This window comes from Carassius carassius, chromosome 40, assembly GCF_963082965.1.
Source record: "Carassius carassius chromosome 40, fCarCar2.1, whole genome shotgun sequence".
NCBI lineage: Eukaryota > Metazoa > Chordata > Actinopteri > Cypriniformes > Cyprinidae > Carassius > Carassius carassius.
Window position 1 is genome coordinate 24,430,013 of NC_081794.1, and position 102,150 is coordinate 24,532,162.

At 35.9% G+C, this 102,150-nt stretch overlaps 2 protein-coding genes across 6 annotated transcripts; both read left to right on the top strand.

The window, feature by feature from the left end:
• Positions 1-39,419: 39,419 nt before the first annotated feature.
• LOC132121811 (large ribosomal subunit protein eL38) lies at positions 39,420-42,883 on the top strand. Its single transcript, XM_059531567.1, has 5 exons — positions 39,420-39,488; positions 39,671-39,696; positions 40,031-40,091; positions 40,594-40,716; positions 42,810-42,883. Exons 2-5 carry the CDS (start codon positions 39,694-39,696, stop codon positions 42,833-42,835), a joined length of 213 nt encoding a protein of 70 aa, XP_059387550.1. The 5' UTR covers positions 39,420-39,488; positions 39,671-39,693; the 3' UTR covers positions 42,836-42,883.
• Positions 42,884-44,481: 1,598 nt separating this feature from the next.
• On the top strand, positions 44,482-96,028 carry LOC132122460 (protein tweety homolog 2-like). Of its 5 annotated transcripts, XM_059532742.1 has the most exons (16): positions 44,482-44,594; positions 44,677-44,962; positions 64,286-64,461; positions 74,656-74,767; positions 80,971-81,191; positions 82,433-82,528; positions 83,482-83,554; positions 86,768-86,837; positions 88,014-88,069; positions 90,293-90,397; positions 90,745-90,837; positions 90,956-91,098; positions 91,317-91,490; positions 91,754-91,832; positions 92,605-92,631; positions 95,470-96,028. In XM_059532742.1, exons 2-16 carry the CDS (start codon positions 44,834-44,836, stop codon positions 95,548-95,550), a joined length of 1,635 nt encoding a protein of 544 aa, XP_059388725.1. In that variant the 5' UTR covers positions 44,482-44,594; positions 44,677-44,833; the 3' UTR covers positions 95,551-96,028. The 5 variants fall into 5 exon arrangements, with proteins under 5 accessions (XP_059388725.1, XP_059388724.1, XP_059388726.1 ...); XM_059532741.1 differs by having other exon boundaries at positions 44,485-44,962; XM_059532743.1 differs by having other exon boundaries at positions 44,486-44,962; positions 90,305-90,397.
• Positions 96,029-102,150: the final 6,122 nt, after the last annotated feature.

A 102,150-nucleotide genomic window follows, 5' to 3' on the forward strand; every position in this document is an offset into this window, starting at 1 on the left:
TGAGGCAAATTGTAAAGCGCTTTGGATGGCCATGTGGTCTGTTGAAAGCGCTATATAAATGCAGTCCAGTCCAGTCCACTTGACCCCAGCCTCAGTCCTTGTAAAGTTCACTCAAATTCTTGAATCTATTTTGCTTGACAATCCTGATAAGGCTGTGGTTCTCTCGGTGGGTTGTGCATATTTTTCTTCCACACTTTTTCCTTGCACTCAACTTTCTGTTAACATGTTTGGATACAGCACTCTGTGAACAGCCAGCTTCTTTGGCAATTAATGTTTGTGGCTTACCCTCCTTGTGAAGGGTGCCAATGATTGTCTTCTGGACAACTGTCATCATCAGCAGTCTTCCCCATGATTGTGTAGCCTAGTGAATCAAACTGAGAGACCATTTGAAGGCTCAGGAAACCTTTGCAGGTGTTTTGAGTTGATTAGCTGATTAGCATGACACCATATTCTTATTTGTTGAGATGAATTGGTGGGTTTTTGTTAAATGTGAGCCAAAATCATCACAATTAGACTTTTCCACGACATTCTAATTTATTGAGATGTACCTGTATATCATCAATGGATTGGGCATAAATAACATCTTTTTTTTTCTTGTCTCAGGGTGCGTGTTTTGTGCAACTCTTTATTATTTTTCAAAAGGTGACATGGAATCCAATATTTGAATGAAAGAAAATAATATAATAATTATCAGAACATATATTCCCAGGATAATTGGTTTATCTAAAAAAAAACAGATTTATCTCAATTTTATTTTATTTATGTTTTTGAACATTAAAAACATAGTAGCAAAATATCAATTTACCATCTGGTTAAATAAGCCATGCTACTTTTAAATAAGATTAGGTGCAAAGTGTGCTTGCTATGATAAGTTGTCAAGAAACTTACTAAACAGAAATTTATTTATGACTAGCAAATGATGTTTAATGCTCTTACTTGGCAGGAGTTGCTCAATTTCCTTTGGCAACAAGCTTTCATCACACACTGTTAATCTCTGTCAAAGTGAACTTCCAGAAGGCAGAGCAACGATAAAATTCACTGACGGAAAACTCAAACACTTGTACAGGAGGGGGTTCTTTTTCATTTGTGTTCTTGCTGAGCAAAACCCTTCAGCACCCGGTGTTCACTGTGCCATTCTGCTGCAAGAAGTTCTATAAACATTTTCTAATTTAAAACAAGAAAAAAAAATATATTTTTTTTTGTGGTAGAGAGATCTGTACACCTACTTGGACATTTCACTTTCTTTTTCTTTCTTTCTTTCTTTCTTTCTTTCTTTCTTTCTTTCTTTCTTTCTTTCTTTCTTTCCATGTTATTTTCTTTGGTGTCACTGTGAACTTGAAATCTCTGTATGGCTATTTGAGTGCAAAATGTCTCAGCTTTATTGCAGACTGAAAATCAAAGGCCATGCAAAGTTTAAATGTTACTGATTCAATTCAGCTCTGAATCCAGAAACTCTACTTTTTTTGTCCACATATATATATATTTTTTTTTCTTCTGTAGGAGCAACATAAGAAGCTTGCTGCTTTGAGGGAACAGTGGTTCTCACCTTTATCCCATCTCTTATCCTTGAAAAATCCATCACTGACCCTGAAACCATGGCTGGAGTCAAGCCTGAGACAGCCGCCCATTGAATGAGTCTTGTAGTTAGCACAGAAATCCCGTGGGAGAGGTACAGAGGTTGTAGTCTTTACTGTACATGTATAAAGTTTAAGTGAAGGGTTAGGAATGGATATAAAACTCAAAAGAGTTTTATAGGTGAGATACTTGCCTGCAATGACAGCGGTCACGGTACACAGCAAGTTCATATCTCCACTGGATCTGACACTCACAGCAGTGATTCCTTTCTTTTTTTGACTTTTTGGCTACTTTTTTTATTAAAACAAATGTATATATACGATTAGAAGTCCCTAAACTAGATTTAACTTAGATTTAAACTCACTTAAAACAAATGTTGTATTTTGATTTAAATTATAGGCATTAAAAAATGCATTTAAATTATTTAAACATGTAACTTACACTTGCTTTGCATTGGTCAATCCGTATGCCACTATGTCTAGCAACATCTCTGAGCATAATACTATATTTAACATATTCTTGACTAAAGGAGTAATCTGCACAGGTTTGGTGGTGCTATTAACTTCTGCACAGATTTTACCCTCGAGGGTTAGCAGCTGGGTCTCTATATCTATAAATATGTCCACCTGATGTTCTTCATCCCTCAAGTAGAGGCCAAAGCTCCTGCAGTGACATTTTATGGTACTTGGAAGCTTCTTACTTCTTAATATTCTGATTTATACACCTCAATCCTTAAAATTATTATTCACTCCCGTAGTGAGAGAATGGTTCACCATTAATGCTCTCCCTTCCTGTCCCTCTCTCTCCATTTCTCTTTTTTTCATGATGTTTTCATAATCATTTAGATAAACTTTTGTTTGAAAATGGAAGCTAAGTGTTTGAGAGGTTTGAGGAGAAAGAGAAATAGTTCATCTCTGCATTACTGCATGCTCTTGTGTGACACCATGTAAATGACTCCACTAATGCTGACTGACATTTTGGTTTTAACAGTGGCCAAAAAAAAGTGATTTGTGAAAACATGCAATTATCTGCTCTCAATAGATGCATAGAGAGAAAGTGCACCAACAGAGTGTTCCAGACTTCAGAGTCGTTTGAACAAGAAATAACCAGCAAGCTGAATAATGCATAATGCAGAGACACGCTAACAGATGCTAACAGATTACATATGTTTTAAACCCATAATGCATTTAGTATTAACATGCTTTGCTTAAATTCATTTGATATTTGAATGTGCCAACAACAGTATTTTTTTATGAACATTTTTCTCTGACCTTTAGGATTTAGTCTATTGCGGTACTGTACCTTTAAATGAATAGTTAACCAAAAACAAATGACAATATGCTGAAAATTTACACTAGATAAGTTTGTTTTCTTCATCAGATTCAATTTGGAGAAATTTAGCATTACATCACTTGCTCGCCAATAGATCCTCTGAAGTGAATGGGTGCCGTCAAAAAGAGAGAACGAGCATCTGATACAAACATCATAATAATCTACAAGTAATCCACACAATGCCAGTCCATCAATTAACATCTTGGAAAGATGGATTATGATCATGGATTAGAGTTTAATTCTGGACTCTAATTCTGATGGCACCCATTCACTGCAAAGGATCCATTGGTTCAAGCTGTGTCCAGTGTAGACACGATGCAATGAAAATAACAAAACAAAAAAATTAACACCAAATAAAATTACTAAACCTTTAACTAAATTTTAAATGAATGCTAAACAATATACAAATGAAGTCTAATTAAAAATATGAACAAAAAGTATAATAGTATATGACTGATACCAAATTAACAACAAATTAAAGTTTAATTATGTGCAATCTGAATACTGCAAGCTTCATCATTAGCAAAGTTGTAGATTGCTACGGTTAAATCCTACTCTCCTCATCTACTTGCCAGTCTGTGGCTGTACTTGTTGTGTAAACACCCTTCACTTTCAATTATCCAGCTGACTCATGGACCCCATTTACCAATTAGACTGTGACAGTGTGGCAATAAGGAGAAAATGAACCATTAGAGGAGGCCTGCTGACCTATGCCCTGACTGAATAACATAGCCACGGGAAAGGCTATATATAGAGCTAAGAAAAACAGTCATTAACATTATGTTTGAAGAATATGGAAATACAGCTGAACTGTAATGTGGACATTATGGATGTACATGAAATTATTGTTAGTGAAGGCATTAATTCAGATGGTGCTTTGGCTGTCTGCAAGAAGCTTTATGTTCTGATAATTTACCCCTGCTTATATATCTGCATTTGTCATTGCATTACTCTGCTTTCCATTATAATTGTGAATGTAATGAGTGAATGTAGGCACAAGTGCACTACCAGCACACAATCTAGTTGAACTAACTTACTCATACTCAGGGGTTTTTTTTTATGTCGAATGCTGCATGTATTTGATCAAGAATATATTAAAAAAAAAAAAACACATTTATTTTAATTTTGGAGTAATTTTTTTTCTGTCACTTTTGAATAATTTAATGTGTCCTTGCTAAAATAATAATAATATAAATAATTAATTAAATAAATAAAAATCATGTTGTCTTTTTTCCATGCTGTTTGTAATCATTAAGATCTAAAGAGTTGCAGTGCTTCCAAGAAAAAAGATAGAGAGAAATTAATTATTTGACTTTTTTTATGGCTCCTTTTAATGAGTTAATTTTCAAGCTCACTTGTATGTGTAAACAATCTTCTGTTTCCTATAGGTTTTTTCAGTCAATTCCAAAATCTCTTGAACTTGCAACCCGATGTCCTCAGCCCAGATCCTGTGTCACCTATTCATTTACACATGTCTTTCTCTTGCCCACTTATTGCCAGCTCCCTTTCAAAAGATGAGGTGACAGAACTGGAAAAAGATTGAACAATTATTCTAGCCAGAACAATGATTTATAATTTAATACCTATAATACAATATAGGACTTTTTTTGCATGGAGTGTACATTGTCTCTTTCCTCTGAGCAGAATAAAGCAATTATGTTTGAGTTCCTTAAAGAAGTCGTCCTTGGAATTTGAATGAGGCAGAACTTGTTTGATCAGCTTTCACTTACTCTGAACATTCAGCATTCAGATGAGTCAAAGCAATGTAGTGTACATTCAAACTATATACTAAGATGAAGGTTTTCATGGTGATTAAATCAGTAATCTTTTAATTCGCCCAATTAGCAAACCAATAGAGCTCATCACTTGAGTTCTAAAAGTAAAAATCTCATTTATTTTCTCAACAACAAAAAAAAAATATATATATATATTTTTTTTAGCAAGGACATACAGTATAAACCTTTAAAAATGGTGACCATGAGCTCGAATAATTTCCCAGAAGAGAAGATTTATGCTTTTGCAGCTGAAGCAGGTATGTGTCTTTTCTACTTGTGATTTAAAAGTGTCACTACAAACTATATGAAAAACTATAACTGCTAACAGCTTTTTACCTTAAAAGATATGAATTCATGGTTTGGAGTAATGTTGATTGCTTGTGGATTATTGTGAGGTTTCTATCTGCTGTTTGGACTCATGGCACCCATTCACTGCTTTGGATCCATTAGTGAGAAAGTGATTTTTGCAAATCTGTTCTGGGGAAGAAAGAAACTCTACTACATCTTGGATGGCCTGAGGGTGAATATATTTTAAGAAATTTATTTATTTTTCTAAGACCTAGTGCTTATTTATATCAGTGAATGTTGAAAAATACTTACAGAAGCCCACTGCAAATAGTGAGAAAAAAAAAATGCAGCTCGTCCTGTGAACAGTGAAACAGCATATTTCCCATGAGTATGTCTAACCTTTCAAGGTTCCTGATGTATTTATTGCTTTAAACTGAACATTGGACAAAATTGTTTTTAAACAAATCGTCAATTTGCACACCAATAAATTGTTGAATTAATCATTTATATGAACCGTGTTAGTGTAGCATCTGCTGAATCAAATTCGTTTGATTTCGTTTGTTTCATTTGCTGGTTACAGCACATGTAGCCATGTATCCATGCAGTGTCATTGCTTAGTGTTGTGATGGAGCTTGCTAATCTTCCACTGCCAAGTAACACCTTACTGTTCTTTTTAGCCTTTGTCGAGCCATTAGCTAGGGACACATTAGGGACATCAGACTGTGATCTTTTTTCTCCTTGCCTGTCACTGATTAAAAAGGGCCCTGTATGTTATTTCACCTCCACAGTGGCCAATTCGTCTGCTTGACAGATAGTTCTGCATATTCCCTATCAGGGGGTCCATTTATTTAAGTTTCGAAGAATTAGATTAGGGCCAAGAGGACGGATTTCATAGTCACGACTGGGCTAAAGAAAAAAAAGTTAAGATGCAAATATAAATGCACATCTTGTCTGCACTGTATATAAACATATATATATATATATATATATATATATATATATATATATATATATATATATATATATATATATATATATTTTTTTTTTTTTTTTTGTATTTATTTTTTTTTACTTGTGATTTCTTAGTGATTTTATTTTAGAGCAATATATTAGAATCAATATAGCAGAATCTGACTGTGCTGTAGTAGATGCATAAAAATAAAAATAATAATAATTACTATGTTTTTTGTGTGTGTGTTTTTTATATATATAAATATTATTTTCTAATGTACTGTTGAGAGTGAAAATGAAGATTTAATACTTTAATACTTCATTTTAATACTACATTCTCACAGCACTAATAAATAGAGACTTTGCAACTGCGATCTTCATTAGTGCACATTAATAGCAATTTAAAATGATAGTGTGCACATTTACTGTACATTTAGTATGTAAAATAATCTAACTTTAATCAGCTATATTGATCTAACTAACTACTTCAACAAACTTTCCAGTGGAACACGTTTGGTATATTACAAACAGAATGCAGATCAGCAGAGGGTATAATGGCAGTGCAGCTAATCAAAAGCAGCGGTTGGCTAAACCAATTACACATGGCTGGTCACCCAGAGGGCATTATTGAGCCCCACACAGGTTTTTTACATGATTAGAGCAGACAGTTGCAGCTACTCTCAAACTGCTATTCTGCGGTTTAAACTGTGTGGTTGTTAAAAAAGTTAAGCAGGGATCTCTCTCCTGATGGTTTTAAGCATGTTGGAAAGTAGTTATGTATGTGCTTGCATGGGCTAGTGCGAAATCTGAACTTTTGGAAAGCTTTCATACCCAGTATGAAGCTTTACTGCTTGATAGTCTAATTCAGAGAACAGAAGAGAACATAACAATCGTGAGGCACCATTTACAGCCTCCCACTCAGGAGAACACTTTGCGGCTCAGTTAAATTGCTACGGTTATTGCCAGAACCAATCATAGTTTTTGTCCAGGAGGAATTTTCAGGAGGACGGTGACCAGTGTGGAATTGTCTTGAGGTCCAGAATGTATTATTGAAGAGGAATTAAATCACTCTATAAATGTGTGAATAAATGAAATGATATTTGGTGAGCTGAGTTAAGTGCTGGACTGTTGTGCAACATAGCTGTGCTGTCAGCAAGAAATAACCAGCGTGTGTGTGTGTGTGTGTGTGTGTGTGTGTTTATATATATATAATATTGCTTTAGAAAAAGAGAAACTGGGGGCTATATTGTGTTTCATTTAATTACATAAATGACCTAATTATAATAAAATATTATTTAAAAAACATATATAGTGTTGGGGGAAAAAATACTTTTAAAAGTAATGCATTGCAAAATATCGCATTACTCCCTAAAAAGAAACTAATAACAGTACATTATTTAGTTGTTTTACTTGACTTGTTTTATATTTAATTTAATTACATTAATGTTATAAGTTGAGATTTAGGCTACAATAAATATTTTAACTGCTACTTTGTAAAAGGAAAACTGCTGTTAAAAGCACCTTATTTGTTTAAAGTGTTTGCAAACCAAATGTTATTACACTTTTATTCATATAGCAGTAGACCTACTTTTAAATAAAAAAAGTGCACAATACACTACTTTTGAATGCATTATTAATTTTGTGCATAACAATGCAATTAATTGCAATTGCAATTAGTTGCCCAGCATATATAATAATATATAATGTTTATTGATGCACTGATTTCATTTTTCTTTTCTTTTCTTTTCTTTTCCATTCCATTAGTGATTTGAAACCTATTTCTGTTGTAAATGTTTAAATACGGCGAAGTGCCAACATTATGTAAATCTTCACACATTTTTGATTGTTCTTGCATTTGATTAATTATGTTAACTTTGTGTGTTAACATTGCTATGCACATTCATACCATACTAGGATTTATTTTTAGATGACATTAACAGTAGTAGCTGCTGCATGATTGGATTCAAGTAAAGCTGCCAGTGAAAATGCCAAGTTCATTACTGCCTTGAGGGCAAGTTAATCAAGTCAGTAAAGTCACTAACTAAAATGAGACCAAATGAGATCCTGATTCTGTTAATACATCCATTGAATGGGTATTGAATAATCATTCTGCCTAAAGAGTACTACTCCTACCTCTGTCTCGATCAGACAATGTTTATTTCTGATGCATAACAACATGCTGACATTTACTAAGTTTGAGTTCTGGATCTTATATTGGTTTAGTGTTAATGAAGCTTCAGTTTTGTGGAATCAACATTATCATAAATGTGTGTGTTTCAGCCACTGGTCCACATGCAAAAAGAGCCCTGAAACAATTTGAAAACTGGGGAGAACCTACACCTAACAGCATAGCAACGTAACAACCTCCTGTGATTTAATCACTGCCAGTGTGAATTCTCCTCAAGGAGTAAAAAGAAGGAGAACGTTCACATCTCAAACTCTTGTAATGGTGCTTCTGAGCAGCACTCTTGTCCTCCAGGCATTGCAGTGTCTATGTTGTGAAGCTTCGGTGCCCTCTGAGACTGTTTTAATAATGTGAGATGCTTCAGCATTTTGTTGAAATCTGCGGTGTACCACAGTAAACCTTATAGATGTAGCTCCCTCAGGCTCCAGAGCAGTGTATGGCTTGGAATGTTCTATATAAAGTCTGTATTGTGTTCAACCTCTATGAGTTGGTTTGCTCTTTGTAAAAGGTCACGGCTGCCTCAATTTTTATACCTCAATTTGTCTGGAATGAATGTACTAGCACACTTAAAACAAAATTGCCGCCATCTCGTATGTCACCGCAGCAATACTGTGACTAGAAAAGTGGAGAGCCATATATATGTCACATTCATCAGGAAAAGTGCTACACCTGGTGTCCGTCATTGGATCAAATTGGCAATTCCCTAGTTTTACAAAAAAACAATGCTGTCTCGACACAATACCATGACCAGCTGTGATTGGCGGTTTGTGTTGGTGCACTCTGACTTCTGATAAAACTGGCAGGGAGAGCCGGGGCTGGGAACGATAGGACATACCTGTCCGGACCTCTTCAGCTCTAATGAAGGAAAGGTGAGGGGCTTCTTGGTATTCTCCTGCAGCAGTCATTAGGGACAGTGGGACTGGTCTGCGGGCTTCAGGTTAGCACAATTAAACGGCTGTCTCGTCAGCTTAGCTTGAAAGTTGCCAGTGTGAAATTAATAGGTCTCTACTGCTTTTGTGCAACTCCGAGCTGCTCACTTTTCCCCAGCGGTAGGGTCAGAGGCTGAGTGTCCAGGGAGAAAGCGATAGAAAGAGAAGAGAAGGCCAGTTGAATTAAGAAACTGGAGGATATGGAGAGACTAAAGCATAAAGGGGAGAAAAGAAATGTGTGTGTGTGTGGAAAGCATATCTTGGTCTTTTTCACTCATAGAGATCTACTGTATAATACCTGAAGAAGTATGTCTGTTATGATGCCAAAACTTAAAAGGATTTTTCATGCAGATTTCAACTTGTGCCATAATCACTAGACAACAGCTCTGACCAGATCAATATATTTCTCAGGTTCAGTGTCATTCTAAAGCGCATAATGCGGTGAAAATCAAGCGCTGAAATGTGGTGTGACATTCCACACTTTCATTTGAATACATAGTGTCATAGTTTGCATAATATTAAAATATAACATTACTAACAAATCTTTTTATTACATTTTAGATACATTTAAAATATAATTTATAATTAGTGCTTTCTCTACAATAAATTTAATTTATATTTAGTCTAGGATATTTATGTTTATATGATAAATGCAGTATATTTCTTACATGCTGACCCAAATACAATATTTAGAAATTGTGACGACTGGGTGAATGAAGGACTGGAAACAATAGCGAGTTTAAAAATTTAATAAAAGTAAATAAACAAACAGGGGTACAAAGACGATGCTGAGAAGACGACAATCCAAGATGGCGGTGAGGTGATGAGGAATCCGTATGATGATGGTGAGAAGGCAGCAGGAGAGGATGGCACAGGAACTGCGGGGAATAGAGCCGAAGGTAAGTCCTTGTTGCTGAGTGAAAGTGCGGAGAGTGGATGAGGTTCCGGGGAAAACACGGACATCCAAAAGCATACAACACTGAAGCCAACAGACAGAGGAAGCGACATTAAACAACGTTCTCACAAACACAAGACGTGAGACAAGCCAATATATAGGGAGTGTGTAATGAGTGACAGCTGCTGCTGATGACAATTAACGGAGACGCCCACAAACTAATCAGTGCCGACGTGAAACACACAGACTTCACCACAATGTGCAAAACCCAGAGATCATGGTTTACCAACCGTGACAGTACCCCCCCCCCCCTCTAAGAACTCCTCTTGGAGTTACCAGAAGGGCCTACCTGCTCATTGTAGTCATCAATAAGGGAGTGATCCAATATGTCCCTAGCAGGTACCCAACTCCTCTTCTCCAGACAGTAACCTTCCCAGTCCACTAGGTACTGGAATCCTCGTGGCCACGTATGGCTGACTCTTTTACCGGGCATGAGGAGATGTTGTGTTCCGAGCCTCCACAGTATAAACATAGTCCTTGGGACCTCCGCCGTTCCCTCTCCCTCCGGGACAGCCGAGCTCTACCCACCTGCATGGGCTCGTGGTCATCGATGGGACCGACCGCGTTCTCTCGACTCGAGCGCCCCCTAACTGGAGAGAAGCTATGGAGCGTAAGCCTGGGCTGGCGACCCAGGCGATTAATCCGTGCATCAACTCGTAAGACCAAGTCTATAAGTCCATTAAGTGTGGGGAGCAGCTCGAGGAGGTAGATCTCCTTTTGAACACGGTCGGATAACCCATGCAGGAATCGATCCCACTGCGCTGCCTCGTTCCACTGGCACACGGCCGCCAGGGTACGGAATTCGATGAAGTAGCCCGTGACTGAAGATGTACCTTGACGAAGGTCAGAGAGCTGGTGAGCGGCCTCCCTGCCGGCCGCGGCTCGATCAAATACCCTCCTCATCTCCTCCGAGAGGGTGTGGAACGAGTCGCAACACGGATGTTGATTTTCCCACACCGCCGTCCCCCATAGGGCGGCCTTGCCCGACAGTAGCGTGAGCGTAAATGCCACTTTGGATTCTTCGGTGGCGAAGATGCGGGGCTGCAAGGCGAAGTGCATAGAACATTTATTCAAAAAAGTTCTGCAAAAAGCTGGATCACCGTAATAGTTTTCTGGCGCCGGAAGTCGCGGCTCTGGCCGGAAGTGATCCTGGGGGGTCTCCCGGGTGACGAGCGATGCAGGCGGTGCGATGGGCGCAGTAGGAGAGGTGAGCTGATGGATCTGCTGGGTGAGCTCGGACACCTGTGCCACCAGCGCTTGGACAGCGCGTCCGCTGTTCGAGATACTCTCCTGCTGCTGATCCATGCATTTCACACTGTGTTGCATAAAGTCCATGAGGGTGTTGGTGCTCGCTGCTTCCATGGTGGGTGAGAACGTTCTGTGACGACTGGGTGAATGAAGGACTGGAAACAATAGCGAGTTTAACAATTTAATAAAAGTAAATAAACAAACAGGAGTACAAAGACGATGCTGAGAAGACGACAATTCAAGATGGCAGTGAGGTGATGAGGAATCCATATGATGATGGTGAGAAGGCAGCAGGAGAGGATGGCACAGGAACTGCGGGGAATAGAGCCGAAGGTAAGTCCTTGTTGCTGAGGGAAAGTGCGGAGAGTGGATGAGGTTCCGGGGAAAACACGGACATCCAAAAGCATACAACACTGAAGCCAACAGACAGAGGAAGCGACATTAAACAACGTTCTCACAAACACAAGACGTGAGACAAGCCAATATATAGGGAGTGTGTAATGAGTGACAGCTGCTGCTGATGACAATTAACGGAGACACCCACAAACTAATCAGTGCCAACGTGAAACACACAGACTTCACCACAACGTGCAAAACCCAGAGATCATGGTTTACCAACCGTGACAGAAATTATATAAACCATCATATAATCATAACATTATTGTTATTTAGAAAGAAATGCAAGTAACCGATATTTGTATTTTAAAAAGTTTTATTTAGTTAGTTAGTAACCTTCAAAAGTTTGGGCTTGGTTAGTTTTTTGTGTGTTTTTGAAAGATTTTAAAAGTATTTTATCCTCAGTGGCTTGATTTGATTAAATAAATAAATAAAACAGCAATATTGTGAAATATTATTACATTTTAAAATAACTGACATTACACCTACATTTAATAATAACTAGTCTTCAGTGTCACATGATCCTTCAGAAATCATTCTAATATTCTGATTTGCTGCTAACAAAAAAATAAAAAATAAAAATAATAATAATAATTTGACCCAAACTTTTCATGGTAGTATATTAACCTGTATTGTTTAATTATTCATAATAATAATTAGTACCATTTATGTGGCATATTAGTAAATCACAACCCTTAATAAAAAACAAAAATCTCACACACATCTTAAGCTCATCTTCTCACTACTTCAGTCCAGTACTGAAGGGAAACTTCAGTGAGCCTTTACTAATGGTTCCATCTCTGACTGACCATAATAACAATGAGGGTCATGATTGGACCCTTTGGCCAGGGTAATAAAAGATTTTAGACTGGAGATGGGATGCGATGGGCCGCCCATTTGTCTTCCAGCTACACGCAGATGGACAAGGCTAATGTGCCTGTGATGGCAGGCTACCGAATAAAACCTGTCAGCACCACTGATCTATAATATATATCAGTGGTCAGCACGCTTAGTAATGTTCTAAGGCCTAACAGCGAAGAGGTCATCTCAGTCGGATGATGGGGTGGGAAGGGGGTCGCATAGCACAAGATAGAGGGCACTTATTTGATGCTGTTTGGATTTGACAGAGAAAATGTTTTGTTGGGTTGCCAGGGGATTTGATTGGCTCAACTGTTGCCAAGACAACCACACAAGCACCTCAGGTTAGTCACATGGAAGGAAATGTTGGATATGCTCTCTGTGTGGATGTTACAAAAGGCTTTCTCTATTTTGCACTGAAAGTTTCATTTGTGGGAGGTTGTACTTTGTTTTGTTGTTTTCACATGAAGTAGTAGTGTGAATTATTTTCTAAGGAACTTTTTTTTTTTTTAGTTTTAGAGCTGAAAATTGGTTGAGATTACTTTTTCCTTCAATAAATAAATAAACATTTGGAGAGTAAGACTCTTTTGTCACTGTACCTCTTTCATGAATAAAATACTAACTTTAGTTTTAATTTTAATTTTATGTGTATGAATGTATTTATTTATTTATTTTGTGCAGTGACACTTCAGGTATCAATTTATTAACTTTTTTTATGTAAATAAATCACTTCTGGAAAACTGAATACATATTACATAAAAGTAAATGTAAAAATAAATTAATAATTATAATAATTATAATTATTATTATTTTTTCAAGTTGAGAAATGAATAAACATTTAAAACCACTTTTTAAATTCATTTTACAAATGTTAAATGTGCATTTTAATTAATAATTAAACTTTGAAAGATCTCTATTTGCAAGTTTTGTCAGTGATTTAGATTTGTTTGGTTATTTGTTTTACTTTTAAATGGCGTCAAGTCTATACCTCAGTTTTGAATGAATAAATGAATGAATGAATGAATGATGCATTTATATTTATTCTGGATCTGACTTTGTGACATTAGTCTCAAAAATGTAAGAATCTTGCTAGAAAGTATGCAACAAGACATCATAAGCAACAGTGTCACTTCTTGCAAATGAGTGTTATGTTTGGAAGTCGTGGCCTAATGGTTAGAGAGTCGGACTCCCAATCGAAAGGTTGTGAGTTCGAGTCCCGGGCCGGCAGGAATTGTGGGCGGGGGGAGTGCATGTACAGTTCTCTTTCCACCTTCAATACCACGACTTAGGTGCCCTTGAGCAAGGCATCGAACCCCCAACTGCTCCCCGGGCGCTGCAGCATAAATGGCTGCCCACTGCTCCGGGTGTGTGCTCACAGTGTGTGTGTGTGTTCACTGCTCTGTGTGTGTGCATTTCGGATGGGTTAAATGCAGAGCACAAATTCTGAGTATGGGTCACCATACTTGGCTGAATGTCACTTCACTTCACTTATGTCCTTGCTTTCATTTTATGACATATTGCATGTGTTCACACAATTCTTTCTAGTGCTAAGTATTCGTGCAATCACTACTGCTGTTCCCTGATTTTATTGTTTAAAACATATCAGGTAAAGTTTAATCTGCAGATAATGATTTCTCTAAAGTTCTCTGCAGAAATCTATTTAATTGTTTTTTGTAGGTAATACACTGAGATGATCATATTTATTCTGAATCAACATTCAGAAATATGATGTTTTTGAGTAATGACTAAAAATGAATATTATCCATAGCATCTCTTTATTGATGAGCCAGGAGCAGATGGGTTTGAAACAAAATGAGGGTGAGTAAATGATGACCTTTACTCTTAAAAATGAAGGTTTCAATAGTGGGGTCATGCAGCAATGCCATAGAATAATGATTTTGCTTCCTCAAAGAACCTTGCAGTGACTTCTTAAAATATCAATTATAAAGATCTAAAGATTTTTTTTTTCCACTCTAAAGAACCTGCTGTGGAATGGAAATTTTCCTTGGATGTTAAAGGTTTTTCATGGAACCATGAATGCAAATAAAGAACATTTATTTTTAAAACTCCTACAAATAAAGGTCCTTTATTGTCATTGATTTTCCAGTAAGATTTTTTAACATCAATGGAACCTTTCGATTACAGGGTTCTTTCACGCTAAGAAAAATTGTTATTTTAAGAACCGATGACTGAAAGGTTCTCTGAGGAACCAAAAAATCTTTCTTCTATGGCATCACTCTCTACTTACTAGGACTTGAACTATGTTTTTGTGTGTGTGTGTGCTCTTGTTTTTGTGACATATCAGGACACAACTCTGTATAATGACATATGACACAGGTATTACAAGGAGAGGGTGACTTATGAGGACATAACCCATGTCCCCATTTTTCAAAACGCTTATAAATCATACAGAATTTGTTTTTGTTTTTTTGAGAAAGTAAAAATGCACAAAGTTTCCTGTGAGGGTTAGGGTTAGGTGTAGGGTTGGTGAAGGGCGATAGAATATACAGTTGTATAAAAACCATTACGCCTATGGGATGAACCCACTTTTCACAAAAACAAACGTGTGTGTGTGTGTGTGTGTGTGTGTGTGTGTGTGTGTGTGTGTGTGTGTGTGTGTGTGTGTGTGTGCGCGCGAGCAAAGCAATATTTTGTTCTGTCAGTCCAGATTATTGAAGGTTAAATCTGTATTCTGTGTATATTAGACATTCAGTCAGTCTCTCTCTCTCACTCTCTTTCTCTTCCATCATTCTAATTGCACTGATTATATTGGGTCAGAAGTGGCAGCCACTTTTACAGTGTTTACACACTCGTAGCTCAACTGAGAGTCCTTGAAATATCAAAGGGCTCTATCCAGGACCACTGGGGCCTCCAACCTGACACTCTTACAGACATGCACAAGTGCTCACCTCCCTCTCTTTGTTTACTAGAAGAGTTAAAAGCCTTACAGGCTGTGAAATTATTATATTTCCCCACTATCACACCCACTTGCCACAGACCATGAATAAATGCAAAACAATCACTACAGGCCTGTTTTAAACACTAGGGGTTTTTTTTTTTCTAAAATTTTTCACACTTTCTCATGGATTAAAATGGGAAAAGAAACATTTTAGATGAGTTTGCACTTGAGTAAATGAGAAGTCAAAAAGTGGCCTGTTCCTATGGAGACACGAGCGAGTCAAACCATACCGCTTTGAATCTCTGACACGCCGTTCCTCAGAATAAACAATGTGCATTTGTGGCATCATTACCGGAGCGTACACTAAAAGAACTGCTCAAGGACATGTTTTCACTCTCATTGTTCTGTAGTTTCCCTTTGTTGGGAAATGTTATAATAACATTTATTTCTCTCAGGCAGAGTGAACCGATTTCTCTCTATTATTCAAAAGCAGCCACAACTGGCATGTAGATAAATCTGATCTCACTCAACACACATATTGCTGTGATGTACAGCTGCGTTTATACATGCACTTTAAGAGATGCTCAAAACAAAACTGGAAAACAGCACTCTCGACTAGCATAGCCACACTGTAAATAAACTGTAAATATAACAAATACAACTTGTTTTTAAATGTATTATCTATCTATCAATCTCTCTATCTATCTATCTAGTTAGTTAACTAGCTAGTTAGCTATCAGTTAATGAACCCCTGATGTTATTATTAATTTTAAAAATCAAGTGATCCTAATGAAATTAAATTTTAAATGTCATTTTTTGGATTAATAACTCTAATATCAACAATATTTTATAGTCAACATGCTTGATTATAAAATCCTTAAAATTAAGATTTTAAGTATTTATTGATGGGATTATCCACAAAGCATGGGATCATATGGGGGGCTTGTAATCATTTTGAAATGATTCAATGAGCTCTTTTGACTAATATCTGTGCATTGTTGTAGCCTTGTTGTATTAAGAAGATGCGTGATCAAAGTCCAGTCTTAATTTCCCTTTTATGTCATGTTCTATAAGATTTGCAAAGATTTTGAACTAATTCAGTATAGATAAGTAAAGAGGGATAGTTCAGCCACATTTAAATTTTTGTTTTAAAAATGCCATAAGGGTTTTGTTGTCCATTAAATGAAAGTCAAGAGATGTTATTTTAGGGACCAAAATATGGGGACCAAATGCATTTGACCAAATGACCCCACAAGAACATTCATTAAACGGTGCCCTTATAGGGATCTTTTTGGTCTCCATGAGGAAACAGCTAATCAATTATGCAGAAAGAAGATTTTTGACAATTTAAAAATGAAGTAAGTTTTGCGTCATGGGTAGGTTAGACATATGGTTAGGGTAAGTGGATAGAAAATACAAATTATACAGAATTAAAAAAAAAAAATATGCCTATGGACTGTCCCCTTAAAATATGGAAACCAGTATGTATTTATGTATATGTATATATATATGTGTGTGTGTGTGTGTGTGTGTGTGTGTGTGTGTGTGTGTGTGTGTGTGTGTGTGTGTGTGTGTGTGTGTGTGCGTGCATGCTCACTTCATTGAAGAAAGAAGGTTACAGAAATGTTTAATTACATGAGGATGAGAAACGAGAAGTTCTCTAACTAGTTAACTTTACTTAAATGGTAGTTTAAGATGGAAAAAAAGCAAATCCTGATCCTCTTTGTTTGAGTCAAATACCTTTTGCATGTTTTCTTTTAACTAAGGTCAAGATTTTGTGCTGTATAATTTCATGATTCTCACCTCAACTTTACATTTGTTGTTCTGTTCAGGCACTTCATGCAGTGCTGAATGACATTCTTCATTGTGTCTGTAGAGTTAATGAAACACTTCTTGCAATATTCAGCACCTGTGCTGTCAGTGCCTCTGGGACCTGCATAATCTTTGCATTTCTCCATATTCAGGTTCGCCACAAATGAAGCATCTCTCCTCTGAAGGTAAACAGAGGTCATGTCTGACAGATGGCAATAGTTAAAAGTGGAATAAAGGTGTCTCTTAAAAATTCATGCCGTGTTTATTCCTGATGCGATTTTCTCTGATCATAATGGAAGACAGAAACAATGCATGGCGATAAGATTCCCAGGTTTTGTTCTTATTGATTGTGAGTCAGCACGCTTTATGCAAATTCCATCTACCCTCCATCATGACCTTCTGCATCTCTAGTTCAACTTTATCTTCTTTCAGCCTTCTTTATTCATTCCACAGGTGTGTATAGAGATTTGCAAATATGCATATATGCAAAGACTCATGGTTTGACACTGTGGTTCTGCTGTTGTTTTATGGTGAAACTGGTTATACTATGAACCTAACCTGCAGTGGATTCAGTGGATTCTTAACTAAGGTCAGCTGGCATTAGGAAATGAATTTAATGTTTAATCGATTAATTATGTTTCCCAATGCCTGCATTTCAATGAATGACAGCGTTTCACTTCTCGGTGGTATTTACTTTTTATGCTTCATTATTGATGATTAAATTTCGCCATAAAAGCTGTAAATGACTTGACTTTAGGTAAACACCCCATCTGGGTTTGATATATAAATAAATTGCTCGTAAATAATGGCTTTGGCTTTCATTTAGTCTTCTGATAAACTGATGCTGCTTTGTGTGTATGGTTTTATTACATACTGTATGTATAGTTCCAATCATCTCTGAAATTTCTGATCGTTTTTGTAGAAAATGAATGAAAGAATATGAGAGTTAAATTTGAAATGTTAAATAAGGCCCTCCAGAGTTAAACTCAGAAAGAAGGGAGGAAATGTCTTTGTCTTTCTTAATTCACGTAATGGCAACTCACACAGTTTCACTGGCGTTATTGCATTTTTAAGATCTAATATAATTAACTTTCAAAGTGTCATTGCCACTTTCCCTCTGATACAGTTTCCCCAAAGTCATCTGGGTCTCAGAATCTAATTCTGTGTCACACTGGCAAACAGCTTTTTCATTTTAATGTGAATGCAGTGCCCTGTGTGGGTATATGTGTGCTCACTCTTCACCTTCATTAACAGTAGGCAAATGAGAAGGTGGAAGAAAAATAAACATGTAAAGGGTATTTATCATGCCAGCATTCTGCTATCTCCAACACAGACATCACCAGGAGAGAGATGCAATGTGATTATCCTTTTGCTAGGTGAAATATCCATTTGCTGATACAAGCATACAAACATAAACACCATCATCATCCTGAATAGCTATTTGTCCTGTGTTATCCTCATACAAATAATGATGCATACACATCAGGGTCAAAGATCCCTACTTACCTGGAATGAGATAGACAACCTTTCACAAATACATGGACCATAGCAAACTGTATTTCTTATTTCCTTTTTCTTCTTCCGCAGAAGTGCCATTTATTTTCTAATGGCTTAGAAGGGCCCATGGTTTCTGTCTCATTGAAATTACATTTACCAAGAACAATATTGGAAGTTCAAGGTTAATCATAGGCTGAAAAGGGAAAGAAGAATGAAAAGAAGTAATTTTCCTAATACGTTTCTACGGATTCCAGATGGCGAATGCACAGCATGTTCTTGGCAATTATTTTTTATTCAATTAAAATCATCCTGAAGCACACTGAAATCTTAAGCAGAAGTTAATCATGAAGCAGAAATGTAAATCATTTTATTGTTTACCTCAATACCTTTTCAAACTTCTATAACTGTTTTTGTTTTTTGTTTTTTTTTTGTGAACATAAAAGGACATTTTTGAAGGTTTTCCTCTATTTTCAATATAATGGAAGTGAATGGTACTGTCGAATTCCGACGTAACAAGAAAGCACAATAGGAGTATCATTTTAGTCGATGTGTCTCATGCACTATATTAAAGTCTTCTGAAGGCATATGATAAGTTTGTGTAAACAACAGACTGACACTTGTGTTAAAGGAGGTTTATATATTAGTATAAGAAAACAAGACAGAAGTACAGATTTAAAAATATGTATTTTTGCAGTGTAATTTACAATGCTGTTTTTTTGGGTTAGCACTTGGTCATCATATACCAAATATACCATTTATCTCAATCTCTGAGACGTCAAAAAATTTTACATGAAAAAAAATACCATTTAAACAAAAGAACTGCTTGTTCATATGAAATATTGTTCAAATAACTTAAATTTTAGCCCTTTTTTTGTTACATTGTATTGCATATACAGCCAAGTGAGCTGATGCAATTATCAAAAACACACTGTCCTGAAATGCTCTCAAAAAAAAAAATAATAAAAAAAAGATTCACTGATTCATTTGAGTCCCTGCACAAAAGTGCCTGCGAGTCTTTTGAAGTCTTATTTTGAGTAGAAAAATCTTGTTGACTCATTTGTTTTATAGTCTTTTTAGTTATCATCCTAATTAAGATTGTTATTGGTTCTGTGGCAAAATAATAAATTAAATCAGAATAATGTTAACCCTCATATTCTGTATGAGACCTCAGGAACAACTGATAGTTCCTAAAATTGAAGCATCAGGTTTAAGGCTTTACCAGACAACTTATAAAAACTGATATTAAACTTGATAACACAACTAAAAACAAACCCAAAATGTACATTAAACAAAATTATTTATTAAAAAAATGCTAGGTTAGAGTAAAATACATTTCAATATAAAAAACATAAATATAAAATACTGCAATTACTTGCTTAGTCATAAAAGTTATTTTATTAAATTAATATAATTAAATTATTAGAAACATATTTTTTTTCAATTTCTAATAATTTAATAATATTATTATTAATATTATATATAGTTAATATTAAATTATATTAACTAATTATTTTATATTCTAGAGGTTGTCTGTGGAGTGTGTAATTGGTCAGATGAACAGATAGTCCCACCCTAAACACACACCATTGGACGAGCCAATAATTTAATTTTTATTTTTAATGTTATTATTGATCTGGCGTGCGTTTCCCAAAAACATCTATGTTCACAAGTTCCATCATTACCAATAGCTTTCAATGGAATCAACGAGTTAGCTAACAATGCTTTTGAGAAACACACCCCAGGTCAATGCTTTGACAGCTCAACAGCGTTTCAACTTAGGGTAATCAAACTACAAATGCCATACTTGTAGTTATATCTGTGTGATTGGCATGGTAGAAAGTATTTAACATCGAAAAAGTTACATATCACCTTGTTTCAAAACAGTTTCAAAGTAGTTTCGCCAACACTGGGCCTGGGTTTATCTCTCAGTACGAATACGCATCATGTTATCGATGGGTTTTGGCTGCCACAAACCAAAAACTCTGAGCTCACAAGTACTACACGGCATTCTTACTGCAAATAGAAAGAAAACAAAAATAAAATAAAAAAGCTTTATCTCACCTCTGCAAACATGCTGCCTGCGTTTCACCAACCCCGAGCTCGACCCTCCCTCGTGAAATCCATTCCTTTCTCCCCTGCTAGTTCCCACAGGGCCCTTTGGGAGCTGAGCGCTTATTGAAACTGCCATTCTTATCCTGGGAAAAAAGAGAAATCACAGAGACACACCACTTCTCAGATAGACTAATAATAAGTCTCGGTCAAGAGACGCACCCTTTTTGAGTATAACGTGGCCCCGGGCTTTAAATTTAAAGCAATTTTTGTATTACTCTGACGCTTGGAATATGAAATAAGTACAGAGGGAGAGAGATCAGAAATTGTGCAGACAACAGCAGTTACTAACAGCAATGCCCTGAGTCTGGTAAACAGGCAGCTAAAAAATGGCATTGCACATTTCAGATAGAAAAAAAAAACTGAACTTTAAGGTCAGCAGATAGTGAGACATATAGATTTCCCTGGAGCGCTTTGATTTAGACGATGCCACTGTAATATTATTTATCATTCTGCTTACATTTCTTCCATAATCTGATCTTACATTTGGAGCAGAAAAGGGCACTTCTTGCAGTAATATCTCAAGCTGTGGCCAAGTACCGAGCGTTGAAAATTTTCATTACTGTGTCAGTTTGGGTTATAAGTGTTTTTCTGTGTTTTCAAGACACTGTTGTTTCACCAAATAATCCAGAAAATCACCTTCACTCTAATTTCTTCTCTATAATCCAAAATCTGAAAGAAATTCTCTCTTAAACAATGCTGTAAATTAGAAATACAGTGTTCATTTATCATTACTATTAAAATATTGTATTGTACATAATTGCTCTGAAATTAGTGAGTTCATCCATTACACTGATTTCTAATTTCGTGTTTATGAATGGTTCACTAAAATGGTGAGCTCAAAATAAGACTAGTTCATAAATGAGAATATGCTTTTGTGCTGCATTTTGGTTGTGCTGCATTTTTTTGATTCCCTAAAAAGAACCTGTTTAAAGTTTTATTTGTTCATGATTGGACTACACTGGTTGTGCTGTATGTTTTGATTTCAACATCACTGGAGAGTAATGATGTGTTCCTCATATAAGTGTTTGTTGAATTTAAGAGCCCTGTTTTGTGATCTGTTTAATTTAGGCTATCAGGCGCTGGGCGAGGAGTATGTCAGCATCATCCAGGTGGACTCCAGCAAGAGCAGAATCCCGTCACGGATGCACAGAAGCATGCTAATCTTCTTCCACATGTTTGTGCCTTATCTTTAGGACAAGGTCTTGATCTGCATTGAGAATGAGCTGGAAGCAGAAGCACCTCAGATGAGCAGAACGTGGATGCCGTTGTCACATGTGAAGTTTTTGATTCTGCTCGTATTTACCCTGCAGCAAGGGATCATACTGCTGCACAGACTACATGTGGTGCTCTTTTACATCACCAGAGCCTTTTACTACATTGGCAAAAGAGCTGCAGGTGTTAGTTATGTAAGTGTTAGTTTTTTTAATTATTGTAAAATCAGTTCTGTGGAAATAAAATCCTGAATGTTGTATTAATATAGCACAAGTAGTACAGAAGGGGTATATATTACATCCCTTATATATATATACAAAAAGTACTGTATGATGGCAAAGTGCATGGTACTTCAGTACACACTAAGGTAGATATTAACCATATTCACCTGGTATTTACATAGTACTCCAATGTGCTTTACAGAAATGGTCGGTCGGTTCTGAATCATTTGTTCCAGAATGAGACTACACTGGTTGCGTTGTATATAATGCAATTTCTAGTGTCCCTCCGTTTTAGAACACATAACTTAATTTCTGAACTTTGTTTGTACATATGGATTGCTTTGGTTTTTACCAACATCTGGTGAAAATTTCAAGTCAACAGCACCTTTAGAGATCAAGCCTAGTGTCAGTTCTGACAGGTCACGTTAATGAAGCTTGCATCAGTTGACTCAGTTGTGATTAATCTAAAAATTAATATTTTTACCCAGCAATAACATTTAGAAATAAAACCAGGCATACCGCTCCTGAATTGTCATTAGTATCTCTCTCTTTCTCTTCTTTTTTCTTTTTTTTTTTGTAGGATCCTGCACCAGCCAATCCTCTTTATGTATAACATTATCTTCACAGGGCCATCTGTCGGATGACTAGCTCAAGTACTGGTCATATTACATTCCAGAGACTCATCCTCCTGGCCTGTGTGGGAATTGCTTTCCATGATCTCTTCAACTCTGTCTGGATTGACCGAAGCACTGAAGATGAAGATCCACTCTTCTCATCCTCTCAGAATCTGCTGCTTCTGAAAGTGTCTCTCGGTGGGACTGCATGGCTTGCGGTTCAACAGCAGCAGTTCAGTAAACACAAGACTCTTATGACTATTAAAATCATAGCAGGTCTGAACCATAACCCAGGCTTGTACATTGATCCAAAATTATCATGCCAAATGTGCTATTTGTGTGGTTCTAGCACATATACTGTACATTTTAACAGACACTAAAACATGCATTAGTAACACTGGCAGAATCTGTCAGAAACAACTTTAGAAATGTAGAAAATGTGAAGTACAAATTGAGTATAAATGAAAACAGATGTTGCAATTAACAGTGAAATGTTCTACTTGGCAGCAGATATCGGACCATTGATCTACGTTTAGAGGACAGAAACTTCATGTAAGTATGTGTGAGAAAGAGAGAAAGCAAGAGAAACTCATAGGTAAAGCAAACATCAGTTCAAAACAGTCACATCATCATCTGTTTCACAAACACAATTTTTCCACAACAATTACATTTAAATTATCTGCAGCATGTGCATTCCCCTCATCAAAAATGTGCAATTGGGCATATCTATTTTCTTTCATAATTAATGCTGTTAGTGATTAATGCGTGTGAAGTCAAAGTGGGAAAAGGCAAGTGCAGAATAGATGAAAGAAAATATGCAAGAATATGAAACCGATACTGATAAAGCTGTTTCATAGTTATTATGATGCCTTTCCAAATTCCTTCAAAGAGCATTGAATCCCACAATGCTTTGCATCAATCTTGGAGGGGGAAAAATGCATTTAAGATGGCAGACGAAGAGAACATTTAATAACATAAATAAAAATTTGCTACAAAATTTCTAATTCTCAGGCTATCCGAGATGAATATGAGCTTGATTCTTCATTGGAACAGATTTGGAGAAACTTAGCATTACATCAGCTAACCAGTGAATCCTTTGCAGTGAATGGGTGCCATCAGAATAAGAGTTCAAACAGCTAATAAAAACATCACAATAATCCACCATTCCAATTGCAGTTAACGGAGAAAAACTATTTCTTTGAGGCAGCACGTTACGTTTTTGAACACAGCCACAAACTGACATCCAGGGCTTTACAGCCTCAGTTCCAGAAGTTAAGACATGACAAGGAATCAGTAGTTAAAAATCCTTGAAACATTTATATTTATAAGGCCTTTTGATTCTTCAGATGGGCATGTCTCATTGCTCTTCCTTGTGACGGGTAATATCAGACGCCCATGCCATCCAGGGTGACAAGTCATTTTTTTTATATGTGGTTCCTTAGAGGTCAATGACAGGCTTTTGTGTTTTTACATCAAACATTGTGTCATGACCACAGAATGGCATTACTTCTGTACTGAGAGATTAATAGCCTTTACAGAGATAGCTATTGAGAGCCTGTTCACCTCAGCCATGACACGACCGTGGCATGAGAGTCCTTTTCCATAATCGTTTCCTTTTTCTCTATTACAAAGCAGACATCACAGCAATCAGGAAACTCATTTTCTGCAGATTGGATGTGACATTTGACATGGGTATGACAAATCTAATAAATACGCTCTTTATGCATGTGACGATTTCCCTTGTGCATTCCGAAAGCATAGGCGAGGTCAGTCAGAAGAGGATGGAGAAGAAATTGATTGTGAAATGTTTCTAGCGACTTTAATTATTTATGGATTTTATATGTTATTTTATATTTCTGTTGTGCACTGTTGTGTAAATGTGTTCAATTTATTGCAAGTCATCCTCCAAGTCCAACAACCTTTGGTTCATAGACAATTTGATTCAAACGTGTAATTTAAAGGAGGCCGATACTTAATTTTTAAAATTCTCTATTTTATGATGAATGTGTTAAAATGAACTTGTGAATTGAAAATATAATATTCCATTTTGGACTTGCAGCACACAAAAACATTTTGTGTTTTATACACTGGGTGGAAAATAACTCTCTGCAGTCTAAGAATATAATTATTTAATTTCTGCAGCCAATTTGTTGCCAGATGTTTATATAAACATAACTATATAAGGCTGTGTTTAGGGTTGAGTGATATACAAGTTTTGTGGAATGTACCATAATTACATTAGCTGTGGACTTTTGTGTGACTGCATTAACAATTCAGTAAATCCCTCCTGTAAATACCTGTAAATTCAGTTCAATATTGCAACTAATGCATTGAAGGAAGCCAACTTTTAAATGCTAAATTTGACCTATTTCTGGTTAGAAACTGCTTCTCGTGTTATGTTGGCCATGGTTGTTCTACAGTTGGTATTCAAGAGGTTAATCTTGGTTATGAGATACTTAAGACAAACGAGCTCCTCTCTACCGCTTAGCTTTGCCTCAGGCAAAAATCTCTGTTCCTCTCATTTCTTTTTTTGGGTTGCTTTCATTTCATTTTCACAGTTTGCTGCCACAGAGTCAGTCAGATTTTAAACTGCAGGGTGTGGAAGAGCCCATGGGTTAAGCGTATGTAATATAGAAAATTATTTACACTTGCAATCATAGCGGTACAGTCTTTGAACAAATATAGACTGCGATGCTAAACCAAGTCTATTAAGTCCTCTGCTGTATCACACTGAGCATGTTCACTGTAGGTATATTACCAACAGTCTTCAGAGAGACCTTGCTGTTATCAAGCCCTTTTCTCATTAAGAAAGTGATGAAAGCATAATGGCTGCTCCGTGCATACACTCCAAAGCATGAAGAGAGGTGAGGAATATCAGACTCGGGAGCCGATGGGAATGTGAGCTGCATTGTGCCCTTTTTCTGGCTCGTCCATGTACATAGCTCCCATTCCTCCTATTATATCTCTGTTTTCTTTCCACTGAACAGGACAGAAGCCATTATGTTGAGACTCTAAATCGAGGTTTAATGATCATGTGATCCCACATCGTTATGTTTTGAAATGAGCAGCCATAAGGAGTGATGCTCTTTACCGACCCTTTGCACCTCGGTGTCTTTGAGTCTATGAAAAGTAAAACACATTCAAAGACCCAAGGGAGCACTGATAAGGGAAGTGAATATGAAAAATGAAATAAATAAAACACATTCTCACTGTGAACATGCATTCAAATAATTTAGTTTTACTTTGTGCACACATACAGCAGTGTTTGGTATGTTTGAATAAACACTGAAACCTTAGAATGTCAATGTGTTGACAACAGTGTTGTATTATTAACTAAAACTATTAAAATGGCTATCATTTTCCAAATTTGAAATAAATTTAAAGCAACAAAAATGTAAATATTAGTTGACAAATGTAAACTTAAAAAAGTAAAATTTAGAAGTTTTACATTGGCAACTAACTAACTTAACTTTAGTTTAAATGAATTGCAAAGTGTATATATATATATATATATGCAATATACTTTATTATATTATACATATATAATAAAGTGAAAAAAGCACATAAGAAACGTACTAAGATAAAACGTTTCATATTAATAAATATTAATTACATATAATATATAAAGAAAAATAAAACAGCACTGACTGGTCAAATAAAAGTGAAGTGCTGAACACAAAAGAAGATATTTAACAATATTATTATTATTTTATTATTAATAATAATAATAATAAAATAATAATGATGATGAAAACAGTTGGCGGTAGCCATTGACTTCCATTAAAAAAAAATCTTACTTACTATGGAAGTCAATGATTGGTTATCAACATTCTTCAAAATATCTTCTTTGTAAATGATGAAAGAATTTTCATTTTGGGGGGAACTATCCCTTTAAAGCTACTGATAAATATGTTGTATAAATACATGTTAAATGTGATGCTTTAAATATAATCGTATGGATTTAAAAGAAGCATGTTTCTGAAATGCATGCTAGATGAATGAGATCACATTGTTTTGTCTTCTGTAAAAGTCAACCAGAAAGTAAAGCATATAATATCTGAAGAGGACAGAAAAGTCAATATGATATCAGTGATTTATGAGGAAACTATCCTAGACACTCGAAAGGTCAGTTGGAGAGGCAGGCCTATATTTTGAGTCGGTTTTTACATTTGAAACATGCAAAAACCTCCCGCTCTCACAATGCAAGCAGTAAGGTCCACGATATTGAGTTAAACTTTAGTGAGTCACAGCTCTCATAATGCTCCAAGACGCGTCGTGAATCCCCAGCAAAACCCTGTGGATGATTTGAGAAATGACTCCTTCTTGCTTCTCTCTCTGAATCCACGAATGAGTTTATCACACATTAGTCAGCCTCGCTCACTCAAAGACACTGATATTTGCGTTGAAAAAGCCATGCTGTGGTAATCCCTCTCTGTGTATGTCGCTGGGTAATGATCATACAGAGCCTGCTAATCTGGATTTAGAGTTTGAAACACTGCCACTTGCGGCGAGTCCAATCCGCGGCTGTTATTTTTCACCCAAAGCTCCTCTGAAGATATTCACCTGGCAAAGAGGGGGACAAGGCAACTAAAGGGATGCCAGCCGAGAAACGTCTGGCAGATCAGACTTTCCTGGATTGAGGCGGATGTCGGGATTTAGTGAAACCTGCTCGAGGAATTATACTATTTATCCCACCAGGTAGACCTAGTATAACAATGCAATTCACAACTTCTAAATACAAAGTATTGGGGAAACCTGGAGTAAATTTGCTTTCTTTCCATCACAGGAAGACTGCACTGTTATAAAAGTAAATTTCTTTTCACAATCAGTCACAAGCAAGAAGAATAATACACTTGTATTACAGTTGTATAACTGAACTGAAAGATATGTACAAGTTTTGTTTACCATCTTCGCATTGCATTTGGTCGAGTGGTGTTCCAAGAGTGCTGATAAAACAGTTCAACAGCAGTGAGACTTTTTTTCACATATCACTTTGCTTGTCTGTGTTTGCACATTCCAAGGCGCTAATTTCAGTGACTGTCTGAATGTTACATCGACAAGACACTGTCTTCAGTACTGATTTAATACATAAATATATCAATGATACTGTTACTTTAGGCACATATAAATGATTCTAATACCAAAATATAAGAGTTAGATTTGTAGTAATCTGTGAGTTCTGAAGCGCCATGTAAAAAAGTGTTATGCTTCATCAGTCTCCTAGTTCTTCAGATCACTGTCAATGATGTGCCTGAAAAGTTTATTATCTGCCAGATAGGATATGTATCGCAAAAATAAATAACCTCCCCCGACTAAATCACTTCTGAGTGGATTATTTTAATGTCCCTATAGTTCTAAAATCTTACAAAATTGATAGTTTGCAATAACTTACACAAGCTCAGATCTGCAGTGCTTCTTCAGTCACCTTCAGTCTAAACATTCTTGTTTAATTCTGTTCAGATAGATCAGGAAAACCTGGCAAACTCTTACAGTTTGTTTGCACAACTGGTTTGATTGCAATCACTGTACAGTGGAATGAGGAAGTTTGAAGCCTGTAGGATACAGAAGCAGGTTACTCTGGGAATTAAATCAAAGTGAGAAACGAGGAAGGAAATTGAATTAGATACTTCAATTAATTTTCCATTTCTGAACTCTGTATCCCCTTACACTTAAAGTCAGCTAATGGAGTTATGGAAATATGTAGTAGAAATGCACTTTCATTTGTTTCTCCTCTCCTCTTTATCCTCAATTATCTATTAATGATAGAGCCGATAAAAGATGTATTTAAAAATCTTGAATAAAACGAATGTAGAATGAGATGTAGCGCGTATGCATGTAATGAGGCCTGGAATCAAAAACAGAAATATGAAATTAACAGTAAAAACTTCATCTCATTTTACTGTAATTAGAAATGTCAAAAATCTCATTACGGTACAACCAGCGTTGGCAGTGGTGAGTGAAGTTCTGTAAGTGTTATTAGATTTGCTGGCAAAAGGAAGTTCATATAACTCGAGCTGACTTCAGATCTAAACTTTGCAAGGTTTTTACCCATGAATACATAAGCAGCTGATGCAATGAATGTTGAGAAAATTTCAAGGTTCAGATTTGCTTCCTTAACAGCAGGGTTGAAGATGTCCTTGCTATTTATTATAGAAACTACTGTATAAAAAAATAGAGAGAGAAATATTCATTCATATTTTTTGAGAAGGCTTTTATCACTTTGCCTTACCTTTTTCAGTTTGTCCAGTATATGCAATTACACTGGAGTAGGAGTCTGAAGTAAGAGTATGAAGTCATTCACTTCTACCAAATAAATCATCACTTTCTATTAGAATATTTGCACATTTGTTCTTAAAAGAACAGACATGAAGTTACATACGGGCAAACTCTTTCAGACAATCTTCCCATTTCACATTTCCACACACACACATACACACACACATTGTAAACCATAATGATTCAAATCCAAAATTGATATGCTGCTCTTGATAAAAATAAATAAACAAATAAAAATTTATAAAAAATAAATATATTCCTAGGTGTTTCAATATACTGAGAGAAACAGAGATAAAAATAAAACCAGACAGAAGAAGAATCAATTGCGGAGGATTTGCGTGTTTTTTGAAAGACAGAATATTTCTGCCAGGCGCATTCTCAGAAGGGCAATCCTGCATAATATCTTCATCTAATAACCGCCATTTCTTTAATGTGCGCTCTTCCCTACTAGGCTTCTCAAAAAGGGTTTGAATAACTACCTTTCGAATTACCTGAGAGAGTCGTTTCAGTAATGGCTTTTTAATCACCTTGAAAATCACTATTCCATCACAAAACTTTCTCACATGGTGCTGAAAAAAGTTTCCTTTGGATTTAATGGTCTTGGCAAAGTGTCTGCCTCGTCTTTTTCTCTCAATCCCTTACAGTCTTCTCCTCCCTCTACCGCCATCAGTCTTCAAATTTACTCACAGACCAATCTTTTCCAATTTTGACAAATGATACTGCAACCTCATTAAAGACAAAAGTAATGACGAACAGGGCATGGATTAAGTCTGTTTGGAGTGTGTGTTTTTGTTTGTGGCCATCTAACACACAATGCAAATTGAGTTAAATCCATAAATAGATGTTATTAGTCTCAAAGATCACTAAATTTGGTGATGTGGATCCTCAGCTAAGAGAAACTAATAGCCAGTGCTCTACGCTTCACGGATCTCTCTTCTCAATTGCTTTTGTTGATAAACAGTCACGATGCACAAGCACTTTAAAAACAGCCCACGGATAAAGAAATAAAGAGAAGAATACTATCACTTTAGCTCATTTCCTTTTTGACATTCAGAAAGTGATTTTTGTAAGGATTAGCCTTTTTAATGCGGAGCTCTTGGAATTTGTGAGACTCATTTTCAATGCTCATTTTGCAGTCTTTCGACTCGTCAGCAGTTTTATCATGTTATGTTAAATTCTGATCAAATATGCCCTCAACATCTTGCAACTATACATATTTAACAACACAAACTCTACTAGATTAGAAAAAATTGACAAATGTGTAATGTAAATGGCTTGTTTACTCTGTGTATCTGCATAGCTAAGCAGCATTAACCCTGTTCCTGCTTTGCTTAGCATCTTGAAGATGATCGTAGTGGTTCCATTTTTTTTTTATGTAATTCTGAAACTGAATAATTTCATGAATTTTTTTTCCATTAAAGGAATAGTTTACCCCCAAAAAATAAAATTTTCTGAAAAGTTGCTTACCCTCTGGCCATCCAAGTTTCTTCATGGGAATTACATCACTTGTTTGCCAATGGATCCTCTGTGGTGAATGGGTGCCGTCAGAATGAGCATTCCAACAGCTGATAGAAACATCACTATAACACAAAAAGTCATTCACACAACTCCAATCCATCAGTTAACATCTAGTAAAGGGAAAAACTGCTTGTTCGCAAGGATCAAATCCCTGTTGACTTTATATTTTGACATTAAACCATCCATATTCCATTATAATCATTGCTCCAAGTACAAAATCCATCCCCTGTTGTCGTCTCGGCCTGTTTTCATTTATGAACAGATACACTCTTGCTTCACGATGCCATAGAAAAACCTTTTTGTCTAAACGGTTCCATAAAGAACATTTAACATCTGAAGAATCTTTCTGTTTCACAAAAGGTTATTTGTGGCGAAAGAAGGTTCTTCAGATTATAAAAAGGTACGAAAGAGAAGGTTCTTTAAAGAGCCTTTGACTGAATGGCTCTTTGTGGAACCAAAAAATGGTTCTTCTATGGCATCGCTTGTAGAACCTTTTAAAGCACCTTTATTTTTAAGAGTGTATATTCACGACTATTTTACTGGAGAAGACATTATCATGGATAAAGGTCTTGTATTTTAGCCTGAAAAAACAGTTTGAGGTTAAAATGTCTTCATGATGGATATCTTTATTACAAACACACAGCTTCAAGCTTATGAGATGTGAATTGATGGACTGGAGATGTGGATTATTTGTAGATTATTGTGATGTTTTCATCATCCGTTTGGACTCTTATTCTGACAGCACCCATTCACTGCAGAGGATCCATTTGTGAGCAAGTGATGTAATGTGAAATTTCTCTAAATCTTTTCCAATATAGAAACAAACTCATCTACACCTAGGATGGGCTGAGTGTGAGTAAACATTCTGCAAATTAACATTTTTGGGTGAACTATTCATTTTACAGTTGTTGATAATTTCTGCCCTCTTTTACAGAAACTCATGAAATACTGGATAAGAATCTGACTTTTATTTTATTATTATTCTGACAGCATTGTTTCCAAAGAAATTTTTGCATTGTAATATGTAGAGAATACTGCAAACTAATCCAAGCTAACATTATTACATTTGATACTTGACATATCATACTTGATGATGATAGTAAAAGAATTTTGTTTCTCACTTTCCTTGAATCTGCCCAAATCACTGTTGACAGGACAGCCTTTGAAGAAATCTAGGAGAATATGATGCCGCTCCAGGCTCCAGCCCTCAGAAGTGTGTTCAGGTGAGCTGAGGTTTTGGACATTATGTCTAGTGAAATGATGATGTACATTGATGTTCACTGATGATATACAAAATTATTTTAATTAAATGCCCCATATTTTAAAAGGTTTAAATGTTATTGTCTGCTCCCCTAGTGGCACCAAACAGAATTGCAAAAACGAGTGTTTATTTATTCTTTATTTTGGAAATACTTTTATTCAGCCAGAAAGTACTGACACTGAAAGTACTGACACTGAAGACTGGAATAATTGCTGCTGAAAATTTGCCATCAAAGGAATACATTTTAATTCATTTTAAAATGTATTATAAATGAGAAAACAGTTATTTTAAATTGTAACATTGTTTCACAATGCATGACAATGTACATAATGTACACATTTCAATGTATTTACTCTAATAAAGTAAAAGTGGGAAGTCGTGGCATAGTGGTTAGGGGAAGTCATGGCCTAGTGGTTAGAGAGTTTGACTTCTAACCCTAAGGATGGGGTTCAAGTCTTTGGCTGGCAATACCACGACTGAGGTGCCCTTGAGCAAGGCACCGAACCCCCAACTGCTCCCTGGGTGCCACAGCATAAATGGCTGCTCACTGTGTGTGTGCACGCACTTTGGATGGGTTAAATGCAGAGCATGAATTCTGAGTATGGTGCATGTCACTTCACTTTTTTTTTGTGATGAATGTAAGAGCCTTCTTTCAAAAACATTCTAAAAAATCTAAAACGGTAAATGGTCAAATTAAACATATTATTATAGACTGAAAGTTCGCTAGCTTTGTGTACCAATAGCTGAATAGTCTCTTAACTTATCACAATGCCAACATATCAACCTAGTATGATACCAGGCCAAACAGACTGCAATTCCATGTAATGCCACTAGTGGCACCAATATTGCATTCCATTTGAAATAGTTCAAAGTAGCTCAAATCAAAGAATTCTCAGTGGAATACTTATAGAGTTGCCAATTCAAACAACTTTTCAAACCCAAGGTCATTGCAGTTCAATTCACCAAGCACTAAGTCAGAAACTGTGGGACTGAAGCTGGTAAATAACATTCTTAAAGACCATAAATATTTAATATGTTGTGCAGCAGAGTAAAACAGGGTAAAGGTTCAGCTGGGTTTGGAGATGATGTGGAGACGGAGCTCTGACTGGCTCAAAGGAATAGCAGGCAACAGAAGAATGCAGAATTACCCCATGTGTGATATGGACCACTATATCAGAATGTCAGCATCCACCGCATCATAAGGCTGTTTTCATTACTGCAGTCCTGGCCTTCTGAACTAAAATATATGCTTTCCTGTCTGTAGCCAAAAGTAATAAATTGTAGAAGAGGTGTTTTATTTTGTGTACGAGGAGACATTAAAAGCAAATGTGAATCTTGACTTTTTAGGGAAGATGCCACATAATATTGACAGTAGAGTGGACACTATTCACGGAGACAAGGTGTAATGGAATCGGGACATGACATGACATGGACTACACTTTTGTGCATAGACATAATAAAAATGCTTGACAGTTGTTTGAATGCAACATATTCTATAATAAATTGTATATAATAAAAAAGCATTAATATTTTAGGGCACATAATAATGAAAATGACTTAAATGGCATAAATGACAGTAGTTTAATACAAAAATATTTGTATAATAAAAATAATGATATTTGCACATTTTTGGGCACATAATAAAAATGACTGAACTGGCACACTTGACAGTAATTTTAATTAAATTATTTTATAATACATTTTATATAATAAAAAGGATTAATATTTTAGGGCAAGTAAGAATAATAATGACTTAAATGGCACATCTGACATTACTTTTGATATATATATATATATATATATATATATATATATATATATATATATATATATATATATATATATACACATATATATAAAACAACATTATATTTTAACAATATTAGAGCTCTTAATAATAAAAATAGCTCATTTGACACAGAAGAAAGCAAAGTTAGATGAAAAATATTTTTATAACAAAAACAAAAATATATTTTAACATTTCAGCGCACATAATAAAAATGACTGAACTGACACACTTCACAGTCCTTTTAATGCTTAATATTTTTTATAATAAAAACATTAATGTAATATTTTAATAATAATGTATTCAAATATTTTATATAATAAAATATTTGCATGGTCTTCGAAAGAAAGTAGTTCTGAGCTTTGTTATAAAGCAATGCATTGTCCAATTAGATTGTACTAAAGAACGCCTAGGAGATGCATTGTATTACAAGGAGTAATGATCCACTATATTCTATAATGTGACTGATGGCAGATATGGATATATGGAAATATAAAAGTCTGATTCGCTAAATGGAAACCTGCTGGCTCAGCTCCTTGGTTCAGGTAATAAGAAAAACACTTAGATGGAAGACAGTGATTCAGAAAGGCAGTCAGAGAAAATTCAGGTGCCTGATTCCATTAGAGCAGCGGTTTCTCATCAGAGAACAATAACCCAAACGCTTTTCATCTTTTGAAGCTCTGATTCAGCCAAATGGATGATAAAGATGGTAAATGTGCCAAAAACTATCATCAGATGTCTCGGTGTATGTCAGTCTGGTGTGTCAGGTGTACTAACACAGTGAAAATTTTAGAGCATACTATATATTCAGCAACTCGGGGAGTCCTTTTTATTCTACATTAAGTGGTGCAGGCAACAGAACGCTGCATTCCAGCCAAGAGCGGTTACAGACAGTTGAAATAGTCCTGCTGTCGACGAAAATTGACAAAGTGGGTAGAAAAGCTGGAAGTCTGGTTCTCAAAGGCTGACAGGCACATGGATTGCTGGAAAAGCCTGCAGGCACCAGTGTAGATGGGCGGCATCAGGCTGGCACAGGGCAGACAGCTATTTTGAGAAAAGGATGCTGACTTTCAGAAACTACTAATTTATGAAGAAGTCATGTAGGTGAAAGTAGGAACTAAAACTAGATAAAAGTGGCTGTTTCAAGATATATATTTTTCCTGAGTGAGCTGGTGCAATATACCTTAACTGCATATCTTTCATATCCGTATGGTTAACATTAATACTGCAAAATCAGATCCCAAACAGTCATGTAACATACTATTCGGGTACATTGCTCCATTAGAATATAAACTTCACCTGTGAATATCTTGAGATGTGAAGTCAAAAGCATCAGGGAAAAAAAACCTGCCAATTTCCATCTCTTAGGGACCTTAAAAAATAGTCACTGAAAATATAATGAAATATGCATCTTACAAAAACATATTTGCTAGAAAATGAGAGGCTGTCTAGGAAGATACTGTTTGTGTGTATATATATATTTATATATATATATATATATATATATATATCTGTACAGACCAAAAGTTTGGACATACCTTCTCATTCAAAGAGTTTTCTTTATTTTCATGACTATGAAAATTGTAGAGTCACACTGAAGGCATCAAGGGCTATTTGACCAAGAAGGAGAGTGACGGGGTGCTGCGCCAGATGACCTGGCCTCCACAGTCACCGGACCTGAACCCAATCGAGATGGTTTAGGGGTGAGCTGGATCGCAGACAGAAGGCAAAAGGGCCAACAAGTGCTAAGCATCTCTCGGGGAACTCCTTCAAGACTGTTGGAAGACCATTTCAGGTGACTACCTCTTGAAGCTCATCAAGAGAACGCCAAGAGTGTGCAAAGCAGTAATCAAAGCAAAAGGTGGCTACTTTGAAGAACCTAGAATATGACATATTTTCAGTTGTTTCACACTTTTTTGTTATGTATATAATTCCATATATAATTCCACATGTGTTAATTCATAGTTTTGATGCCTTCAGTGTGAATCTACAATTTTCATAGTCATGAAAATAAAGAAAACTCTTTTGATGAGAAGGTGTGTCCAAACTATTGGTCTGTACTGTATATATATATAAAATTTATCCATGTGACGTCAAAGCTGAATTTTGATAGTCTTTAGTGCACATAGTGCACAAACTTATTACTATTATTTTTCTATGTTTTATTTTTATCAATGTAAATGTCTTCACTGTCGCTTTTGAACTATTTAATGCATCCTGATTCCTTGCTGAATAAAAGTATTCATTTCTGCCATTTGTTTCTGAAATTCTCATAGATATCCAGGTGAATAACTTGGATCTAGCAATGATTTCCCTGTAATGTTCCTATCACAATGTGAAATGGCCCTTTCTGTTGCACTACTAAAATGATGTCCTTCAACCTCTGAAGTCTGTATGATTGCTTTCAGATAACATCTTATAATCCAGGGTGTAAGAATCAATACTAGCCGATCAATGCACATAATGCATATAAAGATGAGGAAAAATCCCTTGTCAAAAGTAGTATATGAATTCACCTCAGCTGACTGTTTAAATATGTTCTTGTGAAAGAAAATGTATCTGTCTGGGCCTAGACGCTCACGAGAATGCTTACATGTGGTTCAATTCCATTTTCAAGTGTAAAATCCTCAGCAGATCCTTTGCAAACCTAATTGAAAATTCCATTTCACGTTATTTCACCAGTGCTATTGGGCTCTTGTCTTATTCCAGTTCCAGATATATACATTACCATCCCAGTGCAGCCCTACGGCGCTACAGGTTTGAAATTAAAGATGAAATTAAGTTGAGCAAAACTAATGATGGTTGGATGAACCCTGCTTCTTATTCCCATTTATGGTTCCAGCAGAATCCAAACCATGATTGATGCCGGGCCAGCACCACATATTACTTCTGGCTATACACACAGTGAAGCTTGTGTTTGTCTCACCTGAATGGCTGAGTGATGGACTGCGTGTCATTACAGACGATGTACGTTAGTCAAAATGGAGCCTGAAGACTTGGCACACATTTATTCTAATGGCTCAGAGATGGTATGTAAGGAAAGCTCTGCATGTGCTGATGTGGTAGTCAATTGTAAAAAAAATAAAAATAATAATAATCATAAAAAAAATTAAAATTGATTATATTCGTTGTTTTTATGCAATGATTATTTTTTGCTAATTTAAATTGGAATTGAGCACCATGCTCGTATTTTGTTTTTTATTTTTTTTTGTTTTCTATTTACATTTTAACTTTTAATTTTAGTCATTTTGTTTTGTTTTTGTCTTTATTATTATTATTTATTTATGTGTTCATATATTTTAGCCTTTTAACTTTATTTAGTTTTTGTTATTTTAGTAAGTCAATTCAAACTTAACAAAAATGACAACTAGCTGAAATTACATATATATATATATATATATATATTATTTCAGTTAATATTTCAGGTATTTTTAAAACATATATATCGGTTTTTATTTTTATTTATTTCGCTTTTATATTTATTTTATTACTTCAGTTTAGACTAAACCAGAGCCTTGAAATAAATTAAACATTAACTGAAATAAAATAAAATATTGCAAAGAACCAAACTAATTAAGTAAATAAATAAAAATAAAACCAAAAAAAAAGTATAAGAAAACATTATTTAATTTCAGCTAGTTGCCAATGCAATTATTTTTGTTTAGTGCAGAGCCATTTAAATGTCTATATATTCTATTAGGAAGTTCTATCTATCTGACATTTTTTATTAGGCATATGCAGCTTAATTATGTTTAAGTTACTGACTGACTCATGAAAACATAAGAATCAGAGGTCTGACCCTGAAGGCTATAGCCCACATGTGGGAATTAAAGTTTCACTAGGTGAGAATTTTAAACAGGCTGCTGAATTATTTTTAATTTAATTTATTAATTTTTTTTTTTTTTTTTTTTTTTTTTTACATTTTAAAGGAAATGTGTGTTTTCGCATCCAAACCTTGCAGCCAAGATGATCATTTTTTAGTATACTGTTCTAAAACCTCAGTTCCCTCATTCTGTGGGTTGGATATTTCCTCAAGTTTTATCATCTAGCACATGAAAGTCTGATCCAAAGGTCCATTGTTAGATCATTCAACCAGCAACTGTATTTAAACTGAATGGGAATACTAACAAACAGCGTTCTCCATATTATCAGTCTGCTTGCATACTAGCATATAAATAAAAAACAATCAGTTTTACAGTTTCATGTCTTTGGAATTTGAGGAATGGAGTCAGAGAACTGAAGATATGGACATATGGAAAACATAGGCTCAGTAAGTGGTCATATACTGCCCTCTTTCTTCTCTATCTCTCATGTTTCGTGCAACTCTCTTTGTTTCATAAGCATAATCTGCCATCTAGTGCCACTGCACCAAAAGTGACTGCAAAAAATATGTGGAATAAAAAAATAGATATAATAAAAGTATGATAGACATCTACATGCACTGTAATCTAGGAAAGATTGATAGATTTGCTCCTCATCATCAATCTGAAATGTGCTTTTTTAGATTTTTATTTTAATTGCACAACCTGCACCAAACCCACCTTCGTTAACTGAGGTTGGACAGGACAGGCTTTAATAAATTCCCTGAATGGAAGCAGCAAATACACCGAGCCAAATTAAGCTAATCAGCATTCTGCTCAGTGGAGGGCTGCGAGCTGTGGGATCTGCCCTATGCCTACTACGTGGGCCGAAAAACATTTGAACCAATGGGACAGTAATTACAGTGAGGAGGGCAGGGGTGGTGTCTACCTTTATTAATTAAGTGCTGAGAAGAATCCAGCAGATGAGTTGAAATACACTCAAGAGCCAGATGTGTGAATTATTGATGTGCATGTGCATGCATAACTAAAGATCTAAAGAACCTAACTATCTCACAGATTCTGCTATAAACATCAAGTATGCAAGCCTATAGCTATAATGAATGCCCTTTTAAAGAATGAATCACTCTTTTAAATCAGTTCTTTTCACAAGGATGGTCAAGTGGTTTAAATATAGGCCTCTCTCTTTCTCATTTGATTGGTTGATTGATTGTCTGATCGTTTGTGAAATCAGTGCCTTACATCATATAAAATGTGTCACCTCTGTAATAGACATAAAATGTTTTTTTTTTTGTTTGTTAATTCAATATAATGATTTATGGTTATATTTTACATATAGCGATAAGTTATTGGCGATAATGGTAAGTAATAATTTTCGTTCTAAAGTTTTATTCAATTTTAGTCATCTTTTGTAAGTCACCTTTTAATTTGTCAAATGTTATGAAGATAATGAAATGTGGAAATAAAAACAACAATACATCAAAAATATCATTTTAAATGGACAAAATTATTAACATAAACCTAAATAGCCTACAGGTGAATTCCGGGTATCTCTTGTTCTTTGAAACCACAATAATGGAGCAGACTGCTGACTTGGCAATGGTCCAGAAGACGATCACTGACACCCTCCACAAAGAGAGGAAGTCACAGAAGGTCTTTACTGAAAGGGGTGGCTGTTCACAGAGTACTGTAGAACATCCCTACAGGGAGCTTGCATTTCAGAGATCTCTCCATGTGCCCTTCAGCACTTTTTCACAATATTTTTTTTTTTAGATGCACCTGTACATCTATTTCATAAAGTCTCCAGATTTAATTTAAGAAAATGCATGATATATTCATGCTGCACCAGTAGACGTCCCTGTGAGTTTTTACTTTTTAGACCAGAGAGTCCCTCTTGAGCCACCGTAGCCGGTAGATATCAGGCCTTCACGCGGAAGTCCCGCCCTTTTCACCCCTCGCTCGCGGGACGTGTAAGTGTTAGCATTTTAGCTCTATCAAACGAATCCATGTAAATCTGCATCGATCCATCAATATTCATATTTCAGACATGTGTGATGAAAAAGACCAAGTATAAATGCATCATTAAACGAAATATTTGCCTGAAGCTGTGTAGAATAGTGGTGTAATAAAGTCTTGTTTTTCTGCATTGCAGGGTCGAGTCGCACCTCAAACAAAATGGTGAGATTGTTTATATCTTGCATTCACGTGTTTTTTATTATTATTAAATGGTCAAATATAGAGTGTGTCGGTTTAAGTGACATTTGTTCTATGTTAAAATAAAATCGAATTTGAAGTAAAATCCCTGGATAACCGAAGGTGGCTAATGGTGGTGATATGGAGGAGTGTCACGCTGATGGACAACCTAGAAATGTTCGAGAACTTATACGAGTAATACAGTGAATCCGTCTAGATTTAAACGCATTAAAAGTTTGTCTGATAATAAGAATTCTGGAGAAGCTATTAAGATATCGAGTTAAGTACTAACATGTAAATGTCGTGTTCATCTTCACAGCCACGCAAAATTGAAGAAATCAAAGATTTCCTGCTTACAGCAAGGAGGAAGGATGCGAAGTGTAAGTTTAATTTTTAATAAACCAGTTATGGTACATTTAAGGTTTTCCTTTTTGTGTTTCTGTTGTAGTGCTGTAAGTTGTTGTTGTTATTGTGACAGTTTGTTTGGTCTTACTGTATGGGTTATCGTGATGCTTTTTGGTGCATCTTTAAAGTATTCACTTTACTGAAGGTAATGTTAGTGCATCTTAGTCCTGGAGGACTGAACAATGGTTCAGAGACTAGAAATGAGCTGACGTTACCTGTTCTAGATGTCCAACATGTTTAGTACTGAGGTGTTGCAAGACCAGGTTTGACAAGAATTGGCTTAATGTTGAATAGATTTTGATCTGACAGGACAACACGTTTAAGAGATTTTTTTTTTTTGTGACATTTGCTAAAAGTTTTAATTCTATCGATACTGAATTTTACAAGTATTCAGAGTTCTTTCCAACTGCATTGGCTGCTACAAAAGTGTGTACTGCTATTGATGGACCTCTCTAAATTCATGTTGTGTTCCAACAGCTGTCAAAATCAAGAAGAACAAGGATAATGTGAAGTTCAAGGTTCGCTGCAGCAGATACCTGTACACATTAGTCATCACAGACAAAGAGAAGGCTGAGAAGCTCAAGCAGTCCTTGCCACCAGGTGAGTCTTCAGAAACCACATCACACTGCTGGGATTATAATACCATAGAAGTAATAATGCTAATATCAAGATCTCTATCAAACAAGAGAACCAAATCCTTTAAGTGGTTACGTTTTTGAAGCATAATGCTTGTGCAGTAATTTGATCAACCTTAAAGGGTTAGTTCGCCCAATTTGCAAAATTGTCATTAATAACTTACCCTCATGTTGTTCCAAACCCGTAAGACCTCCGTTTATCTTTGGAACACAGTTTAAGATATTTTAGATTTAGTCCGAGAGCTCTCAGTCCCTCCATTGAAACTGTGTGTACGGTATACTGTCCATGTCCAGAAAGGTAAGAAAAACATCAAAGTAGTCCATGTGACATCAGAGGGCCAGTTAGAATTTTTTGAAGCATCGTAAATACATTTTGGTCCAAAACTAGCAAAAACTACGACTTTATTCAGCATTGTCCTCTCTTCCGTGTCTGTTGTGAGAGAGTTCAAAACAAAGCAGTTTGTCATATCCTATTGGTGAATGAATCATTTGATGTAACTGGATCTTTTTGAACCAGTTCACCAAATCGAACTGAATCATTTTAAACGGTTCGCGTCTCCAATACGCATTAATCCACAAATGACTTAAGCTGTTAACTTTTTTTAATGTGGCTGACACTCCCTCTGAGTTCAAACAAACCAATATCCCGGAGTAATTCGTGTACTCAAACAGTACACTGACTGAACTGCTGTGAAGACCGAACTGAAGATGAACACCGAGCCGAGCCAGATAATGACTCGTTCACGAGTCAAGAACAGTTTCTGTCAGACATGTCCGATTCGAGGACCGAGGAGCTGATGATGCTGTGCATGTGTGATTCAGCGTGAAGCAAATCGACACACAGAGCGTCTGAACCAAACTGATTTTTTTGGTGATTGATTCTGAACTGATTCTGTGCTAATGTTATGAGCCCAGGTAAACCGAAGGCTTGCAATCATCGCCAACGACGCCATTACGTAGAGCGCAAAAGAACCGGTGAACCGTTTTCTTCAACCGGTTTATTGAATCAAACTGTCAGCAAGAACTACTGGTGATCCAAAAACAGATGCAACCCGTTCTTGACTCGTGAACGAGTCATTATCTGGCTCGGCTCTGTGTTCATCTCTCTCTTCACAGCAGTTCAGTCAGTGTACTGTTTGAGTAAATGAATTTCTCCGGGATATTGGTTTGTTTTAACTCAGAGGGAGTGTCAGCCACATTAAACAAATTAACGGTTTAAGTCATTTGTGGATTAATGCGTATTGGAGACGCGAACCGTTCAAAACGATTCAGTTCGATTTGTTGAACTCGAATGATTCGTTCGCGAACCGGATATGACAAACTGCTTTGTTTTTAACTCTCATAACAGACACGGAAGAGAAGACAATGCTGAATAAAGTCGTAGTTTTTGCTATTTTTGGACCAAAATGTGTTTTCGATGCTTCAAAAAATTCTAACTGACCCTCTGATGTCACATGGACTACTTTGATGTTTTTCTTACATTTCTGGAAGGACAGTATACCGTACACACAGCTTCAATGGAGGGACTGAGAGCTCTCTGACTAAATCTAAAATATCTTAAACTGTGTTCCGAAGATAAATGGGGGTCTTACTAGTTTGGAACGACATGAGGGTGAGTTATTAATGACATAATTTTGATTTTTGGGTGAACTATCACTTTAAGGATTTGTGCTAAATGTTTGGTAGAGTAAACCTACAAACAAAAGGCCTGCAAAAGTAAAGCTTTGATTTTAGTGTTGTGTTATTGTTTAGCTCTGAAATATTGTGTTGATGTGAACAACTTTGAGATCTTTAAAGTGCTTACAACTGACTGGAAAGTCATGGAAATGCTGTGCTCAGGTTTTTGAGGAGAATGCAAGATGTCCAAACACTTTGGGCCTGTTCTGTGCCCTCTGTGCATTTACACGCTTGCTAGAGCAATGATGGACCAAGTGCTGGGTTTCGCTTCACTCAGAGACTTCAGTTCCACCGGTCCACTAACACTTACAGCTGTGTCAGTTCTGGACTCTGTCCCTTCAAGGATAGCTGTAAATATGACCCATCTTTCTCTTGTTTCAGGTCTGGCTGTGAAGGAGCTCAAGTAGATGTCTCCATTGTACAAAATGTTGTAATAAAATTGGGAAAATTAAGAATACGGTTTTGTTTGTTTCTATGCTCTTTACACTTTAGGGCCTGCTTGAAAACCAAGTTTTATGCTATTTCTGAAAGCTGAATAAGCTTTCCACTGATGTATGGTTTCTTAGGACAGGACAGTATTTGGCTGATACATAACTATATGAAAATCTGGAATCTTAGGATGCTAAACTATCAAAATACTGAGAAAACTGCATCTAAAGTTGTCTATTGTTCTTAATGCATATTACTAATCAAATTAAGTTTTTTGTATAGTTTCAGTAGAAAACCACAATATACATTTTTGGAATAAAAGAAAAATCTGTAATGTATGTTATTGCTACAAATATACCTGTGCTACTTATGACTGGTTTTGTGGTCCAGGATCACACATTTACTACAGCTTTTGTTTCTTGAGAACTGAAGATTAGAGTAATGGCCGCTGAAAATTCACTTATCACTTGAATGTTACGTTTTTAAATACTGACAGAGAAAATGTTTCTTTTAAACTAATATTTCACTATTACAATTAATTTTTTTTTTATTCAATAAATGCAGCCTTAGTGAGAAGACTTGTTCCAACAACATTAGTCTTACTGACCCCAAAGCTTTTTATTATTCTAGGGACATTTTTACTCACCTCAGACCTGGTTTTTAGGCTAAAAGGATTGTTTCAGACCTTTAATGAATTATCAAAACATTTGTTTTGTATTCTATCAAATGAGATCTACCTATTGCAGATTTACTGTAGTTTAATTTATTTGTTTAGAAAGGTCATTGCATTTATGTGCTAGTTTGTTAACTGTGGTATTTGATATAAAGCCAATATAAACATTTACTAAATATAGATGTAATATAGCGGACACATTTTTTCAGGTAGTCTTAATGTCTACCTTTCTTGGAAAGTTTATCTTTTTTTTTTTTTTTTTTTTTTTTTTTTTTTTTTTTTTTTTGGTGGGTCATTTCACTTTGTGATTTTAAACCTTTTCAAACAATGTTTAGAAATTGTGAAAACTGGCAAGGTCATGAAACTACTAGTTTATTAAGATGATGTAATGATATTTCATCAAATATACAGTTTTCTGTGCATAACCATGACAAAAAGATTGACATTTTATCAACATCTAAGAACCTAAGCAACATTGTGTGTTCTTAAATAATTCACATCTAAAATAACCTCCCAATGAAAATGAATGGAGCACTAGCTTTTTTCTTTATTTTCCAAAATGTGAGAAATTATTTAATTTTGTATTAAAAGTTGGTATACGCTTTTTATAGCGGAACATGTTTATAAATCATAAGGGACAGTGTATCATGAAGGCACTGTTGATGTGAAATGTCCTTTATTTGTAATTATTAATTTTGTACCAGCGTCTGCATTAACTTGAGTTGCCCGATAGATGGCAGCATTGCGTTATGTATTTTTAAATTAATGACTACATTTGCAATTCCTTTTGAATAAAGTCCGCAATATCATTCCATAATTGTATTCGGACAAAGAATTTAACGCTAATCTCCAAAAGCAATAATATATATTGTTTCCAAACTTTGCTGAATCTCGTTATCAACACAATTAGGCCACCATAAAAAAAAAGAAACTGCCTCCATCCTCATCTTCCTATTCAAGCGCGGCCCCGAGTCCCAATCGTGCGCTCAGTCAAGCTCGCTCCCGAGTTCCTCAGAGCGCAAAACACGCACAGGAATGGCTGCGGCACGAGACCGGGATTTAATGTAATAATTCAACATTTCCCGTTAATTCTCATGGTCTGCGATTTGGGGGGAGTATTCAGAGATCTTTTTATGTCCCCTTCAGCACTTTTGTTTGAGTACTCAGTGTCTCTGATGTCTAAATCCATGGCTTTTGTTTGAGAAGACAACGGAGAGTAACCGGGAAAGAAACACCCAAGTAACGTTAGTCCGACTGTCTCTATCTGGGAAAGTGATTTCTTCGTCTCGTGGACTGCTGAAGGATGTCGTCTGCAAGTGTTGATTATATCGCTCCGTGGTGGACTTACTGGCTTCATCAGTTTCCTCATGTGAATCTAAGGTTTCAGCCGTTGGATCACACGTTTAAACCGCAAGATGAAAACTACCAGCAGGTCAGAGCTCCTGTTTTTGCCGTCATAACAAAGGTTCATGGTTCAAACACAGTCGTGATGGGCTTTATGTACTATCACTCCTGGTTTTAGGGTTTTTTTCTTTCTTTTTTTTCTCTTTCTTTTTTTTCTCTGTACTCCAGGTCGTAGTTCAAAAATATAGTCGATAACATGTTTCAGAAGTCTTCAGTGAGAGTGTTTTCATAATGTTTGGCGTCTAGTGACCCCTTAAAAAACATGAATACAATTTTACTTGTACTATTGTACTATTTTATTCACACGTTAAGACACAGTCTAGTCAGTATACTTGAATTTGTTAAAATATAACGTTTTATATATACTGTATATATATATATATATATATATATATATATATATATATATATATATATATATATATATATATATACTGTATATATACTGTATATATAATATATATCTCGTTACACAGTGTTTCAGTTTGAGTATAAAGTACTACACACATGCTAACCTTATATATTGCACAACAGTATACTTTGTGATTCAACAGAGCTTCAATAAGCGGTTTTGTTTTGAACAGATGAACATATAAAATAATCTAAAGGGAATTTAAGTGATTAATATTGGAATTACTTGGATAATTTTTGTATAATCAATTGTTGTCTCTGAAAGCCCAACCATAAAGACTGTAAAAGTGAATCTTCTCAGAACATGAGACTAATGTTATTTCAGTATCACGAGGTGCTGATGTAGTTTTAATTCATATTTATTAGTTTTTTCTTCTTCTGTTTTCAAATTTAAGAATTTTGTGTACCTTTTTGTAAATTTTATTAGTTTTTGTTTTATTTATTTCAATTTAAGTTTCAATTTGATTACATCAAGTTAGACTGAAAGAGCTTAAGTATTTTAATATTTAATTTAAGTTAACCTTTATTTTATTTCAGGTAGCAGTTGTTTTAATAACCCTGCTTCAAACTCTTTGCTTTAACTGTCATAAAGGGAATCATGGTGTGTATGTGAACAGTTCAGATATGCTTTGTCTCTGTATTTCCAGTCTTGTTTTTTGTGAGAGACTTCAGTTCCCGTTAAATTGCATAGACTTTTAGCACTGAGGTTAATGCTTTTATGAGCAATATTATAAGATGCAACCTCATAACATTTCAGACATTCTTGATTAGAGTAGTTTTTTTTCAGGTCCAATGAGTGTCTGTTTGGTGTACACAATGTTTTTCGACACTAAGAAGTATTGTTATTGTCCTGTATTACAGTCCCTTTCTGAAAAGTGCATGTTTGCTTTCTGGTTCAATATGATTAAAACCTCAGTATTAATTATCTGCTGGGTTTTAGAAGCTCTAATAGCTGGCACGTATTAAGTAAATTGTTTCTTTGCAGTCATTGAAAATCACATCTCACAGCAGAACCATATCTCCTTTTGAACCAGACTGAGTTGCTAAAACGCCTTTGAACACCTATTGGCTTGAATCTGTGCTGCACCTGTCTTTGTGAGCACAATGAGGTTTTTCCGCTGACCTGTATCAACATCATGTTGATTATAGATGGAGTGAGGGGGAATGTGAGAGAGGATGGATGGGCAGTGCTCATTTCTGTAGCTGTCTGTTTCTATTAAGGCAGATGGTCTAAATGAAGGCAGATCGAGACCAGATGCTGTGGTGTGAGATCAGGCGCTGTCTCAGAATCAACATTGGGGCGTTTTCACAGGGCCTGAGGGATCCTCCTTCATAACCCATTTTCCTCCTGTTTGTGAATCTAAATGCTCTGTTCTCGCTGATGCTGCGATTTGAATCTTAATGTTGCTTTTCAGCAGAACAGGAAACTGGTGGGATCTCTTTCCTCTGTGGGGTTTTAGGTTTGGTCTCGGAGATTGTGCATATGAAACTGAGAGATTGTTGTTGTGCTTTATATCTAATTGTTAACGTTTGTTATGAACGCCAGGCTGATAATGTGTACTCTATAGAGAGTCAATGTGTTTATTATTACAGCAGTTTAGCCGACACTTAATGTTCCAAATTATTAGGAGAAAAAGGTCAGTTTGGTCCATTTCTTGTTCTTTATTTCATCCTTTGGATGTTTCCTAGTCCCAATGAATTTACTAAATAACAGCGATTATTAAATTTGCTCTATATGCCAAAAATATAATTAATTAATAAATATATATATTTTTTTTTTTCTTTTCTCTGCAGACTCTTTTTGTGCACCTTCTGTACTGATTTTGGGAGAAAATATGTTGAATAAATTGAAACATGGTTATTATATTATATTATAAAACACAGCTTTCTTTGTGGGATTTTGCGGATGCAGATCCCTTCTGGGCCTGTCAGTTTGGACAGCAAGTCAGCAACTAAGTAGACGTCAGATCCAGAAAGGGCCAATCATCTAGTTATGCCTGGGTGGATATGTGTTTGTGTGTTAGATCGGTCAAAGGTCATCTGTCCATATGATTCACTTTTTTCCTGTGGGGATGAATTGCTAACAGCTGTTTTTATTTTCTTCCCATTCCTGACAGAGGATGCATCTGTTTGGTTCACACCATAAAAAGCTGTGCCCAGCAATTTATTTAAAGAACGCTGCAGATATTTACTTGCTGTTTTTGTGGTTAAAGTTATTGTGATGTACAAGGGATGTGCCAACATTTGAATAAAAACTAATTTGTTACATTTTCTTAAGTGCTAGGGTATTCTGTGTTGTTGATGGGTGTTTTATTTTTTTTATTTTATTTTTTTACTGACCCATGTCAAACGAGTTCGCATGTGATAGTCATTAGACCTCTGAAGACGTCTCCTCATTAAACCGCTTGATTTGAGGTATTATTAATGTCTGTAAACTGTGCAAGATGAGTTAATTGCTTGTTTAATACTTAAGGGTCAAGTTCAAATCACTGAGCATAAGCAATACTAATGGTAATGGTTGCCTTAGCAAACACCACTGAAAATGATGAGAGAGAAGGGTCATTATTTTCAGAGGCAGATAGCTTCACTGAATCATACTGAAATTCTCAGTCATCTGACTCATCTGACCCTCAGGAGGATTGATGCGCTATTTAAAGGTGCTGTATGTAAGATTTTGACTCTACTAAAGCATAAAAATACCATAATATGTTTGCCAATATTTAAGAAACATGCTAAGTTAACGTAGATGTTTATCTGAAAAACAATGCTACAGTCAGTTATTCTCCTTTGAAAATGTGCGTTCCGGGTCGGAATGTCGGTATTTGTTTTGGTTTGTGAAACCCGCCCACTGATATTTTACCCAATTGTATTTCGGCACCCCGGGTTGCCAGTCGACGGAAAACAGTGTATATAATTTCGTTCATTGTCAAGTGCGCCATTGTGTCAATTAAAAATGTATTGTTTGTGTCGTCAATCTGGAAACCTGCGTGTGCGTCAAGTCTGAGGAGGAGAGGCCGGGTGAAACTCAAAACACAAAATTCATTCTCTGCCAGCAGTAGGCGCTTGTAGAGCGGGTGAGAGAGGTTTCTCCGGTAACAGCTGTAATTAAATAAGCGCTGAGCCTGCACTCACCAACGCTGCTCAGGCATTGGTGAAATACAAGATGACAGAGTCCTGAGTGGAGTGCCCTCTATAGGAGTTCATGGGCACTCCACTCAGGACTCTGTCATCTTGTATTTCAATTCCCAACTCCATTTCCCATAATCCCGTGCTTAAGGCTAATAACCATCAGGTGTTCCCCATTACCACTCCCCTATATAAACTGTGTTTGGACTCTCTAATAGTGCGAAATCTTGTTTAGTTCTGTCTGGCATTTCCGAGCGGTTTCCCTGTTTGTTCCTTCCGTATCTGATCTTGGATTTTTTTTATACAGACTGATTCTCTGCTGCATGCCCTGACCTCTGCTTGTTTCTGTTTTCGATTTTGGATATCCCTTGACATACCTAACGCTGTCCTTTTGATCATTGCCTGTTTGGCCATTCTGATAATAAACCACTGCATATGGATCCGAACGTCTCTGATTCCATGTTACAGTACCGAGGTACCGGGTCTTTTGACAACATTAAGTCCATGCAATTGCAATGTACTGCATGCAAAGAATGGGGAAAAAATGAGTTTTTAGATTTCAAAGAGAATGCAGAAGCACCATTAAAGTGCTTTTTTCATTCTGTTTGTGGTCTATAGTCTTCTAAAGGCATGCAATAACTTTATGTGATGAACAAGTCATTGACTGATATCTTCTCCAGTAAGCTGCTAACTAGTCTGTTTCATTGAGTCAGCTGATTTATGAGCCAATCAATCTCACAGCTGAACTGATTTGTATGAGTCATAGAAAAGATGCATCAAGGAGTGCAATTTTTTTTATTTTTTTTATTTATTTATTTTATTATAGACTTTGTACTTGTGTTGCGTTGAAGAAATTTAGATTTTTTTGTATATACTGTCTCTTAGAAAAAAAAAATCGAAAATCGGCAAATATCAAATCACACTGACACAAAATTGTAAATCCGAATCAGTCAAGAAAATTGCAGTCGGTGCATCTCTATTTATTACTTCAATATCAAATTGTCCCTTAGATTAAATGGGTTATAGAGTAATGTGAAGTATGTAGAGACCATATTTTACATTTTTCAATATTACCAGTTTTAGCTTGTTCAGGGCATCACATTTGAACGTCTTCCAACAGTTCTGATGTTCGGCCAATATTTCTTGCCATGACTTTGGTGTCAAGCCTTTTTGTTTGCTGAAAGTCCTTATTTATTGTGTCCCTTAGGCTCTGTTTTATAACTTCAAACCTGAACCATGGAACTTCACTTCAATTTTAGATGTAAGGTGAGAGAAAAAGCCCAGTCTTGATTTATCTGCCGTCTCTTCCATAATTTTTCTGGCAGGTCTGGTTGTGTCAGCACCCTTTTAAGTATCCTCTTCAGCTAATTCTGGGTGGGCCAGGCTACTATAAAACCCACAAAGATTTTCTTAGGGGAAAAAAAAAAATCCCCAAAAAGGATATGAAATCTGTTTGGTAAACCACATTGACCTACTATATCAGGCCGATCAGATATACCAGAGATCTACAGTTTGTTTTTGGGATGTTTAGGACAGAAATATTTAGACTATGTTTGACATGGTAGTAAATTAAGAGCTCATTGGCCTTTTGCAAGTAAGCAGTTAAGCTCATGCTTTAACATCTTGTTCGTATTTTGAATCCTTTCATATAGACAATATCGTAATGATGTTGGTGTGGTCAAGTAAAGTATTGTAAGTCTCAGTGAATAGTGTAATTGTACATAATGGAATGTATTGCATGTTCTCCAGTCCCGCTCATAGTCAATGAACTGTTGCATCAGTCTCTTATTAAGATGCATGGCTTAAGCATGGTTGTGTAATATTTAATTGTAAAGTTAAGTATTAAGTAATTAATTATACATGTATTGCATGGTATTTTTATTTTCTAAACCACTCAAACAGGCTGTTTCATCAGTTTTGTGATTCATCACTTCTAGTTAATGTTATTTTTGAAGGAGCCTTACCTTCACAAAGAGTATAAGATGTTGGGGAGTTAATAAAAATAAGTTAATATAAAGTTGATATAAATACTAACTACAAATACTGTTAAAAATTTCGGGTGGCAATGAGATGTTTTTGAAATGAGTTTCTTATGCTCACCAAGGCTGCGTTTATTTGATAGAATATACAGTAAAACAGTAATATTGTCAAAAAATGGTTACAATCTAAAGCAACCTTTCTCTTTTAATTTGTGTTATTTATGTGTAACTTATTACTGTGATGGCAAAGTTGATTTTTCAGTAGCTGTTACTCCAGTCTTCGGCGTTACATGATATGCTGATTTTGTGCTCAAGAAACATTTCTTATACTATATTACTATATTATTATTTCTTAGTGCATGTAACATGGAATGCTGCAGAACCCTTATCATCTTTCTTGCTTCCTATCTGTCTTTCTTTTTTGTTTCTTTATTCACCCAGAACCCATGACCTGCTCCTCTCTGAGTTAATGATTTCCCAGCTGTGAGGTTGGGGAGGTTCACTCGAGCGCACTGTGTTGGAAAAGCCCCCCGAGGTTGCCCCTGAACCCCTTACTCCCTTTCAAAAGCAATGTAGGAAAGACAAGGACAGAATCGAGTGAGGTTGACTGGTTCATTGAGGACATTCCTGTAAAACCCCAGTCATGCCCTGCCTTGATCCAACACTGGAATCTTCTCAAATATGCTGGTATATCGTTGCAGCTTTTCATTTTCTAATACCTTGGGAATTACCTGGAGATTTCATTAGCATATGTTTGAATCATTTTTTTTTCATCAACATTTAATGGAAGTTTTAACACATTATGGTATCTTTCCCCTAGGCATATTACTTAATTTCTGCATGGAAAATATGTAATTCTGTACCTCACAGAGCGTGAAACTGAAAAATGGTAGACTTCTGATCAGGAGGTTGATTGTGTCACTCTTCAGCAAGTGTAGATCTCTAACAGCTCCCAGCAGATGGGCGTCAGTGCGCTCCACACAGCTGTTCTCCACCTGCTGGACCATCACATAGCTGTTTGGCACAGAACTTCCACAGAAAGCACATTCATCACTAAGCTTAACAAAATATGGCTGAATCCCAGTTTGCATACTTCTACTAAGTACAAAAGTTCATATTGCACTGGCGATGACATACTATTGAGAGGCTTCATTCATATGGTATGAAATAACATCTTGAGGAACCGTCTCAACTTTAGACACTGTTTAATTGGGATGTTTTACTGTGACAAATCTGAAAGGCCATCCAGACTTTTAGTGACACTTAGTGGGAAATTGTGGTTCAGTCTGTATACTTGGAATGGTCTTTTACACTAGATACAGTATACTGGTTTAATAAGTCTCGGGGTTGTCCTAACATGTAGGGCTCCTCAGACAAGCAAACAGCGTAAACTTTGAACAAGTATCATGTCAGTTTACATTCTTAGTTTACATTCTTGCGTATATCTGCCTTCCTGGAAACTCTAGAAATTATAGACCGATTTCTCTAGAAACCTGACATGAGATGAGACATCTATTTCCTTCATGAGAAAATATTCTTTCTTGGCTTGTTTAAATGTCCCAAGCTCAAGTATTTGAGTCTTTGATTTTTTTTGCCTCTTTATAGAATTAGAGATCTTCCCTCAGGCTGCAAACAGTACTTGATTCTGCCCTGTTCCTCGAAGCTTAAAGGCTTTGTCTGAGGTACCTCATTCACGTCCAGTTTTACAGCCCGCTTATTCATAAGGATGGTGTGATTGGCGCTTGAAAAGGGTGTTTTATCCAGGCCGGTAGCCAGCTATGCTCTGGTTGAGCTGTATGTCAATGACCCCCAGGGAGATTCGGCCTGTGAATGTAGTGGACACACTATGCAAACAAGCTGAATGACAACAGAGAGTAGTTTACTGACTCACTGAACTGAAGGATTGTTGAAGATATGTAAAGCATTTGTACAGGAAAACAACTTCTTGTTCCTGATGACTGTCGTGGTTGATGACATGCCAAAATCATTTTGAAATCAGATCCATGTATCCATTTCCAAAAATAAAACAAAGCCAAATGCATTTTTCATTTGGCCTTTATAGCATTTGATAGAGGATTTACACAAAAATATTAAGTAGCAGCACAACTATTTTCTACACTATGAGAAACATAATAATAGAAGCAAATCAGCATATTAGAATGATTTCCGAAGGATCGCGTGCCACTGAAAACTGTAGTAATGATGCTAAAAATTCAGCTTAGCCATCACAGAAATGCATTAAATATTAAAGTATATTCAAAAGGAAAATAGTTATTTTAAATTATACTCATATTTCATAATATTGCAGTCTTTTACTGTATTTTTTACCAAATACTGTAAGTGTAGCCTTTGTGCAAAAACAATAAAAGCTTAACAATCACAAACTTTTGAACGCTGTTGTTTATAATATGAATATACATGAATTTAATAATGTAATACTTTTCAGTGCTATTAATTTCAGGTTCTATTAAAGTGTTAACTTTGTAAAATCATTATTTGTATGGGCAGGGTATGGATACATTAAGGGTCAGCTGCTATACAGTCTTGTGAGACTAGATGCTGAACATTATGACACTGTCATCACATTCTGAATGGATAAGCAATGTTTCAACACTCATTTCCTTAAGGCTTCAATTAAACCTTATTATGTCGAACAAGAGAGATGCTGATTACTTCATTCCTGGAAAAAGACAGCAGTGTTTCTGACTGCGAAGCGGTTGGTGGCTGTGAGTGAGGATGTGCAGAAATTGTGTTCACATGGGCTGCGCTGTGTCCTTTGTTCTCTTTCATAGAGACTGCCGTGCCACTTTTTTCCCATAATCCTGTTTCAACCCTTTTTATCCCTCCCTTGTGCCTCTTTTCTTTCACATCATACTCTCCACCCTTCTTCCCAGCTCCACTTTTTTGTTTCCCCACCTCTTTACTGTCCTGTCTTCTTTCCCCACCCATCCTTGTCTCGCCTGTGTTTTTTTTTATTTTTTTTATATAAATATATAGACGTCTCTCTATATGCTTGGATAAGATGGATGGACTGCAGACACTGAATGATACAAGTAATGGAAAAACAAAAAAGTGGAAGAGACGGGTAGTTACTTTTCATCCACAGTGGAGCTGAAACAAAACATTATGGAAGACCTGTCAGCAGCATTCCCCTTATTTACATTCATAGTCTTTTCAAGCAGAGAAAAGCATGCCGCCTTCTGAAGAACTCGACATGAAACAACAATCACAACCAATTTTGCATATAGAATGTAAAAAATAAATAAATTGACAGTTGTAATTAAAACAGATTGGAGTATGTTTTACAAGAAAATTCTATTATAGACTTACCTTCAGAAAAAAAAAAAACCTGTTTTATTCAGTGTGCTACTATATCTTTGTTTGCATTTGCATTTAAATAATACAAATAAAAATAAAAAAAAACGTGGAAATAATTAAACTGGGATAAGTGTTTTTTTTTTTTTTTTTTTTTTTTTTTTAAGATTTTAGCTAAGAACAAAAGATGGAATACTGTCTCTGGGACCTCTGTGGCATGAAACTATGTTCCCACTGCCACTAAAAACCCTCTGAGATGGGGAGCTATTTGCTGAAGCACATAGGTATTTCTTATATATATAAATACCAAAGACTTGTACACTCTCTTTGTGTATATTATGAAAACTGGTAAAACAAATGAAAAATATAAAAGTGAAATTCCTATTAGTAATTCCACATTGCCATAGCCGGTGTTTCTCTATTCACACAGCAGTGATTGGTTATACAGCGAACACAATCTCAAACAATACAGTCGAGATCTCATGACAGAACACAGACCGGCTAAATGATTTAGATCGCTAAACTCCAGCTTGTTTGTTTTTCAGATCATCTGCGTTGGCGCTTCCACAATGAGGAGCGAGCGTTCGCATGTGCATGCATGCCAGATTGCTTAAAATAAGAAAAACACCAGGAAGAAAATGCATCTATGTAACAGCGAAGCTCTGATTTACGGGATTTTAACTCTTGATATCTGGCATCTGCACTCATGAGTTTTCAGGTAGTAGAGGAGTGTAGAGCAGTCCGCAATAACATGTTCCATTTTTTGGACGTTTGGTGTGTTGTTTTGGGAAAGTATGCACCTTGAATAAGAAATATTAATTATATAATATTAATAATAAATTTTACATCGTCGTCAAAATTATTCCAATGTTATCGCTAATATTAGATATATCACCCTGCCCTACTGGAAAGCGTTTGAAATGAAGAGTTATTCTGGTTTTTACCTTTCTATGGTCATGGAATACCAATTGTTTTCCTAACACTTCTGTATCTTTTAATAAACATTTAAGTCATATTTGCATATGGTTCTGTCATTCAACCTTCACTTGGGGCGCTGTTTTTTTAGACATTTGCGAGCTTAGTAAGTGGGATTCATCATTTTTGTTACTTGAATGAATAAAATCTTGAACATGAAAAGGAAAGTTATATATAATGTATATAATTTACTGGGGATCAGCTGTTGAATATTGGCTAGCAATATCCCAAACGGATGAAAGTGCCATGGAAATGCATTGGTGAAAAGGTGTGGGAACTCTATGCTGTAGTCCTGTAGACATTTGTAAGCATTAGCGGTGGCTAATTGAAAAATAGATCTCAGTCTTGTTGTGACCCGTCTCTTTGAATGACAAGGGAATAGGTGGGTGGAAATAGCTTGGTGAAGAAAGGTAGGGGTGTGTAAATAATTCCTCTTTGCTTTAGTTCCATAGAGGTTAATGTAGGTGTTCCATTATTAAAGTGTTCCTGGTATTAATGCACACTTTCTGTCTGTGCGCGGTATATTTTTTTGACTGTTATAATTACACACTCAGTTTTGCTGTGCCAGTGTGTATGTTTGTGACAGAGAGAACACTGGTAAGGCCAGATAAGGCTGCAACATGGGTGTTGTTTATGCAGTTTTGGAATGTATTCTGAAGCGATATATTATATTCATAATTATGGCTCTGAATATTTATTGCTTGCTTTATCTTCCTTCCCTGTCCGTTTCTCTCTTGCACACACACAAGCAATATTTTTCTCTTCCCTTCCTATCATTCTTGTTTACACTTCTCCATTTCTTTACCTGTGTATATCTTATGTATGTGACAGGGGAGATGTGACATTATTTTGCTGTACTGTGTTAGATATATTGGCTTGGTTATTAGCAGAACTGCTATATGTTAAATAAAGTCAAGACCAGGAACAACTCCACTTGGTTTTTGTTTTATTTTATCTAGTCTTACATAATACAAAGCTGTTCTTGCACTCATCCCAGAAATGATCATTTGTTGTGACTAATTTTATCTTTTGGTTTGCATCCATCTGACTAAAGAAAAAAACACACCGTTATATAAAAATACACATATGTAAGTAACGTTTTTATTCTCTTATGCTTCACCAAGGCTGCATTTATTTGGTTGAAATGGAGTAAAAACAGTAAAATTGTGAAATATTACTGGTCAAATGTTGACCACACAAATGTTTTTTTTTTTTTTTTTTTTTTTTTTTGTTAAGCATGTTAAGGAAATTTAATTATTTTTTAAATAAATCATGGTCACACCACATTAATTATTTTTGAATGGCCAATTCATCTAGAAGAAGAAAAAAAATATGAATTTGTGTGTACACAACATTCTAAATGTTTGAACAATTATTATAGATATTATTTTTAGTATTTTGCTGATATGATATAGAATTTATCTTACACCAGCCGTCACTGATCTCTAGGCTTTCTCATAGTTCACGAAGATCATGGGATTTAGTCAGTGTCATTCCAGCCATTTACTCACACGCAGCTTCATTAAAATAGTCTATGATAATTCCTCTTTTCACTTTGTCCCAGGACTTAACTACAAGGGCAGCAAGTAGCTAGAGGTTGCCATGGTGATGTGTGTGTCTGTGTGTGTGTGTGTGTGTGAGTTTTTTTTCTGTCTCCGTCCAAAAGCATTAAACATAATGCCAGTCTTCCTCCCCTTGTTTCCACAACAACTGCTCCCCTTGCTGATTAGCACCCACACCCACACACACACATATATATATGCCTCCCTCAGCCACACAACCACTTCTCAGTTGGTAAACACTCGTTCCGTAATATGTCCCCCTCCCCTCCCATATGACCCCCTGTGGCAGTCAGCGTACTTCCTCCCCCCATTACCTCAACACAGTACCTTCATCAACCCCTGTTTGCCCTTCACAAAGGCCTGATGGGAATTCTCCATCCTCAAAGGTGGAGGAGGGGCTTAGACAACGACTCATCTTTTCCAGACAATGTGACTGAAATGAGACACTGTACACTGTAGGTTTCATCAAGCATTTTACTTAAAGGGGTAATATGATGTTGCTAAAAATAACATTATTTTGTGTATTTGGTGTAACGAAATGTGTTTATGTGGTTTAAGGTTCAAAAAACACATTAATTTACACATATAGTACATTATTGTTTCTCCTCTGTGCCCCGCCTTTCTGAAACGCATCATTTTCATTTACAAAACTCATAGGATAGAAAAGCGAGGTGTGCAGGGTTTCCCATACATTGATTTATTTGTGGCGGCCTGCCATAATATCCATGTTGACCGCCACAAATAAGCACTGCCCCCTGCCATCAGCTCCCACATCTCGCACACATGAGCATGACTTTAGCACTATATTTTGCAACTTTCAGACCCTTTTAGCAACTTTTTTCCATGAAAGGTACATACTGACAAACATAAACACTTTTTTTCTTTTTTGGATTAACCTTAGTTATGGTTCAGTTCAGCTGCTTCTCTGCTCAAAACTTGAGTTTGAATCGTCAGTGGCAGTGGCAGCTTGTAACACTTCAAAGAGAATGGAAAACTTGAAATAACATCATATGACCCCTTTAAACATCTAGGTCCTTATTCATAAAACATCTTAAGGCTTAAAGTAGCTCATAACTTGACAATTTAGGAGAAAATCTTAAAAATAATGGGCGTGTCAGTCCTAAATTTAGGAATTTCCTAAATTGTTGTTCTAAGAGTATTTCACAAAGCATTTTAGCACCAAAATTAGCTCCTAAATCGTGAAACATTAGGAGTAGTGAAGAGGACTCCTAAGTCACTAAGACCAAATCTAATCTACCCTAAAATGCCTGTTGACAGCAATCTACCTCAGAATATAAACATTTTAGAAACATTTCACGATAATTCGTTTTTAAAAATTTATAAAATTTGGTTTGGAGGTAATCTCAATTTCAAGTTTTTGATTATATCCTTAATATATAGCTATTCTCGCATCCAGTTTGGCTTTCTTTTATGTTTGCATGTCTTACTCTCAGCCATGATTATTCTACTTTGCTAGTTAAAAGGCTGTTTAAATGCATTTTACCAACATTGTATTGGTAGCTTAGTAAAATATAAATAAATAAATAATTCACATGAAGTGGTGAAATCACGCAGTCTGTGATGGACAAAACAATTAATGATGGTCTATGTGGTAATATACTACATTGGACAGCACATCCATATGCTCACCTAACATCTATCACCTCAAATATGGCTTATCACCTAAAGCAGTGATCCTCACTATTTTTTTCACAAGAGCCACATTGGCAGAGCAAAATCAAAAGGCGAGCCACTTTTACGACAAAATACTAAGTCACCTTTGCAAATGTGCATTTCTACATATAAATTGGACATCCCACAAAAAAGAAATAACACGGCCAATACATTTTCGTTTAAGAACAGATTTACTTTAATAGTGGGATGAACGAAAGCTGGCATGCATGTCAAACAAAATGCCCCCAAAAGAAAAAAAAATCTCTGTTTTCAGTGCTGATGCATTCATGTAACATTTAAGGGCACCTAAAAGCTGTCACAACGAACCGCCAAAATTAATGATTATGAATATGTAAAATATAGCAGAAGACATTAAAATTTTTTTTATGTCTGTCGGCTAGAAAGATGCTGACCCATGATCTTCGCAGTAGTGAACGCGCCTGAGAGAAATGCACATTTCATACGGGAGCGAGAGCAGTCTGTTTTCTTTCGTTTTGAATTGTTTTGTTTAAAAGTAGACATTTCAAGCTTTATATATAGCCTATTTGTCGGGTCTGTGAGGCAAGTAGGCTATACGCTGAGTTTCGGTTCATTCATGAGACAAACTCCAGGTTCACACCGGCTCCTTCGTATCGTGCTTATTAAATCCAGACAATTGGTTGATGAAACCTTGGATTAAAATTAAGATACAATTAATACAAAACGAAATCAAATTTAAAGACAGGCTTTGTGCTTTCTGTTTGAGGTCTCAGTGAAAGGTTTAAAGCAGTCTTAGTGCCGCTGTCAGAGCGCTCACGTCCGTAACGGAGAACTGTCCCGTCCATAAGATTATTATTTTTTTTTTTATACATTTCTAAATAAATGCGATTTATAGTCCAGTGCGAGGCTAGGCCTATATGTTTTTTCTTCTTCATGGCGCATTTTTTGACTGATGCGCCTTATAGGCTACTCCGGAGCGACTTATATTGATAGGCTACACCTGTATGAATTCTCATTTTACTTTTTGAACTCCATTATTGAGCCGAGTTTTGCTTGAAAATAGTCTACGGTTGATGACTGTGCAAGACTAATGGATTCAGGGTCAGGCTTGAATGAGCATGCTTCAGACTCGTGGTGTGAGCAGAGCGAAATTGGAGCGGGAAATGCGACGCTCCGTCCACCGTCCTTTTGAAATTGCCGCTCTGCGCTCTGTCCAAGATCCGCCCGCTCGCTTCCCGCTCACTCCCGCCTCACATGCTCTGAAGGCAAGTGGCAGTGTGATACTGTAAGCTACTATGCGAGCCGCCAGTTATAGCTTGACGCCGCGCAATGAGCAATGAGCCGCGCAATGAGTAACTGTGATCTAAAGTATGTATGTAGTAGCCACTTTACATGGCAGCTCAATGAATCTAATGTTAGCATAGAAAAAAGTGCACAGTTTTTGTGTTTGTGCAGAGTGTGGAAGCTAAACAGTAACGTGCTTAGGCTACTGCAGGACAGATGCAGGTACCGGTACATTTGCTGTTAAAATACTTCGTAATTTTTGGTCTTAACAGTTTACAGTAATGCATATTTTGTATCTGTAAAGACTCTACATTTATTCGTGTACACTCGAATAATATAATCATGTGCATCTTGTCAGTAAAGCCGGTTCAAGATGCCCGTGATCAAATCGTTCGATATTGTCCAGCCCTACTCAGAATAACACAAAATGTTGTGCTTTTGTAAAATAATTCTGCCATCTTGGACTGTGAACTTGAGCACATTACTTTGAAACTCTGTGTATATGCTTGCCTTATTACAGACATGAAAAATATATCTATAAAGAGTGAAACTTTTAACTGAACCAATTCAAATAGAAAACAAATATTCTCCGATTATGTCATCCATATGAAACATGCATAAAGGCACATACTGCGGAGATGAGGAGTCAGTGTTGCTGACTAGGGTTGTGAAGGGGAGGAAATTTTCCTACCAGTTAATCATCGTGTGACAACACCAGTAATACCGGTATCACCGCATTTACCGGTTCGTTCCCTCTTTTCCTCGCTTTCTTTCGCTTTCAAATAGCTTGTAAAAACTGTGTGCACATTTTGCTTTCAATTTCAAATAGCTGCAATTCGGCGTTAAGCAATTGTTAATTTTTAATTTGTTTGAATTTTTTCTCACTTTTAAATAGCTTAAAAGTGCCATGAGCATTTTACTTTCACTTTTGAATTAGCGGCAGTTCAGTGTCAATTGCTTGAATACAACAACAAAATAAAACGTCAATCTCACTTTAGCCTATTTATAAAACATAGAACATTTATTAACAAAACCAATAAAAATACACCATGCTATAGGGCAGGCTATGGCTAATATAAAATAACAAATAACTTACATACAATTTAAATAGGTATACAGAACTGTAATAGGCTAAGTATACATGTATATAACCAAATAAATAAGAAACATGGAACGTTTATTAGCAAAATGAAAGAAAGCTTGGAGGCACAGCATACACCTTGATGTGAAATAAAATAAATAAATGACACAAAGTTTAAATAACGTAAAAATCAGCAAACAATATGGAACCAATTAAATAAGAAACAAATGTTTTAAAAAAACTTCGGAAACCACCCTAGATAAATGACAAAAGTCAACAGGCTTTTCAAAATCCAAAATATTGCCAAACAGGCACTTTTGCATTTTGTTTGAAACTAAATCATCCACCATTGTCTTGTCCGTCTCACCTCACTCTTCAGTCAGCTTTCCTCACTTTGGAGAAATTAAATCTGATCTGTGATTAAACTATTGTTCTGCATGCATTTTATTGTAGTGTCTGTTCTTTTACTGAACTAAATAATTTTTCTTACTATAAAAAATCGAAACGACGGTGGGGGTCGGTCCCGCGGTGGGCAAGTGACGTTCCCGGTGTTGCGGCTTAATACCACATCAACAACCGCCTATCGCAGCAAGCATATTGCTGACTTCATCCCTTAAACCAAAAACTGAAAGCACTAGTGTAACAATAAATTATTATACAACCCGAATTCCGGAGAAGTTGGGACGTTTTTTAAATTTTAATAAAATGAAAACTAAAAGACTTTCAAATCACATGAGCCAATATTTTATTCACAATAGAACATAGATAACATAGCAAATGTTTAAACTGAGAAAGTTTACAATTTTATGCACAAAATGAGCTCATTTCAATTTTGATTTCTGCTACATGTCTCAAAATAGTTGGGACGGGGCATGTTTACCATGGTGTAGCATCTCCTTTTCTTTTCAAAACAGTTTGAAGACGTCTGGGCATTGAGGCTATGAGTTGCTGGAGTTTTGCTGTTGGAATTTGGTCCCATTCTTCCCTTATATAGATTTCCAGCTGCTGAAGAGTTCGTGGTCGTCTTTGACGTATTTTTCGTTTAATGATGCGCCAAATGTTCTCTATAGGTGAAAGATCTGGACTGCAGGCAGGCCAGGTTAGCACCCGGACTCTTCTACGACGAAGCCATGCTGTTGTTATAGCTGCAGTATGTGGTTTTGCATTGTCCTGCTGAAATAAACAAGGCCTTCCCTGAAATAGACGTTGTTTGGAGGGAAGCATATGTTGCTCTAAAACCTTTATATACCTTTCAGCATTCACAGAGCCTTCCAAAACATGCAAGCTGCCCATACCGTATGCACTTATGCACCCCCATACCATCAGAGATGCTGGCTTTTGAACTGAACGCTGATAACATGCTGGAAGGTCTCCCTCCTCTTTAGCCCGGAGGACACGGCGTCCGTGATTTCCAACAAGAATGTCAAATTTGGACTCGTCTGACCATAAAACACTATTCCACTTTGAAATAGTCCATTTTAAATGAGCCTTGGCCCACAGGACACGACGGAGCTTCTGGACCATGTTCACATATGGCTTCCTTTTTGCATGATAGAGCTTTAGTTGGCATCTGCTGATGGCACGGCGGATTGTGTTTACCGACAGTGGTTTCTGAAAGTATTCCTGGGCCCATTTAGTAATGTCATTGACACAATCATGCCGATGAGTGATGCAGTGTTGTCTGAGAGCCCGAAGACCACGGGCATCCAATAAAGGTCTCCGGCCTTGTCCCTTACGCACAGAGATTTCTCCAGTTTCTCTGAATCTTTTGATGATGTTATGCACTGTAAATGATGAGATTTGCAAAGCCTTTGCAATTTGACGTTGAGGAACATTGTTTTTAAAGTTTTCCACAATTTTTTTACGCAGTCTTTCACAGATTGGAGAGCCTCTGCCCATCTTTACTTCTGAGAGACTCTGCTTCTCTAAGACAAAGCTTTTATAGCTAATCATGTTAAAGACCTGATATCAATTAACTTAATTAATCACTAGATGTTCTCCCAGCTGAATCTTTTCAAAACTGCTTGCTTTTTTAGCCATTTGTTGCCCCCGTGCCAACTTTTTTGAGACCTGTAGCAGGCATTAAATTTTAAATGAGCTAATTAAGTACATAAAAGTGTAAAATTTCTCAGTTTAACCATTTGCTACGTTATCTATGTTCTATTGTGAATAAAATATTGGCTCATGTGATTTGAAATTCCTTTAGTTTTCATTTTATTAAAATTTAAAAAACGTCCCAACTTTTCCGGAATTCGGGTTGTATTTGCCGGTGCGCTGTGGCTAGCTTTTTTTTTTTTTGCTTGTGCTTTGAGTGCTTATAGGCTATGTGGGCAATTAAAGGGTCATTTATTATGATTTATATGGTTTATTATTAAAAGTGCAACTAATAGTCAACTTTATGTTTAAAATTAAGGACTACTAGACGAGCAGAATAATCTTTAGTTGAGGGCAGCCCTAATGCATAGGGCTAATTGTTTACGAGAAGCGTATATGTAAAAGGCTGACAATTAGCTGAATATAACCTACTTGTTTAATTATTGACACTTAGCCTGCATTAAAAAAAAAAAAAATGTGGCAATTAACATTTTATTCTAAAACCTTTATTTGTATATTGCAACATAATATTGCGCTCTACAATATTTCTATGAATAAATCTCTGACAGAGACTATCATCCTATCACTGTGTGCATAGTTAGTAAGTATGCTGACATCATCCATAGCAACGAGGTCAACCCAGCCCTTACTCTTAAGACTTCTGTCTGTTACTCATTTAAAGTTGGTCTCAGCAGCTTTGTGAATAGATTTTAAGAGAACTCTTGTTTTCTGGTTCTTTGACACATAAATGCAGCCACTGGAATTGTGGGTAGATGGGTTGACTCATTAGTCTTAAAGTTATGTGAGTGAATCAGATGTCTTAGGATGTCCGAGAAACCCTCAAAATGAGAGAGAATGTTGGATGTAGCTGAGAGAGACAGAGACAATGCAGGAAACAGGGATGGTGATGCAGCAAATATGGACTCTGGGCTGCTTGCTATAGCTGTCCTACTTTCTCTGCAGAGCCAAGAGCAGGATGGGATACGACATGGTGTGTGTGTGTCTATATAAGTGTGGCTTTGTTGAATAATTGTGCTGCCCCATCAGTTGTCATATTTATTCTCAGTCACTGCTTAAAGGCCATTGATTCCTGTCTGGGTAAAGGTTTTCAGCACAGTTAAGACCATTTTCAATGCCAAAAATGGATATCATGCTCCTTTTACAACATTGTGTAGTAGGCTACCAACCATTGGCAGAGTGTTGTCTTGTGCCCTCATTAAATACTCGGAGACTAAAATATCTCTGGATCTATAAACTGGAACTCTAAGTTATATGACCGTGTTGCAGCCAGAAAAAAACTCTGTTATCAGTGTACTGCGTTGTCTGTTCTCAGGGGGGGAAAAAATCATCTCAGGAGGTCGTGACTGCATTCTACATGAACAACAAACTTGACTGGTCATGGAACTTTTAACTTCAAATGCCACTCTTGCCAGTTCTGACTCCCCACTCACACCCCCCCCCCCCCATTTAAAATTCGACTTTGAATTCTATAAGGGTTCTATTTATCACTTTTTTTAAAAAGCCATATATATATAATTATTTTTTATTTTTTCAAATAACTACACTTACAAGGTTAGTAAGGGTTTCTTGTACCATCTTGTCATTTCATTGTCTATGACTCATGTCTCTGAATCTTTTATTATTAAACTGTCTGTTTTGCTATTCTACTGATTTAGTTGTATTTTTGTACTCATGTCAGTTATTATATTTAGATATGTTTTTTTTTTTTAAAGCTGTTGACTTTTATCATTTTTAAAATCAGCAGCATCATAATTAATTTACTTGCATAATTTAAAATTGTTCACATTGAAGCAGGAAAATTACAGAGCAAAAACAAAGAAACTTCTATCTCATGTATTTGTGTGTTCCAGTCGCTCATCTTCCTGGGCTGTGTAGCAGCAGCTGGGCTCGGTGTGAACCTGCTGTGTCTGGCCATCTACCTGAGCTGCCTGTGCTGCTGTCGGAAGGATGAGGAGGAAGAGGAAAGTAAGAAATCCAACTCTTGCTGTGTCACTTGGACTGCTGTTGCTGCCGGACTCATCTGCTGGTACGTACCACCCACCGTTCTCACGCTGAGAGGATAAAGGATCAAGATGCAGGCAGCATAGTTAAGCACTTTAAGGTTATGGGAGAATTATGTGGTTATATATTCATCATGGTCTCTGGTATGGGTAGATTTCATTAAGAAGGTCTTTGTTGTCATCTGTCGCACAATTTTCAGTATTGAAATGAGTGATGAGAAAGCTTTGCATCAACATGGCAAACACTAGAAAAATCCCCTTAAGCAAATTAGCTCATATATTCTGGCTGACATATCTTCCTCATTATGTTCCACTTTTTTTTTTTCCTCTTTGAGTCTCTTCCTTCCATTGCTCTCTCTCTCTCTCTCTCTCTCTCTCTCTCTCTCTCTCTCTCTCTCTCTTTGCATCTCAGTGTTTCTAAAAAACATGCTTAGTTACTTCTGATGAGTCTGGTCATTTTAAAGCCCAGTGTCTGGAGGAACCAAACAACCAGTGAGTAAATAAACTGTATGTACTCGTGTAACAAAAGGAAGAGTCTGAGAACACTAACATATTAAACAGAGAAAGATTATATATGATGTAAAAAACTGCCTCATTTCTGTGTTTAATGGGTCATTTAATGAAAAAAATTATTTTGAGATATTGAGTTAATTGTGCTATGAAAACTGTAATTTTCACAAATCAAAACATTTTCCACATTCCAAAACAATTGAAAAAAAAAATCAATTTTAATGTTTAATATGAGGTTAAAGGTTTGTGTGTGTGTGTGTGTGTGTGTGTGTGTGTGTGTGTGTGTGTGTGTGTGTGTGTGTGTGTGTGTGTGTGTGTGTGTGCACGCATTTAACTTCATATTAAACATTGACCTTGATTATAAAAATTGCAATTTCAAATATAATTTATTTAATTTTAAAGAAATGTATAGTTTTATTCAGCAAGGACATATTAAATCGGTCAAAAGTGAGACATTTTTACCTTATTTTGTAAAAACAGACGTATACATGTTTTATATATAAACATTTTTATACTATGCTATACATTTTATACTATTTGATATATATATATATATATATATATATATAAAGTTTTGACCCCTTTTGTTCTTAAGCAAAAATCACAGCCTCTGTATCTCACTCACACTCTTCTTTGCTGTCATTTTATTTCCCAGAGTTTCATTGCACTGAGCTGTCAGGTTTATTCTCCTGCTCTATAACAACATTGGTTCACTGGGTCACTTCAGGTAATGCTGTTCTGTGCTCGGTTGCAGAGAGCAGTCTGCATTCCTGTCTGAACACAATACTGCTGACCAGTGATAGAAACACTTTAGTTTTGTTTTGGGCCACATTGTCCATCACGTCTGAGTTGGAGGAGGGGTTGTTGGAACACTCAGAGTCTGACTAGGATTTAAGACTTCAACAAGGGGTTAAATAGCCTTGGACATTCTGAGACGGCCCTCTGACCTCTGCTCAGACACTGTGCACTTTTCTGCCTCCATCATCCACAAGCGGCATTCAGCTACAGGTCTTAGTGAACATGGCTGTCAAGCTCCAAAAAGGAACAAAAAACACCATAAGAGAACTTGTAAAGGAGTCCATTTGACTTGTATGCTACACTTGAAGTCTTCTGAAGCCATGTAATGGTTGTATTTATAATGAACAGAAATGTAGGTTGGTATTCACCTTAAAGTTCCCCTCTGTTGCATTTCTTAAATCTCATTCCCATCCTAAATTTTTGAGCTAGTACATAGCAAATAAAAGTTAAGTGCAAAATAAAGATTATCAATGAACAAATTAGTATTGTATGACTGCTGAAGACTTGAAATGTATGAGTCTCTTATTGTTTTGTCAGGGCTTTTCCAACTTTTCCAAAAAATGAAGCATGATATTTTAAAGACATGATTTCAAAATCAATTGGCTTTAATATTGTTACTGTACTAAAGTCAAAGCAAACTATTGGGATATTATCTGAAGAATATTTACTTTGTATAAACTTAACGGCATGTATTTTTTTTACCCACTATTAATGTTAATATATTGGTGTAATTTAGATTTTTTTTTTCCTTCCATACTGTGACAAACAGTGAAAATTATCAAATTAGTTGAAAAAAAAAGAGAGTCTCGGTTCAGTGCTCTGGTTGTTCATTGGGAACACAAAAATTGGAGAAATTAAATGTATGCATTGATGAAACATTCACAATAAGATCAATAGCATGCATTTAGAAAATAGATTTTTCATTTTATATGGACTTTTACCAGATTTCAAGATAGTATTACTAGATAAAATGTTAAAATTGAGAGAAATAATGCAATAATGATTAACCTCTTGACTCCAGACCAGTCTTCAGAAAGCAAAAACAAACTGTAATATCAAATTTGATTAGTATTAATAGCATTAAAAAAAAAAAAACTAATCCCAGTACTGCTATATGATGTTTTTGCCCTTTCCACAAGTTGGTATGATTCTTTAGGGTCTTCATGAAATGTCTGCAAAATACTTTGGTTAAAATGTTCATCATACTGCGCAGAAAATCAAAGCGGCTTTGTAACTGAGACTGTTTAGGTTTTTTGTAGAATAAAAAAAGGAGTGAATAGATTATTACCATTGGTGGTGGTTGTGTCCACACACTGCTAAGACACATTTATATGCGAACACCATGTAAAATGTAATAATGTATCCGATAACCCCTTTAAATCTTGACAGTCGTAGGGAATTAGTCAGTTTTGGTTTCAAGTAGTCATGAGTTGGTCTGCAAAAAAGGATATCTTTGCAGACAGCTACATTCACAGACCTTCAAGGACTTAACTCTTGGGAGCTTCACTACATAGAGCTCTCTTAAAGCAAGTAGTTGTTACTTTGACATGCTAATAGCAGAAGGGGAGTTATCTAATCTAACTCAGTGCTCCAGTCTCCCAGCAGGCACTATCTCAGCTGTTACATCATCTCAGCGCTGCTGGAGAAATGCTGAGCCCTAAAGTGCTCAATTGAATTAGTTTGTGTTGTATATGAATGTGTGTTTAACAATGTGCGTATGTTTATGAGACACCATCCACTCTTTTAGTCCCATGACACTCATCTGTGTTGATCTTATTAAGTTAGCATTATGACTGTTGGTATTCTGAACGCTTTTGTGGTGAAACAGAGCCCACTGTTGGGTTAAATGCAGAAACGTGGTCCGAGTTTAACAGCAGGAATTTAGTCTGAATGTCACAGCTAAGAAGAACATCGTCTTGGCTGATAGTTCTGAATTGGGCTTGCATACCTTGAATTTTTTCTATTTTATATATATATGTATATGTGTGTGTGTGTGTGTGTGTGTGTGTGTGTGTGTGTTTGTGTATGTATATATATATATATATACATTTTTATATATATATATATACATTTATATATATATATATATATATATATATATATATATATATATATATACATTTATACATTAAATATAATCAAAACAAGACAGAGAATAAATAAATAAATAAATATATATATATGTATATGTACGTATTAGTCAATATATATCGCCCAACCCTAATATATTCTGGTTCAGATGATATCAGCATAAATGTAGTTATTTTAGTATGTTATGGATTCTGGAACCTTTCATCAGTGTCACCTTGCTGGCATTGTATCTTATAACTTGATCATTCACTGAAGTCTGTCTGTTGACATTTTGCGTTTTCTGTTCAGTCATCTTTGGAAATTTTAAATTAAACACTCCTAACCTCACCTTCCATCATTTATGTGGTTTTGCTAAAACTGGCAGGATGTCTCAGCAAGGCTGACTTCATCTACATTAAAAATGAATGTAGTTTGTAGCAGAAGTATTTCTGCAGTGTCCAGAAGCAAATCATAGGTTTGCTTGGTTAGTTGGATGGATAGGTGAGCAAGTAGATAGACAAGGGATTTTATGGCTCAAAATCAATTCTCTGTCTCAGCGAGGGTCTCGAGTCAAGCAGTGTGATGTGATAGAGCTCTATAGGGGTCCTAGATTGTTCTCAGGTGAGGTGATGGGTATTAGAATCTAAAATGTATCTCTAATAAATTTGGATTTGTTTTGAACAATTTAATATCAGATCAATGTAAATCTTGTTTGGCCAAATTTAAATGCCATTAAAAAAGGTCTTGACTTGTTTTAGTGTTTTAAATAAAGGGTCATATCATGAGGAATTAAATTGTTTTTGATCTTTTGAAATGCAATTTTATTTTAATATCAAAACATACTGTAACTTTCAGAACTCAAAACTTTGTTTTTTTAAACAAAGCTGAAGAAAATAATTAAAAGCAACAACACTCAAATGCTAGTATTTTCTGCAGGTGAAACTGGCCCTAATTGCAGATGATGCTTTCCATGATGCCACTCTAGGTGTAGAGGGTCTCATTTTGACTACATAATGTGAGAATCTTTCTCTTATTTTCTGCTTGAATGTACTGCTCTTTTTTTTAAGTCCCTTAGATCACAACATGAATAACATTTTCATCTGCTTTGATTAAAGTAAAATGAAATTTAAATCAATAAACTAGTACTGACTATAGCCTTCAGTGGTTGTAATATCAAAATTAGCATACAGATATAACAGTTATAAAAAATATTGAAATCAGACAAAAAAAAAAATCCATTAATAGAACTGAGTTGACTTGTTCTGAAATTGCAATTTTTCTGCTGTAAAAAGACAGGTCTTCTGTCATTGTTTCAGAGCCTCCGTGTGATTCATGGTCCACCTCATGACATGACCTCTACATATCTCACAATAGCTTTCACTGACAGGTAAAAGAGAAGAGAGAAAGAAATCTTTTTTGCCTGCTCTGCTTCACCTGTATATGTGGACACCAGTTCTCTGCCACACACACACACACACACACACACACACACACACCTGCTCTCTGACATCTGTAACCTATTGTCAGCTTCCTGTTTGGGGTGTGCAAGGCTCATTCCTGACACCCACTGCTCAGCATATGGTTGATGGCGATGATTTTAGAGCAGCACACTTTATACTTGTCTTTAATATATATTATATATATATATATATATATGAACAGATGCTTAGCCCTGAGCAGTGTATGCATTTCATAACCTGCAATATATTTATAAAAAGTTAATAGTTTCATAAAAGTGTCTTTGTAATCTAATATCATTTTCAAATCAGTGTCGTTTCTTACCTTCCTTTCTTGTAAGGAAATTGACATCAAATTGAAGTGAATGGAAAATTCATTTCATGCATTAAACCAAATCCCCCCCAAAAAAGCCACTAATATGCTGACGTATGATGTTATATTTGATGTGATGTAGATATTACCACTTAGTGCAATTGTGTCCTTGTGTAGTATTTTTATTTTGAAGAACTTGAAGCAGGAAGTTGTGGCCTACAGTTTGAGGGTGAGTAACCAATGTGGTGTTCATCAGTCATGTTCTAATGAATCATGCAGGACCAAAATGGCTTGACAGATGGTTGTAGCTTCAGCAAACAAGCCTGCCCATCCCCTACAAAATAATGTGGGGATCTTGTTTTGATGTTCATGCCCTGTGGTGGCATGAACAAAGAACCCAACGACTGAAAGAATGAATGAATGAACGCAAATGCATCATAACGAAACGCTGCTCCCCTCAGGGGAGGAGACTTCTAAGGACATACAGAAATCAATATCAGTTGTGAAAGATGCCTCATTTTGCAAAGAAAACTAAAAAAATAAATACAAATTAAAAATAGAAATTAAATTAAAGCAAGCAAACACAGAGTCCAATTTTATTTTTTAAATCCATACTCAACACAGGAAACCCTCTCACTCTCTTTTTTTCTACATCATTGATAAAAGCACTAGCAATATTTTAGCCATTATTAATGTGCCTGCTTTCAGACCTGGTTTTTGAGGCCAGAGTAGAGCTTTTTTTGGCACTGTTTTTGACCTAAAGTCATTTAAAAGCAAACATCTTAAGGCACTGAGGTTCTTGTGGAAATTATAGCATTAGCACTTTGGTTCTTATTATGTATTATGTATTATTGTAGCTGTTACTCTAACTGTTCATATGCCATGTGTGCATTTTAGTGAGTGAATGGTAAAATTTACAATACTGTTTTAAAATAATTTTAAAAGACACCCCCCCCACCCCCCCAGCAAGAATGCATTAAATTAATCAAAACTAGAGAAATACTTTGAAAAAGTATTTGTCATTTGAATCGTTCATTCAAAAGATTCTAATTGAGAAACAGAACAGGTCCTTATGAATTGAGACACTGACTCCTTCATTTATTTTTTTTTTTCTAATCTTTTTTTTTTCTTTAGAATCATGAGAATAATGATCTAGATATAGAATTTATGGTCCTATATATAGATTGAGAATTGTGTTTATATATATATATATATATATATATATATATATATACACACGATTCTCAATTTATCCAGAATCTTGCAGCTGTAGTTTACATGTTGTTTATTGCTGCATATAATTCATTAAAATAGAAGTTTAATTTCATAAAGTACAAGTTGATTTCACAAAGCGCCTACAATTTTTTTTTTTTTTTTTTTTTTTTTTTGCATTTTGTTTTTTTTTCGGTTGAATAAAAGACTATTTTCCCCTATATATTTCATTATTGAGGATTCCTTCAAAAAAGGCTAAAAATCTCATCTCGTTCTCGTGAACCCAGTCTCGTGTCTCATCTTGTGAGATAATGGTCTCTTCACACCCCTAAATACTGCTAATCAAATCTGCCAATTTAAGTGCCAATTTTTTATGAGAAAGCATGTATCTCTCTCTTTCTCCTTCCCCTCCCCAGTGCAGCTCAATTTTCCTGTGCACTTTTTAAATCGGTGGCGGATCAGGAGAATGACACAGTTTGGCTAGAGGCATCCAGCTAATGAGAATTTAGTCTTCCCATAATTTTAATAAAGTCCTTTGTTCCAGGCTGCACACATTCTCCTGCACATTGTTTCAGCTTAAGGCAGCACACGACCATAGGGCACTGTGCATTCTTTGGAGTGAGTGAGGAGTCATAAAGACACGCTCATAAACACAAACACAAAGTCAAGAAGCTTTGGAGGAATCATTTCACTTTTACATTTCCCCAGGAGCCCCTGTGTCGCTCCATACTGTGAAGTCTGATCTAAATTCACTCTCAATTCTTCAGTTTACACCGGACCGAGAACAGATTTTGCATTTCATTACTCATTGCTCATTACGGTCCCAAAGTGTCGAATTCAAGTTACACACAAAGGAGGGTCAGTCAGGAAGAGAATTTAAAGGGCAGCTTATATGAACAATGCACTGCAGGATATGACTTCACTTCCTGTGCAGTGTTATTGATCTTATAGGGTATCTGGGGGCTAATGAACCAAATACCTAGAACAGAGATGAGTCTGGCTGTTTTGATGACATCATTCTATCTATGTGAGATGCTTCTTGTTCCCATTGGTGAGAAGATCATGACTTGGGGCGGAGGGAATGCACTCTCATGCTAATATTCTTTGTTTCATGCCAAAAACTCATTAACTTGTTTCTCTGGTATTGTAGATTATCTCAAATGGACTGTGGTCAGTCCGCATTTGGACCATTGTCTGATTTTATGAAGCGGTGTAATGAACAAAATAAAAATGATGCTTGCAGTGAATTATCATGAGTATGTCTTCACCAGTCCAATATTACTGGATATGTCAGTGCAGTAAATTTTAATATACAGCCCAAACAGTTGTAGAGACTGTCCAAAACTTGCCAGTATGATACTAGAGTGTTGTGGGTGGTTAGTAGGTGGATGTTTACAAGCCCAAAGTCTCTGTGGCATTCTAGTACTCGGATATGTCACAAGCTCCTACAATGTATGATTCGGATTAATTTTTATCTCTTTCTCTTGTCCTCATAGTAGGGATGAATCAAATTTTCATCCGGCATAAATTATCGGCCGAAAGTGCAATTTCTGGTTTTCGTCTGCAAGAGAAAATGGGCATAATAATGAGCCAAAAAAAATAATGACCTCCCAATCTCAATTCGAACAGCTGAGTCTTTAGTCATTTTCAAAAAGCATCTAAAGACATCTTTTTTGCCAGCACTTGACCAACTAATACTAGCACTTACTTTTTCTTTTCTATTCTATTCTATTCTATTCTATTCTTAAAAAAACAAACCTTGCTATGTGTACTGCGCTAGACTAACTGAGACTTGTTCTCTCTCGTTGGTCTGGTTGCTTCTATCATTCTCATTTGTAAGTCGTTTGGATAAAAGAATCTGCTAAATGATTAAATTTGAATGTGTCTGGAGTAGCGCTAGTGTGCTGTAACATGGCAACATTAGTAAAATGATGCTACTCTCTCGTGACTGTCTGCTCTGCTCACATGCTCTGATAATAATAGTTTAGGATTATATATAATTTGGATAATTAGCTTACTGTATTTTTTGGACTACAAGTCGTACCTGAGTATAAGTCGCATCAGTCCAAAAATACGTCATGATGAGGAAAAAAACATAAGTCGCATTTATTTAGACCCAAGAACCAAGAGAAAACATTACCGTCTACAGCCGCGAGAGGGCGCTCTATGTCTTCAGTGTAGACTACAGGAGCACTGAGCAGCATATAGCGCCCTCTGGCAGCTGTAGACGGTAATGTTTTCTCTTGGTTCATTTCTCTTGGTTCATGTCAAATTAATTTTGATAAATAAGTTGCACCTGACTATAAGTCGCAGGACCAACCAAACTATGAAAATAAAAAATAATTTATTTATTTAATAATATTAACGTAACACTTTACAGTAAGATTCCATTAGCTAGTGTTAGTTAATATAGCCTATTTACTAGCATCAACAATACAGTACAGTATTTATTCATCTTTTCTAATGTTAGTTAATTAAAATGCAGTTGTTCACTGTTAGTTCATGTTAATTCAGAGTGCATTAACTGTTAACAAGCACAACTGTTGATTTTGATAATGCATTAGTAAATGTTGAAATTAACATCAACTAAGATTAATAAATGCAGTAGTATTGTTTATTCGTTCATGTTAACTAAAGTAGTTAGCTAATGTTAACTAATGAACCTTATTGTAATGTGTTACTAATATTAATATAAATTCTGTCAAATCTTATTGTTACTTTCAGTAGTATATATATATATATATATATATATATATATATATATATATAATATTCTGTATCATTAAAATTGAGTTAAATTAAAAAGTCTTACAGAATGAGTTTGTATTATTTAATAAAATATTAAATAGCCTAATCATTACAAGGCATTTTCACGTTTTATCCCAGATTTTTGATCTCATGGTTTTTGTGAAATGTTCTTGCTGGCAAAAGGCAACATCTTGTTTGTCGTTTCCTCAACCCTTATGTTATTTGTTATTATGTGTCTGGGGAACATTAGCCTCTGGCTCAGTACGGCTCCTGCTGAATATTAAAGACCTGCATGTGGCATGTGTGCACTACCCATCCTACCACAGCGCCTTTATTTTCCAGTCATTTAACTTGAGATCCATATAGAGCCTATTCATTCCAAAATGATGTTTGTTTGAGCTCAAGAAACATTTTCTGACATGGCTTACTCAGCAGCTGACTTCAGATTGTCCCAGTTGATGATTGGTTTTATAATATTGTTGATATTTTCAACTAAAACTATTAAATCTTTTTTGGTAGCTGAAATAAAATAAACTATAAATATAAGATGAAAAACATAAACTTAAAAAGAAAAGCCTAAACTAAAATGTTGCATTGGAAATAAGTGACTAAAATGATTTAAACTGAAATTTGAATTAAAATTAATTGAATTAAAGCCATTTCAAAATAAAGACTAATAATAATGACATGACTGCGTAAATTACTTAAATTTAATTAAAAAAGGAAAGCTGGAAATAAATATTAAGAAATGTTAATAATATTATAAAATGTTAATATGATACTTGATGATACTTGCAGTACGTTTTTGCTTAAAGTGAAGTGCATAAAGCACAATTTATTAACAGCTTCAATTGTGTTACTTTTTTCCATCTTTTTCAGCCATGTAAATAAATATGGTAAATGTGCATGCTTAATGGTAAGTAAAAAGCATGATAAAACAGCCCAAATATTTAATAAAAATCACGCAAGGAGGAAGGGATGTGTATAACTTTGTGAATGACAGGTGTTTAAGATCTCTGGAAACACCGGATTTCTGCATGTGCGTATTCTGTAAGGACCTGATGATTACAATGTGTGAACTAATTGTAACTTTTCACCTTGTGACTTTTCAGTGTTGCCGTGGGAGTTGGTTTCTATGGAAACAGTGAAACCAATGATGGGGTGTACCAGCTGACCTATTCTCTCTATAATGCTAATCACACGCTGGCGGGAGTGGACAGTTTGGTAAGTACAAATATAGCAGCGTTGACTATAAATAACACCCTGAGACAGTTTTTGACTCCCTGACCAACTTAAGTCTTGACTGATTTCAGCTGAAGTGTCCCAATAGTCTTGCTGACTTCTCCCAAGCAAATATACTCCCTCTAAAGGCTCTATTATCTCTCTTCCCTCCCCACAAATAGTTCTGCACTTTCTATCAAAGCGTTCCTTCCAACTAAACCTCAGCCAGATGGTCTTTATATCCAGGTCAGGTGCCTGTGCCTGTTAAAACCTTTTTTTTTTTTTTTGCCAATTGGCGCTGCTAAAATTTCATGGGATCCCCACTGAGTGCATGATTGATTTTCTGACATCCCTTTGCAATAGCAAGGACGACGCTGAAGATATATGCAGCTACGTGCAACTACTCAGTGTCTCTGGAAAGAAGTGAATGACAAGGGGTGTATCTGTGTGTGTTAGAAAATGTACACACACTCTAGTGTGTTTCTGTGATATGGTGTTGTTGGAGAAAATACCTCAAAAAAATTTTTCAGGCTTTTATGTTTAAGCAGTTATGAAGTCCCCTTTTTCCTTTCGTCATTGTCCTTTTGATCTTCCATTGTCCAAGGCCCAAAAGGCTGGGGCATGAATAAAACCTTATTTATGTTTTGTCAGCCATACCTATTTATATCAGTCTTCGTTTTCTGATCCAGATGTGTAGAGCTGACAGTGACACTAAATCTAAATATATCTTTCTAATCTATCTTATCTATCTATCTATCTATCTATCTATCTATCTATCTATCTATCTATCTATCTATCTATCTATCTATCTATCTATCTATCTATCTATCTATATCATCTCATCTATCTGTTGTTCTATCTATCATCCTGTTTGTCTGTCTGTCATTCTTTTGTTCTGTCCGTCCATCCATCCATCCATTTATCCATTCATCAATTCATTCATCGTTCTGTTTGTCCATCCATCCATCGTTCTGTAATTGCATCCATCCATCCATCCACCATTTACTGTGTTCCTCCATCCACCCATTTATCCCTCCATCCTTCCTTTATTTAGTCTGTTCATTCATCCATCCATCATCCATCATGTAGTTCCATCTCTCTATCCATCCATTGTTCCGTCTGTCCTTCCATCCATCATTCAGTCCATCCATCCTCTCATACATCCGTTCATCCATCATCCATAATTCTGTCTGTTCATAGCTGTTCATAGCATCTGTCATTCTCTTATTCTGTCATCCGTCCATCCATCTATCATTGTTTGTCTATCATTCTGTTGTCTGTCCATCCTTTCATCCATCATTGTTCTGTCATCTGTCCATCCATCCAATGTTCTGTCCATCCATCCATCCATTCATCCATCTGTTGCTCCTTACTTCCTATTTGTTGTTCCACCGGTCTACCAGACGGTTTCTCTACAATTACATACAGCTGCTATTATAAGATGTTGTATGAAGAGTACAATTTGATAGTCACCCCTGTTAGTAAAAAAGTCATCATTCCCAGATACTGTCAGTATGAGGTCCACTGGACATCATCCCAACTCTAGTGATGGCATCATTAACCCAAACCTAACCTTAAATGTATTTTCAAGTGAGCAGCTGATGACAAATTTATCCACTTCCATATAGATCTTAACAAAAAAAAATTGTGCAAGTTTAAGTGCAAACATCTCACAAGCTATACATCAGTAATCCACAGATGTTCAGCTCACTTACACCTGTTGTACAAGCCTTCAGGGAAGTGTTGATGCTGTGATTCTGAACTGAACGGAGACTGAAGGCGCTCCGAGCATCTGCCCGCTTACACTGCTGAGGAGTTGAGGATTAACTCCCCATCTGCATTAATGGAGATTAATGCATATGTTTCTGTCTCACTCTGAATTATGAAGCACACACTTATTTGAGGTCAACTTGATTCCCTCAACACACTCTCTGAGTCATCACAAGCCAAAAGGCAGAACAGACCTAGGAACTTCTCTTTTGGGGAAAAATCAGCCGTAATTTTCATTAGCAGTCTGCCTCAGAGAGATAAGAGCACATTGTTGTGAAAAAATGATGTAATGGTGCTTGGAAGGACTAGAGATGTTTTTGATCTTCAGTTCACGACCTCAGATTAATGTCAGCTAGCTTCAAGAATCATCAATACATTTATCTAAGCTTGCCATCAAGTAAAAGAGACCCTCCATTCTTGAAATGCTCCTTAGAGACCAGGTCCTTCAAATGGTACAAAGTGTCCACTGTCTGAAATCCCAGCATGCAATGCAGATAATTAGCCATGAACCCTGCAACAAAGGCTTTGATGAAGTCACTTGTGGAAATCTTTGACTTCCTGATTGAGGCTCTTCAATGGCTCTGCCTGGCTGAAAACAATGATTTAATTTGACATCCACTGCACACAGATGCTCGTTCTTTCTCACACACAGACATGCACACACACTCTTCTTGTTTGAAAGCACTGGGCTGCCCTTTCAAAAGAGTCAAAACAAGGGTTTTGCAGGGGTGTTGAGCAGTGACTGCTTGGTTTTCGGGTTTATTGGTTCTGGGCCAGAAGGTCTCTTGTTCACCTCTTCTCAAGACCCCCTCTGGGCTTGCAAATGAACTGTGTGGCTTCCTGTGTGGATCTGTTTTGTGTTCACAGAGGTATCTAGGGATTAACATGGACATAAATTACTTGGTTTGAGTTACAGGAGAACCATAATGCTGTAGATAGATTGTTGGGCAACATGTTACATGTGTATTATGTTGTGTGCACTTTATAAAATGTATATAAAATAATTCATTTATAATTCATTCATTTAATTATTTAATAATTAAATTATATTTCACTGTATTATAGATAATTATAATTAAAATCATTATTATTATTATTCATTCTCAATATTGTAATTTTCAAAGATAATTACTCTTATTCAAAGATATTATTCTAAAATAATATCACTCACTATTCTAATTATATTCTTAAAATAAATAAATAAATCTAACTGCCTTTCTATTCTTTTTTATTCTATGTTTTGTTTTTATTTATTATATTATTTAAAAGCTACGTGTACTGTGTTTAAGCTAACTGAGACTTGTTATAACTCTTATATATCATTGCTCTTTTGTTGTTTTTGATTGCTTCCAATGTCCTCATTTTTAAGTCGCTTTGGATAAAAGTGTCTGCTAAATGACTAAATGTAAATGTAAAATCTATGTCAGTAAACCACATTCATGGTCATTGTGACAACTTACCCCATGTAGTGTGTTTACATGCTTTCTGTTTAATGTAACTGTATTTATTTTCCAGGTAATAATTCTGAAAATGTCCAATACTTTTGTATTCAATATAGGAAAAGGAAATAATATTTCAGATTTTTTTTGTCATGGTGGATACTGGATACAGAATGTCAACAGAGCTTTGTTTTTCTATAAATACCTCCGTTCTCTGCAAGGTTTGACATGATGCAGAGCACTGGGTCGGTTTTTTTACCGTCCTCTCAGCTAGCGAAGGTCACTTGGTTTTTGTATTTTGTAATTTTTATTTTTATTTTTTACAGGCTTTGACCAGAATGTGGACATTTTCTGGACTCAAGCCAACTGCTTAACCATTTGATGTTTTCATTGAATGTAACCTTATGCAGAGTTTGAATTTTGAGTGAGAAGTACTTAGTGAAATGTTTGACCGCATAGATTAAAGTGTCACATTTGTGGACATTTCAGCTTAGGAGAAAGGCTGCAGAATGACTCGCTCAAGAAAAGGAAAATAGTTGAAGGCAGAGTCTGTTTGAAAGGGTTGTGATTTATTTTCAATCTCTGGGATGGAGGTTGACTGAGCTCTCGGTCAGGCTGGGCTCCAGGTGCAGGAGTATAAGCCACTTCAGTGCTCTATTGAGACTGCTTTCGGCCCCTAGTCCTTCTCTGTCCCCTCCTGACCATTCAGAGCAAACAAATCTGAGTCACAGGTGAATGCTAATTTGCTGGCTTAGCTACTAAACTGTTAGTAGAATTGTTAACAAGGATTGTCCTTTCTGATCTATTTATTTTAATTTTTCTTTTTTCTTCTGTTCCTTTCCAAATGACTTCCAGTATTCTAATATTTAGACTGTTTAATAGGGTGGAACACTGGAAATGTGTTAAAGGTGCAAGAATGCATGTTCTTCTGCAGTTTTGAAAGTTTTGCCAGTGGTTGGTGCAAAATTTGTGGGATTCTTACCATTTCAAATAACCCCAAAATTCACTGAAAGCCTCTCCAAGGAAATTACCCACATTCCTCTTGATATTCTTCACACACATTATCAGTTAACTGCAAGAGAAAATTGATAGAAAGTAATAAAGGAGCTGAGAGCTGTTTATCCATCACCCACAAGGCAGTTAATCAAACGTTCGTCATTCCTGAGATAGTTTTTTCCTTTCAGTGTCAGGTTCTGAAGGCTCAAGTTTCAACCCACCTCTTCTTGTAAGAGTCACATCTGATCTTTATTTTACTACTTCCTTGCAGTCTTTGTCCCCCTGTTGGTATTTATATGTTCATTTTTGGTTCTCAGTAACTATATTGAGAACCTCTGAACTAGTTCTACCAACAAACCCCTAGACATTCCCACAGCCGTTATTAGAAGACCTATGTGCAGTAAGGTCATCATTCCCTTTTTTGTAATCTCTCTCTCTCTCCCTTCTCATTTTATGTCTTACTGTTTTTGCCCCCCACAATTTTAATGGAGAAATAGAAAATCATATCTGGATATAGAGCAGGCAGCACCACTTAGTGCTTGTGTTCCATTTCACGCTTCAACTCTCCCATTCAAATTTAATTGCAGAAGCTCAGCGCCTACAGAAACCAGAGACAATCAATTAGAGCCGCAGCGCTGGGAGAAAAATCTCGGTCTCGTATCTTAACCACTTCCTCACATATGCATTACAGTTGTGGCTTAAGAGACACAGCTCAGATGTCTAGCGTTTGTTCATTAGCTGGCTTATTGGATTACGTCCGGCTGAGATATTAAACCCCACTGAGGAGGGGCCACACAATAAACTTTGCTATTCCCAAGAAACTTACAGAATGTTTTTCAAAATCACCTTTAGAAAAAAAAACAAAAAACATCAGGACTTTGGTGTTTCATGAAGATGAAAGGATTCAGGAAACTGCAGTGCTGATGTAAGATTCCATGAAAAATGAATCCGGCCAAACTAGACAATCAGTGTGGAATTGAGTTTCTCACAGCTTTGGGTATGAGATCACTACGCTCTCAAGTAGTGATGTCACAACCTAAAGCAAACTGCTGGGAATTGAGTCTGGGCCACGAGTGTTTGATTTCAGGATGTAGAGCATTTTACTGGGAATCCCCTGATTCTGTGCTGTTATATAGCTATTATTGATCTTTAAATATGCTGTATGTACTGTATGTGCATGCACACATTGGCCTCATCTGTTTTCTAACACAACACACTATTTAATGAAGCTTTTGGATGGGTCTATTAGAATGGATGAGGGAACACGAGTCTGGTTACAAACCGGCTTGTTCTCCGTGGCTGTTCACACAGAAAACAGCTCTTTTTATTGCTCATGCAGTACTTTCTGAAAAACCTAATTTAAGAAGCACATCTTGTGTCTTCGTGTTCTTGTTTATTCTGCATTTAATGTGCACATCAGCCAGATAAACCGATTTAGTGATGTTAAATTAACTCTAAAAGCTTTTCAATTACTTATTTTAAATTGATTATTTGAAAATGTGGTCTTAATGTTTTCAATGTTGAAAATTGCACAACCTGGAATAGTTTGAAAGAAGTCTGCTATGCTCACCAAGGCTACGTTGGTTTAATCAAAACCTTTAATGTGAAATATTATTACAGTTTGAAATAACTGTTTTTGATTTTAATATATTTTAAAATGTAATTTATTCTTGTGATTGCAAAGTTGTATTTTTAACTTCATTACTCCAGTCTTTAGTGTGACACGATCCTTTAGAAAATAATTTGGTGCTCAAGAAAGCTTTCTGCAAAAGTTGTGCTGCTTACTATATTTGTGAAGACATGATACTTATAATTTAGGGATTCTTTGATGAATAGAAAGTTTAAAAGAACAGCATTTCTTTGATTATTGTTTAAAGTCATTACTGTCACTTTTGATCAAATAATGCATCCTTGCTGAATAATGATTTTAGTTTCTTAAAAAAAAAAAAAATATGGTAGAGTATACCATACACAGTATGTCTATGTGTTATTTTCTCACAGGTCACTGGTACTGTGGGAGGCATGCAGAGTGGCCTGAACGAGCATTTGTCTCGACTGGGTGAGATCTTTGCAACTCGAGGAGACTTTGTGCAGACACTGCAGTTCATGCAACAGATGTCAGAAAACATCATGAAGCAGTTGCTTGGACTTCCTGACTGGGAAAAGGCGAAAGTAGACCTGGCCGCCATAGCTGATCAGACAGCATATGTGGAATATTACAGGTAATGATGAGAGCTGCCACCTTGAATCTTTCTATAATGTTCCTCTCCTGCAACAGGCCTACAATTTCAGTGCAATGGAGGTTTATTTGTAGCAGGCAAAAACATTATGAAATAATGCATCCTTGACTTTTCAGATTCCTCTAAGTGTGGTTGAGTGAAACACCATAGTAGTCCATCAGCGGCTAATGCATGACTGCATGTGTTTACAGTCAGTTTTATAGTTGCATTTAAAGCCATTTCCTCGTGTTAGATACTATAGATCACATGATATTTACCGCCGCAGCTTCACCGCTGGTCATCCATCAAAACATCTGCCAGTACCACATTCATATTCCTGTCATTATTCCACATTGCAGATGACAGGTTGATAAGTGATGATGTCACAATTCTTTCGTTTAGGTTGCCAGAAAAGTTCATATTTGATAGGAAGCATATTAATATAGCTGACATGTGCTAGTGATAATGTGAATGTGTCTGAGAGCAGTTTATAGGAAGAGACACGTTCATCTATTCCCCTCTGACAGGGTTTCAGCGGATGAAATATTAATACCTATAGATGTTGTTCATCTATTATGAATTATTTCCAGAGACGGAGAGCTCTGGAGTGGTCTAGGCAGAACACACATGCTAACAAGAAGATCCTATCTCTTAGCGACTGCGCTTTTGTAGCTTAGGAAAATCTCAGTCATGTTCTACTTAAGTATAAAACTTGAAATGCAACCTGAAATTTATGATAAATAAAAAAATGACACAAATTGTTGGCATGAAAAAAAGATTATAACAGGGATGTGGATAGCATAGATCTGATAATAACTTTGCCTTTAGAGAATCTGATGTGATGAGAGAAATGTTTCCTATTTTTATGTATTTATTTTGTTTTCTTGGTATTGTGTCAGATTTGAGAACAGTTTGAAATGCTGTTTAGATATTTCTGAAACTCTAGAGGAGATGCTTTTGACTGGGATTGTTTTTCTCAAGAGGAAAATCTGAGAAGCAGGTCTGTGTGAAACAGCTGAGAAATTAAAGAGATTCCGTTTGTCATTTTTTCTTTTAGATGGATACACAAACACACTCTTGCTTCAAACGATGTTTATTTTTCACACATATATTTATTAACAGTTTCTAAACTTGGCAGTATATATTGTGTGAATTATTGTCAGCATGTCTGTTCACGTCATTTAATGTGTGTTCATTAACTGCTTTTAAAAGTCTTCATCTGCTGGTTTTTCTTCCTTCTGAAGGTGGTTGACATACCTCTTGATTCTGATCTTGGATCTGGTCATCTGTCTTGCTGCTTGTCTGGGTCTGGCCAAACAATCCCGCTGGCTGCTCACTACGTGAGTACAAACATGACATTACACTGGGTTATCATGAGATGATGAATACTGGAATTAAAGAAAAAGATATAAAAAGAAAGTAGCCTCAGATTTTAAAACAAGTCCTATTGCCCTGATTTTCTTGAAAATACAAGTTCATTGTATCATGAGTTCCTATAATGCTCAGAAAACATCCTAACAAGACCATTTTAGGGTCAGATTAGGTATGGAAATGTCTGTTCTGCCGCAAAAAGCTTGGCTAACTTTATCTCAGGAAAGAAAAAAAATAATAAAAAATGTATGATATGACCCCCTTTAATGTTATGATACAAGATTGAATAGAAAGAAGTTAATTAAAAGAAAGATCAAAGAGAAAAGAAAAGCAAATAAAATGTTCTTCTCCTTCTCGAAGACTGGCTTTTAATGCTGTACACCTGAAAAGAACAATGTGTTTCATTACAGTTCTCATCTAAATGATAAATTAAAAAGGAAACCAGTAGCTTAGACGTGAGTAATTGTTTAATTTATCAGCTGGATTTTACTGCATGCTATTTCCTAAAGGAGAAAGTGTGTCATTTAGTAGCACAGTGGATTTCTGAGTGTAGAACACTTGCTGTCATGTTCAGTATAAAGGGAAGCGTTGGAGGTGTTCTGCAGTCTTGTGGAAGTAAAGGGAATGTGCTATCAGAGATATCCTAAATTGAGGTCAGTGATGGTATATATGGTACAAACCCTTAGTTTATAAAGATTCATAGGCGACACAATCTGTAGAACAAGCTCTGTTTGGTACTGTCTACCCAAATTTCTATCACACACAAACACAAAGCACAAACTGCATTATGCTTATGCATGGCTGAATCTCATGAAAACATAGTCACATTGTTGGACATGGACACACATGGACACTGGATATCAACTGGCAACCCAATATAGTATCGTAATTGTCAATCGTGTTTTTTATGGTGTGTGTGCAGGATGATGGTCTGCGGTGTTCTGACTCTGATATTGAGTTGGGCGTCTCTCGGAGCTGATGTGGCCACTGCAGTGGTAAGTACAAACCAACAAGACTGTTTTTCAATCAGTGATTCTGTTCAGGTCATTATCTATGGTTTTATATCCATTTGAGGCGGGTCACAGTCAGTCCGTCGCTATCAAAAGCTTGTTCATGTCATCTTGTTCATGTCTTCTTGCCTGAAGAAGGTGATAAAAGTCCAATTTATTGTGTTTGATGTGGGTGTGTGTGCAATCAAAAATGCTGTGGTTTATGTGTTAATTGGGAAAAGTTAAAAGTGGCAGATTTCATTAAACCACATCAATGAACGAAGAAGAAATAAAAGAAAGGGTAAGCACTGAATGGAGGTCCATCTTCAGGTAAAAGGCCCGATGGTTTTTTTGATTCAGACATTACTTCCACAACAGCATTTTGTTTATTTCACCGTCTAGATGAAATTGTGGTCTGGTCTAGTCTAGATGAAAGCAATTAAATGAATTCAGATTAAATAAAATGAATTGCATTTTTTTGTTTTGCTTTTTTTATTATTAATTTAGGCTTTTCATTTAGTCTCAGAACTGAACTAAGAGAGCTTCCCTGTAGAGTCGTGGGAAAATCAGTTTTGGCAAAGTTTTATGGCAGGGTGTGATTCATTTAACTTTTCTCTTACAAACTGTTTCACTCACTCACCCACTTATTCTCCTACTCATAACTGTAACTGGCAGCTTATGAATGCAGTTTAAAAGCTACCCACAAACCTATTATATCCATCAAAAAAGCTAACAGTATGGAAGAATCAATAGAGCCTGTCAGTGGAACTTGTATAGTGCTAAAAAAGAGGCTTTTCTGTGTAGACAAATTACTGTTCATGCGTTCCTTACAAATGTATTTCCAAATACATAAGTGTTTTCTGTACAGCTGTTCTACCACTACTGAATGTACACATTCCACAGCAAAAAATAAATAAATAAAAAAGTATATATATAAAATATGTAATATAATATAATGCAAACTCCAACTTTGCTACGGAAGCTTGTTTCTGCTACAGACAGATGACTTTTTTTTATCACAATTATTTTCAATTATCTTAAACTGTTTTTCTTGCAGTTTAAGTTTGTATCCCACATTTCAGTGTTTTTTTTACCTCACAATTCTGAATTCATATGAAGTCCAAACTGTAAGATATAAACTCTGAATTCTGAAAAAAAGACAGAATTGCAAGATGTCATTTTGCAACTGTGAGGAAGAAAAAAAGTCTGAATTGTGACAAAGTGTCAATTATCTTTTTTTTTTTATTTTTTTTTTTTTATCCCATATCAGCAGAAATGGGCTTCCATGGAATGCAGCCTGAATATGGTGAGAAAGTGAGTGGAACTCAGCAACAACAAGCATGGAGCTTTACATTGTGCTGTTTTCACTGGTTCCATTAAAAACAAACAAGTATTGCTAGCATAGTCTGATTCATGAACAAATTAGTCTTAAGAGACCGTTCTTTTAAGGAATCACTTTAAATGATTCACAAGATATACATTTTCCAATTATTATTCACTTAAAAGTTTTTTTTTTTTTTTTAACCTATTAGTTTTTTTTACCTACCTTATTTTGGAAACATTGTAAAAAACACTGAAATATTAACTCGTTGGCACACCATGTCTGCTGTTTGCAGATACACTTATTTATGTTTCTCTGTGTGTGACTAATTTGGTTTACTTCCAGGTTGCAAATATTTCCCCTATCAGCTCATTAAGAGAGAAATGTAGATGTGCCACCTCTTCAGCATCAGTGGACACACTCAGTTGTCTGTAATGAACTCATCTTTCCTGCAGGCGTTAGACACAGACACATATGGCTTTGATCCTGTCTTCACGGCTAATGAATTAATGCATAACACAAACACAAGGTATTGAGCCTCAGGAGTTCAACAGGATTTGGACTTGACTTAAAACGACCATACTCTGAGACCGGATGAAGGGAATGTTGATGGACATGGATCACTGCATGTCACTTTTTTTTATTATTTTGTATATTGTATTATTTTTCAACACGTATTTTGCTTCTTTTCTGTGCTGTCACTTGTATTCTGATCTGAATTGTTTTGAGTTTTCTTGCCTTGTAGGAGAAATTGCTCCTGGTAGAATGGTACAATCATATCGTCACTGAATGCAAATGTATTTTTGACAGAAATATGTATTCCTTTCACAGCCTGGAGTTGTTTATGGGCAGACTATATGTGAGAGTGTCTGCATGGTGTTTCTGCATGTCTGTTTTTTCCTTCGACATTCCTTCCTGTTGCCTATACAGTATGTTTAGAGTCTGTGTGATGATTTTTGTCGTGTTTTCCTTCCTGTCTAACAGATAGCTGTTTTTAGGGGAAGTCGTGGCCTAATGGTTAGAGAGTCGGACTCCCAATCGAAAGGTTGTGAGTTCGAGTCCCGGGCCGGCAGGAATTGTGGGCGGGGGGAGTGCATGTACAGTTCTCTCTCCACCTTCAATACCACGACTTAGGTGCCCTTGAGCAAGGCATCGAACCCCCAACTGCTCCCCGGGCGCCGCAGCATAAATGGCTGCCCACTGCTCCGGGTGTGTGCTCACAGTGTGTGTGTGTGTGTTCACTGCTCTGTGTGTGTGCACTTCGGATGGGTTAAATGCAGAGCACAAATTCTGAGTATGGGTCACCATACTTGGCTGAATGTCACTTCACTTTCATTAGGACCCATGAGTTTATTCTACAAGCCTACAGTATATGAGTGTGTGTTTGCAGCCATGTGTGCTTCCCGTCTCGATTTATCCCTTCACCTATCGCCCTAAACATCCTGCAGTAACAGAAGTGTGTTTAGTTGAAATACAATTATACAAGCATTTTGGAACCGTATATTTATTGAATATGTATACACTATCATGCAACAATTTGGGGTTGGTAAAATATTTTTAAATAAAAATGTATACTTTTGTACAGCAAAAATATATATATTTAATCCAATGTATAACATTATATAAAAAATTAATTAATTTGAAGTTTTGCACTTGATCAAAAAAATCCTGAAAAAAAAAGTATTACATTTTGAGTAAGTTATAGAATTTATTTATTTATTTATTTTTTTATTTTTTTTTTGTAATGAAATAACAGACACTTAAAAAGAAACATGGGAAATATTATTTATATTTATATATATATATATATATATATATATATATATATATAATATGGTGTATTTAATATTTATATTTAATTTATTGTATTTTCTTTTTGTGTGTGTTTTACGCTCTAGGGCACAAGTGATTTCTGTGTTGCTCCAGACAAATTTCTGATGAACCAAACAAAAGATGTGATCAGCTCAGGTGAGTGTATCTCTTATTCTGAATGTATGTAGTGTACGTTTGGAGAAAAACAGGCATGGACACATATACACCTACACTGTCATCTCTATATTCACTGTAATCTCATATTATGAATGGGGATTATAGTTCTTCAGTGAACAAATTTGCATGAAATGGCATTTTTACACTATCAAGCGCTTGAATAGTTTAAAGGGTTAATCTGAGAGAGCTTTAATCCTGCTCTATAATCACTGTGACTGAATACATCGGTAAAATGGCCATTCCTTTGATTACGTAACTTTAATCCTGTTCTTAGCCATAATATTTTCCTACACTACCAGACGGACTGAAGCTCCCTCAGGTGCATGAGGACAGAGCCTCTCAAGAGGAAAATTTGATTCCTCAGAGGCTGCTTTTACATAGCGCGCAAGACTTAAAGGAATATTTCACCCAAAAATGAAAATAGTACCAAAGCCTTTATGGTTAATATTGGATGTCATCCATCAGAAGATTAATTTGATCTTAGAGGGCTTTTACACTGGGCTCGTTTGCTGTGGTCCGAGCCCCGAGCTCGATTGTTCCCGGCGCCGCCCGCAGCGTTGGTCAGATTTCACACTCAATAGTTGTATCGAACCCAGATGCGTTTGCAGTCACTTTACATCATCGCAAACGCACATGGGAAACGCATGGAGAACACAACGCGACTGAGCATAGGTGTAATTTTTTTGTTATTTTGATGCTATTATGCACAGTATAATAATTAATTTTAATATTTTTACAAATTTAATTTTAATTAATTTAATTTTGACTTTTAGGAGTGTGTGGAATCAACCTCGGCTCTCTTGTGTGCCGAACAATGATATCGACAGTGTTACGCATGCGTGGGATACTTTACTTCCTGAACAAGTGCGCACCCGAGTCCGTGTTGCTTGCACATTCACGCGAACCGCGCCACAGTTTGGGAGCAACCGTACTTGGACCACCTTTTCCAGGTAGTCTCGGGTTCGGTACCCCAGTGCGCACCAGGGTCCGATGACATCGTTCACATTAGCGATTTTTCATGCAAACCGTGTCCCGTTCCACACTAATCTGCCAGTGTGAATGCCCCCTTAGTTATAACCAGATTTTGAAGACATGTCACTTTTATTTTTTATGCTGTTCATAATGCACTCTTTCTTGCTGTTTCTTCTTTTCTAGATATTGTGCATTATTACCTGTACTGCAGTCAGACGCTCCCCAACCCGTTTCAGCAGGTACTTTGTTTAATAGAAATTATCACTTGCACTGTGTACTTTAATTTCCTATTAAAAATGGGAAATTCATTAGAGATGTGAATCATAAGAAATCTAAGGATGCTGTTTTCATTCTTGTTTTACTTTCTTTTAGTTCTTTAGAGAAAGCAAGATTTGTTTTATTTATTTTTTTTCATTAAAGAATCATACATAAGTGAGTCATTGCACCACTTAAAAACTGTATTGTTAGTTTTTATGAATGATTTGTTAAAAAGAAGCAGTTTATAGGAGTTGTTTGTTCACAACTTGGTTTATGATGGTAACATTTAATGTTTGTAGATCAGCAAGGGCAATGTAGTAGAGGAATGTTTATTCATTGTCTTCAGATTTCTTTCAAACGGCAACCTCACAATTTAAAATGTATCTTTTTCATTTGACTTAATACTAAATTCTAACAGTGCTTTTTGTAATTAAGAGAAAGAAAAAAAAAATAAGTTAAATATATATATTGAGTGTCATTGCACTGCTTAAAATAGCTAATTATATTTTTTTGAAAATGAAATTTACAATTTTTGATCAATTCAATAAAAATAAGTTTTTGAGGTTTTTCCATATTGCTATATTTTTAAATGTCAGCAAGAGCAATGCAATATAAAGATGTGTATTTATTTATATTATTGTTTCTCTTCACATTCTTTTCAGACTGCAAGCTCAAGTCATAAATTGTATTTCATGATGTTATTGATTTTGTAACAGCATCCTAACTTCATTGAAACCTAAGTGACTAATTTGGGATTTATGCACAAAAATGCATAAAACAAACAAGCATTGGGTAAAATATGTAAAATACTAATTTTTAAATTAGATTAAATCATTTTTCAATCATTTTATATTATGAATTAATTTATTATGAATTATTAGTATATTTTTAATAATAATAATAATAATAATAATAAATGAGTTAATTTACTTGTCCCATCACAATGTGATTGTCTTCTTTGTATAAAGACTGCATTGAAATGCTCTTTACATAATTTCCATAGTTCAGTAGGTTTGAAAACATCCACTTTGAATCTGTTCTCAATTCTCAAAACAGATACTGCGACAGTTACTTTTCAATCTCTCTCTCTCCACCTACTTCACTCTTTTCTTGACTCTGTCTTTCTCCCTCACTTCTCCTGTCTCACTGCATCTCTCAGGGTTTTTAGGTCAGACAGTAAAAGGCCAGTGTCCTATAGCTCAGATTGCTGCAGTTCAGCTTGAGAACAGAGAAACTGTAGACATCTCTCTCAGATCAATAGAGTTGTCACAAAGATAGAGAAGCAAAGATGTTCCTAACAAGAGATCAGTTGCATGTCCTTTACTCACTCAGTTCCTCTCACATACAAATTATCAGTCTGTAAAGAGCATCTTCAGCATTTTGAATGTATGACATTATTTTTGTAATGAGATGGATTGTTTTTTTGTTTTTTTTTTAATCATATTCCCTTTTCTTGGTCTCATCTTTAATTTCTAACCTCTGTTTATTCAGTCTCACAGTCTCTAATTCTCTAATTCTGTCACTTTTTAGTTTTGGTTGATTAGTTTTTTTTTTTTGCTTTTTCATTATCTGTTTCTTACCTTCCTTTTGTATGTGATGTCTGGGATAGAGCTACATTTCCACACTGAATTAATTCACTCTCAAATCAATACAAGAGGGTGAAAATTGTACAAACAAAGTGGATCAATTTAATCAGATTTAATCAGGTTTTTATATTTGATTATCTGCTGTTCCACTTGCTGGTGAATCTTGAAAACAAAAGCCTAGGTCATATTCCATCACAAAATCAAGGAGTCTGTGTGTTATCCATAAGCACATCTAAAGCCTGACTAAATAAGGATATCATATTTATCAATAAAAAATCACATTATTATTTTTTATAGCAACAATATCATCCCTAGAATATACTAACAAATCCATGCCTCCAGACACAATGTTTTTTTGTTTGTTTGTTTTTTCTTAAAGATTTTATATTAATTTATTTATGTGGATTTTTTTCTTCCTTTCTGATATGGTCATTTATATAGATTTGAGACTTGTCAGTGTTACCAGGTGTGTTTATCTGTGGACGGTGCAGTTTCTCTCTCTGCTGGTTGAGAGTGGAACTGCACTCGAGACCCTTCCATGATGAACAGAACCTGTGATGTGTAAACTGTGGATGTTGTTAGTTAGCCCATAAACAAAGCAGACTGATCCTGAATTAGTTTGTTTTGCAGTCCCTGACTGTCTTCCAGAGATCCCTGACCACCATGCAGATCCAGATCCAAGGTCTCCTGCAGTTTGCAGTGCCTCTGTTCCCCACAGCTGAGGTGAGTGTGCCCTATACAGACTTGTGCATTCCTTTAATATTTTGTGCTCTATTCAGAATATGCCTTTACCATTAAATCATTTATATGTATGCATGTAGCATATGCTTTTGTCCAATATGGCTTACATTGCATATTAAAAATGAATTTAAATGTAATAAAATTATTAATGTAATGTAAAATGATTCATATTTTTATATGTAATACATTAATTTTATGAAATATAACATTATATTTATTATTATATGGAAATTGAATGTAAAATGTCATGAACATTTTGAATATGTGAATAAATGCGTTTTATTGTATTGTACTGATTTTTCATAGCAATTGTGTGTGGTTCTTTTCAGAGAGATTTACTGAGTATTCAGCATTTATTGAATAATTCAGAGGCCAGTCTACATCAGCTAACTGCACTTCTAGACTGCCGAGGACTCAATAAGGTACGGAGCACACGTAATGTTCCACCTGCTTCTGTCTAATGTGATGCTGTGAGATTAGTGAGATTTTAGCAATTTGTTAAATGCATCTTAATCTCTTGTGGGATGTGTGTGTTTTCAGGACTACCTGGATGCTCTGATAGGTGTGTGTTATGACGGCGTGGAGGGGTTACTGTATCTCGCTCTGTTCTCTCTCCTGGCTGCCTGTGCCTTCTCTGTCATGCTGTGTGCCATCCCGAGAGCGTGGCGACAGATTGCCAACAGGTACAGTACATACACACAGAATGCATTAAGATCACTTGCATTGACTATAGTGCATATAACTCTGTACAGCACTACCTACTAGTCAAAAGATATGAAAAACTGCTTGAAAAACAGTTTGACCAAGATTCAAGAGATTGTTTAGATTCTGTATGGCATGCCGAGTCACGCTGTACATAGTTTTCATTCTGTATAAACAATGCTTCTTTTTCTTTCCATAGAGATAGAGATTATGATGACATTGATGAAGGGGACCCATTTAACCCTCAGACCCGGCGAATGATGTCCCACCATTCAGAGCAGGGCAACATGCACAGCTTCTGCAGCTACAGTAGCAGCATGGGCAGCCAGACCAGCCTGCACCCTCCAACACAGACTGTGACCAACGCACCCCCGTCAGTCAACCTTACACATCATTTATTCCTTTTCATGTTCTGTGATTTCCTGTTTTCAGATCGATGTGTCTGAATTTTGTGTGACAGTGCAATTCAATAACTTTTGGATCTAAAAGAGAGGAGATGTTGAATGATTTTCCTTTCTTGAGGAACATTAGATAAAGTTCACTTACTTTATTATTTCGAAAAGTTTCCTTTTTCACTCTGTCTTGAACTCTCGGCCTCATTTTCTCTTTTCATTTATCACTGTCTTGTTTTGACAGGAACCAGTCTGCGCTGTTTGGAGGAAACCCGCGCTATGAGAACGTGCCTCTGATCGGGAGGGGATCTCCTCCTCCTTCGGTGCGTTGGGCTCCAGAGGCCAAGCCCTTCTCATGACCCACACATACACTACACTCATGTTGATACAATGACTAATTCATACCAAAGATTAACCTGTTTCACAATCATTTTAAGGGTCAACATGAAATCAAAATTGGCCATATGCACACTTATGTTCAAAAGTATGTATTTTATTTAAAGAAATTAATACTTTTATTCAGAATTGATTTCTATTTCAAATAAAAACTGTTCCTGTACACAAAAGAAAAGATGTAATAGTTTCCACAAAAAATATTAGGCAGCACAATGCTTTATGAGCATCAAAATATATGACAGCAGATTCCTGAAGGATCATGTTACACTAAAGATTTCTATATTGGCTAAAAAATGTATTTAATAATGTATTATTGCTTAAATAAATGTCTTGTTGAATGATTTATACTTCTTTCAAAAACATAAAAAAGACCCAACACCCACTTTTGAACAGTAGTGTACTTAGTATTTATTCTTGTGCATAATTCATCTGTGCTCATCATAACAAAAAAAAGCTTAATGGCAAATATTTGAGTAAATTGGCTAAATTTCGATTTCATGCTGACTTCAAACTCTTGCTATGATTATTTCTACCCTTAAACTTCTATTTGTTCTTTGATGGCCAGTGGCTTTCTACGGTCTTCTGCTAATAGCTTCTTTTACGTTTTTTCTTTGTTTGTTCGTATGTTTCTCTGTTTGTATGTTTCTGTTCTTATTTTTCTTCCTTATTTTAACCCAAACAATAAAATTCTTTTTGGAGCTTTACTCTCAGCCATATAGAAACCGCGTAAGTTGCTGTGTGATTACAGTATTATTGTCCCAGTCCCTTTGTTCTTTGATCTTTTTAATTCATCCCTTGTTTTGTTTTGTTTTTTTCCCATGCATTTGAATAAAATCTTTGATATTTTTCCCTGTTTCACTCCTGGCATGGATCCTCATAGATATACATCTGTTAGATGTATGTTAGACACAGATGAGCTATGTAGAGCACGTTCCCTGTTGGTAGGAGGTCGGAATGCTTTTACAAGAGCATTTTGCTGTCCGATTGTAGTGGCCTCTAGCATATGGAAGCATATGGGTAGCATTATTCAATTTGGAATGTAATATGCAAAATGACAATGCAATATGTAAAATGACAATGCATTTCTGTATTTACATTTACATTTTCCAATACATTTGTGCAACGTTTGGTGCAAAATGAAAATGAAAATTAAATTACATAATTTTCATTTGCCATTTCATACACCATTTTTAATATGTAAAATGAATACTAATTTTAACGCTTTATAAGTTGCTAAATTAAAATGAAAATGTATTACAGAAATGATTAGATATGTATAACATGTTCAAGCAAAAACTGTGGCAAAATGATAATTTAAATGCTATTTTTCTTAAATGCATTAACACTCACAGTCAAGACACTTACGATTGCATTTTCATTCAATGTCCCGCAATGAATGTAGCAAAATTCAATGTGCACATTGAAAATGCATTCCGAGCCGATCACGTCTCCGCCCCCTCCTGACACTTCAATCACTGCGTGAACAAGGCAGGGCTTGCAGAAGTTCAGAGACTCAAATCTCAAGAAGAGAATTAAAGTGAGAGAACATGGACAAGACCGTTGGTGCGTGTACGTTTTGATAATTTCGGTTTATGGCTTCAATATTTCATTCGCACTTGTGGGCGGAGCTGAAACGCTGCTTTCATCTGATTGGTCGAATCGCTCAACCTTCAGCTCGGTCTTTTCATTCTTTCAGGCAGAATAAGAGTCAGTGCGAGTGAAGCACTGTAATGTCTGAAACTACACTCACTGTTAATTAGCATAATATTTGAATCAGATGTAGCTGGGCACATAATTCGTGCTGCTGAGACCTGCAAATTATTTCTAGGTTGTAGTATTGCATGAATATTGTCCCACTGATAAATACAGTGCAAATAGTTCTCTCTCTTTGGATAAAAGTGAAGTGGAAATAAAAATCAATAATAGACTGAACAGTTCCATGTCTGTAACATTTACCACTCTCATGGTAAGACATTAATGTGTGGGACATTAATAAATAATTGTAAAAATTAATAGTTACATTTCTAAATAAAAATAGTAAAATTAGCTCTATGCTGCTCAGTGCTCCTGTAGCCTACCCCAGAGCGCCCTCTCGCGGCTGTAGACGGTAATGTTTTCTCTTGGTTCTGAATAAATGCGACTTATATGTTTTTTTCCTCGTCATGACGTATTTTTGGACTGATGCAACTTATACCGAAAAATACGGGTAACATTATAATTATTATTTATTATGAGAGTAATTGACACAGACTAGAACTTTAATGTTTCACCAAATTCAGCTCAGATCTTCAGACTCTACTGACTCGTGTTGCTGTGTAACTCGCCAGACTTACCTTCCCAAAAAATCCTATTTAATTTTATTTCATAAATTAAACTATATTTATTTCCACTTCACTGTTATCCAAGGAGACAGAACTATTTGCACTGTTTTTATCAGTGGGACAATATTTATACAATACAGTATACAACCTAGAAATAATTTAACGGGGTCTCTTGCAAGTCGCAGCAGCACGAATTATGTGCCCAGCTACATCTGATTAAATTATTATGCTAATTAACAGTGAGTGTAGTTTCAGACATTACAGTGCTTCACTCGCACTGACTCTTATTCTGCCTGAAAGAATGAAAAGACCGAGCTGAAGGTTGAGCGATTCGACCAATCAGATGAAAGCAGCGTTTCAGCTCCGCCCACAAGTGCAAATGAAATATTGAAGCCATAAACCGAAATTATCAAAACGTACACGGACCAACTGTCTTGTCCATGTTCTCTCACTTGAATCCTCTTCTTGAGATTTGAGTCTCTGACCTTCTGCAAGCCCCGCCTTGTTCACGCAGTGATTGACGTGTCGGGAGGGGGCGGAGACGTGATCGGCCCGGAATGCATTTTCAATGTGCACATTGAATTTTGCTACATTCATTGCGGGACATTGAATGAAAATGAAATCGTAAGTGTCTTGACTGTGAGTGTTAATGCATTTAAGAAAAATAGCATTTAAATTATCATTTTGCCACAGTTTTTGCTTGAACAGGTTATACATATCTAATCATTTCTGTAATACATTTTCATTTTAATTTTGCAACTTATAAAGCATTAAAATTAGTATTTTTACATATTAAAATGGTGTATGAAATGGCAAATGAAAATTATGTAATTTAATTTTCATTTTCATTTTGCACCAAACGTTGCACAAATGTATTGGAAAATGTAAATGTAAATACAGAAATGCATTGTCATTTTACATATTGCATTGTCATTTTGCATATTACATTCCAAATTGAATAATGCTACCCATATGCTTCCATACTAGCATGCCTTACAAACCCTTTTGTTAGCTAATAACTAATACAGGTTTAGACTGAGTAAATTCTAGAATTTTATTTTCTTAGAGTCTAGCTAAAAGAACCTGCTTTGGCGTCATCAGCAAACTTGTAGTCCACACCAAACACAAAAAGTGTAGTTCATTTTCATCTCACTCTTGAAAAATGTTTTTTTTTTTTTGCTTACAAATTCTTAGCAATGTATATATTGTCAGTCTGTGACTTCTGTGTGGATGTTTTTCACAGTACTCTCCAACCATGAGAGCCACCTACCTCTCCATGACCGAAGACCAGATCAGACACTTCGGGGGGGATTTCCGAGCGTAGACCTGATCTGTTGTCCTCTGGTGTGAGACTTCACATGCTGGACATAAGGAAAACTCTCACGAAAGCATGCGTGCACCCCCATCTCAAAGGAGCACAGTCTGAAAGTTGAACACCATTCTAAGAGCACTCAGTGTGTGTCCGTCAATTATTCTAATGGTGCAATGCTTCTTTTCCATCACTACTGACAGATTTTTTTTGTGAGGTGCTGAAATATCCTCTCCCTAATAATCTGTTTTATTTGTATTTTTACACCGTATTTTTCATCAAACAGACTGTTGGTCTTTCTTCTCTATTGCCTTTTCAACTGCAGAAACTGTTCGACGTGGGTAACCACAATTATTTTGGACCCACTTTATATTAAATGTCTTTTAACTACTACAGTACGTACTAACATTTAAAGTGACGTGACATTCAGCCAAGTATGGTGACCCATACTCAGAATTCATGCTCTGCATTTAACCCATCCAAAGTGCACACACACAGCAGTGAACACACACACCCGGAGCAGTGGACAGCCATTCATGCCGTGGCGCCCGGGGAGCAGTTAGGGGTTCAGTGCCTTGCTCAAGGGCACCTCAGTCGTGGTATTGTCGGCCCGAGAATCGAACCCACAACCTTAGGGTTAGGAGTCAAACTCTCTAACCACTAGGCCACGACTTCCCCAAATTAAGAATTTGATGCACTGGACTTCTTGTGTACATACATGGCTTTACGTACAGTATAGACCAAAAGTTTGGACACACCTTCTCATTCAAAGAGTTTTCTTTATTTTCATGACTATGACAATTGTAGATTCACACTGAAGGCATCAAAACTATGAATTAACACATGTGGAATTATATACATAACAAAAAAGAGTGAAACAACTGAAAATATGTCATATTGTAGGTTCTTCAAAGTAGCCACCTTTTGCTTTGATTACTGCTTTGCACACTCTTGGCATTCTCTTGATGAGCTTCAAGAGGTAGTCACCTGAAATGGTCTTCCAACAGTCTTGAAGGAGTTCCCCGAGAGATGCTTAGCACTTGTTGGCCCTTTTGCCTTCTGTCTGCGGTCCAGCTCACCCCTAAACCATCTCGATTGGGTTCAGGTCCGGTGACTGTGGAGGCCAGGTCATCTGGAGCAGCACCCCATCACTCTCCTTCTTGCTCAAATAGCCCTTGATGCCTTCAGTGTGACTCTACAATTTTCATAGTCATGAAAATAAAGAAAACTCTTTGAATGAGAAGGTGTGTCCAAACTTTTGGTCTGTAGTGTGTGTGTGTGTGTGTGTGTGTGTGTGTGTGTGTGTGTTTGTGTGTGTGTGTGTTTGTGTTTGTGTTTGTGTGTGTGTGTGTGTGTGTGTGCTCGTGTGTTTTTGTGACATATCAGAACACAACTCTGTATAATGACATGGGTATGACACAGGTATTACAAGGAGAGGGTGACTTATGAGGACATAACCCATGTCCCCATTTTTCAAAACGCTTATAAATCATACAGAATGAGTTTTTTTGAGAAAGTAAAAATGCACAAAATTTCCTGTGAGTGTTAGGTTAGGTGTAGGGTTGGTGAAGGGCGATATAATATACAGTTTGTACAGTATAAAAAAACCATTACGCCTATGGGATGAACCAATTTTTCACAAAAACAAATGTGTGTGTGTGTGTGTGTGTGTGTGTGTGTGTGCACATGTAATCTATTGCATAAATTACACTATTAACCTTTAAAACTAACCATACCATAAAACCTGTCCCTCACCTTAACTGCATCCAATTCCAATAGCAAGTGTTACAATACAAACTGAACACAAACAGTGTTTTTAGTATTATTTATTATAATACTTATTATAACAACAATAAATTATGCACAATTTCATGCAAGTAACCTTAAGACAAAACCTAATTCTAACTCCAACCATATAGTAAATGCAGGTAGTTAATTAATATTACTCAGTACCTAAAGGTACAATTACACTGTAACAAGGACACCTTAAAATAAAGTGTAAACCTTTTTCTGATATATATATATATATATATATATATATATATATATATATATATATATATATATAATATGAAAAATGTTTTTAATTAATTTTAGTTAACAAGAACAACACTGACACAAACAGTTGATTGATTTTTAATAAGTACATAGTAGGTAAAGACAACTAATATAATTATAGTGGGACCACTATTTTTTAGGCATAGAAATTTAGCATTCTTTTCTTACTGGAGTACATAACCTTATAAAGGTTATCCATTTGCCATTTTAATGATTGTGTACATATAAGTGCAGACACTGGTTGAAGTATTAATATTCTGTGCATTGGACATTTAGTCCCACACAGTGTACAGCATCATCAAAGTAGGTTTGGTAGATACTTTTCTAAGCGGTTGCTCATGAAAAGGTATCTTAATTTTTTAGCAGTGTGGACTCAATGGACATGTCATCACTTTATATGATGGCTAACTGTACAGATACTAATGCATCTTCTTATTTTGAAGTGAAGCCTCTTTTGTTTTCTTAATGTGTTTTGTGCCAAGAATGGAAGCATGTTTTGTGCCTCTAAAGCCTTTTGTTTTCTTTCCCTTTCCCTTTGATTGATTGTTTGATTGATTGACTTTTACCTCATTTCTAGCAGACACAAATTAGGAGTTATTTTACTTGGAACTTAAAATCGCAGATCTTCTCATATCAACTCAAGAGAGCACTGAGCCAATCTCTTCCCATGATACAAATGCATATGCTTTGTATTAACCTGTTGACCAGCTGTACATAACATGTATGATAATCAGTGTTGTGTGATTATTTTCAGTATGTTATTTGATCAAATCAGCTACTTGGACAGATGCTTGCACGGTGTGTTCTCATTTGAGATTTATGGTCACATTCATTTGGTTTATTGCATAGTTAGACTGTTTTTAATATATTTTTTTTTAAAACTGATTTTATTACTTTGGGTGCACAAAAGCACTGTTGTAGACAGTTTCGGTCTATTTTAGAGGACATATATATATATATATATATATATATATATATATATATATATATATATATATATATATAATAAAACCATTTTGAATTGAATTAAGATCTATAAGTGTAACTGTTATTTTTTGAAAGTAACATTTATGTACAGGCACTTCACTTATCCGGCTGGGCATGTTTTTACACTTATGGGGTTTGTTGTCACAATGACAATGCTGCCATAAAACACTATTTTTGAGTGTGCAACAAAAAATGTAACAATTATGAAACTACAGAAATATAAAATTAACGATTTCCGATTTATTTATTTTTAAGCAACAAACAAGAAAGAAGGAAAGTATGCATAAACAAGGTGTTTATTTGGTATTTAATAGGCCAAATTGCTATTGAAAACAATAACGGTAACCATCTGAAATGAACGGCAGTAACTGCACAGTAAGTAGCCTACATTCAATACAAACATAGATGGTACAGACATCAGCATTTAGCTTTTGTTTGGAATTGTGTTGAAACTTCATAGAACTGGCCTTAAATTAAAAGATTAACTGTAACCATGTGAAATTAAAGGCAATAACTGCATAGTTCTTCAGTCCAAACAACACAATCAACACACATTCAATACGATGTTACTTAATCAGCATTCAGTATTTGTTTTGGTTTTTAAATTTGTTAAAACAAAATGTTAAAATCAAATAATGTTGGTGCGAATAAAACAAAGATGCAAAGTGTTTCATTCGTCCAATTAAAAAAAAATAGGGTAATGATTCACATCTATATTTTTTTACTTGAGCCAATGAAAAGTAAATAACTATTTGCTCAAGTTAAAAAATATAGATGTGAATCATTACCCTAATTTTTTTTTTCATTGGATAAATGAAACACTTTTTTTCGGTGTGCTACAGCAGGTGATTTTTAAATCAAATTAAGTCCATGTATTTTTAAGTTAAAATAAAAATAATAATCCTATACAGAACTGACGTTTACTTCTGGCTTTTCAAACGTGTTTGCAAGTTATACTCAAAAAAAAAAAGCATTTCAGTTTTGTCTCAGTATTGTCGGTTTCGTTTCTCATCCAACATCGCTTCACTGTCTCCGCTTGTGTAGGGACAGGTACAGTAGCTACGCTCGCGCAGGGAAAGGCTCTTATTTGTGCTCCAGTCCAGTGCACCAGCTGCTGTTTGCTTTCTGCTATCTGTGCCTCAGACATGAAGCTCTGCACTTCCAGTGCTGAACGGCTGCCCGTGTCCTGCGCACAGATTTCGAAATAGATTTCGGTTCCGATTTATGGCCGGTCGACCGGTGCATCCCTAGAATGAATGTTTGAAACCGAGGTAGTAAATAAAAACAAGCGTTTATGTACCCTAACGTGTCGACTTAAAACCTTATGTCACATAGCGGTCAGGAGCCTAATGTTTGACAAGGTTGCGTTGCTGAAAGTTAAATATGATAATGAAATAATAGACTTAAATGTAATTCAATTTAACCTTCGTATATTTATTTTATAATTCATGAAAAAAAATGTGCCTTATGAGTGTTGATATATGGCGCCGTATATCAGCCAAAAAAATGGTGTGTATATATATATATATATATATATATATACTGTATATATAGGAATCAAGGCCACGACTGGTTAGAGTCTTACACAATCCTCTTTTAACATGTATTACCTTTAGCTTAAATGGAGATTGTGCATATGTACACAAAGCAGAGCAGTGATTGCCAGTGTAACTTTTGTGACGGTCCAGAGTTGCATGTGGACATTCTGCCTGACACGTCCCTCGCTGCAAACTTCACAGTGAGAGAGATCTTTGTAATGTGACAGTTCAGTGTGCCGAGCAAATGTCCGAGCCTGAGCTGAGACCAGCATTAACACTGAAACAAAACCTGTATCTCCACTCTTATGTCTTGAGTAGAACCCAAAAGATTCACACAGTCTTGTTGGGGGAAGTTACAGAGGACAAACCGGTGGGTTTGATCACCTGGTCGCCTCTCGGTCACACAATTAATCATGTTCTATTCCAACAACCAAAACACGTATGACCATCTGAACTCTTTTAGTGGTGTAATTAGATTAGCCTCAGTCGCTTTTTAGTTCTTAATAAAATATGGTTAATGGGAAAAAAGTACCTATGACCTTGTCTGAATAGCATAAAACAGATGTGGCTCTTTGTAAATTCTAATGACTACTAGACTAATAGTCTATGGCACTGAATGCAAAGATGAAATGAGTATGTACTTTGAAATGGCATCTGTAAATGTATTTGTGTAAATGCACATTAATAACCTTGAGTTTTTTGTAAAAATTTTGCATGACCATTTTGTTATTTAACCCATTATCAGCATATTGGGACACTTGTAAAGGCAGCCAGCCGGTAGAGATGTCCACCATCGATCACAGCCATAGAGATCCTGTCTACAACTAATTATAAGTTATAAGTTTATTATAAGTTTATATTCAGCAAAGACACATTTGATTGATCAAAAGTGACTTTTGCATTGTTACAAATTAGTTATCACTTAGTTTCAATAGTTTCATTTCAAGTAATGCCGTTGTTCTTTTGTACTTTCTATTCATTAAAGAATCCTGAGGAAAATATATATAAATTAAATAGAAACATATTAACCTGCAAAATTGTTTTCAACATTGATAAAAAATAATATGTTTCTTGAACACAAAATCTGCATATTAGAATGATTTCTGAAGGATCATGTGACACTGGAAAATTCAACTTTGCATCACAGTAATAAATTATCTCTTAATATGTGTGACCCTGGACCACAAAACCAATTATAAGGGTCTTTTTTTTATTACTAAGATTAATATATCATCATTGATGTACGGATTGTTAGGATAGCACAATATTTGGCTGAGATACAACTATTTGAAAATCTGGAATCTGAGAGTGCAAAACAATCTAAATATTGAGAAAATCATATTTAAAGCTATCCAAATTAAGTCATTAGCAACGCATATTACTGATCAAAAATTAAGTTTTAAATATATTTACGGTAGGACATTTACAAAATATCTTCATGGAACATAATCTTTTTTTGCTACAAATGTACCCATGCTACATATGACTGGTTTTGTGGTCAAGGGTCACATTTATTGAAATAGAAAACAGTTTTTTTACATATAATATTACAGCATTTACTGTATTTTTGATCAAATAAATGCAACCTTGAGCATAAGAGCCTTCTTAAAACATTAAAAAATCTTACCAACCCCAAATGTTTAAATGGTGTAAGGTGCACATGTGCCAGTATTTCTAATCTGTTTCTGCAGGTAAGAAATAGTGACAATGTCACAATAAATGTGTGTGTTTTTTTTCTCACAGGTTTGTGATGAAGCCCTGTATAGCATCTGAGTGCAAGATAATGGGATGTGACCACAAAACCAGACACAAGGGTATAGTTTATAGTTTATAGGACAACATTTGGCTGAAATACAACAATGAAAAAAGTAAATAAAAAATGCAAGTAAAAGCAAAATATTGAGAAAATCACCTGCAATGTTGTCCAAACTAAGTCCTTAGCAACAAATCTAATCAAAAATTAAGTTTTTATATATTTATGTTAGAAAATTGAAAAAAAAAAGTCTTAATGGAGCTTAATGGAGCATGATCT

Bases quoted from the DNA above. Each gene is read 5' to 3' on its own strand.
- LOC132121811 (XM_059531567.1), top strand. The intron at 40,092-40,593 runs GTAAGTTTAATT...GTGTTCCAACAG, and splicing joins AAGGAGGAAGGATGCGAAGT to CTGTCAAAATCAAGAAGAAC. The intron at 40,717-42,809 runs GTGAGTCTTCAG...CTCTTGTTTCAG, and splicing joins CAAGCAGTCCTTGCCACCAG to GTCTGGCTGTGAAGGAGCTC.
- LOC132122460 (XM_059532742.1), top strand. From the start codon at position 44,834: ATGTCGTCTGCAAGTGTTGATTATATCGCTCCGTGGTGGACTTACTGG. The intron at 64,462-74,655 runs GTACGTACCACC...GTGACTTTTCAG, and splicing joins GCTGCCGGACTCATCTGCTG to TGTTGCCGTGGGAGTTGGTT. The intron at 74,768-80,970 runs GTAAGTACAAAT...ATTTTCTCACAG, and splicing joins TGGCGGGAGTGGACAGTTTG to GTCACTGGTACTGTGGGAGG.